The sequence below is a fragment of the Octopus bimaculoides genome, chromosome 15 (assembly GCF_046866305.1).
Source record: "Octopus bimaculoides isolate indiv1 chromosome 15, ASM4686630v1, whole genome shotgun sequence".
Classification (NCBI taxonomy): Eukaryota; Metazoa; Mollusca; class Cephalopoda; order Octopoda; family Octopodidae; genus Octopus; species Octopus bimaculoides.
This window is the reverse complement of record NC_142942.1, coordinates 45,212,653-45,347,883: the sequence shown is the minus strand read 5'-3', so window position 1 is coordinate 45,347,883 and position 135,231 is coordinate 45,212,653. Positions and strand designations below refer to the sequence as shown.

The 135,231-nt window shown below is 38.0% G+C and overlaps 7 protein-coding genes across 12 annotated transcripts in view; 4 read left to right on the top strand and 3 right to left on the bottom strand.

The window, feature by feature from the left end:
- Window positions 1-5,083, top strand: part of LOC106878454 (uncharacterized) — a 12,037-nt gene extending 6,954 nt beyond the window's left edge. The window contains exons 4-5 of the mRNA XM_014927670.3: window positions 3,660-3,683; window positions 4,923-5,083. Of these exons, the coding sequence (XP_014783156.1) occupies window positions 3,660-3,683; window positions 4,923-5,008 (110 nt within the window). The 3' untranslated portion in view covers window positions 5,009-5,083. The remainder of the gene's footprint in view (window positions 1-3,659; window positions 3,684-4,922) is intronic.
- Window positions 5,084-6,483: 1,400 nt separating this feature from the next.
- Window positions 6,484-9,923, top strand: LOC106878464 (NADH dehydrogenase [ubiquinone] 1 alpha subcomplex subunit 13). Its single transcript, XM_014927683.3, has 4 exons — window positions 6,484-6,662; window positions 7,787-7,865; window positions 8,936-9,007; window positions 9,663-9,923. Exons 1-4 carry the CDS (start codon window positions 6,563-6,565, stop codon window positions 9,865-9,867), a joined length of 456 nt encoding a protein of 151 aa, XP_014783169.1. The 5' UTR covers window positions 6,484-6,562; the 3' UTR covers window positions 9,868-9,923.
- A 3,752-nt stretch (window positions 9,924-13,675) lies between these two features.
- Window positions 13,676-35,390, top strand: LOC106878506 (cotranscriptional regulator ARB2A homolog). 3 transcript variants are annotated; one of them, XM_014927735.3, is made up of 11 exons: window positions 13,676-13,756; window positions 16,127-16,490; window positions 18,531-18,620; window positions 19,831-19,928; window positions 21,279-21,344; window positions 23,244-23,371; window positions 25,918-26,050; window positions 28,646-28,765; window positions 30,088-30,195; window positions 31,225-31,309; window positions 33,393-35,390. In XM_014927735.3, exons 1-11 carry the CDS (start codon window positions 13,709-13,711, stop codon window positions 33,503-33,505), a joined length of 1,353 nt encoding a protein of 450 aa, XP_014783221.1. In that variant the 5' UTR covers window positions 13,676-13,708; the 3' UTR covers window positions 33,506-35,390. The 3 variants fall into 3 exon arrangements, with proteins under 3 accessions (XP_014783221.1, XP_089219919.1, XP_014783229.1); XM_014927743.3 differs by lacking the exon at window positions 13,676-13,756 and adding an exon at window positions 13,802-14,016; XM_089363793.1 differs by lacking the exon at window positions 30,088-30,195.
- Window positions 35,391-35,540: 150 nt separating this feature from the next.
- LOC106878523 (tetraspanin-36) lies at window positions 35,541-78,365 on the bottom strand. Of its 2 annotated transcripts, none has more exons than XM_014927763.3 (7): window positions 78,135-78,365; window positions 53,390-53,581; window positions 50,174-50,248; window positions 40,777-40,875; window positions 39,220-39,378; window positions 38,547-38,630; window positions 35,541-37,319 (listed from the first exon to the last, which is right to left on the bottom strand). In XM_014927763.3, exons 1-7 carry the CDS (start codon window positions 78,192-78,194, stop codon window positions 37,215-37,217), a joined length of 774 nt encoding a protein of 257 aa, XP_014783249.1. In that variant the 5' UTR covers window positions 78,195-78,365; the 3' UTR covers window positions 35,541-37,214. The 2 variants fall into 2 exon arrangements, with proteins under 2 accessions (XP_014783249.1, XP_014783242.1); XM_014927756.3 differs by lacking the exon at window positions 78,135-78,365 and adding an exon at window positions 55,224-55,704.
- A 272-nt stretch (window positions 78,366-78,637) lies between these two features.
- On the top strand, window positions 78,638-87,755 carry LOC106878498 (ATP synthase F(1) complex subunit alpha, mitochondrial). Its single transcript, XM_014927726.3, has 10 exons — window positions 78,638-78,736; window positions 81,569-81,644; window positions 83,120-83,286; window positions 84,269-84,442; window positions 84,956-85,122; window positions 85,253-85,401; window positions 85,532-85,683; window positions 86,588-86,920; window positions 87,131-87,275; window positions 87,386-87,755. Exons 1-10 carry the CDS (start codon window positions 78,677-78,679, stop codon window positions 87,616-87,618), a joined length of 1,656 nt encoding a protein of 551 aa, XP_014783212.1. The 5' UTR covers window positions 78,638-78,676; the 3' UTR covers window positions 87,619-87,755.
- Window positions 87,756-91,189: 3,434 nt separating this feature from the next.
- On the bottom strand, window positions 91,190-114,365 carry LOC106878404 (leucine-rich repeat-containing protein 49). Its single transcript, XM_089363792.1, has 17 exons — window positions 113,793-114,365; window positions 111,215-111,332; window positions 110,858-111,052; window positions 108,911-109,016; window positions 107,053-107,256; window positions 106,755-106,821; window positions 104,552-104,695; window positions 102,929-102,990; window positions 102,079-102,226; window positions 100,628-100,711; window positions 99,468-99,682; window positions 98,697-98,948; window positions 97,860-98,082; window positions 96,549-96,731; window positions 94,869-94,978; window positions 93,835-93,964; window positions 91,190-91,409 (listed from the first exon to the last, which is right to left on the bottom strand). The coding sequence occupies exons 1-17, from the start codon at window positions 113,832-113,834 to the stop codon at window positions 91,209-91,211; spliced, it is 2,484 nt and encodes an 827-aa protein (XP_089219918.1). The 5' UTR covers window positions 113,835-114,365; the 3' UTR covers window positions 91,190-91,208.
- Window positions 114,366-117,844: 3,479 nt separating this feature from the next.
- On the bottom strand, window positions 117,845-134,749 carry LOC106878535 (U1 small nuclear ribonucleoprotein A). 3 transcript variants are annotated; one of them, XR_001410511.3, is made up of 8 exons: window positions 134,561-134,749; window positions 133,485-133,563; window positions 132,225-132,397; window positions 130,836-130,984; window positions 129,980-130,092; window positions 127,965-128,082; window positions 126,630-126,897; window positions 117,845-120,096 (listed from the first exon to the last, which is right to left on the bottom strand). XR_001410511.3 is itself a non-coding variant. In XM_014927774.3 (7 exons), exons 2-7 carry the CDS (start codon window positions 133,546-133,548, stop codon window positions 126,738-126,740), a joined length of 777 nt encoding a protein of 258 aa, XP_014783260.1. In that variant the 5' UTR covers window positions 133,549-133,563; window positions 134,561-134,744; the 3' UTR covers window positions 126,337-126,737. The 3 variants fall into 3 exon arrangements, 1 of the variants encoding a protein (XP_014783260.1); XR_001410510.3 differs by having other exon boundaries at window positions 117,845-119,534; XM_014927774.3 differs by lacking the exon at window positions 117,845-120,096 and having other exon boundaries at window positions 126,337-126,897; window positions 134,561-134,744.
- Between the last annotated feature and the right edge of the window lie 482 nt (window positions 134,750-135,231).

The window sequence follows — 135,231 nt, the reverse complement described above, 5'->3', positions numbered from 1 at the left end:
AGTAGCTTAGACGGCTTTCGTAATAGAAACAGGTGAGAAAAAAAAAAATGAAAAATAGGGGTTTTCGGTTACACAAAATCTGGATGTGATAGAGAAATTTAGATATCTGATCTGAAATTAACATCAGAAATTTGGTAGGAATCAGTAGTTTACGTGTCTGTAACAAACAAAAATAAAAAAAAGTTGAAATTTGTTGTCGAGTGTAATAAATAAATAATGTGATTATTACTGCGCGCGACACACACACACACACACACACACACACACACACACACACACACGCAAACACATGCAAACACATATTCACACGCACATACTTACAAACGCTCGCACACACACACACACACACACACACACATAAGCACGCGTGCGCGCACACACACACACATATATATATATATATATATATATATATATATATCCCTAACTCCCATCACACCTATCCCACTTCCCCACACCCCTACACCACCTCCCCACACCCCTACCCCACATCCCTATCCAGCGTCCCAATCCCAAACTCGTCATCCCCATTCTACCTCGCACCTCTATCCATTTCCCCCACAACACAGTATTCACTTCAGAAAGCCTGTAATGCACACGCCCGCAAAACGCCTGTACACACACACACACACACACACACACACACACACACACACACACACACACACACAGCACGAATAAACACATACAACTTTCGCACATAAACATACACAATACACACGCACACTATAGGGTCACACACACACACACACATACACGCCCACACACACCATTCGAACAAGCTCACATCAACTACTACACACAAGAGTTTGCACACGCACACACACACACGATAGCCTCACACACATATACACACGTCTATACGCACGTGCGCACACTCGCCCCCCCCCCCCCCCCCCCCCACATACTTACACAAGGCGGCGGGCTGGCAGAAACGTTAACGCGCTGGGCGAAATGTTTAGCGGTATTCGTCTGCCGTTACGTTCTGAGTTCAAATTCCGCCGTGGTCGACTTTGCCTTTCATCCTTTCGGGTCGATAAATTAAGTACCAGTTACGCACTGGGGTCGATGTAATCGACTTAATCCGTTCGTCTGTCCTTGTTTGTCCCCTTTGTGTGTAGCCCCTTGTGGGCAGTAAAGAAATAACATACTTACACACACACACACACTCGCACCCACACACACACTTACACACACACACACACTTACACACACACACACACACTAGTATATGAAACGCACATCACTCCACAAAATGTACGCACTAGGTTACTTGTACACATACAAACACACACAAGCCCACAAAATTTTAAGCTCGCCCCACACACATATACACGCGCTTGCCCCCATTTAGGGCCGATAATGATTATACGAAGCTCATGATACGCTTATAGCACACTTACCTTTTCTCTTTTTACTTCCTTTTCCCTATCTCTTATGGTTTCATTCTCTGTATTTACCTGCGTAAATGCAACTTAAAAGCATTTCCAACCTGAGGCCTTTTCCGTTTCATTTGCGATGTCCGATTTAGGGGGGAATTGGATCTTTTTGGTTTGACGGGCAACATTTTTCATTAATGTTTTATGAAGTGCTTTTGGTACCGAAACACTTTCAAACTTCGTATACTTGTATATTTTGTATTATAGAACAGATAAAAAATTTTGTATTCGAAGTTATTTCATGTAAAAAGTTGTCGTATTTCGGTAATTTCAACCAATCACTGACGTCTATTGAGGTGAAAACAATTAATGGCGTGGAATGTAAACAACGGTGTCGTGGGATCTTTTCCCTTGAATAAAATTAGTGCCGTTGTTTGTCAACAACAACTACCCGTGTTACTCTTATTTATGACATCGTTCATGCGTTTGTACTGGTTTTAGCTTTAGGGTTTTAGGGTTAGGGTTCGGGTTTTAGAGTTAGGGTTCGGGTTTTAGAGTTAGGGTTAGTTTTAGGATTACGGTTAGGGTTATGATTATTTTTGCCATAACCTCACTCATAACCCTAACCCTAACCCTAAAACTCATAACCCTAACCCTAACCCTAACCCCAAAGTGTTGCCCGTCAAACCAAAAAGATCCGGGGAATTTTCGGTACAGACGTAGTTTTAACGTTAATCATTAAAATCACACCAGTTTCAGGGGAAGCTTTAATCCTAACTCGAATTCTAAATGTGCTCTTGAGAGCATAGTTTCACCTATTTCCGCAATTGTTCCAGAACCGCCTATCAATGCTAGGTTAGAATGGAAACACGCAGTAATTACGATTTCTAGTATGTCGATAATGATAGCTTTTGATTGTCTAGAAATGGTTAGAAATCCTTATCTTTAAAAGATTCGTAACCATTCTATTGTTAGTTTCTGAAAGAAATGGGCGTGAGTCTCCTTAAGTAGACAGCAAAACTATTTGTGGAGAAATTTTTTAGAATAAATAGGACCCAGAGAATCAAATGGAAAAGATTGGCGACTTCTGATTTATACGGGGCTCTTCAGAGAAGTCAAATCAATGACAAAAATCATTTTTCTGAATCTTTTGATATTTAGTTGCAAATATTTCTCAGTTGTCGTTGTTGGCACTCCGTCGCTTACGACGTCGAGGGTTCCAGTTGATCCGATCAACGGAACAGCCTGCTCATGAAATTAACGTGCAAGTGGCTGAGCACTCCACAGACACCTGTACTCTTAATCTAGTTCTCGGGGAGATTCGGCGTGACACGAAGTGTGACAAGGCTGGCTCTTTGAATTACAGGCACAACAGAAACTGGAAGAAAGAGTGAGAGAAAGTTGTGGCGAAAGAGTACAGTAGGGTTCGCCACCATCCCCTGTTGGAGCCTCGTGGAGCTTTAGGTGTTTTCGCTCAATAAACACTCACAACGCCCGGTCTGGGAATCGAAACCGCGAGCCTATGACCGCGAGTCCGCTACCCTAACCATTGGGCCATTGCGCCTCCACATTTCTCAGTATTTTACATTAATAGTTGTCCATGGGAAAGATATAAACGTTACACACTCATGTTTCCTCTTTCAAACAACAAGAAGCTTTGTGCAAAGCGAATTCATAATACTATGGAGTTGATGGAAGTTTCTGTTGAACGAAGCCTGCCATCGTCCGGTTTGTGTTATTCGAATTCATCACTTGGTTTTTTTTTTGACTCCTATTTAGATCCATTTTCTATAATGGTTTCGAGGAAGAAGAAATAAGACTTTGTGATTGGTGCATTTGGCTTAATTTATATACTAGAGATGCATGAAAATCATAACAAGATTCGAAGAAATTTGTTGTTACACTTTCATAATTTTCTTTCTTCTATTTGAAAAAAAAAAAGGGGGGGGGGGGAATCTTTCTTGAAATATCAAAGGGCTATTAAATAACCTATGTAAGCTAATACAATAACTTTTCTCTTCGTTTTCATTTACTGACATCACCTCATATAGTTTATCTAGTTCCACAAACTTGCATTGCTCAAAGGTAGGTTTTTTTCCCCAAACATTTATATCATTTATGCATATTGCAATGATTCAAGCAAACTAATTATTGTTTTAAAGGTATTTAAAAACTTGTGCTTGATTTGTTTTTCTCACTAGTAAATATCCTGTTATTGTTGTATACTATCACTTCAAAGACATCATTAAAATAACATTTTATATTTTATGACTTTTTCAGATGGTGCTGTTCTGCCTTTTCTTGGTTAGTTTACGAATTATTATTTTTATTTTTAACAAAGCAATTAAAACTGATGATATAAAACTGACTAATTAACTCGTAAATAATTAGGATTATGGTTAATCAATTTGTAAACGAGTTGTAAATGAATGTTAGGCTACCAGTGACGCCAAATTGCAGAATATGTCGTATCTATTGTCTTGTTTGATTGTGGCCATGCTGGAGTACCGCCTTGAAAGGTTGAAAGTCTAGTACTTATTCTATAGTTCTCTTTTGCTGAACCACTAGGTTACGGAGACGTGAACAAATCAACACTGGTTGTCAAGTGGTGGTGTGGATTCCACACAGTTTCTGTCTATCAAATTTATTCACAAGGTATTAGTCGGCCCGGGGTTTATAAGAGAAGACGTTTGTTCAAGGTGTCGCGCTGTGGGACTGAACCCGAAGTCACATGCTTGCAAAGTGAGCTTTTTAACCACATGGCCATTCCTGCGTCGAAAAAATGATTTATTACAGAACCTAGACAAAAATAGATACTTTGAACAAACAACAACTATACTATTGGCATTATAAATCCGAGTATTAACCATGTTGTATATTTAAGGGCGTGTAACTCTTACAAATGAATTTGTGTAAAATGTTGACTCTTGTCACGTCACGTCACGTCACGTAAAGGAAGGAATTCATCAATCCTAACATTTTGCCAAGCCTTTTATTGTTTATTTTCAAAGCAGAATTTCTTAATAAATAATCTTCTGTAATGACATTGGGATCTATTTTAAAACGGGGGCCACATTTTTCATTAATGTTTTACGTAGTAAAAAATTGTCTTATTTCGATAATTTCAACCAATCACTGACAAGTATTCAGTTGTTTATATTTACTCTTTTGGCTGATTAAGCGATGTAAAGCGTATTTAATCTCCATACCTTCGTTTTATTTGCTTTAACCCTAACCCTAACCCTAACCCTAGGGTTAGAGTTAGGGTTAATTGTTTCAGAATCGTTTGTTTATGTAGTCGGCACTTAATGTATATCGGCTGAATGGACGTCAGTGATTGGTTGAAATTACAGAAATACGACAACTTTAACATGGAATAACTTATGGATTTCTTTTTTTTTTTAAGAAGACTAAGAGAAAAAGATGTTTTATATGACACATTCTACCAGTGTTCCAAGTTTCAAAGTGTTTCGTTAATGAAAAATGTGGCCCCCGTTTTAAAAAAGATCCTGACATTGTCTTTTGTTTCTATTGTTGTTTCAGGGACAGAAGTATTTTCTGCTCCAGACTTCCATCGATGTTTTCTTAGTGCCATCAAATATTTCTCGAAGAATTTGGTTGAAGCATGAGCCGAGTGGAGGACAACACTAACTCCCTATGAGCAAGACAATCTAAGAGAATTTTAATAAAAGGCTTTGATTCTATTTATTACTTATTGTCGTTGCTGTTGCTGTTGCTATATTCATCATTTTACATGAGGATATCTTTTATCTTTTAATTGCTTCAGTCATTAGATTGTGGTTATGCTAGGGTACTACCTTGAAGAATAAATCGACCCCAGGACTTTTTTTTTTCAAATATTAGTATTTATTCTATCTGTTCTTTTGTCGAACCGCTAAGTTACGAGGGACGTACACACAACACCATCAGTTGTCAAGCTATAGCGGGGATCAAACACAAAGACACACACGCACGCACGCACACACACACACACACACACGTATATATATATGTACTTTGATGCAACATTATTAGTTGTACAAAATCCTACCCATAACGAACGGATGAGTCGAAACAATCGTCGTACTGAATAAAGACTAGTACCAAATCTATTTTCCGTCTTTTTCATCAATTATTATTATCATTATCATTATTATTATTATCATTATAATTATTATTATATATACGAGGTGGTATGAAAAAATTCCCGGACTAGTTCTGTAGCGCGCCAACAGATAGCAGCACACGGTTGCATGCGCAGTGAGAGCTAGCAATGACCTTCATTAGGCAGAGTGCGGAGTGACATCGTGGCGTTGTTTACTTCGCAAGTTGTGAAATAGGTATTTTTTGTGATCATGTGTATGCTGTAGTCTGTGATTTTTCCATGGACAGGACGTTGGAAGAAAGAGCCAACGTGAAATTTTGTGTTAAACTTGGGAAGTCTCCTACAGAGACATTGAGCATATTTTGACAAGCTTACGGCGACGAGGCAATGGGTCGTAACCGACTGAGGGTCATCCTTCCAGATTAGAACAAATGAAATACCCATCAATTATTGTAATCGATTTATTCCAGTGGTTCTCGACCTGACAAAACTGAAATTCCTTCAAATAGCATTTTTAAGATTTTTCGTCCCTCTCAACCTCTTTATGAATACGAAAACAATATAGTTTATTCCTGTAAGATAGTTCTTTCTTTGGCATGATTAAAAATATTTCATGTTATTAAACACGGTGATTCCGGGTCCTCTCAAGAAAGGCTCTAAATCCCTCTCCTGCGAGAAACAATGATTTAATCGACTCTTGCCATTCAATCAAATCTGATGCCTTGGAGGTCCTACGTGTCAAATTACTGTTTTACCCGAACTCAACCTTGATCAAGCATTCCATTAGCGACCATCCTGTGTTTTTAAGAGCGTGCAATATTGTATGTGTCTTTGATTGTTTTAGACGTTGGAATGTGATTTCAACAAGATTTAGTTGCTACTTCTAGCAGATTAAACGCTCATTTCCATGGTCCATTCATGGCTATTCTAAGGAAGAAAATCTACAATAAATGTAAGGGAGATAATAAAAAAAAACGCTAACGGGAGATAACTCAATATTATTGCGTCTTCTAGTTCGTATGTTGGTCGTCAGGTGTCAGCAGCAGCTGCAGAAGGACGGAGGCAGCAAGTGCTCAACATGTCCAGTGCTAGCAGCAGTTTCAAACAAGATTTACCTCCGCAGGGAGGATATGGTTCCATTAAATGGATGAAGGAAGTTGCTAAACGAGGTCCCAGCGGTACGTACAATAAAAGATAGCTATTCATGTTATTTGGCCTCAGAATTCCTTGTGATTCTGACATTGTACTTGTGCCCTTGACAAACCTCTTAAAGTTAAATTACTTTCCAATTATTGAAATATAAATATTGCTGATCTCTCACTAATTATAAATTATCATCTTCATTTCCTTTTGCTCGTTCTTGTACGAAATTTCTTCATGCATATTCTGTTTGTTTCCGAAGAATTTCGAACGATAGAGAGCTTAGCAATACAAACACGAACAATATTTAAGTTTTCTCAATAAACAATAATAACAATTCTCCCAATCTGTATACTGGCACATTTTTTTAAACTTATAAACTATGTAATTGTATAAGTAGCTTGCTCACCAACCACATGTTTCTAGGTTCAGTCTCACTGCGTGGCACCTTGGACAAGTGTCTTCTACTATAGTCTCGGGCCGACCAAAGTCTTGTGAGTGGATTTGGTAGATGGAAACTGAAAGAAGCTCGTCGTATATATATATGTATATATATATATATATATATATGTATGTGTGTATATGTTTGTGTGTCTGTGTTTGTCACCCCACCATCGCTTGACAACCAATGGTGGTGTGTTTACGTCCCCGTAACTTAGCGGTTCAGCAAAACAGACTGATAGAATAAGTACTAGGCTTACAAAGAATAAGTCCTGGGGTCGATTTGCTCGACTAAAGGCGGTGCTCCAGCATGGCCACAGTCAAATGGCTGAAACAAGTAAAAGAGTAAGAGTATTTAACAAAGATATTGTTGTTTGAACGACTATAATAGTGATTCTATTAGATTTTGTTCTTCAGCAGACGACACAGGAAATCTTTAAAAAATTCATCTGAGGACGTATTGTGCATGATGTTTAGCGACAGGAAGGACATTCTGGCCATAAAATTCTACCTCAGTGAATTCTCTTAGGCTTGAAGCAAGCATGAAAAAGTGGATATTAAATGGTTGCTATATATATATGAAAAAAAAGTTTGATATTTTTTACCATAACTGAGAGAATATGAGGTGCATGTCTTTATAATTCTCTGCTATGCTCCATCTATTTTATGACCTTTTATCTAGGCTAAAAGTTATCGTTAATGATTTTATTTCCTTTTGCAGGATTTTTCAAGTTTTCTACCTTTATTGCTCTCTCTCTGGCTGGTTACACTGTATGGACTTTCCAAGCTAAACACTGGAAGTACGTAAATTTTTTTAATATGTAACATATAATATGTGAATGAGTGTGGATCACATGAGGCTGTTGGACAAATTGCATGTTTATTTTTTATTGTTACTGTTACGTTTTGTTTCCTAAATATTCTACTAAAGCAGTGACTGTGGCCTTCTCAATCCCATCTGCCTTTTAACATTATAAGACTTGTTCTAATGATGAATCCTCTCTCATTCTGTATTCTGTTTCTCCAACGTAGTCAACAGTATTCTGAAAAGTATTCTGGATAATTAATTAGAAGACAATAATCACTGCGGAGACCAATCTGTAATTGCAGTAATTCTCAAAGGGGGACTATTTTGTGTTGGTGGCGTGATAAAATGCACCTAGATGATGCTGTAAAGTGGTTGAGGACAGAAAATATATCCAGATGTAAAAACCATGACAAATTAACTGTTTTCTGTCATACATCAGCTCTTATTACCTAGAACTACTTTTCTACTGTGAAGAGGAGAAGCTTAGCTATCACTCGAAAAAGAATCTTAGCTGGTAGTTACTACCACACTTTTGTCAGTTGTTTTTGGTGTTTGTGTAGTTGCATAAAAATATAGACTCATTCTTGGGCCTGGCATCCTTGACCCAGCCAAACATTGAGGATGTATCTGCAATGTACCACCAAGTATAGGTATCGAACCCATGGCCTTATGATTGCAGATCAAACAACTTAACCACTAGGCTACACACCGTCATTTACTACAGTACAATGGTTAAATAGCAATAATTTCAACCATTTCAACACACTCAATCTGTCTGTCTTTATGTATGGCAGTATCAATCAATGTCTTCACAGGCAACCTATATTTTCAAAAATATTATCCAGAGATGGCCAGGAACTGAAGAGTTGTGTGTTTTAAAATTACATATATCCACCCTGAAGATCACAAAAAATACCTATTTCACAACTTGCGAAGTAAACAACGCCACAATGTCACTCCGCACTCTGCCTAATGAAGGTCACTGCTAGCTCTCACTATGGATAATAATGTCTGCACACACACATATATATATGTATATATAATAAAATATTCTTTCTACAGACGTTACAGGCTTGAGATGCAGGATGCCAGGAATGCTGTAGAACCTCTATTTCTAGCTGAAGTTGATAGAATGTAAGTATATTTCTTATTTGTTTACTTGTTTGGTGACAAAGACTGGCGTGGAGTTGTTGGATAGATGTAATAAACACTAGACGTAGGAAACAACTATGTAATGTTACATTAAAGACTGGATCAAATGAAGGAAGTATGGATATAAGTCCATTTATAACAACCAGTTCTACTTGTATAATCTTACTCTTAATCTTAGACAGTGATTTGAAGGATTTGCCAGATCAGATTGGAGCCTGGTACAGCCTTCTGGCTTGCCAGTCCTCAGTCAAACCGTCCAACCCATGCCAGCATGGAATACAAACGTCAGATGACAAAGATGATGATGATGAAAGCAAAGAGTCAGGATTAAAACCACAAATCAGTTTGATGCCTCAACAACTATACCAGTTCATCATCTATTTTGGGAAATACTTACTCCAAAAATTCACATAGAAAAATTACAAAATTTCAAAACCCATCCTCACTAACTTGATAAAATACATGTAAAAAAAAAAATAATTTTTAATGTGAAAATAAAAATGTGTTTAATTTCAATTATATATATATTTTTAAAAATTTTCTTGTAAGTTGGTGTAAAAAATTATTCAGGAATAAGTAATTAATTAATGCTTCTTGTAATTGATTTTTATTATTCTGGATCTGTTTGTCTATGCAGGTATTTAAGAAGACTGAGAGACAACCGCCAGGAAGAGAAAGAACTCATGAAAGATGTTCCAAACTGGAAAGTTGGCACTTTGAATGGTGAACCTATTTTCCACAATCTCCGAGATAGATTCATCGAGCCGTCGTTAAAAGAATATTTGGCTCACATTGGCAAGCACGACATGTATGACATAATGTTTGAAAGAAGGAAACATTAAAGTAGTTGACTGTTTTTTGTATAGTTTAAATACAACAATAAATATTACAAACCTTGTCTACTCTCTGTATTAAATTCTTGTTGCTATCAGGGCTCTGTATTAAGTCTTGTAGCTGTCAAGGGTGTGGAGATGACACAAAAAATTTTGACTCCTTCATTTATAGAATCTCTCTCACTTTAACTCATCTCTGTAATTAGACTAAAATTATAAAGAAGTGATTTTAAATTCTCAAAGACATCTCAACGCTTCTAAAAGCAAACTTCGTTTGTTTATTTACGTTTGTCGTAATTTGAATTTAACATATGAGAGCGTCTCATAAAGCGAGATTTTTATATCTTAATTTGCAGAGGAATTTGTAGTGGGTAGTTTAGCTTAATTGGTCAAAGCATCGTGACATGTAATCACGGGGATGTGAGTTCGAGTCCACAGCTAGCCACCTACACTTTTCTCTGCAAAATAGGGATAGTTTATCCTGTTCAGGCTATATTATTAGCATTATTCTGCGATTGAGAATATAATTGTAGGGTTCTAAAGTCCTCAAAAAGGCCAAATTTTATAGTTTTGGTACTTTTTAACCCTTTAGTGTTTTAAACCAGCCAAAACCAGTTGTATCTAATTCCTCTACGAAATCTTTTAAAACATAAATAAATTGCGTTAGTGAATTCTCATAGCTTTGAGATAATGTGAGGGCTTCTCTTGCAGAAAGCACTGAACTGGCTTTTTTTCCAGAAAGCACAGAACTGGGAGAAAAGCAAAATTAACTGAGGTGGATGTCAACAGAGTAAATATTGGCTTCCATAAAATGGAAAAATAAATGGAGGGAAAAAACTTGGTAAATGTCTCGGTGTGAATACAAATAGCTGTTATTTACATTATTTACACTCAACAGATATTTGTCCTCATCTTGTTTGTTAACATGTTTCGGCTGATATACCCTCCAGCCTTCTTCAGGTGTCTTGGGGAAATTTCAAATCTAGGTTCTCATTCCTAAGGTATTTTTCGATGTTATTATTATTATTATTATTGTTGTTATTGTTCAGGTCACTGCTTGGAATCAAGCTCGGAATCTTGGGGTTAGTAGCCCACGCTCTTAACCACTACGCCATATGCCTGTGGGTATATGGCGTAGTGATTAGCTGTTATATGGTAACAGCTAACAAATAGTAAACCTGGTAACAAATAGCTGTTATGTGGTAACAGGGCATGCTAGAAATAGCCACCAAATCTTTCCTTTTCTGGAAAAAGGAGCTGTTTACATGTGATTTCGATGTCACATTTGTTGAAAGCATGCAAAATAACCTGGAAAAGAAAAAAAGATCCACGAAACAAAACTTCCTTGGTGGGAAACTTCAAGGTCCCCACTACTCCTCCCACCTTTCTTTCAGGAAAAAAGTGGCTTGCGGCGGGTTTGGAGGTCAGATATCTTGAATGCACCCAAAAAGATCTGGAAAAAATTATTCCCCACCGAGGTACAAAATATTTACTGAAAGAATAAAATCTTGTGCTTATTATACCTGTATTTTAATTAATTCAAATTAATGTACCTCATCTTGAAAAGTGGCAAAATTTTTATCAGCTGCCATCTGGAATAATTTTAGTCCCAAATCAAACAGGTAAGATGCATTAAGAATTTCAGTTTTAATGTTTATCCATAATGTTATTACTTTAACACCTGTTAATTAAATTTACCTGCCCATAAAAGCCAAATATTTTTCAACAAAATTGGGTTTTCAATAGGAATGAAAACCTGCAAGAACAAGATAAAAATATAGGAGCAGTGGTAGGGTACAAAATGTAGCAGGAGGTAATCATCATCATCATTATCATCAACAACATTTAATGTTTGCTTTCCATGCTGGCATGGGTTGGACAGCTTGACAGGAACTGGCAAAGCCAGGTGTTGCACCAGGTTCCATAATCTGTTATGGCCTAGTTTCTATGGCTGGATGCCCTTCCTAACACCAACCACTTTACAGAGTGCACTGGGTGCTTTTTACATAGCACTATCACCAGTGCTTTTTATGTGACACCAGCACCCACACCAATGCTTTGTAGTGGGGCGAAATTATAGCCGCCATTGAGGAAGTACTATTCTGCGCATGCGCAGGGGACTTCACTACCGGAAGCCCCTCGAGTGTGCATGCGTAGTAAAACTGGTTTTTAAAGAGAGAGTTTCACTTTGTTAGGCAGTTGAGCTCAGACCTTCTACGTGACAACTCCTCGCTCCTCAACGAATTACCACTTCACCTCGATGCCTTCGATGGTGATAGCTACTTGTTTCTCTGGCAGGCATCAAGGAAGCCCTTAACCTTCCATTACCAAACTACCACTTAATCAGCAGCTGCTAAGCTGAATGACAGGAATTGTGAAACCAAGCATCATCATAAATAAAACCTTTTTATTATATTGTTAATTGTTCTACTGTCTCTTCATATATAATTATGTTGAAAGGTGATAGAGAGACTAAAGTCTCTATGACAACTATCAAACTTTTACAGCTTTTTATGTGGAAACTTGGTTTTAAGATTTGAATTCTGTTGTGGTGGGCAGGTCTTCTTGAGTACAGCAATTGAGTACAGTCCTCTGTCATTTCCTTTGAGATCAACCTTCAACACTTTGATAAATCCAAATTTCTTTATAGAGACTGCATTGTGTCGGTAGAGAAAAAATAGTAAAGTAATAAATATCAGAAGAGCAGAGATTTACATACCCACGTTTTATTATACACTTAATCACGTTTTTCTTTGTCAGCACCTACAAGAGTTTCAGCTACAAGGTGGTGCACATTGCAAATTGTGCATCTCGGTGTTAATTATTGATGCTGCTTCATCAGGGTAAAATTTAACTGAATTTCAGATACCATCTGAATGGAGTATTAAGCCCAACCAGAATTATTCACCACGCACGCATATGAATAATTCTGGTTGGGCTAATATTCTCTTCAGATGGTATCTGAAATACAGTTAAATTTTTCCCCGATGAAGCAACACTGGTAATTAACATCAAGATGTACAATTTGTAGTGTGCATTGGCTTGCAGTGGGAACATGTGTAAGTACTGACAACGAAAGATGTGATTAACTGTATAACAAAACCTGGATATGTAAATCTCTGTTCTCCTGATATTTATTAATTTACACACACACACACACTAATATCGAACAGTAAGAATGAGTGCTCAACACCACGTCAGTGAATAAATTTCCTTCATTTAGCGGTTAACAAGGCTACCATTGGTTTCACGCTGAGAACTCCAGGCATGAAACCAACGGTAGTCTTGTTATTCAGCAAATAAAGGATATATATATATATATATATATATATATATATATATATATATATAATAATAATAATATAGATTTAATCAAAAGATTAAATGTGGTACTTAAAATGTTTGAGGCACCAGAATTTGATAGGGTAAAAACCAAAAACAAAATCAAGAGATTTGGTGAATAAAATTTGAAGAAAAGCAACATATATATATATAAAAGCAATATATATATATATATATATATATATATATATATATATATATATATATATAGATAGATAGATAGATAGCTACACTCACTAAGGAGAGGTTAAAAAAAAAATTTTAATTTAAAAAAAAAAACGTTCAGATCATGTTGCAAAGAAGTTTGTTTTTCATCCTTCAGAGACTGATGTAATTAAAGGCCCAGTAAAGTCTTGAGAACGATTTAATTACAAATTATTCTATATGTAAATTGAAATACAAAAAAACAAAAAAAACTGCAAGTATTGCGCAGATTTAGTGGCGGATAAGTTTGACGCGGGGACATAATTGGAATGTTACACCGTAAGTGGAAAGTAAAACTTGTTTAATGTTTCATGACATTAAAACTATTTTATTGTTTCTCTCTCTTTTAAAGGTAAGTTATTTTTATTTCGATGGCTTTGTCTTTAATGCAACATTCGTTTTTCTCGAAGGGTATAAAAAAAAGTTGCCATGTTATTTCCGCCCTGCAACGTTTATACATCGACTTGTTTAGAAATATTTAAAGATTCCGTTCAGTTAATCGAATTTCTGCTTTAGTTCACAATATACACACACATCTAAAACCTACCGTATTATGCTTTGATCGATTACTGAACCAAGAGAATAACTAGAAATTACTTGTTCGGATCTCAGGTAATGTTTATATATTTCCTCATGTCGCTCCCCCACCACATGCAACAACTAAACTCAACTCAACACCATTCCACAGACTGTCTGTAGAAAATAGATAAACAACCATTATACACTGTATTTGGTGTCTGTTTTACTAGTTTATAGGTTTTCTGATTTTCTAAGACTTTTTATGGCGCTTCTTCGTTTCCGGGCCCCCCACGAAAGGAAAAGCTTTTATCTTTTATCGCAACTGTGTTATTTATTCATTTTTTGTTGGGATGTCTATTTCAATGGACGAAAAGTGAAAGTATTATGAATTACGTTTCTGAACGTGTTAGATATCGCTAAATTATTACTGTTACACGGCATTCTTACACCCGTCTAGACGGGTGTAGTACCCGAAAATCACGGAATGAGAGCGCGGAGTTGGCGGGGAATAAAAATATAAAAGATTGAATTTTGTTTAAACCAGATTTCTTTCACAGAACGATATAATCATCGCATTCCTTGCCTTCTTCCTTTACCATGAAAGTTAACAGCGATTCCGAAAGTCTGTCAATCAGAGTTTGGAAACAGGTATACTTAGTAAAGAATTTCCAAATACCTTTAGACTGTTGATATGCTAGCTGTGATTTGGCTCGTCGCTAGGGGTAAGGGCTCTGTCCCCTCCCACTATTCAGTGGTACACCTTCAGATTTACAACATACAATTTACGAAAATGTTCCCGCCATACGTTTATTGAAGTCTGACAAACTTTTCTTCTTAAATGAGAACAAATAATATATTTTGTGAAATAGTAACGAAGATGAAACAGAGTGACTGGTCAAAAATTCCCTTAGAAAATAATTAGTAGAGGGGAAAAATGATACCGAATGAAGGGGAAAAAAAAGCAAAATCGAAAAACATCGTCAACAACGACAACAGTAACAACAACAACAACAGCGACAGCAGCAATGAAAAACCAAAAATAGCTCTGATGAAATCTAGATCTATATTCTACGAAAGCTCAGAAGAATACCTATACATATGTACCTACACACACACATATGCATATTTATTCATTCATTTACACTTTATTAACTCTGCTTCTGGTCCCATCTACACACACACACACACGCATATGTATAGGGATTGCTGTTCGTACTGGCGCCATTTAGACCAGATACTGACTACCTTGACATTCCTTAAAAAAATACTTGTCAATTAAACTTCCCAGGGAAAAGAAGCTGGTTCACGCGAACATTCAAAGATATATGTACTTACACACACACACACATTTAAAAATTAGTTTCACTTAGAAACTCGTTTCGTTAGCATTGAGAATTTGACGTCCTTTCTTCGATTTTCATAATTGTATTTTGCCATCACAACTTCAATTATAACATTATCTTCTCCTATCAAAACTTGCAATAACAGACATTTTGGCTAGTCTTTGAGAAAGACCGGAGGAAGTCTTTCCAAATTCCCCGAACACTCAATTTTTCAAAATAATGGCTATTAATAGTTTGCTTTCTTTAAAGTTTTTTCTTTTAAATTCTATTTTATTTTGCCCGAACTAAAAAAAAATTCAAATTAAAAAGCAATGAAATGACAGAGATCAATCTTGTCTCTGCTTTGGGTCGGAAATCCTAAAACCTCCAAAACTTGCAAAAATTACTAGATTTCTTCCAATTTCAAATCAACCACAGTTAACTGAATCTGCAACAATACACCACCCTTTAATTTCCTTAGCAGCTGATGTTATACAACTTATAGAACTTGAAATGTTTCCTAAACTTGATTTATCTGCCATGTCAGTCAAAATTATCAATGTTTCATCCTAAACAATAAATTAAAAAATAGAGAAAATGCATGGGGATTCTGCACTGTAGTAGGCAATCGCTGCTTAGTACAGAAAGAGGGTAAAAAAAGATGAACACTAACTTCCACAAATATGTAATAGATTCCGTATATTTCCTGTGTATATATTGTTCTGCATATTTTACATGTATATATTGTGTATATTTTCTGTATGCTGTTGTGTATAGTTCCTGTCTAAGTAGTAGACAGGAACTATATATATTGTGTGTATAGTTTGATTTCCTGTAAATAAAGAAATTTACCTTCTCTTTTTTTTCTTTTTAAACCTCAGTTACTCGGTTCCACAAAACAGATTTTGTCTTGGAGACATTCTGAAAACAAGTGCCTTATGCAGCCAGAGAATGGTCTGGAACATTCAAACAAGAAAGATATAGAAATGTCAATTCTAGACAAAAATAGCGAAAGAAACTCTGGTGATGATGTTTCTTCTGCAGACTGCGAAATGGAAGAAAAAGAAAGTTCGCAGAAACTCATGCCTGAAGCCACTAAAGGTTCCAAAACTGAAGGGGACGTGAAATTAACATCTTCGAATCAGTGCAACTTGAGCCATAAAGAGAAATATAAAAAAAAATTTTGTGGTGGAAAACAAATGAAATTATTTCCTTCGAAAGAATCTGGCAAAATTTTGCTAAAAGGTTAGCTCAAACATTTTGAAGAGTGGTTGTCTGCATTTGTGTGAGTGTGGGGCAGAAAGAAGTTTGCTTCCCAATTACATGCTTCCAGGTTCGGTTCCACTACGTGGCACTTTGCACAAGTGTCTTCTACTATAGCTTCAGGTTGACTAAAGCTTTGTGAGTGAATTTGGTAGATGGAAACTGAAAGAAGCCTGTTATATGTGTGTGTGTTTGTATATACACACATGCATATATACATATGACACATGTGTATGCGTGTGACTTTGTGTTTATGTTTGTCCACCTCCTCACTACTTAACTGGTGTTGCGGTGTTTACATCTTTGTAACTTAGTGGTTTAGCAAAAGAGACTGATAGAATAAATACCAGGCTTTATAAAAATATAAGTTCTGGGGGCGATTCATTTGACTAAAATGTCTTCAAGGTAGTGGCCATGCCACACAAGGAAAAGATAAAAGAGCTGTTTGTTTGTCATAGTCAGGTCTGATTAGAAGAGAGCTATGCAATAGCAGTGTATTAACAAAACTTTACAAAGATAATCATGAACCAAGTCTAGCTAGAAAGGAGCTTCGCAATAAAGACTTTACAGAAATTCACTATATTTGGCTGTGAGAAGAGAGCTTTATGGTAATGGTTGGTATATAAATGAGGCCTTAGAGATTTATTAGACCTTGCAGCTAGAAGAGAGCTGGCCAGTAATGAGGCATTAATAGGCTTTACAGAGTCCACCCTGTGAAGTGATTGGTTTTAGGAAGGGCATCCAGCTATAAAAACCATGCCAAAACAGACAGCGATGCATGGTGCAGTCTTCTGCCTAGCCAGCTCTTGTCAAACTGTTCAACTCATGCCAGCATGGAAAGCAGACATTAAATGATGATGATGATGACCTCAATCATATATGATTAGAAGTAAGTTGTGCAACAGTAGTGAGCTGGAAAGATACGTCGTGTCTGGCTTGAAGGGAGACCATATAATACTGTTGTATTAAAATCATGTCTGGTTTGAAGAGAGCTATGGTTTAGTGGTATATTAATGTAGCTCTACAAACATACAGTTATTTATTATGGTGCCAATCTTCCAAAGATACTAGGAAAAACGCTTAACTCTCATTGAACTTACTCCATCTAGTTGTAATTAGGTACCATGGTGAGGAACAGTGCAACAGAATGATGAGGTACATTCCATTTAACAGTAAATATGTCTTGTGCTGAGTTATAACAACGTAACTTCTCAGTAGATGTTGTGAGAGGTATTGTCAATAGATGCAATGATGAGACTCAGTTCACTTGCATGTCAGTAGGTACCATCAATAGATGTTGTAGTGAGGTTCAATTTGTATCATTCAATAGGTACCATGAGTGGGTGTAGTCCAGTTTGACGCCTGGGAAATGCAAGCACAGGACAGCCCTTGCCTGCCATAGCTGCAGCAGCAGAGGTGCCACTCCCTATAAACAGAATAACATTGCAGGAGCATGAAGAAAACACGAGCTGCTCAAGTTCAGAACCAACCAACTCCTTCCTTTCTTTCCCAGCAGACCACTGGTACCCTCATTGGCCACAGCCAGATACACTGTGACCCATCTTCTCTCATGATGTCCTGGTCATCATCAACAATGACGCACAAACATTATTAGAATTATGATTATTATTATTATTATTATGAAGATATTAAGTTGTAAAAAATATAGTGTTTAGTTATGTTGGCTGTGGTGTTTAGCTATGTAACATGAAGTGTTTAACCATTAACATCTGGTGTTTAGTTCTACAGTTTTTGACTGATAATAATAATAATAATAAAAGTAAACATTATAATTCCATACTTGCCAGATGTCTACATTTTGTTTATGCATTTATTTCCTTTCATAATGCCTTATTACTCTCTCTCTCTTTCATATATATATATGTGTGTGTGTGTGATATTTATATGGTATATATATATATATATATGTACTGAATTTATTATCAACCTTCAGTCTTCCTGTCTTTCTTCAACATTTTTTCTTTTGTTTTCTTTATTTCTACTTCTGTATTTATTCCAAAGATCCAAATGTGATATCAACTCCCCAGAACCATAATAAAAGCAAAATAAAACGAAAATCTTTGGAGTCTTTTAAATATCGTTTCAACGAAAGTAAGTAAGAATTTGTTAACAAAAGTCATCCATCAACCCATTCATTCATTCATTCTTTCCCCCTCATCTCATTTGTACCCTTTCATTCATCCACATTAAATATTACACATCCAGAGCATGCTCAACACCTTTCTTTCTGGCCTTCATATTTCTTACACAATCAACATCTGTCTTTAGCCACTCTTTGTACCCAAGCATTATAGAATCTACCCTTCACACTTGAAAACAAGTCAGTGCTAGATTACACTGTGTAACACGATTTTTGTCCTTGGGTAGCAACTGTTATTTCTTATTTGCTTACCTCTAGAAAGTATGAAAAATGGCTAATATTTCCTTCAAACTTTGCTTTTGTTACATTCATTCAAGCCCCAAAGAATCCCTCTCAGAACTTGACTACGATGCTCCCCTACTACTCTTGCTCATGATCAGAGATGCACATATTGTCAACCACTAAGGAACATGTTTATGTTGTTAAGGTCAAGCAGCTGACAAACAAATCTGTGGTATTAAGTAGAATATTTGCTATAACAATATTTGTGCTTCAGTAACTCAGTGCTGAATCTGTCTGAAATCTAATGGAAAAGTCACTCTAAAACCAGAGATCTGGACCAAATGCTTGCAACTGAGTGGTGTCTACTTAATGTATTTATGAACCAAGAGGTAGATTGTTAAACAGGTGAACTTAGCCTGTGGCCCAAGTTACCATAAGTGTTGGCTAATTATTGGTGCTAACAACAGAAGTATGGCTATTGTGTTTTGTGGGACCAATTATCCTCACGGGTAAATAGAGAACCGCCTTTAATAGTGACCTTAAAGTACATGTAGTTCTGCTGTATGTCACCCTGGTACTATGTACAGCAAACTGTACTGCACCTCCTCGTGGTACCTATTGAGTGTTGTAAAATGAATCTCACTTCTGCATCAGGGGAGGGTACTGCATCCCCTGCCGTATGATACTTATAGATAGGTGAGTGAAGTGATCCTCACCTTAAGTATTCATCTAGAAACATGGATGTGAGCAGATACTTGTATCTTCCTCAGTCAATGTAACAGCTGTAACAAGAACTGATGAAGCTTATCTCTTTAACTTCAGCATCTTAACCACTGAGCCACAATCTACCATGGTATTTGCTTCGTTTGTTCCAACTTAACTTCAGGTTCTTGTTTGTTTTTGTTTTTTTTTAATTTAAAATCTTGTTTTATTTGCCAGAGGGCCAGCTACGACACATTAAAACTGGGAGACCTTTTGAGTTTAACATCAGCAACAATAGAAGGGATAACGAGAAGAATTATGAAGAACTAGGAGAGGTAAGTAGTCATTATAATAGTACTAGCATTATGGTAGAAGAATTGATAGAGGTGGTGGACGCAGGAGTGAGAAAGAGGCTGTCAAGTTCAAGATAGACATCTGAGGCAGACATTAACCTAATCATTGATTGTGAGACTTATGGTCTAACCACTGAGCCATGCCCCTTCACATATATGATACATATATTTATATTATATGTTTATGTTATGTGTATGTATATGTAAGCAAATGTTAAACCTTCTCCCTTTTATAAAACTAAACTAATCCATCTACCAAATCCATTCTCAAAGCTTTGGTCAGCTCAAAGCTATAGTAGAAGACACTTGCCAAGGTGCCATGCAGTGGGACTGAACTCAGGACCACGTGGTTTGGAAGCAAGCTTCTTACCATGCAACTATGTCTAAATATGTACACTTATAACATATACTCTCTTCTACTTGTTTCAGTCATTTGACTGTGGCCATGCTGGAGCACCGCCTTTAATCGAGCAAATCGACCCCAGGACTTATTCTTTGTAAGCCTAGTACTTATTCTATCGGTCTCTTTTTGCCGAACTGCTAAGTTACGGGGACGTAAACACTAGCATCGGTTGTCAAGCGATGGTGGAGGAACAAACACACACACACACACACACATATATATATATATACATATATATGACGGGCTTCTTTCAGTTTCCGTCTACCAAATCCACTCACAAGGCTTTGGTCAACTCGAGGCTATAGTAGAAGACACTTGCCCAATGTGCCACACAGGGGGACTGAACTCGGAACCATGTGGTTAGGAAGCAAACAACTTCTTACCACACAGCCACGTCTGCACCTATGTCCACAGTGTGTATGTAGTTTGTGTGAAGGCGCGTGGCTTAGTGGTTAGGGCATTCGGCTCACAATCGTAAAGTCGTGAGTTCAATTCCCAGCGACGCGTTGTGTCCTTGAGCAAGACACTTTATTTCATGTTGCTCCAGTCCACTCAGAGGCAAAAATGAGTAATACCTGTATTTCAAAGGACCAGCCTTGTTACACTCTGTGTCACACTGAATATCCCTGAGAGCTACAAGAAGGGTACATGACACGTGTCTGTGGAGTGCTCAGCCACTTGCACATTAATTTCACGAGCAGGCTGTTCCGTTGATCATATCAGCTGGGGCCTTCGTTGTAACCGACGGAGTGCTCCTATGTAGTTTGTATATTTAGGGTTGTATTTATACCCATGTTTCCTTATTTTTGTCATCCTCATTAGCAATGTCACCATCATTATTATCGTCATCTTTACCACCAACTACCGTCATCACCACCACTTTCACCATTGCCATCACTATTACTATTGTTGTCATCATCATCTTTCAGGCTGTCACTCATCATATCTACAATATGTTACAAAATGAAATGAAACTGGAGAAGGTCTATGTACCGGTAAGTATGGAACCTCTGATTGTTTTGTCAAATTGTTATCCTTTCAACTTGCCACATTGTCGACTTTTCCAACTTGCCAAACAGTTAGAATGGTCAGTGACTTAGTCACAGACATGTCCCTTTATTATAACATTTGAAATCATGCTTTTACATTTTCTCTCTTTAACCCTTTAGCATTTAAACCAGCCAGTGGTTTAACCCTTTAATGTTCAGATTACTCTGTTAAATGTGATGCCTTTTCACTCAAATTGTTTTGAATTAATCATGCATTATCTCATTGCTTTGAAATCTCAATGATGTGATTATTTATTTTTAGAATGTCAATGTGGGTTTGGTGTGAGAGGCTAGATATGGCTAGTTCAAATATAAAACATGTAGAATATTTGGGCCAGATATGGCCGGTTTAAACACTAAAAGGTTAAATGCCCAATGTTTGAAGGTTGTGTGTTTGTGTCTGTTTGTTACTCCCCCCCCCCCCATCGCTTGACAACTAATGTTGGTGTGTGTATGTTGCCATAACTTACCAGTTGGGTAAAAGAGACCAATAGGATAATTACTAGGCTTACAAAGAATAAGTCTTGGGTCAATTCGTTCAACTAAAACTCCTTAAGGTGGTGTTCCAGCATGGCCGCAGTTAAATGACTGAAACAAATAAAAAAAAAAAAAGAAAGGAATATTAGAATTATGCACGGGGTGGGTCACTGTTTGTCATGTGACCAAATTTGATTTACATTATTAAACAGTTTATTTATTGTTACTCTAGTCCACTCACCTGACAAAATGAGTTTTACCTGTAATTCAAAGGGCCAACCTTATCGTATTCTATGTCACGCTGAATCTTCCTGAGAACTACGTTAAGGCTAAGCACGTCTGTGGAGTACTCAACCACTAATATGTTAATTTCACAAAGGGTCATGGAAAGAACCATGCTAAGAATACCATTACAAGAGCAAATTCAAAATGGAATAATTCGAGAACAAAGTGGAATGAATGATGTAATCATAGAATACCAAAAAGCACAAATTCCACTTGGCCGATCGTATCACAAGGTTCACAGGCACCTGGTGGACCCATGCAGTTGCTGAGTGGTAAACAAGAGATCAGAAAAGGCCACTTGAAAGGCCTCCACGAAGATGCAAAGATGATTTAATTAAGCAATCAAGACAGAATTGGAAGTGCATTGTGACTAGTGGTATATAACAGTATCACAGTATTTGATTGATACTGTGATAAAATATTGAACCTTATGTTTTTTCTCTTCTCTCTGTTGCTTGATGACATCATCATCATCATCACCGTTTAATGTCTGCTTTCCATGCTAGCATGGATTAGACAGTGACATGGAGCTGTCCAGACTCCAATTGTCTGTTGTGGCATTGTTTCTATGGCTGGATGCCTTTCCTAAGCCAACCACTTAACAGAGTGTACTGGGTGCATTTTACATACCACCAGCATGGGTGCATTTACACAACATCGACACAGTTGTTTTTTATGTGGCAATGGCTCCAGTTTATAGTAATTGTGTATGTGTGGAGGTGTTGCTGTATTGTATTGGATAGGCATGGTTGAGTGGTTAAGAAGTTTGCTCTGTAATCACGAGGCCACAAGGTTCAATTCCACTTAGTTGCATCTTTAGCAAATGTCCTTTTGTAACCCAAAATCTGTGGGTGAAATTGGTTAGATGGAAACTGTGTAGAAGCCCTTGCAACTGTACCAGTTATTTCAAGCTCCTCCAGCCTTTTCACATATTGCATCACAAGTCTGTGGAATATTCAGCCACCTGATGGGTAGGGTTAGTGATTGGAATGTAAAGTTTGCCTTTGAAATGAATAGTGTTTTCTTAGCTTTGGTCTGTTTTGTTAATGTAACTTTTTTTCTTTTATTTTATTGTCTTCACAGATTAACCGAATTGGTTCGGAACCACAAAGTTTCATTTTCCAAAGTAAAGATGCCTTGACAAACCCTCACAAATTACTGCTGCTAGTCCATGGTTCTGGGGCCGTTCGTGCTGGTCAGTGGGCTCGTAGGTCAGTGGCCTTCTATCAGTCTTATTTTGTCCATTTCTTCTCTTCACTTAGCCTTACTTCTTACGATTAAAGATCTTGTAAACAAATTCTTGTGGCTTGTTTCTCCAGATATAGTATGGGTTGAATAGAGTTGCAAATCTCTGTATGTAAAAATTTCTATCAGAACATGACACTGTAAATACTATATGAACCAATCTACAAACTGCTATGGGGTCATTTATTTGACTTGCTAGAAATAAGTCTTAAACATCTCAAATCACACTCTAAAACAGGTAAAAGCTTGCTGGATTATTTAGTCTGAGATAAACTGCGTGAAAGAAGACAGGATGGTGGTAGCTGGAATGTCTTTGGTCAGGACTCTGTCTAAACCCCCCCTGGTCAAACAATCTGGATTATCTGAGTATATTGTTAAATTAGATTACCAACCAGATTACTGAGTATAAAACGATTTTTTTAATATTTAGTAATAAGGGAGTTAAGTGTGGAACAGTAGTTTGCGAAAGCAGTTTAATCTGTGTAGAAGTAAGATAATATTGGTTTCAAATTTTGGCACAAGGCCAGCAATTTTGAGGGTGGGGTTTAAACAATTACACCCACCTCAGTGTTCAACTGGTACTTACTTCATCCACCCTGAAAGGGATGAAAGGCAAAGTTGACCTTGGTAAAATTTGAACTTGGAACATAAGGATGGATGAAATGCCTCTAAGCATTTTGTCCGGCATGCTAACAATTCTGCCAGCTCACCGCCTTAATGATAATAATCCTTTCTACTATAGGCACAAAGCTTGAAATTTGGGGGCAAAGGGGATAGTTGATTACATTGACCCCCTTCTCAGTGTAACACTGGTACTTATTTCATTGACCCCGAATGGATGAATAGCAAAGTTGACCTTGGTGGAATTTGAACTCGGAACATAAGGATGGAGGAAATACTTCTAAGCATTTTGTCCGGCATGCTAACAATTCTGCCAGCTCACCGCCTTAATGATAATAATCCTTTCTACTATAGGCACAAAGCTTGAAATTTGGGGGCAAAGGGGATAGTTGATTACATTGACCCCCTTCTCAGTGTAACACTGGTACTTATTTCATTGACCCCGAATGGATGAATAGCAAAGTTGACCTTGGTGGAATTTGAACTCGGAACATAAGGATGGAGGAAATACTTCTAAGCATTTTGTCCGGCATGCTAACAATTCTGCCAGCTCGCCATCTTAAGTAAGGAAAGTATTAGCAGCAATTTGAGAAAGGAAGTCCTCATCATCATCGTTTAATGTCCGCTTTCCATGCTAGCATGGGTTGGACGATTTGACTGAGGACTGGTGAAACCGGATGGCTACACCAGGCTCCAATCTGATTTGGCAGAGTTTCTACAGCTGGATGCCCTTCCTGACGCCAACCACTCAGAGAGTGTAGTGGGTGCTTTTACATGTCACCTGCACGAAGGCCAGTCAGGCGGTACTGGCAACGGCCACGCTCAAAATGGTATATTTTATGTGCCACCCGCACAAGAGGGAGTCCAGGGGCACTGGCAACGATCTTGCTCGAAAATCCTACGAAGGCCAGTCAGGCGGTACTGGCAACGGCCACACTCAAAATGGTGTATTTTATACAAATAAATATCCTCCAAAAATATATCCGACCATATTTTCCTGCACACAAATCAACATAGTATAAAGTGTAAACATGTAGTGTAAACACTGAAATATTGTCACTAGCTTTCCAAATCCTGCTGCATTTCCAGATGGAATTTTTGGTCCTTCGGAGTAATCTTGGTGTATAAGATGACCTGCTTTTTAATTGGTTGTAAATTTTGGACCGAAAAATTTTACCTTGTATACTGTAAAATATGGTAGTCTCCTTTTCTTGCTTATAGTTATTGAAGCACAAACATGACATTAGAGGAATAGTTAAGCAGCTAATTAGTAGTCATTAGAGTGTTAGATAGAATACCTCACAGTATTGTTCCGAGGTCAACTTTCCTTTTCGTCCTTTCAGGGTGTGTGGAAATGTGCCAATCTGGGATGATGGATTGGTGACACTGTTAGGGAGTTGCTATGCGGTATCAGCTCCAGCTCATTGTATTGTGACAGTGTATACCGCAATGATCCCTGTGGCAAACAGTATCAACTGAAGTTGGTGGCCTTTTCTTTCAATACACATTAGCTGCATGGAGAGGGAAGACTTTTTGTTAATGGGCAACTCAGTATTACTGGCAAATAATATTACTTTGGCCTTCACATGTGCAACCGCATAATCAACCTTGGTCAATGGAGGCCCTACAGAAGAATGATCTGACTGCCATCAAATATTGGTATTACCTCAGTGATATCGATCAATGAGGAATTAGTCTTATTGTCTTTGATTCTCAGAGACATAAATGGTGTAAAGTGAATTGAGTTGAAGTCAATGTTGCAAGACCTTTTAGATCCATTCAACAATATTCCTTGATTTTAGGGATTAATGTTTCTAACCATTATTGGAACCATATTCTGTAACACTCATAGAATCTGTTACAATGAACCATGTAACTTTCTCTTTGCTAGACTCCTCATCAATGACTGCTTAGACAGTGGTTCACAAATGCCATTCATCAAAAGAGCTGTCCAATCCAGTTTTGCTGTTCTCGTCTTAAATACGAACTTAAACAGAAGTAAAAAAACTGGAAATAAAATCAGGGTGAGACATCTGCTAGTTTTGTTTGTTTGTTAGTTTGCTTTTATGCTTACTGAGGTTAACAATGTGTGTGTGGCCATCTTGCGTATGTGTGCGTTGTGGGGAGATGCATGGAGGTGTGAGTGGGATAGGGGTGACAGGAATTAGGGGTTGGAAGGTGTTGGGTGCTTGTGTGTGAGTGCAGGTGCAGTGATTAACCCTTTTGATACCAAACTCCATGTTGCAATCTCCCTGTTGTAAATTGATCTTAATTAAAACCTTCCATCAAAACGTTGTGTTAATTTGCTCCAAACACCACCTTAATAATAACCTCAGGACACTGAACTTTTTGGAGGAGATGACAAAAGACCGAGATATATGGCGCCTTCCTATACTCAAAAAGACCCGTCCTCTACAGCAGAAGTGTTAAGGTTGCTTCCCCTGGTGAAGAGGATTTACCTGCATGAGTGCTGTGCTAGTACCACATTAAAAAGCACCCAACACACACTGTAAAGGGGTTGGTGTTAGGAAGGGCATCCATCTGTAGAAATCAAACTTAATCAGACTGGAACCTGGTGCAGCTTTCCAGTTGCCAACCCTGGTCAACCCGTCCAACCCATGCTAGCATGGAAAATGGACATTAAAGAACAATGATGGTGATGATGATTTTATTAAGTTCTTCATTGTTTTCACAATTAATTGAAACAAAGTCGGTGTATTTTAACAGAAAAATCGTAACGAAAAGGTTAAAATCTTCCTGTACTCCATAGTTAACTTACTACTAATTACTTTTGTTAACACTCAAAATTTTACTGTTATCAAAATGTTATTATTTATTCCGTAGTTAATGCATACTTCTGTGTACTGTAGTAACATAGTTCAGTGTGTTCACAGCAGTTAACACAGTTCAGTCTCTAGTTAACACACCCCAGTAATCTCTCATGTATTATTAGTTCATGTGATAAGGTGGTGAGCTGGCAGAATCATTAACATGTGAGTCAAAATGCTTAGAAGCATTTCTTTCTGGCTTTGCTACTAAGGTTAATTTTGTCTTTCATCCTTTCGTGATTGATAAAATGAGAGCCTGTTGAGCACTGGGGTTGATGTAATCAACATCTCCCACCCTTCAAAACTGTCAGCCTTGTGTGTGAAAAATTAGGAGAAATTATTAGTTCATGTGGTCATCTAAATGTGTGTTATACATGTTATGAGTTCATGTCACAGGAGATGTTAATGTTTTTACTGAATCAAAAATGTAGTTTAATGAAATAAACGTTAACAATTAGTCTGGTGGTTGTGTGTGTGTAGAGCAGGCATGGTTGTGTGAAATAGGTGCAGACATGGTTCCAGGTTCAGTCCCACCGCATGGCACCTTGGGCAAGTACCTTCTACTATAAGCGTCAAGCTGACCAAAGCCTTGTGAGTAGACTTGGTAGATGGAAACTGAAAAAAGCTGGTCATATATGTACATGTGTATCTTTAGGTCTGTGTTTGTACCCCATCACCACTTGGCAACCAGTGTTGGTGTGTTTACATCCCCTTAATAGGATAAATAGCAGGCTTTAAAAAAAAAAGTACTGCAGGTCAATTCCTCGAGGTAGTGCCCCAGCAACAAATAAAATATATACATATATATATATTTATATATATTTTTATATCCTGCCACAGGTTGGCATATATAGAATTAGGTGGTGGAGGTTTAATCAATGTGTTCACATGATGTACTTGGCGAGACTACCAAAATGTTCTCTCTGTCTACTACCGACCTCTACTCTTTGTAAGAGTTTGGCTAGTCCATTCTCCAATCCACCAGGGGTGTCAATCACTTTCACTACAACACACATATATATATATATATAAAGCAAGTGCCCTTGAAGAACTATCCTGTGTAACAGTTGTCTGCAACTACAACATTTGGCTCTCACAGATTCTGCTGGTGCAGATTTTACTGCAGCCTGTAGTGGTGCTCTCACAGATGAAACATTTACCAGTGATTTTAGTGGATACTTATCTACTATTACTACTGCTACTACTACTACTACTACTACTACAAGTTTTATTCCCCTACTGTTTGTGTGCTTCATGAGGAACACCACTCTCTTTGCTGTGTTCACACATCATGCAGGGCCACCAGATCGCTGATGATGATGTGTTGTAGGAATCAATAGCTTCAGAATAACTGTAAATTACTCTTTTACTTGTTTCAGTCATTTGACTGCGGCCATGCTGGAGCACCGCCTTTAGTCGAAGAAATCGACCACAGGACTTGTTCTTTGTAAGCCTAGTACTTATTCTATCGGTCTCTTTTGCTGAACTGCTAAGTTACAGGGATGTAAACACACCAGCATCGGTTGTCAAGCGATGTTGGGGGGACAAACACAGACACGCAAGCATATACATATATATACATATATACGAAGGGCTTCTTTGAGTTTCCGTCTACCAAATCCTCTCACAAGGCTTTGGTCGGCCTGCGGCTATAGTAGAAGACACTTGCCCAAGGTGCCATGCAGTGGAACTGAACCCGGAACCATGTGGTTGGTATGCAAGCTACTTACCACACAGCCACTCCTGTGCCTAATTCTTTAATTTAATATCTTTTATTCTGTGATGTTGCAGAGAAACGGTAGTGCTTTAGAACACCTGTTATATGTGTGGGATAACTTTGTGGTGCCAGCGAAAGCGAAACATATTGCTTTCATCTGTCACAGTTACGGTGGAGTGGCAACTGCCAAATTGGTGAGTAATTGTAACTTCTATATTATTATTCTTATTAAAGAGTTGTCAATTGTTAACACGCTGGGCAAAATGCTTAGCAGTATTTCGTCCATCTTTACATTTGAAACTATGATTATTATTATTATTATGTCAAGAGCAGTGCATGCTGTCAAAGTGACCCTGGGATAAAATAATAGAATCTCTTATGTTTTACATAGTTCAGCCTACACAAAGTTATCGTCGTTTAACGTCCGCTTTCCATGCTAGCATGGGTTGGACGATTTGACTGAGGACTGGCGAACCAGATGGCTGCACCAGGCTCCAATCTGATCTGGCAGAGTTTCTACAGCTGCATGCCCTTCCTAACGCCAACCACTCCGAGAGTGTAGTGGGTGCTTTTACGTGCCACTGGCATGAGGGCCAGTCCAGCGGTACTGGCAACAGCCACGCCCAAATGGTGTTTTTTACGTGCCACCTGCACAGGAGTCAGTCCAGCAGCACTGGCAACGACCTTGCTCGAATGTTTTGTTCACGTGCCACCAGCACAAGTGCCGGTAAGGTGATGCTGGTAGTTAATGTGTGAAGAACAAAATAGTAATTTTGAAAGAAGTTTCTATAAAACTAGTTTTTTTAAATATTGAAAGACTACGGGGGTCCATTAGAATAAAAGTAATGAAACGGGGTCATAGATAAAAAAAAAACTACCTCTGTCTTAGTCCTTTTGAAATGCCGTCCTTTCAGGTATTCTCAGACCCCACACTGCTGATTTCCTCTGCAAAATCAGGATAACTGTGGCCCATCTGAGAAATGAACCCTGCTAATTGTTGTGGTTGCTGCAGCGAATGCCACTCGCCATCCCCCATTGCAATCATATTCATGAGGTGTGGCTGAACATGCCATTTGGTCTGGGGTGTACTCCCTTCCCTGCTTAATCCACCTTCCCCCACTTTTCTTTTTCTTTGTTTCCTTGGTGAGATATTTATGGGTCCTTTTTTTTTTCCCCTCGATAATTCAGTCTTATGTGCTTTTAATATATTTTTCTTTCTTTTCTTCATGTAAAAATATGTTAATAGGAATAAAGTCTATTGCAAAGAACAAAAATAAATTCCAATCAATTTTTTTGTATTGCAGATTTTCATTTTCCTTCATTTAGTTGCATGTACCACTGCAGTTATGCATTCTTTACTTGTGTTGTTGCACATATGTGTTTTAACTGAGGAGTTTTAAGAGAGGAGTGGTGACGGTGGGGACACCTTTAGTCTAGTTGATGATGATGATGAGGGTAGTGGGGTGGTGGTCGATGTTCTTTCAGTCTTGTTCAAGATCCTTTTATGTCATTTCAGGCCAACCAGAGAAGGGATTTCTTATCAAGGATTTCTGCTGTGGCTTTTACCGATTCCATGCCTGACAATTATATTAATGATGCTGATGTTAAAGAATTCTTCAAAAAGGTTCTCTCTACGAGTCTTCCTATAATACATGTGTGTGTGTGTGTGTATATATATATATATATATATATATATATATATGTAATACGAGGGAGTGCTGAAAAGTTCCTGGCTGTAGGTAAAAGAAAATACAGGAGGAGCAGTTATGATTTTATTCAAAATATTCCCCTCTTGGGTTCACACACTTATAACAGTGGTCGTTCAGTTTTTCTAAGCCCTTCAAAAAAAAAAAAAAACTCAGAAGGTTGGGCCTTCAACCGGGCCTTTCGTGGTATCCTTAAAGCCAGGAACTTTTCAGCACCCACCCCTTATCTCTTTGTATCGTACTTCAGTAATGCTTATTCAGTCACACTGTTTGGAATTAATCATGCATTACATAGTGGCTTCAAGATTTCAATGATGTGATTGCTTATTTTGAGAATGGTGCTGTTTGGTAGGTGTGAGAGGCTAAATCTGGCCAGTTTGAATATAAAACAGAATATTTGAGCGAGATATGGCTGATTTAAAATTTGTAGAACCTTACAATCTAGACTAAAATTAATAGATAAGTAAATACATCATATTTTAGGTACAAGTGTGGCTGTGTAATCAAGAAATATGTTTCCTAACCACATGGTTTAAGGTTCATTTCCACTGAACAAGTGTCTTCTACTATAGCCATGAGCTGACCAAAGCCTTGTGAGTGGATTTGGTTGATGGAAACTGGAAGAAGCTTGTTATATACATATGTGTATTAGTGTCTCCTTGTTTTGATATCATGTGTTAGTTGTAGATGTGTATCACTGTGATACAGACTTCCTTACCAATCTTTCATGCAAATATGTCCTGCAAGAGGAAAATATTACCTTGCTTGGAAACAAGGTTGGTGACAGGAAGGGCATCCAGCTGTAGAAAATTTACCTCAAACAAATACCATGGGTTGGATGGGATTTGTTAAAACAATGATAATGAATAAAAACACAAAACAAGTAGAACTTGTTTTTGTAAAAAAATTAGACGTTAATTGTTGTCTGAATTTGTGTTTATTTGTAGAAAAGTCGCAATTGGGTCACCAGTAAAGAACCTATTGATACAGTGGTAAACTCCTTCAATGGGACAGTCCCTAAAGTATCAGCAGGTAAGATATTGACTTCTGTTTGTTCAGATAATACCACCTCTTTCTCTCTGCCTATAAAGTTACTGCTATGTCTATTTTCATATATAAAGCATTTTGTCGAAGGAAATCTGTGTGCATGTGTGGTTGCTTGAGCATGTAAGAAATAGCAGCCAGTCAAATCTACCTCAAATTCTGTCCTATTGTCTTAATCCTTCCATTACCAATATCTCTGTTGAAATACACTGACTTTGTTGCAATTAATTTTGAAAATAACGAAGGATTTAGTAAAATAACTTGATTATTATTAAGTTGGTGTTTGGAGCATAAATTAGCATAGCATAAAATTTTGATGTAAGGTTTTCACTGAGATCACTTTTAAATTAAAGTTTATATAATAGAACCAAGATCAATCTCAGATAGGGTTAGGGTATTAAAAGGGTTAATTAAGGCAGAGACTATATTAGGACAAGCTAATGATGAAGTTTGTGTGTGTGTATGGTTGCCTGCATATGGAAAAAAATAGTAGCCAGATCTATCTCAAATCTTATCCTACTGTTTTAAGAGAAGGCAGATACATTGGATAGTGTACTCTTTCCCTTGTTTCACTCATTTGACTGCGGCCAAGCTGGAGCAGCACCTTGGAAACGTGTATTCAGTATCAACCCCTGTACCTAGGTGTCTAATATTTATCGGTTTCTGTTAGTCAGACTGCTGAGTTACTGAACATAAAGAATACCATCTTGCAGGACAGAGATAGAGGCAAAAAATCATGCAAACATACATACTCTTTTACTTGTTTGTCATTTGACTGTGGCCATGCTGGAGCACCGCCTTTAGTCGAGCAAATTGACCCCAGGACTTATTCTTTGTAAGCCTAGTACTTATTCTATCGGTCTCTTTTGCCGAACCGCTAAGTTACGGGGACGTAAACACACCAGCATCGGTTGTCAGGTGATGGTGGGGGGACAAACCCAGACACACAAATATATATATATATATACGACGGGCTTCTTTTAGTTTCCGTCTACCAAATCCACTCACAAGGCTTTGGTCGGCCCGAGACTATAGTAGAAGACACTTGCCTAAGGTGCCACGCAGTGGGATTGAATCCAGAACCATATGGTTGGTAAGCAAGCTACTTACCACACAGCCACTCCTGCAATCATACCTAGCAATCACAGTCACTTATCATTGCTTCTGGACAACTGAAACACACTTTGAAGAATTCTTTGTCAGGATTAAAAATATGTCTAGGGCATTGTTAGTATCCATGAGCAGATGGTGAATCAAGATCTAATTTATGGCATCCAGCCATAGAAGTCATGAATGGAACATAGATGTTAAATGATAGCTTACTTAACATGGTTATACTGTAATTTGTTATTAGTAACAGTAGTAACATTAGTACAGAAAAGCATCCTGTATGTCTTACCTAATGTAGATATGCTGCAGATAACACTGCAGTTTTCATCTTGAGAAAACATCTTATATAGACATATTGTGCTAAAAGCAGTATATAGTATGTCTATGTGCAGTAAGAAACAATGCTATTTTGAATTAATACTTCTGCCACTAATGAGTTTTCAACCAGTCCAACAGCTTTTTGTGACACAAGTGATATGTTAACCACTATTTTTTCTATAATAGTAGAAGGAAAATTTCTCTAAGCATGCTTTTGAATATGGATTCTTGTTACTGATGATGTGCAAAGAAAGAGAGAGAGAGAGAAATATCTAGATTTAACAACCCCACTATACTTGCTGGTCACTTTTTGTCTGCTGCTGTATGTCTATACAAGATACTTTCTCAAAACAAGTATTTCAGTTTTCTTACAGTATAACCACATTAAGTAAGATGTACAGAATGCTATTCTGAACTAATATGGCTTCAACTACGAACAATGAATATAGTTTCAAAACCTGGAGAGGTGGAATATTTTATATATATATATATAAAAGGGTAGGGAGCTAGGTTACAATCAGTGCCAGACTGTCTTATTCAATAATTTGTTATGTCTTACTTTATTACCTTGTTTCTTGTTAAAAGTTTGTGTGTTGTTAGAAATCCTTTTTTTTAAAAGATGTTTTGTTCCTTTCTTTCACAGGACATACAAAACACGAAATGACTTCCTGGTCAAGTTTCCATTCAATATTTAAATACCTGAATGAAAAGATTCCAGAGCCCAGTTCTAAAACTGATTCTAAAGCTGAACTTTAATGATCTCTCCCAAACCCCCCCACTGCCATTTTTTAACTACAACTCAATTCAGTGCCTATACATTACCATGTTGGTTTAATTACATCCCCCCACCCCATGTTTTTTTTTTTTTGTTATCTTCCATCAATGTTATACAGCTGTTTTTCTTGAACTCTTCTACAATTTTGTCCAAAGAACCTCTGGAGCCACAAAGTGTTGCTTAGAATATTACCCACATCACCTCCAAACAGTATCTTCTATTTCTCCCCTCCTTGACAAAGGTAATGTGGCCTAGTGTCAATTTCTGGACCAGGCTACATGTGGTGTGCTTGAGCAGGGCACTTTTTTTTTTTCTCCCATGTTCTCAGCTTGGAGTACCAGCTGAGCACTGCTCTTTTTCTTTCCCTCTCTCCCCTTCCAACTGCCACACCCTGAATGTACTGCTTGGTCACAGGGTGGGAGAGTCAAGAGAACGACTGCTTCATGCTTACAAAAAAAAGCAGGAACGGCTTAACCAAGCCATACTAGTTTGCAACTGATGCCTGGCTCTAACCTCTCTCTTTTTTCAGCAAAGACTTATTAATATCTTCATTTTAATCACAATGTTATTTAAACAGTAAAAACCCTGCAACTTATCTTGATTCTTTCTCAAAACAAATACCTTTGCAAAATTCCATTTAAAAAAAAAATTTCTCAACCTCATTTACTTTGTGGTACTTTAGAGATAAAACATTATTGGTGCACTTTGCATGGAAAGTTTGAAGAAACTATTGCTTACCTTTGTTTTATTAAAATTATATTTGTATATAATAATTATTCATAATGTTAATGACACTTGTATAACTTTTTATTTTTTAAAATGCCCAAATCTAGATTTTCTAAATCTTAAATTAATTTTTAAAATTGCTGTGCATCCAAGCTCCCCTCTTGTAATACTAACCTAAATTTTGTTTGTAAATAAGAATTTATTACACAAAAACTTTTAACTCTTTAGCATTTAATCCAGCCCACATATTCTAGCTGCTTTATGTTCTAACTGGGCAGATCCAAACTCTCACACCTACTCAACATTTATCATTCTAAACATAAGCAGTAACATCACTGAAATCTACGAGATAATGTGAATAAATAAGCATTACATTTGATAGAATAATCTGAATGCTAAAGGGTTAAAATTACTACCTAAAATTTTATTAAATGGAATGAAAATTACTGTTCTCTTTAAGAGCTATATTATAAAAAAAAAACAAAAAAAAAACTTTTAAAGTTAAGACAATTTCTAAAATCTGATTTTCACACTCCTAGAAGCCTGTGAGGCATCAATTTAGTTCACGCAATATATTGGTAGATCAATATAAAAAGTAATTAGATTAAAATAATGACATATATATAACATCTGTAATGTGTGTGTGTGTGTGAAAAGAACAATGGTGGCTGTGATATTTTGTCTCCGAGAAACATCTGTTGACCATTTTGATACCACCTTACTTGAAATTTGATTTCCTGGTTCCATTGCACAAATTCCCTGATCTAAATTAAAAACTTTCCATCAAAATGTTTCAAACATCAATTTAATTATGGACAATGTTATTTTGATAAATTCATTATTGACAACATTCTGAACAAGCTCTTGGTTTTCATTACACAATGTTTCTTTAAAGAAGTTTCACTCTGACAAAATATTTCAGCTAATTCTGTTCTACATTTGTATATACATACATTCTACATGCTATAATTACTGCTATCTTCTTTTTCTTGTCTGGACTCAGTAAAATGAGCCCAGCAGAATTGAAACTCGGATCCTTGATTTGCATTATCTTTCATCTTTGTACAGAGCTGTACAGGATAAGTAGTGGTTTTCAAGCCTTTCCTAATGAATAAAGCGAAATTGTTTCAACTATACAAATTATATTTTCTTCTTTTCCCATTAGCACATCTCTTTGGAGATTGACTTCCGAAGACAAAATTAAACAAAATCTATAAGGAGTATATAATGTTAATTTCAACCTAGAAGGGAGTAATTTCCTCAGGAATATCAAATAAATTAGTCAAGAAATTTTGAATAAAACAGGTTTATTTTACTTTTTAAAACAGAATTTCATTGTCTTTTGAAAAGAGTTGACTGAATATATTTGTCTCACTAAATGTTAGATGATAGATTAAATACAAATCACTAATGAATGTGTTCTAGTTTAAAAAGATGGAATGACAAGGATTTCACAGGTACTGATCAATATCCAGTATTAATTTTGTAGAAATTACAAAACAGTACACACCATCACCAAAATGTTAGCTTCGAGTCCAAAACAAATTCAATTTCCCTGTTGAAATGGTGAATCCTTTTAATGGCTCTAACTACCATATCTAACTTAAGCATAGAGAGCCAGACATTGAGATTAAACTCAAAGAACAGCTTTGAGTCTGGAAGTTTAGCTAATGCTTGAGATAAATAAACTAGCATACAACTATTTTAGTAATTGTATGAGCTCACCCTGTATATGTCTTACTTTAGGAGTTTGACATTTAAGTATCCATTAACTACCTTGGTACTTGGCTGTTGCCTAGGTGTTGTTAAATAAGGGACAGGAGCCATTTCGAATAAATACAGTTGATAACAAAATAATTTTCAGCATCAAGATTATGTAGATTATAAAATATAATATTACATATTGAAAATTAATATTCAAAATAACTTTCAATTGGAGTGTAAAGCATCTTTTCTTTTCTTTTTTTTAATGTGAAATAGTGAGACAAAAAGAATCTATTAGTTGTTTGTAAAAGGAATATTTTGTAACAAAAGGGATCGGTTCACACAATAGTCATTATATACATGTGTAAGTGTATATATACACTAGTGAAAGATATTTGAAGCAACAATAAATGAAAGATGTTACTGTCCAGATACTTAAGTCACAAGCAACTACAGTTGATGAGGGGGGGGGGGAGAAACATAAAACTGACAGAAGATTAATTTATTTTAGAGATGAACAAGTGCTGGCCCCAAAATAATTGGTGTTTTAAAAAATTTTTTTCAAAGATTGGGGTAAAATATATTTAATAATTTTTGTCATTAATAATTTGTGAAATTAGTTACAACTTCCTGATAACACTGACTATTGGTGATATTAAACCTTCCATAAAATAGTGACTCCCCCCCCTCCACTTAGTTTATCAGTCTTGGTCAAAAAAGAGGGAGTATCATAAATTCAGCTGTTGATAGCTAAAAGCAGAATGTTGGTGTTGATGGTCAAAGAGTCATAACAAAACAAGTATGTCAGCTGAGAAAACAGGAGTCTCATGCACGCACACATACACACACAGAGTAATGGTCAATTCCAAATAAGTTATCAAAAATAAAATGAAAGTTTGGAAAAATTATAATTAATCTCTTAGAATATAGTTTATGGGGTGGTACATGATGCAAGCCACAGAATCAAACTCCTTCACCACACCAATCAAGACTCAATATTTATTGAGACAACAGGTCTGATAGGAATTTTCAGTTTCAAACAAATAACTAGGGGGGGGGGGGGAATTTTTTTTAAAATAAAAATTGATTAAAGAAAAATCTTAAACAGAAAAGAAAAAAAACCTAACAAAAACTTAGCATGCAAGTTTGATTAAATAAAATTGTGTGAAATGTTTCGATTGAGTATATTCGACAGTGGATGTTTTAGGGGGAAAAGCTATAGTTTGTGAACCATTGCAAAATGCCGACATAACTAAAGTGTTAGACTCTCAGACCATTAGCACTAACATTACTGTTGAGGTTTTTGTAAGCAATCACTCCACGGGTTCGACAGCAGAGAATACACGTTGCAATCAGTCCAATTATCTGGAAGAAAAAGAAATTTTAAAAAAAATTTAGAGAGAAAATAATCTTGTAAAAATGTTAATAATTATCTTAGGGTGGCAAGCTGGTAGAATCAGTGCTACAGTGAGAAAAATTGGTTAGCAGCATTTTGTCTGTCTTTATGCTGAGTGCAAATTCCGTTGAGGCTAACTTTGCCTTTCATCCTTTCAGGGATCATGAGAGACTAGATAAAATAAGTACCAGTCAAGCACTAGGGTCAATGTAAATCGACTAGACTGCTCCCCTGAAATTGCTGGCCTTGTGCCAAAATTTAAAACCAATATTAATAGACTATATTAAGATGAGTTGGCAAAATCATTAGCACACTGGGGAAAATGCTTAGCAACAAGAAAACACAGCAATCTGTGAGTCCAGGGCTGTAATGGTGGGTGAATCTTTTGCTCATTACTGAAATGGTCTTTTGAAATACCATTTAACTAATATAGGGTGAAACACTGAAAAACAGATTTTAAATTAACACCATATTACTATAAACATTATCACACAGCTACAAGGTACTAAATTCAGGTATGACTAATATTTATTTATCGCTACAAACAAGCCAGCATAATACACAAGATAAATATAGTATAGTCTCTGTTCTTTCACTATGGTGTTCTCTATGTTAAAAGGCAGGATATTTAGAGTAGAACATTAAGATAACCTGACTAAATAGTTTAATTGAATACTTAAAAAAGAATTTTGTTTTTTGTGCCACTGGACTGGCTCCTGTGCAGGTGGCACGTAAAATACACCATTTCGAGCATGGCCGTTGCCAGTACCGCCTGACTGGCCTTCGTGCCGGTGGCACGTAAAAGCACCCACTACACTCTCAGAATGGTTGGCGTTAGGAAGGGCATCCAGCTGTAGAAACTCTGCCAGATTGGAGCCTGGTGTAGTCATCTGGTTCGCCAGTCCTCAGTTAAATCGTCCAACCCATGCTAGCATGGAAAGCGGACGTTAAACGATGATGATGAACATTTCTATAGTTTGTGCTATTTCTTTCCTTATCAACTGACACCTAATGTCTGCATCTAGTGAAATCCCTACCAAAACATACCTAAAGCCTGACCACTCTCATACACACACACACCTAAGGGTGTGACCTATTGACCCCCTCCACCTCCAAAATTAAAACCCACCTAAAGGTTAGGTGAAATAACTTTCATTCAATCAAGTTTCAGAGTTTTTAAAACGAAATGAATTTACCTGAAGAAGAGCAAATGTGATCCCTGCTGAGGTTATGTAAGTCAAATTGTCAAGAAATTTCAGCTTCAAACGTTCGTAACAGCCCTGTAATGAAAAAGGATGGACAGCACTTCAATTGGGGAAGGGATGTTATGGTAACAGCAAACACTAATATATATATCATCATTTTTGACATTCACTTTTCCAATACAGCATAGATTAACTCTTTTAGATACCAAGACATGCAGGAATATGGTGTAACTAGTCGTAAACTATGTGTACCCCAGGTTTTAAACATATTCCCATTTATTGTTTGTTTTTATATCATTCTGTCCTAGAACGGGATACATGATTGTGTTACTGAGGCATCACCTTACAGACAGATACCATTCCTCTCACTATTTTTCAAGTCAAGGAATTTTTCTCCCTCCAGTTTTGAAAGCATAAGACAAACAGATAATCAGTTGATAGAACTCACAACAATATCACTGCACATAAACTGTAACTTTCATTCAACTGAGCACAATGTAAAGACACATACACATACATACATTTGTATGAACATACACTGATCTTTTCAGTTTCTATTCTATCAAGCCTGCTTGCAAGGCTTTGGTTGGCCCAGAGCTACAGATGATACTTGCACATGCTACACTTAAGAGGGATTGAAATAGAAAAATATTTTTAAAAATACCTGGTGATAGATTCCTGTAGAATGATGATCAAGTTTTGTATCACAGGTAACATTGTGCATAGTTTGAGGCATACAACAACTTTCTGGCACTGCGTGGTAGGTCTTGTACCATTTTGTGTTACGCCAATCTGTGGCGTTCTTTACACCACAGCATTCCAACTGAAATGGTAAGAGAGAGAGATTAACAGATAATTAGACTTTATGTCATACAACAGAAAATGAATATTTATTAACTCTTCAGCTTTCAGATTACTCTGTCAAATGTAATGTTAATTTATTCACATTGTTTTGAATTACTCATGTATTATCTTGTAGCTTTCAGATTTTGTGACTATGTTTAGAATGACAAACGTTGAGTAGGTATGAGAGGTCATGTCATAAAACAGGAAGAATATTTGGGCCAGATATGGCCAGTTTAGGCACGGAAGTGTTAAAGAAGAGATAATAATGTTGATGTCACCTTGAAAATCTTTCTTCTGGATAGATAAGAGGTTGTCAAATATGTCTTCATACAAATTATTAAAATTAACAGTTACAATGGTTATGAAGTTATACTGGGACAACACTGAACAAATTTAAATACTAATAACACCACTACCACTACAGCTATTATGTGCCTTTGGGCAAAGCACACAATTTTCTCAGTCTACACGCCATTTGGTCTGGGGTGTACAGTCTGTTACTCCCTCCCCACCGTCTTCTGCTGCTTAATTCCACCCCTCACTCTTTTCTAACTTAATAGCACCATCTGGTTATAGCAATGAATAGCGGTACCAGTTATGGGCTATGAACTATTGTTCTCAATAAATAGGCTGGCATTGAACCAATTTGCTAAAATACAATAAATGAAGATAAATTCTTTATTCGTTTTCTGTTATAGTCACATTTTTATTATTGTATTCTCTGGTCTTCAAGTGCTTGTCACATTTTAGTAATATTCTCACAATTGGAACCAAAACCTTTATTAAATCTACGTTGGGTAGATTGTTCTAATTCCATTGTCCAAACCAATGAGATTCTCTTAATTATTATTCAACTTATTATGATGTTAGTTTATGTTCGAACCAGAGTATATATAATTTCACTGACCTAGGAATTGAACTTACACTCACCAGCTAAACTACTCTTCTTATTTCTTTATTGCCCACAAGGGGCTAAACATAGAGGGGACGAACAAGGACAGACAAAGGGATTAAGTCGATTACATCGACCCCAGTGCGTATCTGGTACTTAATTTATCGACCCCGAAAGGATGAAAGGCAAAGTCGACCTCAGCGGAATTTGAACTCAGAACGCAACGGCAGACGAAATACCGCTAAGCATTTTGCCCGGCGTGCTAACGTTTCTGCCAGCTCGCCTAAACTACAATTCTAATCACTTAATATTCATAATCCCTGTTCTGAAGGCCAGAGGGCACAAAGGCCAGCCAAAGTGGGTGAGAACACTATTTGGAATAAATCAGTGTGTAATAATGGTAATTTAGATGAACACACAGGCATTTCATATTTCAAGGGAAACTTTATGAAGACTTTTTCTAATAATGCAGACTTTACTTACCTCTCGCTGTACATAGTCAATCTGATCATGATCAATACTACTGACATTGTCATATTTGTTGATAGCAATCTTTAATCCGTCTGACACAGCAGAGGTCACCTGTGCAGAAGAGATACATATAATAATAATAATAATAAATAGACCAGATATAGTTGTCAAAGATCATGAAGAAAAAAAATGCTTTCTAATTAATGTATCAATACCAGCAGATGACAACGATTCCCTAAAAGAAATGGAAAAAAACTTTCAAAATACAAAGACCTGGAAATAGAGGTAACTCGAATGTGGAATCTAAAAACAGAAACAATTCCTATCATAGTAGGTGCCTTAGGTATAAGAAAAAAATATTCAGACAAATACATAACAAAAACACCAGGACTTACAAATATATATAACATACAGAAAATTGCACTACTGGGCACTGCACACATCCTACGCAAAACACTTTCAATACAGTGACCATAAGAGCATCACAGCAAACCACAGCACATACCCAAGGCGCACAGAGCTGCGCTCGGTAGTGAAGAGAAAGCACGTTATAAAAATAAAACTACTGAATAATAATAATAATAATAATAATAATAATAATCATCTTTGTTGGGTACTATGACTTTTTTTTTGTATTTGTCAGCTTCTTTAAAGACTGAAAAGAGTTTTTTTCTTTGTTTTGTTTGTGTTTATTTGTATTAGTTTACCTTGCTTCCGAAGTAGGTATTTCTGTAGTCCTATGGAGGTTATTTTGTAATAGCTTTCTAACTCTATAAGGCCTCTACCACCTTCGATCTGTTGTATATTTAGCCTTTCTATATCAGATTTTGAGTGGTGCATCCTAAATCCTGTCATTATTTTTCTTGTTTTTCTCTATTTTAATTAGTTCATTTAGAGTCCAAGTAAGAACATTGTAGCTGTAACATAACTGGGATGGCTAAAGTGTTGATATTGATACCTATTAACTTGTTTTCTGCATTGAGCTCCATTTTCAGTATTAATCTAACTTGTCTATAGTCTTCTTTTTTCTCATCTTCTCTTTCATTTGGTGTGTGTTGTATCATATCTAGTTCATTGATTCCTAAGTATTTGTATGTCTGGGTTTGGTCTAATTCTCTTATTTCATTTGCTTAATCTAGTGTGATGTTGCTACTCTTAACTAGTTTTCTTCTTTTCAAGGTTGCTTTGGCACATTTTTCTAAAATGAAGTCATAGTACCTAACAACTATGAAGAAAAGAAAAAAAAAACAAACAAAAAAAATACAACAAAAGCTGTAAAACAACTGAAATCCAAACTAAAACTGGAACAGCAACAGCTTATGATAAAATGATGATAAGAAAAGCCCCTTCATGGCAAATACTGAGTTAAACCAAATGCAAAAGAAATAGACAAAGCAAAACTCCAACAATGGTTTTGAGGATTTTTAATTGCAGCACAAGACCAAAGCCTTCCCCACCAGAAATTACCAAAAACATGTAATGAAAAGAAATACAAGTAACTGCAGAATATGTGGAGATGGAGAAGAAACAATAATAATTCATATTGTCTCAGGCTGCCGAGTCCTGGTAAAGAAGAAATATATTCACAGACACGACAGAGTTGGGATCTATGTACACTGGAAGCTATGCCAACACTATGGAATAATTACAGAAAAAAAGATGGTATAGACACACGCCAGAAAAGGTCACAGAAAATGAGAAAACAACCATACTCTGATTTGCCAATACACACAGATAGAGAAATTAAAGCCAATAGGCTGGATATTGTTGTCAGGGATCACCAAGCAAAAAATGCTTTCAAATCGATGTATCAATTCCAACAGATGACAACGTTTCTCTAAAAGAAATAGAGAAACTTTCAAAATGCAAAGATCTGGAAATAGAGGTAACTCGAATGCGGAGTCTAAAAACAGAAACAATTACTATCATAGGCGCATTAGGTAAGATAAAAAAATATTCAGACAGATACATAACAAACCCACCAGAACTACCAAGTATATATAACATACAGAAAATAACACTACTAGGCACCACACACATCCTACTTTCAATATTTTAACCATAAGAGCATCAAAACAAACCACAGCACATACCCAAGGCACACAGAACTGCGCACGGCAATGCAGTGAAAGCACACACAATAAAAATAAAACTACTGAATAATAATAATAATAATAATAATGGTTTCAAATTTTAGCACAAGGCCAGCAAGTTAGAGATGGGAGTAAGTTGAATAATAACAATAATTTTGCAATTTCCTATGATAGCAGAGTCAATACATAAGAAATTGAAAAAAATCAAGAAATATCAGGACCAAGCCAGAGAGCTGAGGAGACCATGGAAGACCAAGACAACAATTATTCCTGTAGTAATCGATGCTCTTGGCACAACACCCAAAATGCCATTTTGGGTGTTGTGCCAAGAGCAAAAACGTACCATCTTATATTCTGCAAGAATCCTAAGGAAGATTGAAATTTGAGGAAACTTGTCACCAAACCTCAAGATAAAATAGCTGTCAACTAAATGAGCATGTGCTAGCATAATATCACATATAACCAAGCATATCGTAGAACAGCTAAAGAATAACCAAAACTGCACAAAGGTTTTGTTATGTTTCCCTCGGGTGACTCGCAGAGATAACATAACGAGTTATACAATTTAATTATTACATTTATTGTTCAATTACATACAAAGAACGCACTCACCCAATGTTCGTTATGAATAAACAAAAGTCATGTCCGCCATATATATATATCAATGACATTTTACTACGACAGTCCCACAAGACAACAACAATGAAACAATGAACTCAGACGAACCACATGACACACGGAACGTCAGACGAATTACATATCTAACAGTCCATATAACACCTCCCCACTGAAATTGATGCTACACAAGAAGTATCAACAGCAAAGTCTCTCTTGGGTTTTACAGGTTCTCTTGGACCGTCTTGGGTTGTCTGGTCCATACTCTGGAACGGGTAACATGGTCTTGGGTCTGGTTTGTCTGTGTTAGTGGCACAGTTTCCGAGATCTCCATCGGGTGATCTGTTGCAAATTCAAATACAGTGTTTTCTGCATCACCAGGTTCATTGTCTTCCTCAGTTGTGTACCGCGGTCGCAGCTGTTCCCAGTGTCGTCTCCACATCGGGCCATGAGGTATGACCTTCACGTTAAAGCAGCGAGTACCCAATGACTTCTTAATGATTGCTGGTACCCATCGGGGATCTTTGTCTCAGCGAGGTCCATAGTATAGTGCATACACAGGATCTCCGGCCTTGTACTGCCTGGTAACTTTAGCGACATCAGCCGAGCTTGGAGTCACCTGAGACTTATGTGCTTCCTTAGACTGTTTGCCTTGAGCAATGTGTACTGGCGATGGCAGCAGAGAATCAATCCTTGTTCGTATCTGCCGGTGATTCAAAAGTTCACTTGGAGAGAATCCACAGGATGTCGGTGTTCTCCGGTACTGCATCAAGAATTCTTGAAGTGCTCGTGTCGGCGGAAGAGAAGACTTCCTCAGAGCTTGTTTGAAGGTCTGCACCAAACGTTCCGCTGCTCCGTTGGTAGCTGGGTGGTAAGGTGCACCTGTCAGGTGTGTGATCCCGCGTTCTTTGCACCAGCTCTGGAACTCCTCAGACGTAAAAGTTGGTGCGTTATCGGTGACCAGTGTGTGAGGAAATCCGAAGTGCGCAAAGTCTTCCTCAAGCAGATTCAAAGTGGCTTTGGAGGACGTGGAGGAAGTGGGATGAATGCATGGGTACTTGGAATAAGCATCTGTGATCACCAGCCAATCTCTACCCATAAAATTTATTGCATGGTCCAGATGTAAGCGGCTCCACGGCTTTTCTGGTAACATCCATGGGTGAACTGGAGGCTTAGATGGCTGCCTTTGATGTTCGTTACATGAATCACATCGTCGACTGGCTATCTCTATAGCAGCATCGATACCAGGCCAATATACAGCAGTTCTTGCTAGCTGTTTCATGCGTTCCATGCCAAAGTGTCCGAGATGCAGAAGATTGAGGATCTTTGACTGCAAGCTATGTGGAATCACAACTCTAGATCCATGTATAAGGCATCCATGACAGATACTAAGTGAGTTTGATAACTTACGGAACTTGTTGACTTCGTCATTGATCTCCATGTTCTTTGGTGGCCAGCCTTCACGGACGTAGCGCATCACTGTAGATATCACTGGATCTTTCCCTGACTCTTGACGGAGGACGTTAGCATCCACAGGTTGGACTTGAATACTAAGAGCTTTGATGGCACACACCATGTCTATGTCTTCACCATTTTCCTTTCTGTCAAAGTCGTTGTCATCACCGAATGGCAAGCGACTGAGGGCATCAGCATTGCCATGATCTGCTGATTTCCGATATTCAATGGTGTAGTCAAACTGGTTCAGCCACAGGGCCCATCGTGCTAGTCTGTTAGCAGTGAGAAGTGGCGTCCCTTTCCTCGGACTGAATAGTGATGTCAGTGGCTTGTGGTCAGTCACGAGTATGAATTTACGACCGTACAAATATTGGTAAAACTTCTGCAAGCCAAATATGATAGCTAGGGCTTCCTTTTGAATTTGACTGTAGTTACGCTGTGCAGAAGTGAGAGTCTTGGACATATTGGATATTGGGCGCTCGCTTCCATCAGGATAGCGGTGAAACAGGACTGCTCCAATACCAACGTTTGATGCGTCACAAGCCAGTCCCAAAGTTTTGTTTGGATCGAAGTGTATCAGAACTTGACTTGATGAAAGTACATTTTTCAAGTGATCAAAAGCTGACTGTTCCTCATCTCCCCACTTCCAAATAGTTGACTTTTTTGTAAGGCAATAGAGTGGCTCTGCTATACTGGCTTGGTTTGGGATAAACTTTCCATAAAACTGAACTGAACCTAGGAAAGATTTCAAGCTTGATTCGTTCGTTGGAGATGGCATCTTTAAGACTGCTTCGACTTTGGATCCCTTAGTGATCCCTTCAGCCGACAAAATGTGTCCAAGGTATTCTACACTGGGTAGTGCAAACTGGCACTTTTCACGGCGACATCTGAGTCCATTGTCGCTTAGACGTGTGAGCAGACACTTTAGGTTGTTTAAGTGACTGTTTGCATCTTTCCCACTGACGAGCATGTCATCCTGGAAGACGGCCACTCCAGGTAGATCATGGGTCAGGTTTTCCATGATCTCCTGAAAGTAACCAGGTGCTGACTTGATTCCGAAAGGGAGTCGTTGTTGCAGGAGTACTCCACGGTGAGTGCTGAGTGCGAGTCTGCGTTGACTTTCTGGAGCCAGTTTGATCTGATTATAGGCATCAGCAAGGTCTATCTTTGTATATCTGAATCCACCTCCGAGTTTCTGCATCAGTTCAGCAGGGAGTGGCATTGGATGACGGTGATCAGCAAGTTGGTCATTAATTCCCACAGAGTAGTCACCACAAATCCGTAGTTTGGGCTTCAGGTTGCTTGAAGCGTGTGCTTTACGAATCGGTACCACTGGCGTTCCGTATTCATTGAATTGAACAGGCTTCCAGATTCCCTTGGCGATGCCTTCTTCGTAACCTTTGGCCAGGTCATCACGAAGAGCAAATGGGACCGGACGTGCCTTGTGAAAGACTGGTGTTGCGTCCGATTTGAACTTCACTTCCAGTTCAAAGTTCTTGAGACATCCCAATTCTTGCTTGAAAAGATCTGGAAATTCATCACACATGTTGTTACAATCTTGCTGCAGGGAAACATAGGGCTCGCTTGAGGTCTTTGGATACATCCCTTCTGCACCTTCCCTCTTAGCTTGGCTGTCTATGCTTTTCAAACCTAGAGCAGTGTCTACGGAAATTCCCAGAGTCTGGATAGCGTTCCGACCCAGCAAATTAAGATCAGAGATCTTGGTGACTATGTAAGGTATAAGATCCTGCTTACCAGTTGTTGGATCCTTGGTTTGGCCCATGAAAGTTCCTAGAACAGGCAGGTTGTGCTTGCTGGCAGATTCATAGCGATGCTTGACATCTTGCAGCTTTGGTCTTCCAAGTTGTTTCCAGACTGACAAGGAAACAAAATTGCCTGTAGTAGCAGTGTCCAATTCCATTGTGAACAGTCTGTTCTGGATTGTTACTGGCACAATTAAACTATGAGTGTCTCGGGAAACTTCACCTAGGATCGCCTTGACTAGCTCAGCTTTTGTGATTCTTTTCACGGGAGTTTGTGAATGACCATTGCGTTGCTGATGTTTTTTCCTACACACCGCTTGCAAATGACCCTTTTTATCACAAAAATGACATTTGGTTTCCCTGAAAGGACAGTCTGTTGCTTTGTGGGCCTTTCCACATCGGTAGCATTTCTCCTGGTTTGTGGAATAAGACTGCTGATGTTTCTTTTGAGGACTCTTATTCCTGTTCTGCTGGACCTTGTACACCTGCTTGGTTTTGGAACCGTATACAGTTTCTTTTGCAACCTTTGCTGCGTCTTCAGTCTCAATGGAAACCTGGACAGCACGGGCAAAATCTAGTTCTGAGTCTTTTATCTTAAAAAGCGCCTTCAGAACCGCTTCATTGTTAACCGAACATATGAATCTCTGTCTCAGAGCTTCATCCTGTGGGTTGGTGATCGCTGGAAAATCACAGGTAGCTGCATCCTGGCGTATACGTGCTGCCAGCTCCTGGAGAGTTTCGCCTGGCTTCCGCTGCATATCACTCCAAAACTTGAAACGCTCTCTCACAATGAAAAGTTTAGGGTCGAACTGTTCCTTCATGAAGTCAACGATTTCGTCCATTATCAAGTTGTTGATATCTTTAGGCGGATTTTGTTGGGTAGCCAGATTAGCAAGTTGTTTGTAAACAGTAGCAGTCTGATTGGTCAGGAACACTTGTGCCATGCGTTTTTTCAGGTACAGCATTAGCAGCCACAAACGTACGGAATCTTGACCAGTAATCAGGCCATAGTTCTGTCGCTGAATCAAATGCAGTAAATGGTGGAATCGACACTGTTGTTGAAGCAGCTGAAAAATAGCCACTAGAATCGCCTTCAATTTGTCGAGCACCAAACAGTTTTAACAGAGCGTCCATATCTCTCTGATGTTGTTGCATTTGCTTGTCCATTTGTTCCCTAAACAATTTAATAAGTTCTACTGTCTGTTTTTCAGCCATTGTTATTACGATGAATAATTTTACGGTAAAGTAAGCATGTATCCTACCGGCGACGCCAATAAACTGTTATGTTTCCCTCGGGTTACTCGCAGAGATAACATAACGAGTTATACAATTTAATTATTACATTTATTGTTCAATTACATACAAAGAACGCACTCACCCAATGTTCGTTATGAATAAACAAAAGTCATGTCCGCCATATATATATCAATGACATTTTACTACGACAGTCCCACAAGACAACAACAATGAAACAATGAACTCAGACGAACCACATGACACACGGAACGTCAGACGAATTACATATCTAACAGTCCATATAACGGGTTTCTAATAAATTGGAAAAATATAATTTTATGTCCACTTTCACATGCTGACACGGGCTGTTCAAAGGTTTCTAATAAATTGGAAAAATATTTTTATGTCTACTTTCACATGCTGACATGGGTTGTACATAGGTTTCTAATAAATTGGAAAAATATTAATTTTATGTCCACTTTCACATGCTGACATGGGCTGTTCAAAGGTTTCTAATAAATTGGAAAAATATTTTTATGTCTACTTTCACATGCTGACATGGGCTGGACAAATCACTGTCTTCCAAACCAGGTTGTGAATAACATTTCATTTTTACATTCCATATTTGCCATAGTTTCTACTACAACTGGTTGATCTTTCTAGCAACACTGAACAATCATTTTAATGTGGTACAAGCACTAGAGAGGTTGTCCTATCCCTGACAAGACTAAAAAGTTACTGTTTGTTCATGGCAACTGTTGTACAGTGAAACTGTAAACCCCTCCTGGTAAAAAGTGGTAGTAGCCAGCCATTATAAACAGACCAATAGCCGGTTGACAGAGATGGCCGAGAGTACGAGAAGACTTGATAGTCGTGTGTGCTGATATAGTAATTATAGTGTGATAATGAGTGGATGTTATAACGATCCAACCTTTTGAGGATAATAACAATGTATGACTGGGTGGGGGGAGTCACACAGTGTCAGATAGAACCATTCTATTGACGACTTTGGAATATAACAATATCTGTCAGAGCGACAACCGTCATCAAAAGACAGACACAGTGACAAAAGACCACTTTACAACAGCAACATAACTGAATGAGTGACAGAGTGAGGATAGACAACTACATGTTGATTGACGGATAGGAAATTGAATAGAAATTATCACGAGTGGTATGGCGAGGGAGGAGAGTAATAAAAATGAGGGCAGTCGTTGATTAGTAAAGGAGATAACTGAAAAAAAAATGAAGGTGACAATAAGTGGCAGAAAGTGATGGATAGCAGGGCAGATGGGTGACAGGGGAGAGAGAATAAGTCATAAATAAACGGTGATATTAATGGGAGAATGATGGTCAGAAATAAAGAAAGGTTTTGAACTAATATTGCTTCTGTCACTAATAACAAAAAAACCCATTTATTTTGAAAATCTGAGGAAGCACCCCATTTTTCAATCTTGCTAGCATGGATTGGAGGAGTCATCGCAGTTCAAGTTACCTCCCATTGGGAACTATATCAACCAAAAATAAGATACTGGGGTGTCATTTGGCTTGGTTTCTATGGCTGGATGCCCTTCCAAACATCAAACTGTAGCACCAACTAGAGAGGTTGAATAGCCCTTAGGTACAACTACAGGTGTGGTTAATGAGTTTGCTTTGCAATCACAGTTTTGGGTTTGGTCCCACAGCACGTAACCATTGGCAAATGGTTTTCTACTATAGCCCTGGGCAGATCAAAACCCTGTAAGTGGATTTGGAAACTAAAAAGAAGCTTGTCAGGTGTGTGTCTTGACATTGCAAAGAAATAATGCAGCTTGTATGATGATTATTTGTTCATAATGAGTGTGCAGTCTTCCATGGAAACATGTCTGGACTCGGAGAAAATATCATCCTGCTTGGAAACCTGTCAATGTTAGCGACAGGAAATGCATCCTGCTCACCACGGAAAATCTGCTACAATGAATTTTGTCTGACCCTTATCAGCATAGAAAAATAGACATTAAAATGATTTTCTTTTCTGAGCTATGACAAGTTAAATATAATAAATTTTTCAACATTAAAGTTAAAATGCCAAGTATTGATTCTTTGGTAATCTAGCATAGTCATTCTTAACAGAAATACCATCATTTATGCTGAGGAGATCCAGAAGTTAATATTGAAAGAAACTTTAGGGAAAGTTCATGAAAGCGTGATCAAACTTTGATGCAAACACACAAGTAAAAGAGACAGGAATGGTTAAGAGATACTTACATGTGATCTGTATAAGTAAGCTAACAGACCAGCTGTGACCTCAGCAGTGAGTACCACAAGTAAGGCAATGAAGTACTGAAACAACAAAACATGGAAACTGTTATAACAGACATGACCAAATTAAACATACAACCAGGAATTTTATAGCAGAATCAGTATTAAACAACAACACAGAATTGTAAGACAGGTTCAATGAACAAGGCCTTTTTGCAAAAGAATTAGGAGAATCAGTTTTCTAAAACCTCAGGTTACTCAATATTTCGAGATATTCATAACTAGTAAAACAGGTAAGGGTTAACAACAGGAAGAGTATCCAGGTGTAAAACAATACATCAATCATATTTATGTAACAGATTCTTAGATATAAATTTGTCATAAGCGCTTGGTCTCAAAAAGCCAGAGCTTAATCCAATTCTCATGGTATACAAGTGACTGGGGGAGCAATTTGAATCAAAGCATTTTACTCAAGAACACAATGTATCACCCCATCTGCAAATAGGAACCTTGATCTTATGACTTGAGTAGAACACACTTATCAAGGGGCAAAGTGGACTGGTTGAACTGCAACATGGGAAAATGGGTATAAAAATGAAAGCACAAACAAGTATGCGCACATATGCAGATACAAGCATGACTGAGAGGTTAAAAAATTCAGTTTGCTACCATGAGGAACTGAGTTTGATCCCACTGTCTGGAATCTTAGGCAAATGTCCATTATCACAGATTTGGGAAGACCCAAACCTCGTGAGTGAAACTGGGTATTTTGAAGGTCCAACCATGTCACAATGATTCAGTTATACCTATGGGATACTCAGCCAGTTCACATACTAACTGAATGAGTAACTCATTCAGATGATTGAACAAGAAAATGTTCATACATTGTTCTCAATGGAGAGAATTCCACCATCATATATCACAGATTGACAGATCCATCATTATTGTCTAACGTCTACCATGCTTGCATGGATCAGACATGAGTGCATTGAGGCAGAGTTTTTCCTCTGGTCGGATGCTCTTCCTGTCATCAACCTTCACTTATGTCCAAGTGAGGTAATAATCTCTCTGAGTATTGCACAAATAACAGCTCAGACATATTCTATACAGTGAACTGGAAACAAACAACACAATTTGAGGTGCCTTTTGTTTACAAAGATCACACATGTTGAGGAATGTTAGGAAGCTCAGATATCATTTCTGACGGACTGCAAGCCAATGGCACTGGTAGGAAGCCATTGTTTACAGACCAGTGGACATGAGGGAAACCCACACACATACGTATGGTGAGTGGTCTTGGTAAAAAAAAGCTGAAAGAAGCTCACTGTGGTGTATGTGTGAATATGAATCCCCTTGTCTTGACATTGGAGGATAGTTATAAACGAGTGTCACCGTTATACAAGCTGTACCATTCAATTCCAATATTCTGCAGAATCAAGGCTGGTCATAGGGAAATATTACTTCATACACACGAAGGTCAGCAACAAGGACATCTGTCCAGAGAAAATCTGCCTCAAGAAACTCCATCCAACCCATGAAAATGTAATGAGTGGACATTAGAAAAATAACACCACACACATGCAATGAGATTCTTCGGTTTCTGTCTACCAAATCCACTCACAAGGCTTTGGTTAGCCCAGGACTATAGAAGACACTAGCCCAAGGTGTCACAGAATGGGACTGCACCTGAAGCCATGTAGTTGGAAAGCAAACTTCTCGACCATGCCTGTGTCCTTGGCAGATCCATCACTACATATCACAATCAGCACCGTTTGATTTCCATTGTGTCACAAAGTCGAGAAGATTGTGTGTGAGAGAGGAAACAAAAAGGACACTCAGCAAGATAAGGTTTGTTTATTTGTCAGTTGTTAACAGTAGAAGATTGAAATAAAGTTGACTCATCATTGACACCAGCAGGAAACAACCAGAATAAAATGTAAAGAAGAACTGTTGGTATGATCAACAAGCTTCCATCAGAGATATACTGTATCAATGTAAACCTTTTGATACCAACTTGTCTGAAACTGCCCATCGTTCTGTGACACAAATTCTGTTTTAATGTAATCTAAACTAAAACCTATCAAAACGTCATGTGAATTAATGTTCTGAATACCATCTTGGTATCGACAAAGTTATTTTATTAAATCCTTCAATATTTTAAAAATTGATTGAGTGCCACTCATATTTAGTGGGAATAGAATGCAATGATGTTTTCTTGACTTTTGAGTGACTTTCTAAGGAACCTCATAATCGATTTAATTCCAAGTGGAGTGACATCAGCATTTCACACACAACAACTCTCTATTACTCAATTACACTTCCAATTAATCCATTGTCAATTGTCATAAGACTATAAAAAAAAAAGGCCAAAAAAACAAAACAACTTTGCCTTATAAAAGAATAATTCTTTTTATCAGTTAATTAGTGAACTATGAAAAAGATTAATTAAGCAGAAGTGGGTTAGTATATTAATTCTCATTGACATGCATAGGTTTATCAACCTTATGAGTATATAACTGTGTATATTTGTGTGGGCATGTGTGCCCCCCACCCCACCACATATATATATATATAAAATCTTCATATTAGTCGGCAGTGTTACTTTGATGCAAGATAGGTTTTGTGTAAATATAAGTATCTTTGTATATCTGTTCTGTCTTAATATCAAGACACTGCAAAAGCGGCGAGCTGGCAGAAATGTTAGCATGCCAAACAAAATGCTTAGAGGTATTTCGTCTGTCTTTACGTTCTGAGTTCAAATTCCACCAAGGTCGACTTTGCTTTTCATCCTTTTGGGGGTAAATAAATTAAGCACCAGTTGCACACTGCGGTAGATCTTGTGCCCAGAGTAGAAAAGAATATCAAGACACTATCAAGTACTTCATGTTAAGAACAAATAGTTTTATGCATCTAACTCACTTTATGAACAAAAAGAGCACCAATCATTCTTAGTGGTTGGCGTTAGGAAGGGCATCCAGCTGTAGAAACTCTGCCAAATCAGATTGGAGCCTGGTGTAGCCTTCGGGCTCCACCAGTCCTCAGTCAAATCGTCCAACCCTGCTAGCATGGAAAGCGGACGTTAAATGATGATGATGATATATATATATATATATATATATTTTAACATACCAGAGATTTAAATAGGAAAACTGAAATACAGTCAAATATAATTAACACATCTGCCAGCATGATAACAACATGGTAATAAAGAAATAAACTTACCGCTGCAAGAAGCCATCGGTTTTCTTTGCCAGCAGCGACAATTCCCAGAAGTCCAATGATAAATAATATGATGCCAACACCAATTATGATACTGGCTGGGATGAGGGTAATATTGGCTGTGGTCAGTTGATCAAAATGATGGTAAGTTTTGAAAATCCAAGCACCACCATAGAACAGAATGGCTGCTGCAGTCTAGCAAGGAGAAAGGAAACAAAGTTCATATATATATACATATGCATATATATATATATATATACATATGTACATATATATGTACACACATACATCAAAAACAGGAAAAACAAAAGTCAATTTCACGATCAGTGAAACTTTTGATAGAAAACTTAGAGAGAAAATGACATTTCAAGCATGATTCTTCAATAGAGAGAGTTTATGTATTATATAAAAAATTCTATATTTCTGAGACTTTTTATCTGTATGAGTTGGAATGGCAACCTCGTCTTGATTGTAGTTTCCACTACATTCGGCTGGACCATGCACAGCTGAAACAGTGAGAACAATAATCGAGACGAGAAAACCATTGATTTAATATAACACACACACACACACACTGTGTGTATGTGTGTTTGCGTGGAGGTGGTGGTGCAATTATAAAATATAAAATTGCATAGAAAGCTCTGGAAACAGCTGAATGAAAACATTTCAAACTAAACAGAGGCCCCGCACACAGAATCACAAATACAAAAAAAAAAACCAGAACAAAAACCGCCATCCCCCCCCCCCCCCCCACATACAGATACAATTTTGTTAGTGATAACAGTCCATCAAGAGTTATCGATAAACACACCGTTGCAACAGCAACGACAAATGTACTGAAATCTGGGAGTATAAACACATTATTTACACATCAGCCTTCGATTTGTATCGAATTACAACCACCAAATAGGACAGTAACTGAATAGTTCACAAAAATTCAAACTAATTACTGTTATTAATGAAAAACACAGATATAGTAGAAAGAAATAAAAAAACAAAAATTATAATTAAAACAAAAAAAAAATTTATATTTAGAATTTGGTAAAGAAGCAAAAAAATATTTATTTATAGCAGTGACGTGAATAGATGCTAAGAAAAAAACTAAATATATACAGAGAGTTTGATTTAACCAAAATGTATGTGTGTAATTTATATACATGCAAGAATATACATACAAAATAATATATATATATATATATATATATATATATATGTATATTATGTATGATATATATCATATAGCAGTAGCTGTTATGATTTTACAGAGCAGCCAGATGGGAAGAATTGTACAGGATTGCTAAGGGCCTGTTTGTGACAATACAAAGACAAGGGGGTTTAAACATGTGAGTGAACCAAATATAACAGAAATCTGCAATAACTATGGAAGTTTAGAAATATTCAATGTACAATATCAGAAACCTATCCAGTTACAGTTGACATTAATATACAAAGGAATGGCAAGAAGGCAAACTTGGGAGTTATTGTATATTTTTTGTTGTTTTTTTTTGGGGGGGGGACAATTTGTCAAGGATTGTACCGATGGTGGTGACAGTAATGTTGTGGTTTAGCTCCCAACTTAAACCTGATCAAGATGACCAATAATCAGAAACCTTTCCAATCATGAAAATCCATCTTCTCTTATATCTTGTTCCTTATTGAAAACAATAGGATGAGATTTCAAGGAGATTTGGCTGCTATTTCAAGCAAGTTGAGTGACCACATAAGGTCCCTTTGGTGGTTAGTGATTGCAGTGATGTTGGTGTAATGTTACTAGTGGTGGTGGTGGAGGTGGTTGTTTTTTTTTTTTTGCAAAGCAGAGGATATCGTACGAAATTACCATCTCTTCGAGAACATGTTCGCACAAGAAGGTGCCAAGCCCAGGCTTCAGAGTGTGACACGGGGTCATGTTGTTGAATGATCCCCGTAAACATCGAACACCAGCACACAGCTAGCCAGCAACAACATCAAGAATAGCTTGAGAACAACTAACATTGGACAGTTTGACTGGTTCGTCGTAGTAAGTCGACTGACAATAGCGTAGCAGAATCAACAGTGTATTGATTCAATGAGATCTGGACAAGAGGCAGAAAATACGTAGCACTGCAGAAGGGTAGTACTGCATTAGATGTACACATATACAGCTTACTTGCAGAATATCCAACGCACATATATGGACACACAGACACACACAAGCATGGTATATAAACAACCCTTGTTTACTATCCACAAAGGAAGCTTCAAAATAGTCACACAACCTGCTAGAAATAACAGCTACAAACAATGTCTTACACTATATCCCAAACTACACTATCCAATTTCTTCCTTTGAGAAGGTATCTGGATACCATGGGATGGGTGTGGCTAAAATGCCTTTGAATGTAGTATCAGGACTGACCTGATAAACAGCAACATTTGTTTATTCAGTTATTTATTATTAAACTTTGATAAATGATTTAATATTCAGTCAGAGATGGAAGATGCTGATAATAAATTTGGTGAAATATGTAAAATCTAAAAATCTGCCAAAACTTGAAGACAAGGATGGATCAATACTGAATTTATAAACAGAGAAACCAAACAGGAAGTAGAAAAAAAATAATGGAAAAAAACAAACAAAGATATATCATTTGAACAGTTTTAACAAATGTAAATCAATAAAATTTACCAAGACTTATTTTGATGAGTTTATTTGATTTCATTTCTATGATATTTAACTGTTGCAAGACGGTGAGCTGGCAGAATCATTAGCATGCCGGACAATATATTGACCGTTCTGAGTTCAAATCTCACTGAGGTCAATCAACTTTGCCTTTCATCCTTTTGGGGGGGGGGGTCGATAAAATAAAGAATCAGCTGAACACTGGAGTTGATGTAATCGACTTGCCCTCCACTGCGCCGAAACTGCTGGCCTTGTGCCAAAATTTGAAACCAATATTAAACTGTGGTAAATCACATTTAAAAATGATAAATTACTTCAGCTCATGGTATAAGGATTCCTTCTACTATAAGCACATGATCAACAATTTTGAGGAGTGAGGCAAGTTTATTACACTGACCCCCATCCCCAGCTCAATTGATGGTTATTTTATTGCCCCTGAAAGATTGAAAAGCAAAGTTGTCATTGAATGCATTTGAGTACAGAAGGTAAAGAACTGGAAGAAATGCTTGGCATCTTAACCGTTTCAAATTTTGGCACAAATCCAGAAGGGGGGGGGGGTCAGTCACATCGTGCACATACCCCCTACATAAACAGTACTTTTTTTTTTTACATTGACTCCCAAATGAAAGGCAAAACTGCAGAAGCCACAAATAACGAGGGGAAAGAAATGGGGAGGTGGTGGTGGTGGACTTACAGAGAATTGAACATCAAAAGTCTGGGAGTCATCTAGACCTACCAAAGCATACTAAGAGAAGCCCCATTCACTTGAGCCATAGTTGTCACTCTCACCGATCATTCAGCGAATTTAGAGAAGCATCTATTTTTCAACCTTGCCCTCTTCTCAAAGAGAAACCTGGAAATAAGGGCTTAGCTGAAGAAAACCCTTTCATTTTGTCCAACACACAATATGAAAAGGCTTCTTTTTTACCACAGCTGCCACCGTTGTTGTTGGCACTCCGTCGCTTATGACATCGAGGGTTCCAGTTGATCCGATCAACGGAACAGCCTGCTCGTGAAATTAACGTGTAAGTGGCTGAGCACTCCACAGACACCTGTACCCTTAACATAGTTCTCGGGGAGATTCAGCATGACACAGTGTGACAAGGCTGACCCTTTGAATTACAGGCACAACAGAAACAGGAAGGGAGAGTGAGAGAAAGTTGCGGTACAAGATTACAGCAGGGTTCGCCACCATGCCCTGCTGGAGCCTCGTGGAGCTTTAGGTGTTTTCGCTCAATAAACATACATGACGCCCCGGTCTGGGAATCTAAACCGCGATCCTATGACCGCGAGTCCGCTGCCCTAACCACTGGGCCATTGCGCCTCCACACAGCTGCCACCAGATAGGGAAGAAACTGCCTGTCCTTCTTGAATAAGATAAAGGCAATTGAGCGAACAGTGATGATGATGCAGCAGTCGAGTTTCTATCAAACTTATGTCATGATATTTATAAAGCAGTGACATCATGGATGGTTCAAGCAGGAATAAACAGCTCCTCTAATAAGGCGTCGAGCTGGCAGAAACGTTAGCACGCCGGGCGAAATGCTTAGCGGTATTTCGTCTGCCGCTATGTTCTGAGTTCAAATTCCGCCGAGGTCGACTTCACCTTTCATCCTTTCGGGGTCGATAAATTAAGTACCAGTTACGCACTGGGGGTCGATGTAATCGACTTAATCCCTTTGTCCTTGTTTGTCCCCTCTATGTTTAGCCCCTTGTGGGCAATAAAAAAAAAACATAAACAGCTCCTCTAAACACCAATACTTTGATCTTTCAGTGGTAGTGTGCCATTGTTGTTCATAGTGTGGTGATGATAGTAGTGACGGTGGTAATAATTGAACTAGCGGTGACTGGTTCCATTATCAGTCATTTGTCAAACATACAATTAGGTTTACAACCCTCTTTCCGTATGCAAATCAATCAGATTATATCAGTCAAGCTTATCCTGGCGGTGGCGGTGGTGATAGTAGTAGTAGTAGTAGTAGCAGCAGCAGCAGCAGCAGCAGCAGCAATAGTAAACTGTTGTTGAAATCCAATTTATGAGAACTACTCTCTCTCTCTCTCTCTCTCTCTCCCCACTATGACTGACATACAACTAAATTCTGACCTAACATGATAATGATGGTACAAAAATAAGGCAGATATTACATAAAACATTTCCCCCAAAATTTGATATTTTTGAGCAAAAACTTCAAAAACAAAACCAAACAACTTCACACACAGAACATGGTCTTTGCACCACGTAACTTAGTGAATCCAGCCATGTGCATTATATGGTCATAATGATAGGCAGGGAAGTGGTAAATAGTATAGTTACTATCAGGAATGGTTGTGATCCAAAAACATGGTTCTGAGTTCAATCCTACTGTGTGGCACCTTGGATGAGTGCCTTCTACTACAGCCTTTGTGAGTGGATTTGGTAGATGGAAAATGAAAGAAGCCTGTGTATATGTTGCGCACATGTGTATATATGTCTATACATACAGTGTGTGTGTGTGTGTATATCTATGCATCCAGTGTGTGTGTGTGTGTGTGTGTGTGTATCTATGCATACAGTGTGTGTGTGTGTGCGCATGTATATCTATACATTGTGTGTATAGGGGTGTGTATCTATACATACAGTGTGTGTGTGTGTGTGTGTGTGTGTGTGTGTGTGTGTGTGTGTGTGTGTGTATCTATACAGTGTGTGTGTGTGTATATCTATACACACAGTGTGCGCCCATAAACACTATGTGTGTCCATATATCTACACAGATTGTGTATGAGCATGTATATATCTATCTATACACTGTTTTTGTGTATATATCTAAACACAGTGTGTTTATATATATATCATCATCATCATCATCATCATCATATATATATATATATACACATACACACACATACATCATCATCATCATCGTTTAACGTTCACTTTCCATGCTAGCATGGGTTGGACGATTTGACTGAGGACTGGCGAACCAGATGGCTGCACCAGGCTCCTTCTGATCTGGCAGACTTTCTACAGCTGGATGCCTTTCCTAATGCCAACCACTCCAAGAGTGTAGTGGCTGCTTTTACGTGCCACCGATACGAGGTCCAGTCTGGCGGTACTGGCAACGGCCATGCTCAAATGGTGCCTTTTACATGCCACCTGCACAGGAGTCAGTCCAGCGGCACTGGCAACGACCTTGCTCGAATGTTTTGTTCACGTGCCAGTAAGGCGACGCTGATAACGATCATGCTCAAATGGTGATTTTACCCCAACCCCAAGAATTGATGGCCTCATGCCAAAATTTGAAACCAATAATCAAAGAACTTATTAGATGGAGCTGGAAATATTTTTCAAAGACAGTGGAATGTTACAAGCCAAATTAGGTTACCAGTCTAAGTGGAAAACAACAAGTTATCACATTAACAGATATCGGATAATTTCTTTATAGTGATTTAAAAGATTAAACATTTTGACTTGTTTGGAGAGTTGGCAAAAGCTTGCTTTAAAACTGAAATACATTGTAGCTATTAATTATACAAAATTACAACACAAAGAAATGAGGAAGCCTCTATGGCCGCATAAGCTGCTCAACATAGCAGTTAAGTTGAGTTCAAAATGAGAGGACTGTTCAAAAAAAAAAAATAAAAAGTTTAAAAAATACTGGAACATACTCTTACTCTTTACTCTTTTACTTGTTTCAGTCATTTGACTGTGGCCATGCTGGAGCACTGCCTTTAGTAGAGCAAATCGACCCCAGGACTTATTCTTTGTAAGCCTAGTACTTATTCTATCGGTCTCTTTTGCTGAATTGCTAAGTTATGGGGACGTAAACACACCAGCATCGGTTGTCAAGCGATGTTGGGGGGACAAACACAGACACACAAACACATACATACATATATACGACGAGCTTCTTTCAGTTTCCGTCTACCAAATCCACTCACAAGGCTTTGGTCGGCCCGAGGCTATAGTAGAAGACACTTGCCCAAGGTGCCACGCAGTGGGACTGAACCTGAAACCATGTGGTTGGTAAGGAAGCTACTTACCACACAGCCACTCATATTGAAAAAGAGAGAATGATTATAGCAGGAATGTTCAATAGCGGTTGGTCTGGGGTTAAACAACTAGAATAATAAAACCAGATATTTTATATAAATAGGTCAACAGGATACAGGAATGTGTATCAGCAAGTATGATGTAAATGTTTCTAATCTATGGTGTATGTGCGATAAGAATTAGTGGAAAAGTAATAATTTCACAAGCTCAAATATCTTTGTATATTGTGTTATTATGGAGAAAAGATAAAGCTGTCTGGAAAAAATATTTGTAGATTTAAGAAACTTTCAATAAAACCATGCATAAGTAAGATTTGTATACAGTTTTTTCCCCCTATTAACTGCATGTAAATTACACAAATGAGACCCATCTATATATATATATTTAAAATCTAAAAGTAAGCAGATTAATTGCAGTTAGATCAGCTAATTGGCATTTTAGGCAAACCTAAATGAAGATGTAAGTAGATCATCTTTAAAGTCAATGAAAGCAATGGAGATGTCTTTTGGTTTTGTTAGAACTCCTCAAAGAAGCATATTTTATAGTAGGTAGAAGAGTAAACCCCCTCCCCACAAACAGTGCTTCAATGAACACTTTCATGCTTGCATGGGTCAGATAGAATTTGTCGAGGCACATTTTCTATGGCCAGATGCCCTTCATGTTGCCAACTCTTACCCCTTTCCAAATAACATTAATCCATGGCTGGACAGGCTTCCAAGGAGGATTAAAAATGAACCAGAATGCTTTTATGGCAATGCTCATTTACATTTATCATGTGATGCTAAAACAAGGAGGCACTAACACACACAATGGGCATTTTTCAATTTCCATCTACCAAATCCATTCACAAGGCTTTGGTTAGCTCTAAAACACACAAGTGCCATAAGTACCTCCCAAAACTAGACACCACTATCTAAGCATTGATAGTTACCTATGAAGAAAGCCAAACAATACAAAGCAAGCAATCCCCCACAAACTATGAATCCACAAAGACTTTCCAAGATTGAAGGTGGTTGGCACTCCATCGATTATGACGTAGAAGGTTCCAGTTGATCCGATCAACAGAACAGCCTGCTCATGAAATTAACGTGCAAGTGGCTGAGCACTCCACAGACATGTGTACCCTCAACATAGTTACGGGGAGATTCAGCATAACACAGAGTGTGACAAGGCTGGCCCTTTGAAATACAGGTACAATAGAAACAGGAAGTAAGAGTGAGAGAAAGTTGTGGTGAAAGAGTACAGCAGGGTTCGCCACCATCCCCTGCTGGAGCCTTGTGGAGCTTTAGGTGTTTTCGCTTAATAAACACTCACAACGCCCGGTCTGGGAATCAAAACCGCGATCCTACGACCGCGAGTCTGCTGCCCTAACCACTGGGCCATTGCGCATCCACCAAGATTGACGGACAACCCAGAATAACGAGACTAAGACATAAGAAATTCACAACTGAGCACTATGTATGCGCATTCCCCTCATCAGCCGCTCAAATGGATATCACTATTGTTTTGACACCTGGGCAGTATTATTTAATCTGGCAGTATGAACAGTATCAAAAACAAATACTGCTTGGGAACCCACCAGCTTATTGTAAGTAACAACACAAGAGTAAACAAATAGAGATAACTTATAGCTATAATCATCATCATCGTTTAATGTCCGTTTTCCATGCTGGCATAGGTTGGATGGTTTGACTGAGGTCTGGAAAGCCAGAGGCTGCACCAGGCTCCAATCTGATCTGGCAATGTATAGCCTGGAGTATTTTTTATTCCTAGCCGGCTCCTGTCAACCATCCCACCCATGTATGCATGGAAGACGGACGTTAAATAATGATGACGACGATCCTCTATACTAAATGCACACAGGATATAAAGTCTCTCTCTCACGCACACACGTATTTGTGTGTGTAATGCAATGAACTGAAAACTGAGGCTATCCATGCAATTAGCAGGCAAAACCTTTGTCTAGGTGTTTACGATCTGGAAGAAAGTGAAAAGAAAGTAATGCTGTATATTTTCACATACAAAATTAATATAGGTTTCTGACAAAACCATTTTTACAATTAAAATACAAGGAGATAAGTCCTTTTAATGTTCAGAATTCTCGACCGATTTACATGTTAGTAGTGTATCTGAAACTTGACTTTCATCTTGATATAATGTATTTGTAAATGTTTATCTTGAGACAGAGTTAAAAAGTTGTTACAGATAGATTCAAGGTCATACAATGAATTACTATAACACTTTCATTTCAGCCCAGACAATCTCAGCTAATGAGTCCTACATGAGGATGAAACTGATGGTCATTGACGTATTGAACATTCCAATCCCAATTAACACACACACACACACACACAATCACATCATTTTAACAACCAATTTCTCATGCTTGCATGGGTCAGATGGAATTCATTGAGGCAGACTTTTTACAACAGGATCCCCTTGTTGCTAACTCACCTGGTTTCTAGTAAGGTAATATTTCCCCATGGTTATGTAGGTTTTCATGGAGGATTGGAAACAAATGTCACTGCTTTTTATGGTGATACTAATTTACAATTACCATGTGATGTGAAGTACATAGTAGCGTAGACATACTTGTAATTGTACACACATATACATACAGAGCAGGATTTTTTTTCAGTTTCTTATTTCTGTATTGCCCACAAGGGGCTACACACAGAGGGGACAAACAAGGACAGACAAAGGGATTAAGTCAATTACATCGTCCCCCAGTGCATAACTGGTACTTAATTTATCGACCCCGAAAGGATGAAAGGCAAAGTCGACCTCGGCGGAATTTGAACTCAGAACGTAACGGCAGAGAAAATACCACTAAGCATTTCGCCCGGCGTGCTATCGATTCTGCCAGCTCGCCGCCTTTTTTTCAGTTTCTGTCCACCAGACCCACTTACAAAGCTTTGACTGGTTTGGCGATATAGTAAAAGACACTTGCTCAAGGTTCCATACAGTCAGACTGATCCTGAAACCATGTGGTTGGGAAACAAACTTAACCACACAATCATAGCTGCACCTAACTTTTGGGTTCCGTCCTACTGCATGGCACACTAGGTGAGCATCTTCTGTTAAAGCCCAAACTGAGCAATACTTGTTAGTGAATTTGTTAGATGGCAACTGTACAAAAGTCTATCCTGTGTGCTTCAGAATATCTATTACTCTTTGTATGAAGAAAGCAATGAACAATGAAGTTTGCTGACAAAATCCTGTCAAATCATTTTCTGGCTTGAAAACTAAGTAAGGATTAGTGATAGGAAAGGTGTCTGGCTGCAAAGCAATGTCCTGATAATCTGAATGCCTGTGACCTATGCCAACACATAAAATATATGAACTTTAAGATTATCTCCCTTTTTTTTTTAAAGAATCATTAACAATAACATTATGTTAATTGAGAAGGTTTTTACAAATGTCATACAGTGCATCTCTCCTAACCTGGCATGTAAATTTATGTCTTTGGTCCATTTCAGTTATTTCCCTTGGTTCACCTTGTGAAGAATAGATGACTAGATCTTCAAAAGATATCTACGCTAACAAGTCATTCTCCCATAGGACGTGTCTCCTGCTTTAAACAGCTGAAACAAGGCCACTCACACCATGAAATCTATCAATTACAGAGATTACTCTTCATCATCATCATCATCGTTTAACGTCCGCTTTCCATGCTAGCATGGGTTGGACAATTTGATTGAGGACTGGTGAACCAGATGGCTACACCAGGCTCCAATCTGATTTGGCAGAGTTTCTACAGCTGGATGCCCTTCCTAACGCCAACCACTCCAAGAGTGTAGTGGGTGCTTTTATGTGTCACCGGCACGAAAATCAGTCAGGCAGTACTGGCAACGGCCATGCTCAAAACGGTTTATTTTACGTGCCACCTGCACAGGAGCCAGTCCAGCGGCACTGGCAACGATCTCGGTCGAATGTTTACAGGTGCCACCGGCACAAGTGCCAGGAAGGCGACGCTGGGCACAGGTGCCATCATAATTTCGTTTTCGCTTGCCCCCACATTTACAAATTTCAGTTCAAAAAATGAAACTATGTCTAAATCTAATTTAGACTGCATTAGTTGCATATAGCCAGTACATATCAAAGTCTGTCAACTACACCATCACAGTGTTTCATACTCTATGCTAAATGGCTAAATGAGAAAACTTTATCTGTTTTGATGATGATAATAATCTCTATCAGTAGAGAATTTATGAAAACGGTGACTTGATATATTATCAATACTTATATTTACTTTCCACTAATTGCTTGTGCATACTTTAGCATGCCAATGAAGAAAAAGAAAAAAACCTCAAGCATTTCAACTGACTGTAACCAATGGCATGAAAGGGTAGATACGGCAACAAAGACTTAAGATTAGAAACAAATTTCAATAAAACCACAAATTGCAATCAACAATTAACCTAATTAATATATGCATGTGCAACTGTTATCAATTCAACTGAAAGACTTAATACACACACAGGTTCATGACCTCCATTGTATATCAACTTGTTTGTTTTTATAAATTAACATTGTTCATCGTTTAACGTCCGCTTTCCATGCTAGCATGGGTTGGACGATTCGACTGAGGACTGGTGAAACCGGATGGCTATACCAGGCTCCAATCTGATTTGGCAGAGTTTCTACAGCTGGATGCCCTTCCTAACGCCAACCACTCAGAGAGTGTAGTGGGTGCTTTTACGTGCTACCCGCATGAGGCCAGTCAGGCGGTACTGGCAATGGCCACGCTCAAATGGTGTATTTTATGTGCCACCCGCACAAGAGCCAGTCCAGGGGCACTGGCAACGATCTACACTATATAAAGTCCTTCTAACTCTGAAATCAATGACCCTACAGTATCTCCCCCACTCCTCATACTCAAGACATTTGCCCTTCCACCTCATAATTATTAAAAGTATAAAAAGTAAACTGTAACAAAATATTTTGTAAAAAAAACCTTTTCATTTTTCTAGTGTAGAATTTATCTCCTTTTCGACAGGATTCACTTATTTTATTGATGCCACCAAGATGCTGTTTTGTCAAACATTGGACAGGCTTATCACCCGAAGCCAAGTCCTGTCTTCAAACCTTGATACCATGGTAATGATAGCAGAAGCAACACCAAGTTCTGTCATGATGAATAGAGTCAGCTGAGCATCTTGTCTCTAGTGTTATTTCCTCCTGAAGTCATAACTTTGTGAAATCGGATCTAATTCTGCCGCTTCCCTCGCTTCTTGCTCAATCAAATTATGCCCTAATTACCAAATGAGGTTGTTGTACCAATGACAGAAATTGAACACAATGTCAAGAACTGGAACAAATCCTGCAAGTCATTTCGCTTGATACTAAAACAATTCCACCATTTTACTGCCCTTGGCTGGTTCTTTATTGACTGTAAAAGGAAGAAAGTGGTCTTTTGGCAGGATTTGATCTCAAAACACAAAGAGCTGCAACAAATGCAACGAGCACGCAACTGGTGCTCTAACATCTGCAAATTTGCATAAATTTTGCAACTGCTTCAAAATTTAGAGATTTTACATGAAAATTCTTTCAAGTTCAAAGATTCAATATTGACAATTAGAATCTAACTTGTAAAACAAAAGGAATGGCAACAAACAGCATTGTTATACTTTCTACTTTTTTTAGTCTTTAATGTTTAGACAGGAACCTTGTTGATGTAACTGATATTTATCTAACTGGTCACAAAATCTACTAAAAATGCTGAGCTGACCTTTGAAGAATTTAAACTCAAAGCAATAGTTATCAAAATTATAAACAATTATAAACATTCCGACCACCCCCACAAGTGACTAAAGGTGGATTGACTCACTGTTATAAAATAAAGAACTTTGAGCGATTGGCAGTTCGGATTGGCTAGCAGTTCACTGTGAGCATTGAGTCTCATGTAATAGTAATCATATTGCATGATATAAATGCTTTCTTCTCCCCCTGCTTTGTTAAATTATATATCCAACACTGAGATATGAAAATACAGCAGCAACTTTAACCATCATTAATTAATTGGATTTAATTGTTACATTGTTGACTCATGCCAGCCTGGAAAATAGGCATTAAAAGATAATGATAATCATATTTAATTACAGAATGTTAAATATTAAACTGATGTGTCATTTAAAGATAATTAAAGACTATTAAAATGTTGTGTGATAAAACACAAGATAATCACAACAGATATATTTACAGGATAACAGCTATGAGAAATTGTTACTTTAAGTGTTATTTAGGGAACATTAGACCAAGGAGGTCTAAACTATGCCACGAAACCATTACTATAATGGCACTGGACTTCAGTGAAGTACTCTCTTGTAAAAGAAGGACTGATATGACAAAATGTAGCAAAGTAACAACATAATTAAGAACCATATCTCTTGGACAAGTCTAGATAATGGCCATATTCCAGCTCAACACTGCTTCTCAGTTGTCACTTCACACAACAGAATATCTAAGATGTGACAACTGGAGAGAACTGCATCAGCACCCGGCTGGTACTTATTTTCAGGTGAGTAGACTGAAGCAATGTAAAATGAAGTGCCTTGCTTAAAGACACAACACACTGCCAGGTCTAGGGATTGAAACCACATCACTAAGCTACACACCCTCACTATCCAGCTATATACCACGTAACATAATACTTCTCACCAATGATGGTGACTCTATACCATATCTGTCAATAGTAAAATGTAGCACATTTTTAGTGGACACATGGACTTAAAAAAAAAAAAAAAATTGATATAGAAAGTTCAAAAATTTAAAGAATTTTTAAATGTTTAACAGTCAAAAAATTTTATTTTTCAATGTCTAATGAAATAGTATTCTATATTCCAACCCATAAATTAAAAAAAAAATTCTTACAAATTAAACTGCTAACTCAGTCTACAATATGTAATGTGTCAAGTGTACGATTCTAAGATTTTTTTTTCCATTCTTTCACACACTTTCTGAATTCAATCATAGGTACAGGCATGGCTGTGTGGTGAAGAAGGTTGCTTCCTAACCATGTGGTCTCAGGGTCAATCCCACCATGTGGCACTTTAGACAACAGTCTTTAATTATAGAGTTGAGCTGATCAAAGCCTTGCAAGTGGATTTTGTAAATAGAAACTGAAGGGGGTGAGCTGGCAGAAACGTGAGCACGCTGGGCAAAATGCTTAGCGGTATTTTGTCTGCCACTACGTTCTGAGTTCAAATTCCGCCAAGGCCGACTTTGCCTTTCATCCTTTCGGGGTCGATGAATTAAGTACCACTTACGCACTGGGGTCAATGTAATCGACTTAATACCTTTGTCTGTCCCTTCTATGTTTAGCCCCTAGTGAGCAATAAAGAAATAAGAAACGTTAGCACGCTGGGCAAAATGCTTAACGGTATTTCGTCTGCCACGAAGTTCTGAGTTCAAATTCCGCCGAGGCAGACTTTGCCTTTCATCCTTTCGGGGTCGATTAAATAAGTACCAGTTATGCACTGGGGTCGATATAATCGACTTAATCCGTTTGTCCCTTCTGTGCGTAGCCCCTTGTGGGCAGTAAAGAAATAAGAAACTGAAAGGCGACTATCATAGATGCATGTGTACCCTTATCTCGACATCATGTAATGGTTGCAAATGAGCATCACTGTCATACAAGCGAGGTTGTTTGTCTTCAGTGTAAAACAGGTCTAACTGGGGGGAAACATTACTTTACCTGGAAACAGGTGAGAGTTGGAGATAGAAAGGGTATCTGGCTGTAGAAAAATTTGCATCAACAAAGTCTGTCTGATCCATGCAAGCATGGAAAAGTGGGCATTAAATGATGATGAATCATAATCATAACTGTTAATCAGAAAAATCAAATTAAAAAAAACAAGATAATTAAAATTGATTTCTTGTTTGACGTCAAGGACATCCAGCCGTAGAAATCATGCCAAAGCAGACAGACAGTGGAGCATAATGTAGTCATGTGACTCATAGGATTCTGTCAAACCATCCAATCTAACCACAGTATGGAAGATGGACATTAAATGATGATGATGCAAATCCTGTCAGCTATCACATTGTTAATAAGGGAGATGAAGTTGTTTACGCAAGGAAAAATTTGTAAGAAATTGGGATGTAAAAAAAAAAAGGAAAACCACTCCTAGAGAACTTTTCATTTAGTAATTGCAAGCTTTTAGTATTTCACTGAGTTTGTCATCCATGGGGGAAAAAAAAAAAAATCACTAAGTAATGGTGAGTTTATAATAGTGGCCTTATGACAGTCACGAGATAAAAATGGTGTACATTTAACAAAAGCTTCTTTAATTCGTCATTACTGTGCATGAATGAGTTAGCAATACGCAGAAATATCCAAGACAAAGTTATGAAAATGAATGTCAACATGCAACGTCAATTTGAAAACCACTTAAATTCCCGTGACTTTCTTTGTCCAGATCAGATCGTGATATTAACTTGAGTTTGCTTTTAATTATTGGCCGATATTTTCAGACATCCTATTTATGAGGAGATAATTACAGTTAGAGAATATGCCTCAAAATACAACAAGAAAGGCAGTATTGTTGAAATGTTTCACACGACATTTTTATCTAAAACAGTCTCAGCTAATATGGTAGGCCAAAATGTTGAATTTGTAAAGCAAATTACAGATGCATTGATCATCCATAATTTTACACAACAAATGCTGTGTGCAAGAACATGCTTTAAACCTTTAGCATTCAGATTATTTTGTCAAATGTAATATTTATTCACATTTAATATTTATTCTATTAATCATGCATTATCTTGTAGCTTCAAAATTTCGATGATGAGATTGTTTATTTTCAGAATAACAATGTAGGATAAGTGTAAGAGACCAGATCTGGCCAGTTTCAAAGCTAAAGGGTTAAATATTTTGAGGATGTGATTAGAGTTGTGACAAAAAACCATTTTGATAGCTGACAGGATTTGCATCATCATTTAATGTCCATCTTCCTTACTGTCATGGATTGGATGGTTTGTCAGGGTCCTATGAGTCACATGACAACTTATGCTCCACTGTCTGCTTTGGCATGATTTCTATGGCTGGATGTCCTTAATGTCAAACAAGAAATCAATTTTCTTTTACAGTAGTCTTATATACAACAAAATACACTGACAGTATTTGTTTGAGATGAAATGATTCAAACTTTTGATATGAAAATCATGGAGCTTTACTTTAGTCAGTTAAATCATTGATTGACTTAGTAATTCTGGTTTCATAGAAGTTTTCATGGCATCCAAATAAAAAGTATTAAAGTTTTAAGAAAACTGTTAATGTTTGACAGTAAACTCAACATATTCCAACACAATATTATAAGTGAAAGTTTCAAGTACTACCCAAAAGTAAAGAAATTCTTATGGATAACCAGTTATAACAATCTTGAAAAACACTCAAAACAGTTTATTAAAGAGCCAGGACCAAGAAATTTTGTTTTATATTTGTGAAAGCTCTATCGTTCAGAAAATATCTTGGTAAAGCAGATTTCAGGGATCTGAACTTATATCCATTTGAGTGGTCAGAATGAAGAGATCTAGAAATGCAGTTAGGCCAACTTCCAATCTGATCCTATTTAGAAGTAAAAATCATTACAATGGTGCAATATTACAACAATAATCATCCTACTGGTCACATTTGCCTTAAATAATCAGAACAGGGAAAACGGTTTCATCTAGCAGAAGATGGAGCAACCTCTGGTGCTAAGGCCAAAATAAAATGCACCCAGTACGTTCTGTTAAGTGATTGGCATATGAACAGAGGCAACATAGGATCAGGAGACCTATTCAGTCTAGCTGAGGACATGACAACCTCCCTAGTGTTGATACCACATTAAAATATAGCACCAGTACTTTGTAAAGTGGTTATCCATTGGCACTATCTACAACTTGTTGAGCAATTTCATCAACACTACCTGTGCATCATCTTCGACACCCACTGGATTAACTATGTTCCTAACATCAAGATCCTAGAGAAAGTGAAGGTCACTAACATCAAAGCAACTCTGATAACAAAACAGATACACCGAGCAGGACAACGCCAAGATGGAGGATAATTGACTTAAAAGATCACACTGTACGGGAAAACTCTCTCCTGGTCACCATGATAGAAGAGCAACAAAGAAAAGGTGCATGGATTCCTTAAAGAAATCTCCCTGTGCCTGCCACGTTCATCATTGCCATGGACTGTTCTTTCCAATGACTATGAAGCCTGGCATTTCACTGTCCACTAGGCAATGGACTCCTCTGAAGGTAACTGCACGACCATCCTTGGAGACAAGAGAAAAATTCAGTAAAAACAAGAATACCATGACCAACCCTGATGACCAACCTTCTCTAATGACCAGCCATCTCATGAAGACCCTGCACTCATGCCTGTCCGTTTTGAATTGGACTAATTGGGAATCAACAAGCTTGCAACAGATGTGGACAGACTCATTTGTAAATCTTTGCTTGCAAAAACCAAGACAAGATGAATAACCGTACAGAAAACAGTCTCTACCAATACCGATTATATAATGAACTCGTGCTCCCTGTGGTGTGTGCGTGTGTGTGCGTGTGTGTGTGCTATGCATGTGACATAAACACATTATCATCTATCAGTCCAAAGACTACAATTGTTTATTTATTGTTTGGATTTTTAAATTTTTATTTATCAAGAAGCAGAGGGGTTGGGGGTGTATAGTAAGAAACAGAATAAAGTTCACCAGTAGATGGAGGATATTTTTTCATAGGGTGGAGGAAGAGGAGCAGCTAGGTAGAGAAATGCTATTGTTCCGCTGTAATCCAAAAGTATTCTGAAACCATTCCATCTTTCTTCCAAAGTGCAGGGAATTCAGCATAACCTTTTCTAAGATGGCAGGGTGCCATCTGAGGAACATTTAGCTAGTATTTATAGCAGGCTGAGCAACCAGGTAGAGAATTCTTTGTATGTAATCCTATCAATGGGGTCAGGATCACAAAATTTAGATAGCAACAGTTGAAAGGAATAAAGATGAGTTGTGTAACAACAATCCCATCAAACTTAGATCAAGATAAGTGAATTTCATCTTATCTTTTATATGACTGGTTTCAGTCATTTGATTGTGGCCATGCTGGGGCACTACCTTGAAGAATTTTCAGTCAAATGAAACAGCCCCAGTACATTTTTTTTTTAATTTAAGTTTCATACTTATTCTATCAGTCTCCTTGTCTCCTTTGCTGAACTGCTAAGTTACAGGGACATAAGCACACCGACACTGTCTGTGTCTGTGCCCCGCTCATTACCACTTGACAACCACACACACAAATGGGCTTCTTTTGATTTACCAAATCCACTTACAAGGCTTTGGTTGGGCTGAGGCTACAGAAGACACTTGCTCAAGGTGCCACACGGTGGGATTGAATCCAAAACCATGTGGTTGGGATGCAAACTACTTACCACACAGTCACAAATGAAAGGGTTTTTTTTTTAATGTGCATGTGTGATTCCTGTATCTATACAAACTTGTAGAGTTTTAATAATAGACTAATTTAGTATAAGGAGAATTGAGTATCTTGCTGAAGGACACAAATACAGAGACACAATGACAATTACCTCCATCTATCCTATAGAGTAACTTTCACAACCATGAAATTAAAGTAGAGTACACCAAGAACCTCTTGCTCAGTTTTCCCCACACGTGTGTGTGTACAACAACTTTGCTTTCTCATACTTTGAGGAAAATAAATGGTGTAGATTACAAGTGGAAAAAATAAATAAAAAGTTGATGGGCACACACATACATACGTACTGATTCACATATATACCTACAAAAGGAAGGTTGGAATTTTGGAAAAAAAAAAAAAAAAAAATGACATGTTTCAGTATGTATATATGTGCATCCACCAATTATTTTTTTACACATTAAATTCCGATATAATCGAAATCTATGCCATCTAAAAGGTATTTGCAGAAATTTTCATTAAAAGATAACTATTTTTCTGAAGACTATGAAGAAACAAAGTCGGTCGTATGTACACTTCTGTATAATCATTTTTCCTCACTAGCACAAGTTATATACTATGGAAGCAATGTTTTACAACCGGATACTCTTCCTATCGTGAACTCTTACGTGTTTTTCAAGTAAGGAATCTTATCTCAAGCAAGCGGAGCATTCGCTGTCATGAGAAGCAACAACTCTGCTCCAAGTTTAGCCATTTTCATAGAGCGCGAATGTAAACACACACATACGATGCGTTTCTTCCAGTTTTCGTCTATTAAAATCACTTACAAGATATTAGACAGTTTGGGTGCTACAATAGACACTTGGTGCTGCACAGTGGAACTGAACACCAAGAAAGTGATTGGAAAGCAAATTTCCTAACTGTACAACCATGCCTGCACCTCTATTTACACACACACAATTATTCTTCATTCAAGAGACCACGTACGTTACAGCTGTTTCAACCTAGCGACTTTATCAAACAGTCGTAATGTGTTCTTTCAGAGAGTATTAAAAAAAAACACAACACTCTTGTAACCTTATGTATTGAGTGTCACAACGAAAGATGTTTCCTTCCCATTAACGAACAATACATACATACATACATGCATACATATACACTCAGCAAACATGCACGAACATGTTCCTATATTCTACAAAAAGACTTATTGACCGACTTAACGCACGCAACTAACACTATTGGTTTCAAATATTGGAACAAGGCCAGCAATTTCAGGGGAAGAGATAAGTCGATTACATCGACCCCAGTGCTCAACTGGTATTTATTTTATCGACCCACGAAAAGGTGAAGTCGACCTCGGGACAAACGAAATGCCAACTCGCCCCACCTTTAATATGAATTGTTAGTAAGGCGGCGAGCTGGTACAATTGTTAGCGCGTTGGACAAAACGCTTAGCGGCATTTCGTCCATCTTTACGTTCCGAGTTCAAATTCCGCCGAGGTTGACTTCGCCTTTCACTCCTTCAGGGGTCGATTAAAAATGAGTACCAGTTGAACACTGGAGTCAATGTAATCGACTTGCGACCTCCCCCAAAATTACCGGTCTTGCGTCAAAATTTTAAACCAATATTAGTTGTTAGTTTAATATTGCTAATGTTATAAGCAGGGCCGGATTTAAACCCAGTGGGGACCCTTAGACTTTGCCTGTCATTTTCAGCTGTATACATGTTTACAACGTTGAATATAACGTAAATTATAAAGAACGCTTATAATTTCATATCAATTTTCTTAATTCGTTTTTTTTTTTTTAAATTTTCCATATTCTATAACTTCAATGTCTGTCAACACTGACAGTTTCTGACAATGTTGCCATATTCATTTGCTTGGCTAACGCAGTGGTTCTCAACCGGGGTCTATATGACCTTTGGGAGTCCATATAAGATTTTTTAAAAATCTGTGCAATAAATTGCTTACACCTCAACAATACACAAAATATTTTAAATTTCTATATTATTCCTAACATCATATTACCCACATAGCATGGACTGCTGAGGACATTTTATAAAAATGAGACTACCATGCACGCATAAAAAACATCTTAGGCGATCTAACCCTGACACTAAAACCCTAACCCCGTAGTGAAGATCATGCGCGTGTTACGGAAAAGGCCGATCTTTGGTAAAGATCGCCGAAGACACTTCTTATGGAAAAGGCCGATATTTAGGACTCATACCGTAAGATCGCCACATCTTAGTATATAATGGTGGCAAGTTTTATATCATGTGAAAAGTCATAAGTTGAACTATTAGTCCTCCTGCATTCGGGGGGGGGGGTATCGGAGCGTTTGGATATTAGACCTAAACAAACCCCCTTAAATTAAATGCATCTATCTGGGCCACAATCGTAGCCTGTGGACCTGTGCCTGACAGCCACAATCGCAGCCCGTCGCACTTTGTGCGAATTATAAAAATACATCAAATGGCTATGGGGGTCCACCCAAGTAAAATAGGAATCAAGGGGAGTCCATAAGCAAAAAAAAAAAAGGGGGGGGTGGTAAGAATTATTGAATCAAAACCCAAGGCCTTGGTGGATCACAAGTATATCATTCTTAATAGCTTTTTAAATATAAACGGGATCAATAAACTAAAAATAGGGCACGATAATTTAAAAAACTCTACTGGATAAGAAAAATTATAAATCATTTGATTTAAAAACATTTTTCACTCCAAGTTTTAGGAGACTTCAATGCTTGAGGAGGCGGGGCTGGGTCCTAGCTTATACATACATCAGGCCCTGGTTCTAAGTAAAACTGGCATTGCTAAAATTAGTTGTGTGCGAAAATTATTTAGCTCAATGCTTTTCATATAATACATATGCAAACACAAATATGCACAGTAGACTTGTTTACCAAAAACATTTTAACAGTGACTCTTCTGAACGTTTTCTTTGGGTCGAAAGTAACTCAATATAATTTTAAGTATTAATGAAAAAAAAATGGTTTATATCTCGGAAAAAAATTCTGTTCACAGTTCGAAACATTTAAACAGATTTGGTCGGGGAGGTTAGAGTGCAAAATAACAAAGCTGGCGGGGGGGGGGGGAGACAAAGGGAAAATCTGCTAAGCTATGGATTAAAGTAGATTAATAGTAAGTTCATAAGCTTACAAAAAAAGCTAAGACAACTAAATAGTTATGTACTCTATGAGAACTTTCCTAATCCACATTGCGATAGGATGGCGAAGAGATAGTTACAATAACATAAGATTGGAGTGAATCAGAATATTTCTTGCAGAAGGCCGGAGTAAAACTGCAGTTTTCTCTTCTTTAATCAACCACATTTTTTTTATTTATATCAAATTATTGTTGTCTTGAGAGAGAAAATGGAGAGACGTGGTTATGAATTAGCTTTGGGTTGTAAGTGAAATTGACATGCACTAATGAACTTGTATTACGACTGTCTTACACACAAATGGAATTATAAGAGGAAAAACGAGATTGTGTGGCTATCAGGATTTTCTTCCAAAAAGCTAATTTTGATCGAAAACGATGCATACATTATTTACTTTTGCACAAACGTTCATCCACACACAATATTGTAGAACAAACAATGGCTTTATTAAAGTACAATTTTCGAGCGGGATACGACCAAGCACTGATTCCTTCTCTCGCCAGAGTTGGGTGACATGCAGTGAATATCGCTGGGTCACTCGACTCTTTGGGGCGTAGATGAGGTAAATTATTCAACAGAATAGAGTTCTGTTTACTTCAATAAATCTTCATTAAACACATGTTAAATTTTCCAGTCCAGACTGACTAAGATTTTATATATATATATATATATATATATATATATATGTATGTATAAAATCCAGACTGACTGGGGAAGATTATATAATATATATATATAAACCAGACTGATTGAGAAATATTATATAATATATATATCCCGAATGTTGACGTTACTTCAATGTAACAGCAATAGCTATTATAATTCCAGCCCACCTGAGTCGTTGGACGTTATTACAGTATGACCAACATATGTATTACCTGTCCAAGTTCACTCAATAAGTCTGGATTCAGGAATTACGAAGAATTAACTTAGAAAACGCTAGTTAGATCAAATAAAAAGACGATTCTTTAATGTACACTAAATGTCAATACAAGACAAAGCCATTATCAGTAGATGGAGAAAATTATCATAATCTCATCTCCCTCACCTGTCAGAATATACCAAAAAGCGATATCTCGTCTCTTTATGGTTCCAACAACATTGAAGCTAGTTTAATATAACACCAAAAAAGAGGCGATGGGAGGGGGGTAATCGGCAGGTGGATATTGTATAACAATTTTTCTAATTCAGCTTTTTTTATAAAGGAAGAAAGAGAAAATGACAATATAAAACCGTGATGCCAATTAAGAGTTTTTATTGAATTTAAGTGTCCATAATATTCTTATCGTAACTCATAGAATAACACTGGGTGTTAATTAATATGGATTAAATAGGAAGCTTAGATATACTTCGTCTGTGCGCGAATAATATATACGTGTGTGTGTGTGTGTGTGTGTGTGTGTGTGTGCATGTCAATGGAAGATGTGCCAAAATGTTTAAAGGTACAAACATCCACCGTCTACAGAAATAGCAGCCAAATCAGCCTCAAAATACACCCTATTATTTTAAAATAGGACACATCGGTCAATGTAAGCGCACGCACACATTATATATATATAAAATGTAAGAATAAAATCTTTATAAGAATTTATCAAGTAGTCAGTGTGAATATATATATATATATATATATATATATATATATATATATATATATAATGGGATGGTCATGACAGGAATGGCTTTAGTTGAATCAAGGCTGACTTGGAAGTACACAACACCAACGTGAGTATGATTCATCCAAACAGACATGATAAACTCATAAAAATGTTCCCATTCAGTGACTTGACACGAAAACATGCCAACCCACACAGCCACATGCTCCACATGCACACAATAAACAAGTTTCAAATTTTAGCACAAGGCAAGCAGGTTTGGGGAGGGGCGAAGTTGATAAAATCAACTCCAATTTTCAACTGGTACTAATTTTATCGCCCTCAAAAGGATGAAAATTAAAATCAACCACAGCATAATAAATAATGCCATCATACACATTGGCTGGCTTTCATTTAATTTAGGCTTTTGTACAAAAACAAATAGTGCCCCAGTATGGTTACAGTCCAAGCCAATAGCAATTACACTGTGGTCCGTCTTTAAAAGAAGATTCCTAAATAAATGTGAAAGAAAATTCTGTCAGATAATCTGATAAATTCTTGATAAACAATGTTAGCGAGAATGGTAAAATGGTTTAGAAAGGAAAAGATTAGGCTGGGCAATCATTATTATTACGACATAGTTTGGAAAATTATAGAGAAATAAACAGAAATGAATGTAAACAGTCGCTGTCATTCTCACCAATTTTACAGACATTGGACAACGAAGTACAGCGTGTGTGTGTGTGTGTATGTGTGAAGGAGAGAATTGTTAAACCTTGGAAAGGATTGATTCCTTACAACATATTAAAACTATATTATATACACCTATGTGTATGTGTATACATACACATACATACATGCATACAGGGTGCACATAAATTACCTTTACAACTTCCACGACGGTATCTATTTAAAGTTGAGATCCATCAATCAACTTCTATGAAGTGTTCTGATGGCTTTAATAAAACTTTATTTCCTTGCCTATGTTTTGAAATAAGCTGCTGAATTATCCATATTTTTCATTATCTTTTTCTGAACGTTTCAAATTGTAAATGTTAACTAATGGGACTATATATATATATATATATATATATATATATTAGGGATAAAATCCAAAATTACAGGTAAAAACTCAATTAAAATCAATTTATTAAAAGTTAAAATTAAATTAAGTTTCACAGTATAAAATATATAAATATATAGTATTAGGGAAAAGATGAGATCATGTACCTTGGTTCTTTCCCCTAATACTATATATTTATATACACACACAGGTACATATATATGTGCGTATGAGTTTCAATATGCGAGTGTAAGGGCCTATATAACATCAGTGGTGCTCAACCAGGGTACATATGACCCTTGGCGGGTCGGGGTCCACATAAGATTTTGCTGTTAAAATTTCTACAATAATATGGTTGTACGCTTCTACAATACACAAAATATTTTGACAACCTTTTTTTTTTTTTTTTACAATTCCTAATATTTAATTATAAAAATAGGGATTATTTAAATGGGGTAAAGTGGTGGGGGCCCACCTGAGTAAAATAGGAATCAGAAAGGGTTCATAGGTAAAGATTTAAGAAAAAAATTTTAAATGGTTGAGAACCACTGATAGACACGAAGCTATGTCTGTATTGTATGTGCGTGTAGCAAATAATCCTTTGAAATAAAAGAAGCATCACCAAGAGAAGAAAAATGTTGTTTACATGAAGAATGAGAAGAAAGAACAAATATATGATAAAAGATATAACAGAAGAATATATATATATATATTAAAATAGCCATTCTGAATAATAGTGATATATAATAATAACAGATTTATGATTATAAATGGTGCTGTCGAATGAAGTGGAATCATAATAATAATAACTTACCCAAAACAACAAACAGAGAATCAATACACAGCACTTGGACATTTTAGTGCTTAAAGACATTCTTCAACTGGCGAAAAGTCAGCAATGAAATAATAAGTAATGGTCAGACAGTAGCAGTACTAGTAGTAGTACTACTACTAGATAGATGTTAGTGCTTATTATGTGGAGAGATAGATAGAGAGAGAGAGGATGAAATAATCGATGACAATGTCTGATGATCAGAAAAGGAATGAAACGATTTTCGCCAGACTTTTGTGACGTTCTTATACTCACGTGACAACTACATTGCTTCACGATCTTCTCCGGAAACAAAGATTTCGTCGTTTCTATCGAATTTTTAGAAAAAATCAGTATTATTATTATTATTGGTATTAGTTAACTAACTAAAATAAAGATATTTCATCAAAATTAAATAATGTGCTAAAAAAAACAAAAAACAAAATCACGGCCCTAGCTAACCTAAATATCATTCCCATGATGCATTAGGTCTATCTTTCCCGTTCGGCCATATTCTTCTATCAGACATCATTCGTCTCTCCAAGATGTTAGCTGCACGGGTTACTGCCACTCTAGCCAGGAATATTCCAAGGGCAGCCACTAAGGTATGGATGCAATAAATACTTAACAATTATTTTAACATTACCTTTTAATAATATTCAATTTAGCGTTGGTAAAGACAATATAAACCGGTAATATGTCGGTCTGAAAAGCCAGTTCCACCAAATCCGTTTTTTCGTGGCTTAATCATCATTTATTTCTTTATAAAGCCTCCGCATTTTACAATTACTCATTTATTTCTACATCAGTCTTCTCATTGCTTATAGCTCCTTCTTTAAGCTTAAACTTGTAAAATTTCCATCACATCCACTCCCCTTTTATTAATGATTTTCTTATGGAGGCTATTCGTCCTCTTTTTAACCTTGCATGAAGGTCAGGGTGGAAAAATTAAACAATCAACCTTTTATTTTAATAAATACATAACATTTACGTGTGCATAAATAAATACTTGCTTTTATTGAAGTGGAATTACATTTATGCAATTATCAATATAAAAATCTTCCTTACATCGAACTCCCATCATATATGTTCCTTCGCCATGTGCGTGTATAATTAATTTACATCGTTATGTAGATAAATGCATAATATAAAATACCTCTGGAAGATGCCAACATTCGATATTCTATAATTCTATTCTGCTGCCTTTATTGAAGCAACAGCAGAAGTTTAACTCGAAGCACTTCGATCTGAAGGAGGCTGTGCTTTAGTGTAAAATTTGAAATCGTGGATAAAGTGTTATATTTATCTACTGTATTATTATAATAAATATATTCCCTCGAAACAAGGTGAGTACTTTAATTTGTACTCATGAAACCGCTTAAAAAAAAGTTTCCATCTATCTACAACCCAAGAAATGTATCCATTATCTAAGACATTGCTGTGTCATTCAAACTTGTCCTCGTTTTTTTAACATTCATTTGAAGAAGACGGGCACACGATTAGGTGAAAAGCGCTTTATATGATTTATAAAACGTGACATTAATAAAAATCTGCAAATGTACAACCATCCAGATTTCTGAGTACCTTAATTTTTTTCTATAATATAATTCCTGTACATCACCTCCAAACCTTCCAATATATATATAAGTACTAATAACATTAGTAACTTGGTGGCAGTTGTACCGCCTGCAGATCGAAACCACATTACAGATTCTGTCTTTATATCTGCATACATTATACGATGCCTGGCTGCCCCTGATCAAGCATACGATCAAAACATTCTAAACGTGACCTTCACTTTTTTTTTTTTTTTAATTCTATTTTTCGGGTATAGTTTATCTAATGTGTCTTCTCCTTGGAATGCTATGTTATGTGGTGTGAGCTTTTCTGATATTTATAGCAGATCGAGTTTATCACGTACGGCCTTTCCTCCTCGTTGTTATGACCGGCAACGTTGTCAGCGTGGATGGATGCTTGGTTGCTTGCTACTGCAGTCAGATATTTTTCTTTATTAGACATGTTGATCCGTCAACATTGACATGGAGATAGCTGTGGCGTTCATGCATATGCCAAGGGCATTTTTGTGTTTCAGGGTTAATTATAAATGAGGGTTTACTCAGATTTAATAATCTAACGTGATGTACTGCAACAAATCTGTGGTTCCTTATACTCGTAACTTTGACGAGTATTTAAGACATATCGTATATGTCTTACTACTACCAAGGTGACCATTATGTCACCTTGGGATTATATGTAAACGTCCCCAATTTCTCAGTCATTTGATCCCCAAAAGACTGACCACTAACTGAACAACTGTTTGACCTTGCTACTTTTCAAATATCACTATTGTAAATATTTATCTTACTGGTGTTGATTGCTTTCTTAGTCATTTTACAAATCAGAATATATTTAATAACGAGCAGAGTTTGCTCCCAGGTCGTTGAATCTGCAAACTAAAGTTACTAATGTCCTTGACAGCATGAACATCACAACATACACCTCAGTTTTATGCTGAATATTGTTTCAATTTACACAACGTATATATTTTCCCATGTTTGTAGGTGTTTGGTGAGTGTCAAGTACTTCTCTCTCTGTTGTTCTAGCGTTTAAAGGTCACTTTAACCTTTGTATATTTCTGATAAAACAACAGTTATACGATACAGTGTGGTAATTCACCTGAATCTATACACAATGAAGGTGTTGCTAAAACATTAATTCAATATTTTGACTGTTTGCTACAAGGGGAGTGTATATTGATGTTACAGGCAAGATCCTTCTATATGCATAAAATCAGTGTTTGTTTTCAATTCGATTGGTAGAGAGGTGGACAAGATACTTTGCTATATTCATTTAAATTACTTCACATTCTGAGTTCAAATCCCCATCAAGATTGACTTTGGTACATTTTAATTGATTCTAAAAAAGTGAAAGGCAATTAAATTCGGAGTCAATATACTCAACTGTACTCTGGCACCAAAATGTTTAATCTTTCATTTAATCCATGCCATTATTAATGTTGTCTTAAACAATTGTTCCTCTTTATGTTCTTTTTCTTTGATGCTGTCATGCGTTGGAGGGATACATTATTAATGTATTGTTTTACAGCCAAATGTCCTTCCTAGCATTGACCCTTGTTTTTAAAGTAAGAGTTCTCTTATTCCGTATCATAGAGTGAACAAACAATTTATTATCAGTACAAGTACAAATAACATCACCAGTTAAACATCATGACTTTCAAATAAACAGTCACAGATGTAAACACATACATGCAGACAGCATTTATACATATTCAACTAGCTTCTTTTTGGTTTCCAAATTCTCTCACTTTTTGCTGTGCATTGGGTGGGACTCAACCAAAATCATGTTATATAAAATGTTAGAATGTTTTTTGTTTCTAGTTTTTGTAATACATTGATTGAATTTGTTCATCCTTGTAGGTCTGCACCAATGCCCTTGGAGCTGGCACTATTGCGATCAGGAAATTCTCTGCCACCACACCCTCTAGGGCTGCTGGTAAGTGTTAATAACCCCTTGACCTATGCCAAAAGGAGTTGGTCCTTTCTTGATGATGGTTTATGTTATAGGGTAGTCGTGGACAAATTGTATCCCACAAGACTTTCTGAATGGTACACCTAACAATAAATTACCTTGAGTTTTTTTTTAATAATGCAATCCACCTGATGAGGGACCAGCCTACTCCTCAGGGGAGGTTGCCCATGTCTTACATGGGTATGGTTAATTAAGCCAAACATGGCATCACAGGATGTATAGCTACAACCCTGTGAATGCTGGAGGTTGATAAAGTATTGTGAAAATAATTATCTAAAGATATATTGAAGACATGGCTATGAGATTTAAAGTCCTTCATAATGGAACTAATTACTTTGGTCACAGAATTATGCAGGATTCTGTTGGTAAGGATAATGATTTACTCTCATATTTAAGGTGCTGACTGTTAACTCAAAAGTAATATTTTGATGAATTCAAACTGCTTAATCTTCCAATTTTGGATTTATCCTTTGAATGTCAGATTAAAGGCATTGATCCATTGCAACCCTGCAGCATTATGACATCCTTTTCCCTAAACTTTTGTGGGAAATGTTCATATTTTAGCAGTCATCGGAGCTTGAAGTCTGTCTTTGTTTTATTATTAATCTGTCAGGTGATTAGTGGCAAGTCAAAAAATAGACATGAAGGTGTCCATGTAGGAATGCTGTTGGAAGTGTTCTATTTCTAACCCTCTTCATGTCACTGGAATCTATTTCTGCTTCAGTGCTACATATTGCAAAAAAAAATTTCGTTTGAAAATTCAGGAATGTTTCATGTAAAATAGAAGTGTCTGGTAATTAAATACATAGTTATGGTGATGGGCTGGCAGAATCATTAGCGTTGGGGGTGGAGAGAGAATGTTTTGCAGTATTTCTTCCAGCTTTTTACATCTGGAGTTCAAATCCTGTCAAGGTCAACTTAGCCTTTTATCTGTCCATGGTTGATAAAAACAGTCTAGTACTGGGATCATTGTCATGTTCTGCTCCTCTCAAAATTGTTAGCTTTGTGGCTAAATCAGAAAATATTATTAACCCTTCAGTGTTTAAACCACCCATGTCTTGCTGAAATATTTTGTGCCTTTTATGTTACAACTGGTCAGGTCAGGTCTCTTACACCTGTCCTCAAATGTCATTCTGAAAATGAATAATCTCATCATCAAAATCTGAAAGCTACAAGATGATACATGATTAATTCAAAACTATGAATAAATAAGCATTACATTTGACAATAATCTGAATACTAATGGTTTAAATATTTGGTAATGCTACTTTAGTCTCATCTAGCCAACTTGAACTCACTCATTTCATCAACAGAATTCAATTAAAATATTTTTCATTATTCATTAGACCCATTACATTATTATTTTTTTTTTTTTACATTCTGCTGATAATTTCTATTGAAATGTTTCATTCACTGGTGGTGTGTCTAATTCGTTATAGGTGCTGAGGTCTCTTCAATCCTTGAAGAGAGAATCCTTGGTCAATCTGCCAAAGCAGACCTTGAAGAAACTGGCAAAGTCTTATCAATTGGTGATGGTATCGCCCGTGTCTATGGACTGAAGAATATCCAGGCTGAGGAGATGGTAGAGTTCTCCAGTGGCCTTAAGGTATATTTCCATTTCTATTATTATTGATGATGATTTTGTGGGGGGGAACAAAGGAATCACTCGTATCCAGTCTGTAAACCATAGAGGCTTGGATGCTTGTTAGGACTAGATGTACCAGTAATATAATAAGGAATACCTATCAGTTATTTTACTTGTTTCAGTCATTTTTTTTTTTTTAACAGTTTTAAAATGTTTGAGTCTCCATTAATGTTTACTATATTTCTGTCTAAATATGATATTCCGCATATTTATACTACATAAAAATATGTAGGCCAAATAGCTTTGTTATTCCATCACTAATTGTATTTAATTGGTGAGATCCATCTCGTATACGAAGTTAGTATTTTCCTGATGTGTTATGGCTCCAGAGAGCTAAAATATTTGCTGCCAGAGCTTAGATTTTATCTTACCCCCTTGCTTCAGTTATTCCTCTCAGTGAACTTAAAATTTAATATCTCAGACCCTCTTCAACCGAATTATAGTACCAAGCTCTAATTGTGGAAGGGGGTAGACCCATGAAGATGTGGGACAAAGTTGTGTGACCGGATCTTCAGATGCTGGGCCTCACTAAGGAAATGACAAAGAACTGAGAGATGTGGCAATTTGTTGTACTTGATAAGACACATCAAGCTAAATAAAATCACTGTCTACCACACATACAAGCTTGTCCTCTCAGGTGCCAGTGCTACTTAAAAGGCACCTAACACACTGTTAAGTGGCTGGCATTAAGAAGGGCAGCCAGCCATAGAAACCATTCCACAACAGACAGTCGAAGTGTGGACAGCTCCATGTCAAACCGTCCAGCCCATGCCAGCATGGAAAGCGGATGGTAAACAATAATGAAGATTATCCAATGTTAACTAGACAGTAAAATAAGTGAATGAGTTTTCTCCTAATTATCTTAAATGTCATTAATTAGCCATGAAACAGAATTGTGATAAATAATTTCTCTTTTAACTTTTTGTTTTTAAATTTGATTTAGGGTATGGCTCTTAACTTGGAACCTGATAACGTTGGTGTTGTCGTCTTTGGTAACGACAAACTGATTAAAGAAGGTGACATTGTGAAAAGAACTGGAGCCATTGTCGATGTTCCTGTTGGACCAGAGCTTCTTAGTCGTGTTGTTGATGCTTTGGGTAACGTCATTGATGGAAAGGTCAGTGTCTCATTTATTTTCTATTTGATATACAGTAATCACTCACCATATTACGATTCACCTATTGCGCAGATTTTTCTGGGTAATATATGCAAATTTATATCACGGGGTTTCTGTGGTAAAATAAGCATTTTTATGCCTAAAAATTGATACATAAAAATGCAGTACAGTACTGCTCTGTATAACACGTTAATTAAAATATATTAAAAAAAAATATGTAGCGTACTGTAGTTGAGAAAATGAAACTCGGGAGGAAAGTGTGTGGTGCTGTTTTGCATTTATGATAAAATAAATATATACAAATTATAAAAATTTAAAAAAAATATACAGTACTGTTTCTACTTCGCAGATTGGGTGGGGATTGGAACATAACACCTGCGATTGTCGAGGAATTACTGTATAGCCATTAATAATACTAATAGTAGACATTAACATTTGTGTCTAATGTTAAGATTTGAAGACCGCTATCATTTTATTTGATTATATCTAATACATCCCTTTTAAAATTTCCAGGGCAATTTGGCTGCTCCTAAGCGTGCTCGTGTCGGTATAAAAGCCCCAGGTATCATTCCTAGGATATCTGTACGCGAGCCCATGCAAACTGGCATCAAAGCTGTTGATAGCTTGGTCCCTATTGGCCGAGGTCAGCGAGAGTTGATCATTGGTGACAGGCAGACTGGGTAAGTTCCGTGTTAGATGCACATTCTGATTCCTGTTAGCACAATTTAATAATGTAGCTTCCTGCCTGTCGATTGATCTCCCTGCAGAATTGTTCAGCAGTCTAAGTGAAGTTCGTTGTTCTACTTCCAGCAAAACTGCCATTGCTATTGACACCATCATCAACCAGAAGCGTTTCAACGAGGGCACTGACGAGTCCAAGAAACTTTACTGTATCTACGTTGCTATTGGCCAGAAAAGATCCACTGTAGCTCAGATTGTCAAGCGACTGACAGATGCCGGTAAATATCTGCACTTCTTTTAAGTACTGCTTTTTGTTATTTTTTATTTTAAAATTTTAAAACAAATGGTGCTTGAGACATTGAAGCTCATTTTTTTTTTCCTCTCTCTCTCTCTCTTTCACCTCCTAAGATGCTATGAAATATACAATTGTTGTGAGTGCCACAGCCTCTGATGCTGCTCCATTGCAGTATCTGGCTCCTTACTCTGGCTGTGCCATGGGAGAATACTTCAGAGACAATGGATCCCATGCTCTCATCATTTATGATGATCTTTCCAAACAGGTAACTTATACAACCCTTTTTTTTCTTAACTTGTTTTTCATTTCCTTTCAGTGGCTGGCAAAACTGGAAGTTCAGATCTTTGTGTTCTCTAGTTCAATCCTTAATGTACAACACTGAAAAGTTTCCAAGCCTAGTTGAACTCGGATGGAATAATGTCTACAAAAGGGCATTTTCTGTTTTTTACCTCTCCTTAAAGAGGTAAGGGCAGTGACCCCATGACCCTTTAGCCTCTGAGACTGATGGGAAAGGAAGGAGAGAGGAAATTCTTCAAACCAGTGACCTTGGGGATTACTAATGGCACCCGGTGTTGGGTTGTGATAAGGTGGGCAGCTAATTGATTGTACCACCCACATAGGCAAAGGTAAAGTTACCTTCTCGAGTCATACCGACTCATAAGGGCTGGTTTCCATGGCATATATATTCCCCACCTGGACAGGATGCTGGTTCGTTGCAGGGTTACTCATTTTTGCCAGCTGAGTGAACTGGAGCAACGTGAAATGAAGTGTTTTGCTCAAGAACACAACGCGTCGCCCAGTCCAGGAATCAAAACCACAATCTTACGATCGTGAGTCCGACACCTTAACCACTAAGTCACATACTTCCACACCACCCCAGGTAGACTATGGAGGCAGGATTTAAACTCGGAACACTCAAGAGAACAGGGACAGAAACCAACATTCTTACAGTTGAATTATCCTGGTTGGGTGGGGGTGTTCTTTTTTTCCAATCCCTGAAAGGATGAAAAGTAAAGGTTGAACTTTGAGCACAGAGACTCGGAATAATGTGAACCATTCTATTCAACAACTCTGTTGGTTTGTTTCTTCTGGATTGTTTCATATTATGTCTATAAACTACAAATATTGGTAAGATCAATTAACAATGTTTTGTTTGTTTATTTTTTCAGGCTGTTGCCTACCGTCAGATGTCTCTGTTGCTGCGTCGTCCCCCCGGACGTGAAGCTTATCCTGGTGATGTATTCTACCTTCACTCTAGATTGTTGGAAAGAGCTGCTAAACTGAACCAAGACCATGGTGGTGGCTCCCTCACTGCTCTGCCAGTCATTGAGACCCAGGCTGGTGATGTGTCTGCCTATATTCCAACTAATGTCATCTCTATTACCGATGGACAGATCTTCTTGGAAACTGAATTGTTCTACAAAGGTATCAGACCTGCTATCAATGTAGGTTTGTCTGTGAGTCGTGTCGGCTCTGCTGCTCAGACCAAAGCCATGAAACAGGTGAGGCTTGTTTGCAGACTTTTCATAGCTTATATCTAGGTACAGCTACTCTCATGTTTTAACTCTTTAGCGTTCAGATTATCCTGCCAAATGTAATGGTTATCTGTTCACATTGTTTTGAATTAATCATGCATTGCCTTGCTTCTCTGAGATTTTGATCGTGTTATTGAACTAATTAACTGTTGCTTCAATTTGTAAATTTTTGTGCAGGTGGCTGGCTCTATGAAACTCGAGTTGGCTCAGTATCGTGAAGTTGAAGCTTTCGCTCAGTTTGGATCTGATTTAGACCAGTCTACTCAAAACCTTTTGAACAGGGGTGTCAGGTTGACAGAGTTACTCAAACAAGGCCAGTATTGTAAGTAAATCTCAGTTTACAACTTAATATTAGGTTTCAAATCTTCAAATCTCATCACACATTAACATTACATTGTTTTTTTTCCCCCCTTTTCTCTTTCTTTTGTGAAGGTCCTATGGCTATTGAAGAACAGGTTGCAACCATTTATGCTGGTGTGAGAGGTTATTTGGACAAGTTGGAGCCATCTAAGATTACCCTTTTTGAGAGCCAGTTCTCTAAGCATGTGCAAGCTACCCAACAGGAGCTCTTGAAGCAGATCCGTGAAGATGGTCAAATCACACCTGAAAGTGATACCAAATTAAAAGCTGTTGTAACTGATTTCCTTTCTGGCTTCTCTCCTTAAGGGCTGATGGGTTTTTAGGAAAGTGAAATGGAGGAAATTTTGGTTACATCATTAGTTATCATTGGGCTGCCTCATGTTAAAACCTTCGTCTTAGATGTATGTACAGACGTTTATTAATAAATGAAAATAACTTCCGACTGTGATTTGTCTTCCTTGCATCTCACACATCATCTAAATGAAATCTGTTTTCACTTGTTTGTTCATTACCATTATTTAGATCAGTAGTTTTTCAACTGAGGTCCATATAAGATTTTAAAATTTATCTGCAATAAATTGAATATACTTCTACAGTACACAAAATATTTTAATGTTTTTATACTATTATTAATATAAAAGTGTTTTTTTTATATACTGTGAATTGCTATGGAGATGAAATAGAGTAAAATACAAATCAAAAGGAGTCCATAGACAAAAAATGGTTAAGAATCACTGATTTAGATGAATGTATATTATTGAAGCATTGTTTTACTGGTGGATGTTCTTCCTGTCACCAACCCTGTTGAAACAGACTTTGCCTTTCATCCTGTTTTTCAAGTAAGGAATCTTTTATTCTGCACTTTTTCGACAGCACACAATCCTTGGACAGTTTGTTGAGAGGGGGACAACAAACTTCAATGCTTCTAGCTTGGTACTTTATTCATTCAAAGTGCAGGTGATGTAAGCATTCGTACATTTATACATGTTTGTGTTATGTGGCAAGCTGAGACTACAGTAGAAGTTTTACCTAAAGTGCCATGCAGTGGGACTGAACCTAAAACCACATTCTGAGCCATGTACATTTACAATACCGTATATACTTGTAAATAAGTACCAACAACTTTGCAAAGTGGACTAGGGACATTGTATATCATGGCACGAATATTAGAGATCGTTGTGTCTTCATTAGTTATACACAATCTTTATGTATGACATGCCCAAACAAACAGTTACTTAAGCAGAATTCAATCCTACAACGAAACAAACATGCTTGTGATAGACATCTGTGTACCATACCTAATGTACATACATCATTGGAAGGCATGAGACTGTGGTTTTTTGCCTGAGAAAATCTTTTCATAGATGTAATTTTAAGAAAATTTGGGAGACAAACATCATCTCAGTTATGATTTATATATCAACCTTCTTGGGCTTCTGATGTTCAGTCTGCTTCTATACAGTGTCAGCACATGTGCGCACTCAATAAACTCTGGAGAGTGGTTGTCATTAGGAAGGTCATCCAGTCATAGAGACCATGCCAAAAAAGACAACTGGAGCCTGTTGTAGCTCATCAAATCATCCAACACATGCCAGCATGGAAAATGGATGTTAAATGATGTTGATGACATGGCTTGGAAGATATGTTCTCTCAGGTAAAAACCACATACCTTTCAGTGGTATAAATATATGGTATGGTACACTGATGGCTATTTTAATTTCATGCTGTTTCAGTTGCAGATACTGACTTTCAGACATGCTTATCAATTTACAAATACACACCTTCCAAATGTGTAAAATAGATTTGATGTTCTTTATCAGCCAGCTGTAATGCAGATGACAGTATTTTTTCTTTTCTTTTTTTTTTCCTATCATTGGGCTGTGGCTATATTGGGACATCACCTTCACGAATTTTTAGTCAGATGTACCTTTTTTTTTTTTTTTTTTTTTCCCCCTTTCTTTTGAGTCTCATACTTATTCTATCGGTCTCTTTTGCTGAACCTTCTTGTCACGGACATAAACACACCAACACTGGTTGTCAAGAAGCGGTGGCAGGAGACAGGCACAAAAACACACATTTATATACATACATCATCATCATCATCATCATCGTTTAACGTCCGCTTTCCATGCTAGCATGGGTTGGACGATTTGACTGAGGACTGGTGAAACCGGATGGCAACACCAGGCTCCAGTCTGATTTGGCAGAGTTTCTACAGCTGGATGCCCTTCCTAACGCCAACCACTCAGAGAGTGTAGTGGGTGCTTTTACGTGTCACCCGCACGAAAACGGCCACGCTCGAAATGGTGTCTTTTATGTGCCACCCGCACAAGCCAGTCCAGGGGCACTGGCAACGATCTCGCTCGAAAATCCTACAGGAGCCAGTCAGGCGGTACTGGCAACGGCCACGCTCAAAATGGTGCATCTCATGTGCCACCCGCACAAGAACCAGTCCAGGGGCACTGGCAACGATCTTACTTGGCTTGCCGGGTCTTCTCACGCACAGCCCATTTCCAAAGGTCTCGGTCCGTAGTCATCGCCTCGGTGAGGCCCAATGTACGAAGGTCTTGCCTCACCACCTCAGCCCAGGTCTTCCTGGGCCTACCTCTTCCACGGGTTCCCTCAACTGTTAGGGTGTGGCACTTTTTCACGCAGCTATCCTCCTCCATTCTCACCACATGTCCATACCAGCGCAATCGTCTCTCTTGCACGCCACAACTGATGCTTCTAATGTTCAGCTTTTCTCTCAAGATACTTACACTCTGACGGGTATTCACATTGACATTACACATCCAACGGAGCATACTGGCTTCATTCCTTGCGAGCTTACGTATGTCCTCAGCAGTTACAGCCCATGTTTCACTGCCATGTAGCATGGTTGTTCGTACGCATGCGTCATACAGTCTGCCTTTTACTCTGAGTGAGAGTCCCTTTGTCGCCAGCAGGGGTAAGAGCTCTCTAAACTTTGCCCAGGCTATTCTTATTCTAGCAGCTACACTTTCAGCGCACCCACCCCCACTACTAACTTGGTCGCCCAGATAGCGGAAGCTATCGACTACCTCTAGTTTTTCACCCTGGAATGAGATAGAAGTTGTTTCCTGTTTGTTTGCAGTCTTTATTGCACCTGAACATCTGCCACAAACAAAAACTAACTTGCTAGTTAACCTGCCTTTGATGTTGCTGCACCTCTTATGTGTCCATAGCTTGCACCGGGTACATCTTATAGAGTTACTACCTACTCCTTTTCTACATACTGAGCAGGGCCATCTACCTGAAGGGGTTTGTGTTTTATCTACCTTCCTACTTATTAGGATTTTGTAGGAAGGTACACAGTGGAGGCGCAATTGCCCAGTGGTTAGGGCAGCGGACTCGAGGTCATAGGATCGCGGTTTCGATCCCCAGACCGGGCGTTGTGAGTGTTTATTGAGCGAAAACACCTAAAAGCTCCACGAGGCTCCGGCAGGGGATGGTGGCGAACCCTCCTGTACTCTTTCGCCACAACTTACTCTCACTCTTCCTGTTTCTATTGTGCCTGTAATTCAAAGGGGCCAGCCGTGTCATGCTGAATACCCCCGAGAACTATGTTATGGGTACATGTGTCTGTGGAGTGCTCAGCCACTTGCACGTTAATTTCATGAGCAGGCTGTTCTGTTGATTGGATCAACTGGAACCCTCGACGTCGTACCAACATATACATACACTTACATGACAGGCTTCTTTCAGTTTCCATCTACTTTGTCAGAACACACTTGCCCAAAGTGCCATCCACTGGGACTGAACTCAAAATCATGTGGTTGGGATGCAAGCTTATTACCACACAGTCCGGTAACATTATTTGAAATAACAACTGGAATAACTCAATCCAACAACATAGTCTTCAGTGATGATATATATTTTATGATTTTTCTAGTTTATCAAACCAATTCTTTATATAGGTGTTAGTATCATCCATGTCTGAGAGAATATTCAGTAAAAAATCTTCAAATAATTCCGGCCATATCCGAGACACTTCACTTCGTTTCTTCTCTGCATGTAACACATTCCTTACAATTTCAGACACGTACTCTTTGGCTAGTTTCTTGCAGATCTTTGACTTCTGAGTAAAGAAAAAATATATACGATGTTATATATATAATAACTTATTTACATCATCATAATAATCATTTAACGTCCGCTTTCCATGCTAGCATGGGTTGGACGATTTATGACTACACCAGGCTCCAAATCAGATAGCCATCTGGTTTCACCAGTCCTCAGTCAAATCGTCAGGCCCATGCTAGCATGGAAAGCAGACGTTTGATGATGATGATGATGTTAATATTTTTTTATTATATACATGGATGTTTTCTTTTTCTTGTCTCAGCCATTAGATTGTGGCACTGCCTTGCTTTTTAATTGAATGAATTGGGCCCCAGTATTCTGTTAGAAGAGTGGTCATCATCATCATCGTTTAACGTCCGCTTTCCATGCTAGCATGGGTTGGACGATTTGACTGAGGACTGGTGAAACCGGATGGCAACACCAGGCTCCAGTCTGATTTGGCAGAGTTTCTACAGCTGGATGCCCTTCCTAACGCCAACCACTCAGAGAGTGTAGTGGGTGCTTTTACGTGTCACCTGCACGATCTATTTGTCTTTTGCCGAAACATTAAGTTACAGGGATGTAAACACATCAGCACTGGTTGTCAAGCAGCGTTGGGGATCAGACAGGCACATGCCCCCTTTTCTTTTTCTTTTTTTTTTTTTTGCTGAGCTTGGAGAAAGGTTCAATCCCCTTAGCCTTTGTTGGTTCACCCAAGACTGGTGAGATTTTGACACTTTAATGTTTCATTTATACCAGTGCAGGTCAATATCTTCAGGAAGAAGATTTTAGCTGGATGGATGTTTTGGGGAAGTAGGATTAGGTATAGTGACTAAAGGGGTTGGATGAGTGGAGGCAACAAGAGGTGGAAGGAGAACTGGGTGAGGGGTACCTGAGAAGAAGAGGCATAAGACCAGCTAGCTTCAAGGAACAGATACCGTTTGACTAGTTTCAACAGAAAAGACTGAGATGCGACAGCATGTCTAAGTCAGAAGTTGGAGTGCATCTGTAAATGATTAAATGCCTCTTCATCTTGACAATGCCTGATAGTTGTAAATAAGTGTCACTGTTATACAAGAGGTGCCATTTCCAATCTTCTATGAAAACATTCAGTCATGGGGAAATATTACCTTGGATGATGATGATGAAGCACGAAGAGCATCCAGTTGTAGAAAACCTGCTTACACAGATGCTGTATGACCTATGCAAATATGGGGAAAGTGAATGTTAAGACAGTGCTTTTGAAGGTCCAGCCTTGTTACACAGTTGTGCTGATTCCAGCTAAGGATCACATTAAGGGTGGTAAAAGTATCCATGGAATACTCAGTTACTTTGATATTAATTCAATGAGCAGGGACCCAATGTTGATCAAACAACTGAACCCTCACTGTCAAAACTAACCTAGTTCCATTTATTTGTCAGTTGCTGTGATTGACTTTACCAATAGAGGCTTTAACCCCTTCATTACTGTATTTATTTTGAGGTGCTCTGTGTTTCTTTCAATTACTTTAAATATAACAAAGAATTTAGTGAAACAACTTAGTCATCATTCAGTTAGTGTTAGGAACATAAAATAAGAACCAGTTGCATACTGGAGTTGATATAAACGACTTATGCCCTTCTTCTGAAATTGTTGGCCTTGTGCAAAAATTTGAAGCCACATTTATGGAGTCTGTGGTATTTATGAGACCCCCAGCAATAAATCAACTACAGTTCGAGAGATTATCTCTAATCTATGATGAGGGAAAGACATAACTGATTTCACATGATCACGTGATTGACCAGACTATAAAATGTTAATCTTTGCAGGTCACAATGCACCATCACATCATTTTTAGCTTTTGAATGATGCCACCCCTCAGGCTAGGCAAGCAGGCCAACATTACCCACAATCAAAAGGAGGACTGAGCAACATAAAATTGTTTTGCTGAAGAACACAACACGCAGCCAGTCTGGGAATTGAAACCATGAACATGAGAGCAACACGCCTAACCACTAGGCCATGCACCTTCACATAACTGATTTAATTAATCTAAATTAGTTCTATTTTTATCAAATGATTTTTTTAAAAAAAGCATTATGTTTAATGTAATATCTATATTGTCTGTCAACTACACAGTGAAAGCATGTGGCCTGATGGATACAGTGTTTCTGATCCTAAGTTTGTGGGTTCAATCCATGGACCAGTCAAAGCCGTTCATTTCACGTTACTCCAGTCTACTTGGCTGTAAATAAGTAGGAGTCAGTTGCTAGTGAAGCTGTTACATCTTGGATATTGCTCTGATTCAAGGATGAGGGTGCCTAAGTCTACTCACGATTACACAAACACTTGAAACAAAAGCATGATACACATTGCTAAGCAATATCCACTTGCAAGTAACAGCTAGCTGTATCTTTATCAACCACATCATTAACCTTCTTGTCTTCTTTAATAAGCTTACCTGTTGCCGAGATGAGCCAGGGTAAACCAATATAGAACGCCCAGCTAATTCCTCTTGACTTTTATCAAAGAATTTAGTGTCAGTTGCTTTTTTGTTTCTCTCTTCTAAAGTTGCTAAAATTTGCTTTTTCCTGGATAAGAAAAAAAAAGTCATTTGATGGTGATTCATTAGAGCCAAGCAAGTTTCTATAACCGGGCAGCAGATCAAAGATTAGGAAGGCTATTTGAGAGTCCCATGCTGTTGGTATGATGTCTATCTTTTCTCTCTTATATTATTGTTTTAGTACTCACAGAGGCAATGACAAATGACTGAGACCTTCGGCAACATACCATACTGGAGTATAAGACCCATCAAGCCAAGTGAAATCATGGTCATGGCATATACTGGAGTCATACAACTGACACCTGTGCCAGTGGCATGTGAAAGCCCCCCATTATACTCTCAGAGTGGTTGGTGTTAGGAAGGGCATCTAGCCATAGAAACAATACCAAATCAGACTGGAGTCTGTGCAGCCCCTCAGCTGGTCAAACCGTCCAACCCATGCCAGCATGGACAATGGATGTTAAATGATGATAATGAGGTTTACATATGGTCCAACCCAAGCCAGCATGGAACATGGTCATTAAATCATGATGATGATGCAGGTGTTGGAAGTGGCTGTCTTTAACCCTTTGGTATATAATCCAGATATTTACAACCCACATATTCTACCTGTTTTATTTTAAAACCAACCCAATCCAACCTTTCACTCCTACCCGACAATGTCATTCTAAAATAGACAAACACACCATTGAAATCTTGAAGCTACAACATAATGTGTGATTAATTCAAAACAACGTGAATAAATAAGCAATGCATTTCACAAAGAAATCTGAATGTTAAAGGGTTAAAATAGAGACTGAGGCAGATCTGCTAGGGACACAACAAAGTAACTATGGTCCGAGTTCAGCCATTTGTGTGTGTAAAGAGTTAAATATTTCAAAGTTAATAAGAACAGAATTAAAATTGGAAAGAGATAAATGTTGAGAACTTACTTTGTTTCACTGACCAAAGTGATGAGTTGAGCTGAAGTCAGATACGTGGTCATCAGGTGTGAGAAAGTACCAAATAAATGTTCTGCATGGACAATATCAGTTGCTGTCACCTGTTGATAGTCATTATAGAATTAATGAGAACAATGTCACCAGTTGATGGTCGTTATACTGTTATTATAGACAATGTCACCTGTTGATGGTTATTCTAGAGGCTACCACTGGTTAAAGTTGAACACTTATCTGCACAACCCTGCATATTTGTTTTTGTAGAGTATTGGCAGTTACTTTTGCTTGCAAATTTTCCCTCTCCACCTCATGTATGTTGTCCTAAAGAAAGGTCCCTGCTTTAAGGCACATACAGTGTGGCACCACTGAAGTCTTAAGCATTGCTGTTGGAAACAAAAAGGACTAAAACAGATACCACAAGGCATCCAGTCTATCCCTATGCCACCCCAACCCCAACAGTCCATTTCCACCACTACCATCCTCGATTGATACTTCTGTTATTTGACCCAAAAAGGATGACCTTGGGTGTTGAGATCCAAACTTAAGGAGCAGAGAGTTGGACCAAATATAGCAAGGTATTTTATCAAATATTCTAATGACTCTACATTCTTCAACTATTGAAGGTCATTGCTAATTAAAATAGACAATATTACCTTTTGCAAGAATTGTCTTTAAGCCCACTTTCCCTGTTAAAACAAGGGATTAAGCTTGCAGGCTCCATAGCATCATAATTGCATTTCTGAGATGATGTTTTTTTTTTCTTTTTTCTTATAGTATAGCATTCTGTTTTCAGTAATATGATTTTTTTCAATGATAGTAAACAGTTCCTTGTTAAATACCATGTCTAATACCCTCTCTAATAAGCATTCAATATATTTCATTTTGAAAAAAACAAAAAGATTTTTTCAGTTTCATTCTATTTCCAAGTCTGAGACAGTCACCAGCTAAAGTGAATTTTTGTTGAATTTGTTCCATTATTTTTACATTGCTGGTGCCATGTAAAAAGCACTGATGATTGTGCTACATAAAATGCACTAGTACTGGTGTCACGTAAAAAGCACTGGTGATGGTGCCACATAAAAAGCACCCAGTACACTCTGTAAAGTGGTTTGTGCTAGGAAGGGCAGCCAGCTGTAGAAACCCAGCCTAAACAGACTATGAAACTTGGTGTATCACCTGGCCTTGCTAGCTTCTGTCAAACTGTCTAACCCAGGGGTTTTCAAACTTTTTGACTTGCGGACCCCTTTATATTTCAGGCTTTACCTTAGGGACCCCCTTATAAATGCTTATGAAATTTATACATAAATATTTGCTTAAAATAACATATATTTTTACATTTATTTATTTAACAGTATTTAACTAATAGGTTTATTGTCAATTAAAAGATTTCGATTAAAAAACATATATAAAATCAAATTGCCCATAAAAAGTATTTGCTGTCCATGGACCCCCTGTCTTGCCCTTGCGGGCCCCCTGTGGTCCGCGGACCACAGTCTGAAAACCCCTGGTCTAACCCATGCCAGCATGGAAAACAGATGTTAAATAATGATGATGGTGGTGGTGATTTTCTGGATACTTAAACTGCAAATTTCCATATTTTCCAAAAAGATTACTAAAACTGCAAATTTCCATATTTAAAGATTAAAATTAAAGTAGAGAAATTGAAGTTCTTACCTCTTTATTGTTGATTGTCTTGAGAGAAAAATGAGCAAGTCGGAATAATAAATAATATCGCCACAAAGAGAACTTGGTGACTGGGTTTACTTCATCAATGACTATGTGGTCAAGTCTTCGGACTGTTGCCAAAGCATTCAGTTGTGTGAGACTGTGAATGTTGCAGGCATTCAATACTAAACACTATAGGTAGGAAGTTGAAAACTTGGTTGTGAGAGTTAGCAATGGAGAATTAGTAAAGTGGTAGATTCCATTGGAAAATATGGATATGATATTCTGCATTGGCAAGAATATGAATCACTGAAACAGGGGAATATATTTTATGCTATGAGGAAGAAGGAAAAATCTGACATTTCAAGCAGATATCTTCATTGAAGGGAAATGAAATGATATGTTAAATGGTGATGAAAGATAAATAAAGTGAGAGAGAAGGAGGGGAGAGACAGATAGATGGAGGGAGAAGAAGAAATAGAGAAGACAAAGGGGAAGGTGAGGGAGAAGGAAGAGATAAGTTAGTGAGAAATAGAAAAACTGATGAGAGCAAGAAGACAAGGTAGGCCCATAAATTTAGAAAACATTGTAAGAAGGGAGGGAGATAGAAATGCTGTTTACAGATAAAGACACATACATTCAAGGATGCATCCATCAATGCATACCTGCATGGACATTAAGATGATGATAATGTTAAGCAGCTTGCATTTCAGTTGAAAGTATGGCTGAACAGTTGATCTTGATTGTGTGGAAGCCAAAGTTTACAGCAAGATCCTGATCATTTGAATATGAAACAATAATAGTGGCCAGTGGCACGTGAAAAGACATTCGGGCGAGGTCGTTGCCAGTGCCGATGGACTGGCTCCTGTGCAGGTGGCACGTAAAATATACCATTTCGAGCGTGGCCATCGCCAGTACCGCCTGACTGACCTTCGTGCTGGTGGCACGTAAAAGCACCCACTACACTCTCGGAGTGGTTGGCGTTAGGAAGGGCATCCAACTGTAGAAACTCTGCCAAATTAGATTGGAGCCTGGTGTTGCTTCCTGGTCCACCAGTCCTCAGTCAAATCGTCCAACCTATGCTAGCATGGAAAGCGGACGTTAAACGACAATGATGATGATGAATAGTATTTTTTCCCCCACATCACTCACAAGCATTGACTGAAGGGAGTATGAATGATTTACATTAAAATGAAAATGTTGTGAGCCCAGATAAAGCTGCTTGAGAACATAGGCATTACCCAGGCTTCTCTTGAATTCCCCCCAACATTGTCTATGACAGTACAGATTGATCCAAGAAATAATTAAGCATAAACTTACCACAAGACCAGGAAATCTAGATTTGAGTTTGGGCAAATGTTTAACAATCTCATCAAAATCAATGAAATTGAAGAGAATGGTAGTAACACTTCCAGCAGTTGGAATGCCATAAGTCCTATCAAGAGCTTCCAGAGAACCAATTCCATACATGGCTAAAGAATTGTCATCAAGTTCAGCAAGGTTGTTTAAATCACATTCATCGTTTTCAATATTACTGGGAGATCTGAAAGCAATTAAATATAAATAAATATAAGATTTTTAATTTGTAGGAATGAAAAAAATAAACCAAAAAACCTTTTAAATAAAACTAAAAATTAATATTTTTCTCAGGTGCATTTTGATGTATGTGAAGTGAAATAACTACAACCTGGAGTTGAAACCAGCTTGCCAGAATCTCACATCTATCTAGTCACACTGAGTCTTATCTATCCACTCAATAACTACAAACTGTCTTTCTTTCCAGTCTATATCTACATACTGTGTTAAATTCCACCAAGTTTGACTTCGTCTTTCATCCTTTCGGGGTCGATAAATTAAGTACCAGTTGTGTACTGAGGTTGATCTAATCGACTGGCCCCTTCCCCCAAAATTTAGGGCCTTGTGCCTAGAGTAGAAAAGAACATCTACATACAGTGTCTAACCAGCCAGCATCTATACACACTATCCACTCAATATCTACACACTGTCTATCTAACCAGTCAACATCTACACACTGTGTCCACCTATCCAGTCAACATTTACACACTGTGTCTCTTTATTCTATCAAAATCTGGACACCGAGTCTAGATATCCAGTTATATATCAGTTACCCCAAACATTTGAGACCAAAATGTTTACCTAAAAATAAATGTTTGTTTTGTTGACTTCAACTGTTCATTGTGTGTCTTGGAACCAGAGTTCTTTTGTATTTCACTTTCCTGTTGTTCATCACTCAGATTAGGTGTACTAGGTACATCTGTTGATGCACTAGGTACATCTATTGACGTACTTGTTACATCTGTTGCTGTACTTGGTACATCTGTTGCTGTACTTGGTACATCTGATTGCACACTGTGGCTACCTGCAGGATATTTCAGCAACTTTTCGAGTCTGAAGAAATTTTAAATTCATTAACAATTTGGTATAAACATTATGAATATTATTAACATTACCAACTTTCTAAACACACTCAGCATTTTCAACATTATTGACTTTCTAAACATTATCAGTATTATTTACTTAAACGAATACTATTAACATTATTCAACATTATTGTTGATAGTATATTACTATTTATAAAGTCAATATCACTAACAATGGCAATCAAAACTAACAGTTCAATCAATTTCATTACCTATTAGTACTGTGAACATTATTGACTTTATCAACATTATAAGGTACTAGTCAAATACTTAAGTTGATTTAATCAACTAATTTATTTAATCACATATTATTTTGTAACTTCAAAATTTAAATGATGTGGCTATATATTTTTTAAATGACATTGTATGGTAGGTGTAAGAGGTTGGATACAGACAGTTTTAACATAAAACAGGTGGAATATTTGGGCTGGATATGGCCGGATTAAATGCTGAAGGGTTAAGCCATTTAATTTCTAAGGAAACATACTTTCCTGATATATGAAAAACATCATCGAATATTGTGGTGACATCTTTATTCTGAGGGATTCCAGTGTCATTTGGTCGTCTGGTATTGGGGTAAGAACCAACATGTGAAGTATACAGCTCAGGTATTTTACCAGTTTTACCAACATGGGACATCAAACTTCCTTGTATAACATCCCATTGTTTCTTAGCATTGTTAATGGCAACTCGGCGCTTTTCCTACAGATAGAACATAAAATAACGGTAACAAGATTAACAGTTGTCAGTTTTATTGTGGAGTAGAGTAGTGGATATGTGTGTGTGTCTTGTGAAAAAGTTGTGTGTGTTGTAGTAGAATGGCACACGTGTGTACATGTACCTTGTAATAGAGTAGTCTGAGTGTGTTGTAGAATGGTGTATGTGTTGTGATAGTATGTGTGTGTGTGTGTGCTGTAGTAGATAGGTATAGTGGTCTACGTGTTGTACTAGAGTGGTTAGTGCGTGTTGTAGTAGAGTAGTAGTGGTGATAGTTGTAATGATGATGATGGTGATTGCAAAGACAAAGCTCGCTTCTACCAAGGTACCACCACCATCAACACTTTCCACATCCACCCAACGCCTCTCACCTCCACCCAATGCCTCCTGCCACCCACCTTCACCCAATTCCTCCTGCTTCCCACCTCCACCCAAGGCTTCCCACCCTCACCCAAAGCCTCCCATCTCCAACCACCATTAATGTTGATTTCAAATTTTAGCACAAGGCCAGCAATTTCAGGGAAGTGTGTAAGTCAATTACATTGACCTCAGTATTCAACTGGTATTATTTTATCAACCCCCACCACCTCCACCACCACCAAAAAGGATGAAAGCAAAAGTCAAGCTCGGCAGAATTTGAACTCAGAATGTGAAAACAGACAAAATTCTTATTTCTTTATTGCCCACAAGGGACTAAACATAGAGGGGACAAACAAGGACAGACAAAGGGATTTAAGTCGATTACATCGACCCCAGTGCATAACTGGTACTTAATTTATCGACCCCCGAAAGGATGAAAGGATGAACTTGAACTGAGAACATAACGGCAGACGAAATACCGCTAAGCATTTCACCCGGTGTGCTAATGTTTCTGCCAGCTCGCCACCTGTATGTTAACGATTCTGCTCGCTTGCTGCCTTGACCACCTACCTTTAATGTTGCTATCTTCCTCATCTCCCTTTTCCGTTCTTCCTCTTTACGTGCCGCAACCAATGCCATTCGTCTCTCGTCTTCCTGAGAAAACAACAACAACAACAGCTTTATTAATTTCGGTATCCTTTTTCTCTTTTTCACTTGTTTCGGTCATTCAACTGCAGTCATGCTGGAACACTTCCTTAAACACATGCATTGGTTCAATTCCACTCCTTTATTATTAGTCAATTGGTGAAATATCTAACTAATTCATCGATTGTTTACTCTTTTACTTGTTTCAGTCATTTGACTGTGGCCATGCTGGAGCACCGCCATTAGTCGAGCAAATCGACCCCAGGACTTATTCTTTGGAAGCCTAGTACTTATTCTATCAGTCTCTTTTACCGAAATGCTAAGTTACGGGGACGTAAACACACAACCATAGGATGTTAAGCGATGGTGGGGGGACAAACACAGACATACATATATATATATATATATCTGTGTTTGTCCCCCCACCATCTCCATATACTCTCCATATACCAAGTCTGTTTTAACAAATATTAGGCAGTAATCATCAACAGATGTACAGCTACGTGTATTACATGTATCAAGTATCAGATATGAATTACAGATGAAATAAACAAGTATTACATCATTCTTGAGTGCCATGAAAGTCTCAGGCTACCAAACATCTCACTAAACCATTTCCAATTCACTCATTCCTCTTCCTCCTCCTCTTATCAACTTTCTTGTCCCCACACTTCCTCCCTTGACCTACACTAATCAAGACACCCTGTTCTTTCTTTCCAAAAACTCCCAGAAGATTTCTGGAATTCCCTCCCTGCTCACATATTTCCTGCAGGTGTTGAATTACAAAGACTCGAGACAAACATTAAGGTATCAGTCTCACTAGTCTAGGAAGGTTTGAGAATGCTGTGGGTACCTTGTAGTTACTGGCCCTTCCTTCAGACCCACGATGTTAACACATGTGCATTCACACACACACACACACACACACACTCCTACTCTTACACAGATGTACACACACAAGCACATACTCTTGTATACACACAAACACATTACACTCAATGATACATATACAAACACACACTCACACACATGCATTCATACTCTCACATACACTTACATCACACATACACAAGCACACACTCACACTCAAACACAGGTACACTCACATAAATACACACACACACACACACACACGTACTGACACTCTCTCTGTCTCTCACACACACAACACTCAAATACATACACACTTACGTATATAAGTGTGTGTGTATTTACACAGAAATACACACACACACACACTCAATAGAACACAAACACATGCACTCTCTCACACAAACACATGCACTCTCTCTCTCTCTCTCTCTCTCACACACACACACACACACAAAGAAACATACACAAACACCACATCTCTCCAGAGAGAGTGGTCTACTTACAGAGACTCGTCGCATGTCGAGCAGCCGGAGTTGTTGCATGTTGTAAAGGACATTTTGCCGATAACTGTGTTCAATGGCGATAGGGTTACCATCAAGGGAGACTTCTGATAAAGAGCTAGAGTCTGACAGACAGCTAACAGCACTGAAACTAAGCAGAAACAGACTAATTAAACACTGTCTTTGGTGGAAGTGCATGGCTTAGTGGTTAGGGTGTTGGACTCGTGATTGTAAGGTTATGGTTTCGATTCCTGGACCAGGCGATGCATTGTGTTCTTGAGCAAAACACTTCATTTCACGTTGCTCCAGTCCACTCAGCAAGCTTGTTGTTGGCACTCCGTCGCTTACGACGTCGAGGGTTCCAGTTGATCCGATCAACGGAACAGCCTGCTCGTGAAATTAAAGAGCAAGGGGCTGAGCACTCCACAGACACGTGTACCCTTAACGTAGTTCTCGGGGATATTCAGCGTGATACAGTGTGACAAGGCTGACCCTTTGAATTACAGGCACAACAGAAACAGGAAGTAAGAGTGAGAGAAAGTTGTGGTGAAAGAGTACAGCAGGGTTCACCACCATCCCCTGCCAGAGCCTCGTGGAGCTTTAGGTGTTTTCGCTCAATAAACACTCACAACGCCCGGTCTGGGAATCAAAACCGCGATCCTATGACCACGAGTCTGCTGCCCTAACCACTGGGCCATTGCGCCTCCACTTTGGGCTGGATATGGACAGTTTAAATGCTACTGGGTTAAGCTAGTATTTAGAACATAATTAAACATGAAATTTTAATGGACGGTTTTAATTAAAGATCACAGTAAAACAGGAAATTTGTATCACGTAAACAGGAGTGATTTACCTGCAAATTTCGTTGAAGCTGAGATAGAGGCGCTGAAGGGAAGGTAGACAATCGATGTCTGACTAGAAAAGAAACAACAATGATAACCTGTTAGAGTTGGTTTGGACTCAACTAAGTATTATTCCATGGATTTACAGAAAGAATTTTTGGTTTCATTAAAGAACTTTCTTCACTCTCAATCAATTAATCAATAATTGTTAATTATCTCAAGCGAATGAAATAAAAAAAAAAAACTTAATTTTTTGACAGTCCTTAACCCTTTAGCAATTAAACTGACCATATCTGGCCCAGATATTCTACCTATTTTACACTCAAACTGGTCAGATCTGATCTCTCACATCAACCCTACAATGTCATTCTAAAACTATACAATCATATCATTGAAATTTCAAAGCTATAAGATAAAGTATGATTAAACAATATTCTCTTTTACTCTTTTACTTGTTTCAGTCATTTGACTGTGGCCATGCTGGGGCACCACCTTTAGTCGAGCAAATCGACCCCAGGACTTATTCTTTATAAGCCTAGTACTTAATCTATCGGTCTCTTTTGCCAAACCGCTAAGTTACGGGGATGTAAACACACCAGCATCGGTTGTCAAAAGCGATGTTGGGGGGACAAACACAGACACACAAACACACACACATATATATATATATACATATATACGACAGGCTTCTTTCAGTTTCCGTCTTCCAAATCCACTCACAAGGCTTTGGTCGGCCCGAGGCTATAGCAGAAAACATTTGTCCAAGGTGCCACGCAGTGGGACTGAACCCAGAACTATGTGGTTCGTAAGCAAGTTACTTAACACACACACACACTCCTACGGATTACATTTAGCAGAATAATCTGAATGCTAAAGGGTTAATATAAAGACATTGACCTCTATGATTCAAACATACTAGAAGTGAAGGTCAGTGTGCTGCTCAGAGGTGAAAATCAGTGTTGCTGTGATATTGGGTTGGTTCAATAGTCTTGTAGCTAGGATTTGAACCTTTACCGCTTGATACTAAGTTAGAGACCATGAGTGAGCCACCACAGTTTCACATGATTGATCTATAAGTCACCCAATCAGTCTGAAGCTGTGACATGATATGGCTTTCTCAAATGTTCTGAAATTTAACCTCTTGTCATCTACAAAAACTGTCTTGTTGCTTTGGCTCATCACAAAATGTTGATTCACATGCTTCATCTCTTGCCAGACAACTTGAGATATTTGAATGGAGAACTCCAGGTGCTTGGGCAGACCCATTTCTAAACATTCACACAATGTCTCATAAGTAACTAGACAGCAGATCTTCTGGGAACTTTTCCTGAGATCCCACTATTCCTATGGCTATTTGAGCCCTGGTGACAAATGTATTAACCTTTTAGCATTCAGATTTTTCTATCAAATATAATACTTATTTATTCACATTCATTTGAATTCGTCATGCATTATCATGTAGCTTTGAGATTTTGATGATGTGAGCATTGATTTTTTTTTAGAATGACAGTAGGGTAGGTGTGAGAGGCTGGATCTGGCCAGTTTGGCTGGGTATGGCCAGTTTGAATGCTAAAGGGTTACACAACAACAACAACCAGAACAACAGCAATATATCATTTTGAAATGTCCCTTACAACACTCTGTATACGATTGCGTCTGAGATTGAGTTCCATTAAGGAATCCATACCATTCAGGTTCTCGACATGTTTTAATAAATTCCCAGCCAAATTCAAGACACGTAGTTCTGACAAATGGTTCAGATTTGTAATCTCAGAAAGCTGAAGAGATAGAAGAAAAAATAAAATTAAAAAGTATAAAAAAAATAAAACAAAGGAAGAAAGATAAGTAGCAAGGAATTTTGAAAATTAAATTATGTTGTACTAAATATTCAGACAATGCCTAGATGCAGGTTTGAACTCAGCACCCACTGCTCAGTAATCTATAAGTGGAGGAGCTATAAACTAATTACATAATCACAGTAATGTTATCTGGTCAACTTTTCCTTTTTTTTTCTTTTGGTATTAAAGATTGTTTTAATTAACAACATATTTTTACTGGAAGAAAAGAAATAAAAAAAAAGAAAACATTAAAAGTATAAAAGATGAAATTATCAAAAAAAAAAAAACAACCAAACCTACCTCAAAAGAAAAAAAGTAAAAAAAAGTAAAAAAAGGAGGGGGAGTAATTGGTTGTACATACCAGAACAAATTACATGTTTGACCATGTCTCATGGACATGATTGCATGCTCAACTATTCTTCATCTTACTGGCCAAATGCCTGCCCATAATACAGTCTTCTTTTGATTCTTCAAAATGGAATAGTTAAATGACAGTTTCCATCTTCTTTATACAATTCTTCACATTTTTATTGAACTCTATCAGATCTTCTAAGCTGCATGAGTTGGGTAGTAGAAGAAAGACAAAGTGCTGCTCTTTAGTATGGTCTGCTTCTTCACATTCACAGGTGGCTGGGCCAGTTTTGTGGTCCCATCTGACCAAAGCAACTTCTTAAGTGGTTAAGTGATTGCCAAGGAATCCATGGTGCTTCTAAACCAGGATAGAGACCTTCAGCAGGGAGAAATTCCAATGTTAAATGGAGGAAGATTGCTCTTAAGCTTTTCCTTCCAGAGCACAGTAACACAACTTCCATGAATCTGTAAAGGTGTGTAGCCTAATGGTTAAGGTGTTCAGCTCATGATTATATAGGCTGTGGGTTCAATTCCTGGATGTGAGGGGAAGGACACAGTTGTGTCCTTGACCAATACCTTCATTTAGTGTTGCTCCAATCTACTCACCGGTAATTAAGTGCTGAAAGCCCATGTCCAGTTAGTTCACCATCATCAATTCACCATTTTTTCTTCAGTAAAATATTTTTTAACTATTATTAATGGCGAGACACTATGGATATATTTTTTTGGTAAACTTTCCTTGCAGTGAACTTTCCTCGTGGTGAACTTTCTTCACAGTGAATAGATGGCAGTGAACGTTCCCTGTGGTGAATTGGTGGCGGTGAACTTACCAGTAATCCTGAAAGCCAGTAAGGCCCTTTCTCCCTCCAGCAGTCACAACCTGGATATTCTGCTGGATCAAGGGAGAGGAACATAAGAGTATGTCCATATCTCCTTGTGATTACACAGGGAGCTAAAACAATTAGCAAAAGCAGGGGACATATTGCCAAGTCAGACTCACTTGATATACATATAGTGGTCAGTTTGGGGCTGTAGTAGAAGATACTGTCCAGGGTAGCACACTGTGGGACCAAACCCAAAACCACATGGTAAAGGAGTTTGTTTTCCAACATGGTGTTTTGGATTCAGTCTTACTGCAGGGAAACTTAGGTAAATGTGCTCATCTATAGTCTAGGGTCAAGCAATGTCGTACATGTGGATTTGTAGATGGAAACTGTGCAGAAGCCTATCAGTGCAGCTGTGTGTGTATGTATGTACATATGTATATGTGGGGGTGGGGGGCTTTGTTTTCTTTTGCATTTTAAAGCTTGACAACCAGGACTGGTTTGTTTATGTCCCCATGACTTGGTGATTCAGCATAATGATTCAAATAGAAAAACTACCAGACTTTAACTAAATACTGGGACAAAAAAAAAAAAAGCATTCAACGCAGTGACCTTGGATAGCTTCAGTCCAATGACTGCAAAAAAAGAAAAATAACAGAACAAATAAATAAATGAACACACATGCATGTAGACAGATAGACTGTTATATACGTATAAGCAGTCTATCAAAGATCACACTAAAAAAAAAAAAAGGGCAATTTCTAAGAACTAAGAAGTGCTACATGTTTAGAGAGGGTAAAAATTAAGAATTTATCCATTCTTACCTGATTATTATGTAAATCAAGAACATCAAGTTTTGGCAAAGAATCAAGATTTTGTATCTTTTTTATTCTAAAATAGAAACAAAAAGTCAAAAAATGCAAGTTTCGAGAATATTCCAGTAAAATTACAGATTGTTAACTCCTTCCCATAATCTTTTCCACCATCACCATCCTCACAAAACCCTCTCAGCCACCACCACCACCACCACCACCACCGAGACCACCACCACCGAGACCACCACCACTGCCGCCACCACCACCGGCACCACTGCCACTGCCTGTATTTAAGTAAGTTCCTCACCTATTTTTACCCAGCATCAATACCCGCAGTGATTTCAGGTGACTCAGGCCATCAATCTCTTCAATTTGGTTGTCGTAAAAATCCAGAAAAATCAATTTGTTCAGGTAATTAACGTGTTCGATTTTCTTGATTAGGTTGTGTTGATAGTTTAACAACCTCAAGGGTTCTTCTCCCTCCAGTACTGGACACACTGTGAACCGGCGCCTAAAATAGAACATATTGCTTTGGTAAGAGACAGAGAGACAGACACACGCACACACACACGTGCATGCACACATTCACATATGCACATACACATGCAGAGCTTGTCAGATATTTCAATGACAAAGTGAAGTTATGAAGATAATTTTTTTTATAGTGAAGTCTTAGTAGGGGAAGAAGTATTAGAGAAATTGTGATATGCTAAGTAGAGTCATATACAAAATGTCTTACAATGATGTGTTATAAGGAGAAACTATGATATAGGGGAGTCATAAAGAAAGTCTATGAAATAGGGAAGTGATAGAAAGATAACCTAAGACATTATGAAGCCTTAGAGCAGGAGTTCTTAACCATCTTTCATCTATGGACCCCTTTGATTACTATTTTATTCTGGTGGACCCCTATAATCTTTTGATGTTTAGAAACTAGTTTCATAGAAACTTCTTTCAAAATTCTTATTTTGCTTTTCACACATTAACTTGTGTAAGTTGAACTATGTAAAATGTTAGAGAAAGAAACCTAGCTGTTTCTTGCAATAGATACCAATACATACATCTAAAGCAAAGGTTTTTCAGGGTCCCATAAAATACTGTTGTGGATCTCCGATTTACAATTTTGTTGCATGGACCCCCCCCCCCACCCAAGAATCTTATATGGACCCTCAGGGGCCGTATGGACCCAGGTCATCTGGTTCTATTCCCCTTCTTGTCTCTCTCATACATACCCTCTCTCCTACTCACTGTGTGATGCCACCTAAATAATGGACTTATTCACTGTTCATGTAGGGATGCCATCAAACCAGTCTGTTCCAATCTTCTCATCTTTCTGATACACACCATCCCTCTTACACATTTAACCCTCCCCCACTATTCCAAGTAATAAGGGACAGAACTGGACAAACCTGTACACAATTCCCACCCCTTATCCCTCTCCTGTACCCAATTCACCAATTTCTCACCCTTTACTGTATTACCAGTCACCATATTCACCATCTCTCTCTCTCTTTGTCTCTCTCTCTCTCTCTCTCCTCCTTTCTCATCACTCACCCCAATCACTCTCTCATTCCTCTTCATCCTCCCACCCTGGTTTTCTTCTATCCTCACTCTATCTGCTCCTCACTCCACCCTATCCTGGTCGCATTGCTTCCAACAAACAGACACAGCATAACCTAGGGTGGACCGTTAGGTCTTACAGGGCAGAAAGCAATCCCACTCACGTAGGTACCATGATATACAGGGGCACCTAAATACGCTCTATAAAGTGGTTGGTTCTATGAAGGGCATCCAGCTGAAGAAACCAAGTGAAAAATGAAACATACAAGTGAGACATGTTCTATAACCCATTTTGAAGGGGAGGATTATGATGATCCCTTCAGTCCATGCCAATAAGGGAAGTTGAAAGTAAAATGATGATGAAATGAAGATGATGATGGTGATGATGACAAAGTTGATAACGACGATGTCGATGACTAAGGTGATGAAGATGATGATAGTGATGTTGATAATGATGATGAGAATAATGGCAGCAACAGTAGTATTGCTGATGGCAATGATGATTATGATGATGATGAGCAAAAGAGATGTACTGAAAACTATGTCATAGGATTATATGAACCACAACAATAAACAAGCAGACTGGATGTCTCCATTACTCTTACCTGTCTAGATTCAACCTGTCTGGGTTGATGGATTTTTCCTCAGCTGTTCTATAGAGCACTGGTACCCCTGGTGAGATAGGGTTCTCCATGGGTAGAACTCGATCCCCTTGCAGACAAAAACAACAAAATAAAACACTAACAACAATCACAAAGATTAATTTTTCAGATTTAAAGTTCAGGTTTACATACATACATCTTACCAATGCAAAATGGGTAGCATACATTTGTAAATTCATATATATCATTATCATCATCATTTAATATCCATTTGCCATGCTGGCATGGATTGGACAGTCTGACAGGAGCTAGTAAGGCTGGGAGCCACATCAGGCTCCACTGTCTGCTCGACATGGTTTCTATGGTTGGATGCCCTTCCTCATACCAGCCACTTTACAGAGTGTACTGGATGCTTTTTATGTGATACCAGCACTGACAGGGTCACCAAATAACTTGCAATACAAAGACCCTGTCAGCTGAGAGGAGGGAGTAGTAGAGAGTGAGGGGGGTGGTGCTTGGTGCCAGTTGATTAGAGATTAGAGGTTCAGAGGGACAGGAATAGATGTCATAGATACATACACACAGACACACACACATATATACATACACATGCATGCATACATACATACATAAATCCTTTCTATTATAGGCACAAGGCCTTAAATTTTGGGGGAGGGAGCTAGTCGATTAGATTGATCCTAGTACACAACTGGTACTTAATTTATCGATCCCGAAAGAATGAAAGGCAAAATTGACCTCGGTGGAATTTGAACTCAGAACGTACAGACAAACTAAATGCCGCTAAGCATTTTGCCAGCCATGCTAATGATTCTGCCAGCATACATACATAAACAGACACACACACACACATGTATGTATATATTTAATGTAATCTGCATAAAAATTTCTTGTGTTCCTCCTTCTGTCATGGAGCTGGCTATTCAGAAGTACTTTTGAAATTCTGTTGTCACTCATTTTGATAACATGGCAAAGCCATCTTAATTGGGATTGCAAAAGAAAGGATTCAATACCACCAATTTTACATTAAGAGATAGGTCGGTATTCAAAATTCTGTCATTCAGTCGGTCTCTGCAAATTGTCCAAAGACATCACTTATGAAAGATATCATGTATGTGTGTGTGTGCCTGCGTGTTTGTGTATATACACACACATATATACACATGTGGCTGGAGAGCAAACGTCTTAACCACACATCCACACATGCTTATATAAACTTCTGTCAACTTGCGTCAGGAGCAATGATAGATGTATCACAAATTCCATTAATTATAATAATTCATTTGACATTATTCCCATTGTTCCAGATCTTTTAAAACAAATACTATATACAGTTGCAGCTCCCATACCAGTATTACTGATATTGTATATCACACATTATATATATATAATGGACATGAAACTCAGCTTGCGAAGACTTATTGGGGCAAGCGAAAACGAAAACGAAATCGGGATGGCACCTGTGCCCAGCGTTGCCTTTCTGGCACTTGTGCCCGTGGCATGTCTAAGGATTTTCGAGCAAGATCGTTGCCAGTGCCCCTTGACTGGCTCTTGTGCAGGTGGCACGTAAAATACACCATTTCGAGCGTGGCCATTGCCAGTACCTCCTGACTGGCCTTTGTGCCGGTGGCAGGTAGAAGCACCCACTACACTCTCGGAGTGGTTGGCGTTAGGAAGGGCATCCAGCTGTAGAAACTCTGCCAAATCAGATTGGAGCCTGGTGTAGCCATCTGGTTCACCAGTCCTCAATCAAATCGTCCAACCCATGCTAGCATGGAAAACGGACATTAAACGATGATGATATATATATGTGTGTGTGTGTGTGTGTGTGTGTGTGTGTGTGTGTGTGTGTGTGTGTGTGTGTGTGTGTGTGTGTATATGTATATATGTTGTATATCACCAAGCTAAAGATATCAAACAGACATATCAAACCTGATGAAAATGTTGGGTAGTTTTTTTGTAGGTTCGATGTTTTGGGAGAGAATGATGGGTTTCTGCACGTGTGCTGTGGATATCTGGCATCTTCATCGACAGACAATGGTTCCGGACTGCTGTGTTCTGATGATAATGTGTTGCTTTGATAGAGATGCCGCTGTGAACGGGTTCGATGATGAAGTGGCAATTTCTCTGGAGAAAAATATATATGTATATATATATACACACACATACACATATGTAAACGATTTTCTGTATCATTAAATTACTAGAATGGCTCTTCCATAATGATTTTAAAAATTATAATTCTGGAAATATAAAGAGGTTAAATAGAAAGCAATGACGTTTTCTTACCTGCCAGGTGATTATAAGGATAATTACTGGACATCCAATAACGTTTCATCATGAGGTCCGGAGCTAATTGGGCAGCTTTCAGCACGATGGTCTCTCGTCCTTGGTTAGCTGCCCCTGACTTAGAGATGTAAAAATAACATTTCAAAACTGTGGATAGGAAAAATAACAGCATCTTTAGAAAAAAAAATTAATGGGAAAGGATGGACACAGAAATGATTGTGTGGTTCAGAAGTTCATTTTAGGTTCAGTCCCACAGTACAATACCATAGGTACTTGATTATAACAGTACTTGATTATAACAGTACGGGTATATGGAAACTGTGAAGAAATCCGTCAAATAATCCATTTTTATTCTCAAGATTAATCCATTGTTAAGTTCATAACCACCACCTGGCCCTTATTTGGGTCAGCTATGTAAATCCTAAGAAAAAGGATCAGAGCCACTATCATTCCTCCTCTCATTAAACAATTTAACTATCTCAGACCTGGGCCACTGGGTCTAACTTTACCCTCCACTATGCTCCTGAGCAAAATAATAAATAGTTGCATACATGTCTGAAGAGTAACAAGTGCAGGCAAACTAACAGACAGAATTGGCTGCATCTTATTTTTCTATGTGTGCTGTTTCTTACCACTTTACTGGGAATCTGGCAGAGATGACATTTAACCTATACCCACTGCAGCAGGAATATGGTGTGACAGGGCTGAATTAAAATTTTCAGAACAAATTCAAAACAGGAAAACTCAAATTCCAAGGAGTCAAGTATGCAATCTGGTCTCAATTTCAAATGATAATTATTTTCCACGCTCAAAATACACCATTTTGAGCGTGGCCGTTGCCAGTACCGCCTGACTGGCCTTCGTGCGGGTGACACGTAAAAGCACCCACTACACTCTCTGAGTGGTTGGCATTAGGAAGGGCATCCAGCTGTAGAAACTCTGCCAAATCAGATTGGAGCCTGGTGTTGCCATCCGGTTTCACCAGTCCTCAGTCAAATCTTCCAACCCATGCTAGCATGGAAAGCGGACGTTAAATGATGATGATGACTTATATCACTAATGCTTTTCAGAAAAGCATGGTGACCACAACAACCCACTTTCTTTTATGCATTTGAGGAAGTTTCAGGGAATGCTATCGTTTTCTTTTTGAGTTTTATGCATGCGCGGCAAGCACTTGTTTACTTTCCAGTTATTTAACGTACGACAGAGTTATCGGACTTGGAATCATTGGGAACCGATATTAAAATAATAAACACAAGTCACCGCTACAATTAATTATAATAAAATTTATCAACTAAAATAAATTCGTTCTGCTGCAAAAAGGAATGAGCTCTGGTTGATCATCAATACCTTTCTGTCAATAATTTGTAAAATTTTTTTATCTATTTCTTCATCAACTTCTTTCTAAGTACAATTAAACTCTGAACACGTTTGAATTATCTACCCTTGTTGCATGGTAACAACAACACCACAATTTGAACGCCGATCACCACAGCTTTAATATTTTTTCCCAAATAAAAATCAAATGTTTTCAATTGAAAAGTGTAAATTTTAATCAATATTAAATTAAGTGGGTGGCAGATGAGGATTGTCAAAAGCACATACACCCCCACCTCTAAATTATTCAGTCACTCAGTATACGTAGTAGTAGTTGTAGTGGTGGTGGTGGTAGGTTAGCCCTAGGTTCAGCCTCTGGTTGTTCAGGCCTGCGATCTAATCAATTGCAATGATCGATTTCAGTAAATAATCAATGTATATTTTAACACCATAAGTTAGATACCAATTTGAACCAGATATAACAAAACACACACACACACACACGTATATATATATATATATAAGATCAAATGGTTTGAGGGAAATTTGGCTACTATGTCTAGCAGATTGAGCGACCAAATAGAGGCTCTCTAAACATCGTTAGTAAGTACAAAATTTAACTATAAAATCGTTTAAATTTTGTTTATTGTCGCTAATTTCATTGATACTATATTCGAGAACGTGATCTCTCGCTATTTCAAATATAACAAACCCAGCATTATGACAGGAGCAATGGAATTGTTTCTTTAAACTGAAGGCCGAATCGAAAGAAAATAGATGCTGAAATGTTAAGATCTCTCTGTCCTAGTTACAAGAATCACTCAACAATATGCAAACACAACGGTATGTAAATACCTTACAGATGATATAAATATATATATAATTAGTATTGACAAGGGACTGTAGGTTTCGCCCTTCTTTTGAAGTCTTAGTGAACACGAACTACGGACTCTACAATAAATTTGACTCGGACTCCTAGTGTTGAGTATTTTTTTGTTATTCTATTCTTAAATTTAAAAAAAAAATTGAATATATTAAAAATAATCTCAACTGAAAACACACACACAAACATGCGTACATACACTCATAGATAGATAGATAGATAGATGTTATTGTAAGGATAATTTTTTTTAACAAGATTCACGGAAGAGTTAAATGTAGTTTTCACATAGTACCTAAAATACAAAACTAAAGAAAGTGAAGCACAGGTGATATCTGCAATATATATATATATATATATATATATATATTATATACTCACTTCTCTCGCACCGATCATTATCTTCTTCTGGCGATTAAACATGGTTGTCTGTCTAATTGAGCATTTAATCCCAGAATTTAACGATGGCTGTGAGTAATTATGTAAGAGCCTGAGTGCTGCTCTTGTGGTAGTTCAAACTGGAGAATGTGGTGCTTGCTAGTCGACGTAGCGATGGCGATGGTGTTACGACTGTTGTATTTATTGGTGTTGGCGATAGTGGATGCTTAAATACATCAAGTGGAGATACAGAGACGTAGCCGTGGTTGGAGGTGAGACGTACATGGCTCAGAGCTTGCCGGTGTGTGAAATGAACGAGTAGTAGTAGTAATAGTAGTAGTTTCTATTTCTGTTACGATAAATAGGCGTAGGCGCGGTAAGAAGTTTGCTTTCCAACCACGTAGTTCTGAGTTCAGTCCCACTGTGAGGCACTTTGGGCAAGTGTCTTCCACTATAGCCTCTGGCTGACCAAAGCCGTGTGAGTAGATTTGGTAGACGGAAACTGAAACAAGCCTGTCATGTGTGTGTGAGTGTACGTCGGTGTTTGTGTTTATCCTCCACTGCCGCTTGACAACTGTTAGTGGTGTGTTTACGTTTCTGTAATCTAGCAGTTCGGCAAAAGAAACCAATAGAATAAGTACCGGGATCGATTTGTTCAGCTAAAATTCATGGCGGTGCCCCAGCATGGCCACAGTCTAATGACTAGAACAAGTAAAAGAAAACATTGACGGAGAGAAATGTTTTTCACCAGATGATTTGATTTATTCATAAAAATTTGACATTTTACTGAATGATATACGGTAAGTTACTGGGGCTGTTTGGACCCCATGGAAATCTCGAAGCGATTTCCCTTTAATTTATCCACACCCACTGCAGGATATGGGTTCTGTACAGTACGAAGGAAACACTTGCCATTTATATAGTGCTCCCACTACAAACAACAGTGAACTCTGCCAGGGAAAGAACAGGAAAAGAAACTGATCAGAGCAGAGAGAAGTGCTTACAAAGAAAAGGACTTCTTGGGTGGAGAATAGAAAGTGAAACAGCTGGACAGACAAGAAAAGGAATGTTTATAAACTCAATTATTTCATAATGTACAATGTTATTATATAAACATACAAGTATTGAGTATAGTATGATGTTGTACAGGGTACATGGCTATTGTATATAAGGTGCTACTGCTATTGTATTTTTTATGGTAACAAGAAACCTTATTGAGGCCTGATCTTCAAACCTTGTTTTACCCACAGTAGATTTCAGCCTCGTTTCCTTGTTATTAACAACATTTTTTTCTGCCACAGAAACAAATTTTGCTTGGCATTTCATGAGCTGTCTTATTAAATCATCTGCTTAACCCCACAAGCTTTCTGACACACACAACCACAGAGACTATGAGAGCCTAACTTCATCATTTTATCACAAAGCCATAAGGTCTTTGCTGTCACCACCAATATGACAAACAAGGCCACCTTCCCCTCATCACACTCTTCAGGATCACTACTACAACTAACTGGTTAACCTACCTGTCATAAACAACCATACAAATATTTATAACAATCATTTTTTTGTATTCTTCTCACAGCATATACACTTTTGAGTCAGTAATAATCCTAATATTAAATTTTGCAAACATTGGTGCACACATAGCTGTGAAGTAAGAAGCTTGCTTCTCAATCACATGGTTCCAAGTTCTGCCCCACAACATGGCACTTTGAATGTCGCCTACTACAGCCTCAGGCTGACCAAAGACTTGTGAGTACTAGTCAAGTGGCGGTGGTGTCAAATACAGATACACATATATACGAGGGGCTTCTTTCAGCTTCCATCTACGAAATCCACTCTCACAAGGATTTGGTCTGCCTGGAGGACATACTATCAGACAGTACCCCAATGTACCATACCATACAGTGGGACTGAACCCAGCACCATGTACTGGGAAGCGAACTCCTTACAACAGTCACATTTGTGTGTGTATGTGTGTCCTTGTCTTAACAAGTGTGATAGTTTGTAAATGACTGTTAGTCATACGTCACTGTAATTCCTTTCCAATGTTCTGTGAAAACATGTCCGACCGTGAGGCAATATTACTTTGGTTCATAACAAGTGAAGATTGATGATAGAAAGGACATCTAGCTATGGAAAAATCAGCCTCAATAAATTTCACTCAATCCATGCAAGCATGACAAAGTGAACATTAACTCTTTAACATTCAGATTACTCAGTCAAATGTAATGCTTATTTATTCAGTTGATAGCACTCAGTCATGCATTACTTTGTAGCTTTGAGATTTCAATGACATCATTGTTTATTTTAAGAATAACATTGCAGGGTAAGTGTGAGAGGCCAGATCTGGCCAATTTGAAGATAAAACAGGCAGATTATTTTGGCTGGATATGGCGAGCTTAAATGCTAAAGGGTTAAAATGATGATGACCCTGGCAGAATGAACAGTAAAGTTGACCTCAGAACAAAGCCATAACCAATTACTAATAGTCCAATTAGTACAAGACTAATTAATTAACCCTTTCTACTAAGGGCACAAGGCCAGAAATTTTGGGGGAGGGGACTAGTCAATTACACTGACCCCAGTGTTTCACTGGTACTTATTTATCAACCCTGAAATGATGAAAGGCAAAGTTAACCTTGGCGGAATTTGAACTCAAAATGTAAAGACATACAAAATGCATCTTGCCCAGCATGCTAATGATTCTGCCAGCTCGCTGCCTTAAGAAGACTAATTAATTAACGAAATGACAAAATGTTATGTAACATTTGTATCAAATACATTATTACACAGTACAGACGTCATAATTTGGAAACTGTTGGTTTTGAAAAAATTCCAGGTTGGAGGTGTCTGAACATGGGGAAACGTTACCTTGCTTGGAAACAGGTGAGGGCTGGCGACAGGAAGAGCATCCAGCTGTAGAAAATCTGCCTCAGTGAATTCCCATTTGATCCAATACAAGCATAGAAAAGATGCTAAAATAATGATGATGATGATGACATATTGCTAACAGAAAAAGAAACAAAAACACAGAGAGAGACTTTGTTACAAATAACTTTTTGAATGGCTCTAATTAGATAGTCTTGGGTTCAAGCCCTCTGTGTGACACCTTTGGCAAGTGAGTTCTAGTATATCCTTGGGCTAACCAAAGCCTTGTGAGTGAATTTGGTAAATAAAAACTAAAGAAAGTCCATTGTACATGTTGAAACAGGTGAAAAGTTAAGAAAACCATTGAAGCATGGAGCATTGAATTAGAAAATGCTGTGGTTTATTTATCCCTTTGGCATTAAACTGACCATATCCAGCCCTATCTTATGTCCAAAATGATCAGATTCTAAAAATAAACAATTATATCAGTGAAATCTTAAAACTGAGATAATGTATGATTAAATCAAAACAATGTGAATAAATAAGCATTACATTTGAGAGAATCTGAATGCTAAAAGGCCAAAGGTAAGATGCAGGTAGGCATGGGTGTTTTTGGCTAATTGATTAATGAACAAACTAAGGTATTCAAACTGGGCATTGTCTAGAATATGAGTGTAAGTATTCACATGGATGGTTGGTTGGTCCTTATCTAATTAATTAAAAATCAAAATGTACAGGGCACAACAGAAAAGCCTCTCATATCTTATACAGCCATTAGTGTGGTACTAGTAAAGTTAGGCAGGTCACAAATTTAAAAGGCAAAGAACTCCCCCAAAACAGTAATGTGTAATTGTCATCATCATCACCATTTAACATCTGATTTCCATGTTGGCATGGGTTGGACTGTTTGATAGGAGCTAGCAAGCTGGAGAGCTACACCAGGCTTCAATTGTCTGTATTGGCATAGTTTCTATGGCTGGATGCCCTTCCTAACACCAGCTACTTTACAGAGTGTACTGGGTGCTTTGTACGAGGCACTAGCACCCACAAGTTCACAAGACAAGAACTTCTCAGCTTAGAGAAGGAGTGTAACCCTGAAACAAAAACAGAATAGACCAGTTGAATCCTAATGTGACCACCTTGAAGTTTAATATATTTACAAAGAAAAAATACAAATACAAAAATATGTAAATTGAATAGTTTTTATTAGTTATTGTCACAGATTGAAATAGCTTAGATGATATACTGAGAATTGGTCAAACTACTGAGACTTAGAAAACCGATGATCCAAACACCATACCTCAGTCTGGTACAAAACACACAGGACAGAGAAACATAATGATGTTTATCAAAGGGACTACTGAGTGATAATAATATGAACATGTTACCTTTTCTCCATTGTCCAATTAATTTCTGTGTAAGTACAGATTCTGGAGCTGGGTACAGCAGAGATGGACCAGATCAACTTGGTTGGAATACAATAATTCCCATTCCTCTGCACCTACCACCAATGGTATCATGTAACTTTGCACAATGCTGAAGGTTAACAAAGACACAGAAGCTACAGTTGTTTTTGTGGGTATGTGTGTTTTTATGAGTAGGAAAGATAACATTTATTAAAACTGAGTTATAGCAGTGTTCTGGAATGTTGCAGATGTGTCTGAGAGTTCTACCAGATTTTTCTCAAGGTTGGGGCTTGCAGTTCCTGTGAATTGATTTGAATATTTCTGCTAAAATTTCTCAAAAAAATCACACGTATTGGATCTTATACAGTACTATGTGTGTGTCTGATAATCATCCCTAAACCAGAAGCCAATGAGACCTACAGGTAAGGAATTGAAACCATTAATTTCTCTATGCTGGGCTGAACTGAATAGTAAAATCCTAAGTTATGATAAGTGTATTTATGATATATGATGTATCATAGTCATATCACATAGAATATACAATGAAATGCAGGTATGGCTGTGTAGTTTAGAAGCTTGCTTCCCAACCACATGGTTTTGGGTTCAGTCCCACTGTATGGCACCTTGGACACGTGTCTTCTACTATAGCTCCAGGCCGATAAAAGCCCTCTGAGTGGATTTGGTAGATGGAAACTGAAGGAAGCCCATCTTGTGTGTGTGAGTATCATTGTTTCCCTGTCTTGAAATTACGTGATAGTTGAAAATGAGCCTCATTATCATCATCACACAAGCAATTTTGTTCATTTCCAAACTGTTACGAAAACATGTCTGGCCATAAAGAAATTATCTTACTTGGAAACAAGTAATGGTGGGTGGCAGAAAGAGCATCCAGCTGTAGAAAATCTGTCTCAACAGATTCCATCTAACCCATGCAAGCATAGAAAAGTGGATGTTGAAAAAGATAATACATCATTTCACCAATCCAACTTCGATTCCACTCTACATAACCTAAGATTAATCCAATTGTGAATGAAATTTGGTCAGGGAAACTGTGTGGAATCTTATTGGACTTTTTACCTGTTCCTGGTTGGTGGATGACCCAGTCGGTTACTTGCTTCAACACCATCACATCATGCTTGGTGTTTCAATGGAGGACATTCTGTTGCAGACATTTAGACCAAGACTCCAAACAAAGGATCCACTGTAGCAATCTTATGATTTACGGTTCCTTCCGCTGAATAATCTTGGTGACCTTAGAACAAGCTATGGAGCCTGACCCTCCTCCTTATTCTGGTTAAACCAAATGAATACACACACACAAACACACTCATACTGTTGTAGGACAGTGAAATATTGATTGCTATCAGTAATTTGATAGTTCCATCTTCTGTTGGATTGTCAAGAGATTAATATCCCAACATGTGTCAGTTGTTGATTGTAGATTACATACTACTGAAGGCGTCCATTTCTGAAAGCACAAAGAGAAAAGATGATGTTTAAATAATTAGTCACACATTCATGTACATATCTGTATTAGAGAATATGTGTGTACATACACATACAGAGTGTACCAAGTCTTTGTGAACACTATATTTTAGTGGGTCATAAATGGGTAGACAATCTAACATCATGTAACAAAATATGCACCAAATTTTAATGTTCTCATTTCTCTCTCAGATACACAAACAAAATCAACATGGCAGATTCCAGCCTGACAAGAAACGATAAGACAGGCTGTACTTGTGGTTCCATCCACCAGCCAAAGTAATTCAGAGTTTATTAGCTTCTTGAACACAGTCAGATTATGTTGAAGGTCAGGAAAGATCTGGAGGCTTTTGGCAGCTCATACCAACTGCGGCCAAGATGCAAGAAACATTCTCCCTGGTTAGGCACAATCAAGATGGGTCAAGTTCCTTCAAGACATCGTCAATGAGAATCTCAGGAAGTTGAAGAGGGCCATTTCCAAGTAGCTCAAGGTAACAGAGCCCACTGTCAGATATGTGATGCATGAGTAGATCGAGTATTAAGTCCTAAATAACAAAAGGGAGAACAGTTTAAGTCCTGCAAGATCAAGAGAATTATGTGATCTGGTCGAAGCGTTTGCTAAACAACATAAGAACAGCTGAAGGCTGCCATTATAGACACAATGGGCAACAGGAATTAGAATCACTATTCTGGCACAGAGTCACATCAAGATTGAGGATGGTTTTACTGAATAACTTTTGTTTTTTAAATACCAAGGGGAAGTGTACTTTTCTTCAGTTTTTTCCCCACCGAATTACTTGGTGTACACACACACACACTCAATAGTGTGAAATGCAGTTAAGCAAAAGAAAATATTCAATACTGATAGGTAGACTGATTATCATAGATATATGCACATGCACATACATTATGCCCTCTCGCCTCTCTGACACTCTCTCTCTTGTAGAACTCACCTACTTGTGCAATTATCTCTTGGTTACACTGTCCTCAATGAGCAGAGATAACATAGTCAAGACTCTCTAGATTTGTGGGACACAAAGCAACTAGTTGTGTTGATGGCATGATAAAATGCATATGGTAAACTCTCAGTGATTGGCAAATGGATTGAGGAATTATACAGAGTCAAGTGGACCCCTTTAGTTTGGCTAAGAGCATAATATAAGTAATGTCTCTAGTGCTGGTGCCATAAAAAAATAAGTATACTCTGTAAAGAGGCAGATATTCAGAAAAGTATCCAGGTATATAGAAACCATGCTAAAAAGGGGATGTGTTGAGATGTGCCACCTAAGAAAGTACTAACATGAAATAAGAACTGGCTTGGACCAAGGACAACCCATCCAGCAGATCTTAGCTTACTTTTCTTGAACCTCAGAGTGACCCACATGAGATTGATATATAATCTCATTATTCAGGCATTGTGATAGGAGAGAGGCACTAATGGCAGCTATTTCTCATAGGTTATGAAATCATGTAGAAACTTCCCCTTTGGCTTGATGTTAATTGGTAGTGAGACACAAGTTGTTCAATGTGGAAGATTTGTAGTCTCCACAGAATTGCTGACATTCAAAGACCTATGCCTTAAGCACAAAACTAAACTAACATTACATATTCAGTAAACCGCATCCATTTCTCTCTCTCGTCTCAACAGATCTTCCACAGCCAATACTCCATGTTCAAGCAGATCATACTCACCCCATTCCTCCACATTGAACGACTCGTGTCTCACTACCATGTAGCATCAAGCTAACAAGGAAGTTTCTACATGATCTCTTAACCTACAGGAAATAGCAGCCATATCTCCCTCAAATCACACCACATTTGGATAATGTAGTTGTACTTGCTCTCTCTCTCTCTCTCCTTCACCTGCAATTACTGCCTATCTCCCATCACAATGCCTGAATGAGGGATTACACCAGAACTCTTCATATCCAATGCATCTCACCGTTTACCTCACTCAGCTGCTTGCCATCACATCTTCTCTCACCCAAATTACTCTTTTACTGGCATTCAACTTTCTATCACTTGCGCACATTCTCTCTCTCTCTCTTACTACTAATCATGTAGTTGCCATTACACACCTCATTATTCCTCTAGCACTATCTCTCCCATTTGTCCCTTCCACTTTAAATCATCTTTTGTAATTGCCTTATTTTTTCTATCCATTCTCTTGGTCATGTTGTCCTGGATAAATGAAGACAAAATTAAGCAGCAAAGACACTTTTGTCTAACAAAGCAACCTCATGTGCTGGTGCCACATTAAAATGCACCCAGTAACTCTGTACAGTGGTTGGTTACAACAGATACCAATGGATAATTTAGAGAAGCCTTTAGTCTTACTGAGGACATGATATCCCTTCTAATGCTGGTGCCACATAAAAATGCACTCAGTACACTCTACAAAATGGTTGATATTAGACAGAGAATCATCCAGAGACTATCATCATCATCATCATTTTAATGTCCACCTTTCCATGCTTGCTTGGGTTAAAATTCGAGACAGATTTTCTATAGTCAGATGCCCTTCTAGCCACTAACCTCAACCTCTTTCCAAGCAAGGAAATCTTTGTTGTTAGACAAGCAGAACATTGGAAATGAATGACTCTGCTTCTATGACAGAGACACATTTACAACTAACACATGATGTCAAGACAAGGAGACATACACATGCAAGCTTTCTTCCAGTTTCCACTCACCAAATCTACTGCAAGGCTTTGATAGACCTAGGACTATAGTAGAAGACACTTCCCCAAATGTGCCATGTAGTGGGATTGAACCCAAAACCATGTGGTTGGGAAACAAGCCTCTTAACCACACAGCCACATCTGCACCTAAACCCTCCCAAAATAAAATGTACAAAACAAGAGGTCATCCCTCGACCACACCTAAAAGGACAACAAGATTGAATAAGAACTTTCACAGATCATGATATCCTGCTGAATCAATGGAAAGTAGATATAAGCTAATAATTATGATGATGGTCATGGGAAGAAGGTCTTTGATCAAAGTTAGCCTAGGTTTACTTCATATAGTCAACCTCTTACAGAGAACACACTTTAAGGTCAAAACAAAATAACTCTAGAAACTTCGATCCATTCCTTACTCTACTAGATCATCATTACAATCACCCCCAACATTAATAACAATGTCAGTGATTTATTCTCTAAAATACACTAATATTTCATACCTACTCCTATACAATACTGCACTCGAGTCAATGATTTTTAATCACTACTTTGATAAGTAAAGTGAAGTGTATGCTTCGCTGAAGAGATCTAACAAGACCAGAACATGTTCAGAGTGGTCTACCACACTTGTCAAAATTCAAATATTGTTTATCATTGAATTAATACTGTCATTTCCTTATGACTTTCTCACAACATGATTATTTCTGATCACTTTTTTGAATAAGTTAACATTTGGTAGAGCTGAGAAGGACATCACACTCATAGAAACCATGCTAAAACAAACAATGGACCCTGGTGCAGCTCTCCAACTTGCCCACTCCAGTCAAACCGTACAATTCATGCCAGCAAGGAAAACGGACATTAAATGATGATAATGATGTTACAATGAGTTCAAATCATGATGAGAACAACTTTGTCTTTCAGTTTCTGAACTTGATTAAAAGAAGTACCAATCCAAGACAGTAGAATGAAGGAACTGTAAGGATGTTGTACCAGATATCTTGTAGTATTTGTTTTGGCTCTGAGTTTCGAGTTCAAATTTCACTTTGGCCTAGATGGGAACATATTTAACTCACCACCTGGTTTCACACCACCATGAGGAAACTTACAAGTTATAAGCACTATGTTGTTACTCATTGCAGTTCCTGGACTAGTTACGTTTAATAAAAAAATAACTTATTTACCTCAGTTTCAACACCATCTCCTTCAAAACAGTCACCTTGCGCAGCGATACATCGGTTCGAGCATTCCTGCCACTTTTGGAATCTGGTCTGGAAAGCATTTTCCTCAAGCAAACCGAAGACCCTCTGCAATTCGCTCTGGATCTTGACAACAGTGTCAAAATGACAACCATTGAGCTGCATTTTTATCTTGGGGAAGAGGTGGAAGTCTGCAGGTGCTAAATCTGGCGAATAGGCTAGGTGTGGAAATGATACCATGTTGGTTTTGGCGAGAAACTCACAGTGAGGAGAGCTCAACGAAAGGGTGTGTTGTCATTGTAAAGAATACAACACTCAATTGACGATCTGGCCTTGGGGGGCAAATTCTTAATGCACTTTGGATGAACGAAAAAAATGACAAGCATGCTCTTGATTGAGCTGCAAGCCCTGTCATGCCTTCTTCGGTTGTGGAGATGAAGGCCTCTTACATTGCAATGACTGCTGCTTCCTCCCAGGGTCACACCCGTAGACCCAACTCTCATCACCGGTGATAATCCTTGGTATGAAGGACGGGTCATCAGCGGCACACTGACAGAGATCTCGATAGACTTTGATGGGATGTCCATGACAAAATCTCAGACTACAGCATACACATGATTGCAAAAACACAAATTTTACAATTTGCAAAGTAAACACAGCAATGGCACTCGGCACACTGCCTCATGAAGGTCACTGCTCGCTCTCACTGAGCATGCAATCGTGTGCTGTCACCTGTTGGTGTGCTACTGAGCTAGTTCAGGAACTTTTTAATACCATCTCGTATGTACAGTTGACTGTTGTGGGCAATAGAAAGGAGTGCTATCAGCAGGATGAAAGTTGCAATGAATATGGCATTGAATTTAGTGTGAAGGTAGGAGTTCACCCGGGTTTGGTTCTTAGGCCCCTTTTATTTACCATAGTTCTCCAAACCATGACAAGGGAGATTAAGATGGGTTGCCTGTGGGAGCTCCTCTATACTGATGACCTTGTTCTTATAGATGAATCTTTCATAGAACTAGAAAAGCACTCAGAGAGCGCAGACCTCCACACAGCAGCTCATTTCCACCCATATACACGCAGGCTGAAAAATCGCCCAATTTCCCAAACCAATGCCAGCAAAAACATAACCTCCTTGGCAGGGGGTAAACCCCCCCCCCCCTTTAAAAACAGGGATCATCCAAAGCAGTTCACAACCACCAACATCATCAGCAGCATTGTCATTGCTTCCAGTTCAACCACAGACACCACTATCAATGTTATGACTGTTACAGTCACTTTCACCACCACAATCAGTGTAACCATTACAAGACCACCATCACACAACACCACTGTTCCTGTCGCCATTATAACCACTGATACTATTTTATCCTCCTCCCATACTTATCTCGACCATCATCATCATCAACACTGTCTCTAAACAGCAACGCCACCATAGGTTATGTGGAAACGATGAACGTGCTTTCAAGGGAGATAATCAAAGAACGTAAAATTGTAAAGTAAATATAGCAAATGAAAAATCCTTCAAGAATCCATAAAAACTCCCGGATCACTACCAAATTTTCACCATCTGTCCCTTGTGTCATTACCAACTTTTCCTGCAAGTTTTATCAAATACCATTCACAACTTTTTGGATTATTTTGCACACAGATGGACAAATCAACGCTGATGAAAACATAACCTCCTTCCTTGGCGGAGGTAATTAAAGAAGAAATTTAAGGCGTGGAAGTAAAGCCTGGAATAAATGAGCTTTGTGACCAACAAAAGGCTTCTCCTCACAGTAAAATACAGATTGTATGAAGGTTATACGCTGCAAAGCAGCGAAACATGGGCTGTGACTGCAGAGAACATGCTTCAAAGAAATGAAGCTAGCATGCTCCCCACTGGATGTGCATTTTTAACAAAGTGTGAGTTGAGAGTAAAACCAGGTATGAGAGGCATCAGATGTAGTGAGCAAGAGATGATATGGATGATAACAGCTACATAATGAAGCAATGATTGCAAGTGGTGAAAAATGACCTCCAGGTGTTGAGCCTCACAGAGGAGATGACAAAGGACTGAGACAATTGGGATTTGTTGTGCTTGAGAAAACCCATCCAAGTAAAATTGAGGCCCTAAAGGTATGCCAATGCACCTGTACACAATCTATCCCCAACAACTCATCTTCCTAACACCCGCTTATTCCACCTGCGTTCACCATTCACTGCATGCCCCTCTCCCACTCGCCTTAACTTACCTGCACATAATCCATCCCTGAAAAGTCTCTCCCACTCCCAAAATGTATGTTCCTAACACCCCCTTCCCTCCACCTGTATTCACTCACTGCATACCTCTTCCCCACCATCCTTTCTCTTGCTCACCTTATCCAATCGCTTAAACCACTTCACTTTTATACACCTCCCTGAAACATGAGGGTAGACTCCTACAACAAGACACCTGTTTCTGTCTCTCTATCATACTCATCACCTCGCACAAAGTCACCTCCTCCAATACTAGAACCCCTACTTAGCTAAGGAGTCAAGTCTTGCAAGTTACTTGCTGGCCTCACTGGTACTACAAGAAAATGCACCCAGTACACTCTGTAAAATGGTTAGTTTTAGGAAGGACATCCAGCCATAGAAACTATGCCAAAACAGACAGTAGAGCATTACACAGTCTACTGGCTTGCCAGCTCTCATCAAACTGTCCAATCCATGCCAGCATGGAAGGAGAACATTAAATGATTCACTTAGCATTCAATGCAGGGATTCATTCAGGCAATATGTCTCCTCTTTCGTTATATTACAGAGAAAGACCAAATCTTTGGTGGGACTTCAACAGATTTCTGGTACCCACCGATATATACTACTGGCTACATCAAGCTCATTAAGAACATTGATAATTATAAAAACAAACAAGATCACATTAAATAGAAACAAAATTTTCCCAGTGTTTTTAAGAGAGAATTTGTCATTTTATTGTTATTCTCTAATTTGTATTTCAATATAAAAGAAAAGTAAACAAATATCTCAGTTGGAAAAAAAAAAACGAACAAACAAAAACTATGAAATGGTGAAAGAAAGGAAGAAATCTGTCAATGAGTTTTGGTAAGAATACTGCGAATTAACTTCACCCCCCCCTCACCCACCAAAATGAAGAATGTAAAATGAGAATCCACCGTCGGATGGTGCAATGACGATGGCATTGATGCTGCTTACCATTCCATCTGGCAGCAAAGTTGTGCAGAATTTGATGGTTTATTTTGTAAGTTTTACTGAAATGCACCAAATTTCTTTCATCATATTTTTACTGTCTTCTTTCTTGTCCTACTTCTTAGCAAATGTGATTTTCATTGCATTGTTTGGTGTAATCTTGAAGCCTTGAAGTGCATCCTTTGCCGCACCAGCTTGCATTTCATTTTCAAATTCAACAAATGCAATATCATGCCGACCAGGCACCAAACGGACCTCTTTGAAACCAGGAAATCTAAAAGGAGAAAGGAAAAAAAAAATCCATAAAAAAATCACTAGATGACATAGCTACTGGTGTATTTCTGATAGATTTCCTTCAGTAAAATAAATAAATAAATAAATAAAATTCTAAAAAAAAAAAAAAGCATGGTTTGGTAAGCCACAAAACACTTGCTAATTTCACATTGATGCCACAGTAGTACCTACTTACAGTAGCACAGACTGAGCTGTCAACAGTTAAGTGTCTTGGTCATTTGTTGTTGGCACTCCGTCGAGGGTTCCAGTTGATCCGATCAACTGGAACAGCCAGCCCGTGAAATTAATGTGCAAGTGGCTGAGCACTTCACAGGCACGTGTACCCTTAATGTAGTTCTTGGGGATATTCAGCGCGACACAGTGTGTAAGAGAAAGTTGTGGTGAAAGAGTACAGCAGGGTTCGCCACCATCCCCTGCCAGAGCCTTGTAGAGCTTTAGGTGTTTTCGCTCAATAAACACTCACAACGCCCAGTCTGGGAATCGAAACCGCGAGTCCGCTGCCCTAACCACTAGGCCATTGCGCTTCCACTTCTTGGTCATACATACAGTGCAATGAGCTACACCACACTGTGGTAACTATTTACAGCTAGGTGGACTCTGGACAGTGCATTTAGCTGTGTCAATCTTGGTCATTGACACAGTATTGTAAAGTATACCATACTGTGGTATTTACTTATAGTAAAGTTCATTGGGTTGATGACATTACAGTCATAAACACAGTACAGTTACACTCCACTGGTACCCGCTAACAGCTAAGTGGACTGGACTGTTGACAGTTAAGTGCCATTTCTACGGAAATAACAGAACATGAACAACTAATCTAGTCGTCCATCTATTATCCAATCCAGTGACCCTCACCTACCTCTTGTCATAGGACACAGAGCTACAACTAAGTGGACTGGATTGTTGACAGTTAAGTGCCATTTCCAGAGCAATAACAGGACATGAACAACTAATTAAATCTAATTGCCTGTCCATTATCCAATCTGGTGATCTCTTGTCATAAATACACAAGTCAAATGCTTCCAATGTGAAACTAAGACTTACTGATTGAACAACATTGACAACATCATTTCTGTGGTTTCCTCAGGAAGGTTGGTTAAGAACAGAATTTGGTTAGGAGGCTGTTCTGGAATGGTATTTGGCGCTGCCATATTTGTAGAATCTGCAATAGAAAATGGGGTGAATTAGTTACTAAACACAGTTACATGGGACTTTAGAGATAAAGACAAATACAGTAACAATAACGGGGGATTCTTGTAGAAACTACTGAAATATTCCATTTACTTCCACCAGACTAAGTTGTGGCTGTTTGGCTTGAACTTGTTGTTGTTGGCACTCCGCCGCTTACGACGTCGAGGGTTCCAGTTGATCTGATCAACAGAACAGCCTGCTCGTGAAATTAACGTGCAAGTGGCTGAGCACTCCACAGACATGTGTGCCCTTAACGTAGTTTTCGGGGATATTCAGCGCGACAAGGCTGGCCCTTTGAATTACAGGCACAACAGAAACAGGAAGAGAGAGTGAGAGAAAGTTGTGGTGAAAGAGTACAGCAGGGTTGGCTACCATCCCCTACCGGAGCCTCGTGGAGCTTTAGGTGTTTTCGCTCAATAAACACTCACAACGCCCGGTCTGGGAATCGAAAGCACGATCCTATGACCATGAGTCCACTGCCCTAACCACTGGACCATTGCGCCTCCACAGGCTTGAGCTTAACTATGAATGAGCAGACATGACCAAAGATGTTCTAGTCATGACCAACCATTTACCATATTCCTGTTGAAATATATTGGGTAGTCCACACTACTCTGTAAGGAGCATAGGGACAGTTTCCTGGTTTTTCTGGTGTATACACTCCTCTGTGGACAGGGTGCTGGTCTATCACAGGACTACTCGATTTTACCAGTTGAGTGGAAAGGAGCAACAAGGAACGAAGTGTTTTGCTCAAAAACACAACACAATGCCCAGTCCAGGAATTGAAACCACAATCTTACAATCAGGAGTCCAACACCCTAACCACTAAGCCATGTGCCTTCACATTGTTTAAATCAATTTTTCTATTTGCTTATGCCACAAATAAATAATGGATCAACCAATTAGGAACTGTCTTACTGATTCATGATTCCCTTTTTTTTTTTTTAAACTACTTTTGAGACACTTCCAATGGCGATGGGCCTCCTATATCAGACTGCAGTAATATCTTAAGTCATACCAATGTTAAAAAAAACAGAAGTGGAGCCTGTACTGAAGCTCAAACTGTTGAGATGAATCAGTGCAGTGGGACCCCCATCTTGTCTTAGATGTAATAAACAAAATCTCATTAGAAATATCCTCTAACCCCTCCATCTACTTTGTCATGCTTGCATGGGTCAGGGTGAATTCCTTGAGCCAGATTTTTTTTTTATGGTTGGATGCCCTTCTTGTTACCAACCCTCACTGGTTTCCATGCAAGGTAATATTTCCCCATGACCAGACATGGAAGACTGGAAGCAAACGACATCACTTGTATGATGGTGATGCACACTTACAACCATCACAGGGTGTTGAGACATGAATATAAACACACACACACATACCAGGCTTCTTTCAGTTTCTACCTACCAAATCCACAAGGCTCCTAAGGGTCTAGTTGAAGATATTTGCCTAAGGTGTTACAAAATGAGACCGAGTCCAAAACCAAATGGTTAGGAAGCAAGCTTCTTAACCACAAAGAGATGTCCACTCCTGCCAGCACTGGTCAACAGCCATTACTCGGTCAATGGTACCTTTATTGTTTTAATTGAAAATTCCAAACAAGGCAAGAAGCCACTCAATGTAAGGGACTATGAAGACGGAGAAATTAAGACGAAAGGAATGAATTTACTTTAGACTTGAAAAGAGTTTAGGTCATAAAAACGGGGGAAAATAACGAGATGGAAGTTTGAGAAAAAACTAAAAGCTATGACCACAGAAACACTTCCTTATTCATGGAAGCACAACAGCATTTGAATGAAGACACTGAGTTCCAAGTATTGATAATGATGATGATGATTATACAGTATGAATGATAAACAATCACTTACTTTGAACAACTGGCTGCTGTAATTGTTGTAGTACAGGTTGTTGAGGAACTGGTTGACCAGCCATTGCTGAAATGGGTTGGATAGGAGGTGGTACTACACCAGCTGCCTGGGCCCTGGAACATAAACATAGCTTATAATATCAGATCAATAAAAAAATTAAAAAAAGACATAAAAAGCTGTTTTTAATCAAAACATTTGACAACTTCACTTCAATTTTTGTTCAAGCCCAAGTCAATCTTAACCCAGCAGGCCCTTTAAATCAAAGGCGTCCCACCCATGACAATCCCATGTGATTTTTTCTTTAAAACTGCAAGGTGTGATTAGAAGCAGAATTGGTTGAAACTATTAGTAGATCAAGGAACCATTAAGAGGTTTCTATGTTGGGTTATTACTTGGTTTATACTGTGAGCTATAACAGCAGTACAAAAAACAAACTACACAATGGAATTGAACCAGGAACCATGTGGTTGTAAAGCAAAATTCTTAACCAAACTATAGTGTGATTAGAAGCAGAATAGCTTGCTACATTTAGCAGATCAAGCATTCATAAAGAGGTTCCATTGATAGTTTATTACTTGATCTATATTGTGGGCTTTAACAGCAGTAAAAAAACCCAAAAAAACCTGGAACTGCACAATGGAATTGAACCAGGAATCATGTGGCTGTGAAGCAAAATTCTTAACCATACAACTATGTGACGAATTTGGGTCTTTATACAGACTCAACAATTGCTTACAGCTGGAAGTATTTCTTATCCCTGGAGAGACAGGTCAGCCATCTTTGGACGCTTTAAGATACGATATAATATGAAGAAGTGTAACATAAAAAAATAAATAAATAAACAACCCCGACTCACTTAGCAGCAGCGGCAACAGCCTGTTGGGAAGCTCCCTTCTTGCGTTTCTTATTTTCTGGCTCATCATCTTTTTTCTTTTTTGGTCTTTCTGTATAGGTACCTTTCATCTTCGCAATGATATCAGAATCTTTCTTGGAATACTGTATTCTCTGGTAAAACAAATGAAAACATTAGCCATTTATTATTATTTTTCAAGTAAAAATACAAAATCAAGGATACATTCCAGTTTGAAAAGACAAGACTAAAGCTACATAATAGGGTCCTTAGCCCTTTTGCTAACATCATCATCATCATCATCATCATCGTTTAACGTCCGCTTTCCATGCTAGCATGGGTTGGACGATTTGACTGAGGACTGGTGAAACCGGATGGCAACACCAGGCTCCAGTCTGATTTGACAGAGTTTCTACAGCTGGATGCCCTTCCTAACGCCAAAGATGTGGTTGTAAAGCAAAATTCTAAACCAAACTATAGTGTGATTAGAAGCAGAATATTCTTGCAAAAACACAGTGAATGTATTTCAATTAATTTAGAAAAGAGATACAAATTTAGTGAAATAACTTTACCATTCTTAAGCTGATAGTTGGAAAATAAATGATTGTGGAATGGTTTTAATTCAGATCCTTTTAAATAGAAGTTGGGGTATCATCAAGTTCTTTTGGTATCAAAAGAATTAAAAAGAGGACAAATCCTGTATATTAAGGATTTCATAAAGAAAGGCAAAACAAAGATTTTGACCAGACAGTGTAATTCTATATGTGTATATTGATTTCAAAACTTGGCACAGGGCCAGTAATTTCAGGGGAGGGGCATAAGCTGATTATATCAACCCCTAAAGGATGAAAAGCAAAGTCGACATTGGTGGAAATTGAACTCAAAACATAAAGATGAATGAAATGCTGTTAAGTATTTCATCTGACATGTTAACAATTCTGCTAGCTCACTACCTCGTTTATATGTACATGTTGAAGGTACAGACATGGCTGTGTGGTTGAAAAGCTTGTTTCCCAAACATAAGTGGTCATAAGATGTCTTCTATTAGAGTCCCAGGCTGACCAAGGCCTTGTGGATAGATTTGGTACATAGAAACTGAAAGAAGCTGTCGTGTGTGTGTGTACCCCTTGGGTAGACATCCTATGATGATTGCAAATGAGTATCACTGTCATATGAGCCATGTTGTTCATATACTGTCCTCCATGGTGAAATATTACTTTGCTTAGGAACAGGGGAGGATTGGCAACAGGAAGGGGTATCTGGCTGCATAAAATCTACCTGACCCATGCAAGCTTAAAGAACCAGGCATTAATGATGATTAAGAATTGATAAAATCTAGCCACATGTAAGAAAGACACAAACACACATTAAGAAGACATGAAATGTTGATCTTACCATTGGTTTGTCATAGAACGGGAAGCCTTGCATTGACCGGAGAGCATTTGTGGCACTGTTGATGTCTTTAAAAATTACAAAAGCTTGTCCTCGACATTTCAAAGTTTTTAAGGCAACAATGTCAAGAATTTGGCCAAATTGTGAGAAAATTGCATATAAAGATTTCTTTAGTTCTGAAAAAAAAAAAATACAGAGTACAATCAGAGAATTATAGAAATATAAAAATATATTGGAGAATAGAAAAGATTGGATGTAGATCAAGAGTTAGCAGAAGTAAATTAAGGCTAACAAACATGACAAAGCAACGTACTGTAGAATCATTATTATCCAATGTCTTCCCTTCCATGCTGGCATGGGTTGGGCAGTGAGACAGGAGTAGGCAAGTGAGAAAACTTGTACCAATCTCTACTACCTGTTTTAGCATACACTTTCTACAGTTGGACGTTCTTCATGATGCCAACCACTTTACAGTGTACTGAATGCATTTTACATGGCACCCATGCCAACGTCGTCTCCTTCATTGGAAACGTGGGGCAAGCGAAAGCGAAACCGTCATGGCACCTGTGCCCAGCATCGCCTTCCTGGCTCCTGTGCAGGTGGCACGTAAAATACACCACTTTGAGCATGGCCGTTGCCAGTACCGCCTGACTGGCCTTCATGCCGGTGGCATGTAAAAGCACCCACTACACTCTCGGAGTGGTTGGCGTTAGGAAGGGCACCCAGCTGTAGAAACTCTGCCAAATCAGATTGCAGCCTGGTGTAGCCATCTGGTTTTACCAGTCCTCAGTCAAATCGTCCAACCCATGCTAGCATGGAAAGCGGACGTTAAACAACGATGATGATGATGGCATTGGCAGCAGTGACATCACCAAGTTACTTGCAAAACTTCTTGGGTAGCAGTATTGAAGGAGATGGCTTTGTGCCAGGCGATGAGGTTAATAGTATGAAGAGGGACAGAAATAAAGGTCTTGCAGTAGAGGAGATATGGGGCTACTCAGTTGGAGTGAGCAAAAGAAAGTGAAGATGTGATGGGGCTCCAAAAGAATTTATGAAACCCAAAATTCCAGGTTCTTACATTAAATACACTTCAAGAGTTGTAGTAATCCACATACTGGAATGTTATTACATAATGGGAACTTCTAATCACCACCCAAATTATTGGACCTGTAAAAGAAATCTAGTTTGTCTTTAGGTCCTTGTTAATCTGTTACCATCTGAATGATACTTCACTAAATTCCAAAGCAAAGCTAGTCGACTTACCATCTTTCTTAATACTTTCATTCAAATTGTTAATATAAATTGTGTGGTTTGGTCTGATGTCCATAGTGGTTGAAAATGGCTGGAAAAGAAATTTAAGAAATATTAGTAGAATTAATTACTAGAGAGTTTCAAGAAGTAGGGATTGTTGTTGACTGTAGAATATATGACATCGATTTCAAATTGTTAACTTAAAATTTCCTTTAAAAAAGCTTATTCAAACGCACAAGTGTATGAGCTCATGTATAAACTGTCTCAATGCAGGGTCCCCGGTTGATTAAAATTTCATAAGAATATCAGTGTTCCCCCTTGTATTACAACTGGGGATGGGAACAGACCTCAGTTTTATTTATTTAAAGAATTCTTCTCCCACCCCCTACTATTTTACCACTTTGTTTAGTGGGATACAAGGACCCCCCCCCCCCAACAACATCCTCTGTGAATTCTTGAATCGAAAGAATACCGAAATAATTCTAAAACAATAGACTGTTTAAGGCATACGCAAATTTCGTATTTCTTTAAAAAAATTGAGTCTGACCCCCTCGTAACGTTAAGTCAATATTCCGGGACCCTTGTATGTTACTAGTTAGTTGCTCTTTTTCAATAAATATAAAATAACGGTTGTTTCAGACTTAGCTTATGTAAAACAATGAAATTATAGACGAGATATACGTAGATCTGCACAAAATTTAGGATATATAGGTACCACTAAAGAAGAATGGTCCCCAACGCGCACCCGCGCAAGCTATATAATTCCTAATTGTGGTATAGAGTTTTTGGCTGCTCTTTCTGGCGGGTTAGATGTCTTACTATAGGCATCTCTGTATTTTAAATTAATAATATATAGTCTATAGTAGTACCTATATTTATTTATTTATATATATATATATATATGCACATACACACACGTTGCAGATCATATAAAGCTTATATATATATATATATATATATATATATATATATATATATATATATATATATATATGTATATATAAAGTGAAATCGACGCCATATCGAGGTAAATTCGGTTAATAGTTCAAAATTGCTGAATAAAATCTGATAAATGAATCAATACTCACCTTTTAACAGAAATATATGATGAACAACTGTACTTAGATATTCAAGTGTATATCAGCAACAATATGTGCTAAATAAATATATATATATATACATATATATATATATATATGTATGTATTATTCAACACACGGAAGAGCAAATACAAACAGCAGCTTTTCTCTCTGCCTCGTGGGTCATCCGTTCACTTCCTGTTTGGTAAAGTTTATTGATTTTTGATAAATTTATTTAATTACTACTATATTTTTATAACTCTTTATTCAAATGAAAGAAATATATTTAGAATTCGATTAAAAATATAACGAGTTTGATAATTGAAAAATTGGAAGGTGGCGGCGGACGACGAAGTCTCGTTACCGTGTGAGATCAGCCATTTTGAGCAAGGTTTGATGGACAAACTCGACTTCTGGTCACAAAATGGTGAGTCAAATTCTTGTCTTCTCTCTTATCTCTCTTTCTAAAATCAATTTTACACTGACACGCACCACCACCACTACATTCTATATTCATGTGAAACATATATTTTACCATCTAATCTGTGTCTTTATTAATTTAAAAGCTTCTATGTTCAATATATCGAGGTGGGTGTTTGCTATTTTGTAAACAATTTGTGGGTGGGTTAACCTATCATGTGATGATTTTGTTGGATATATTGAAATCGGGGATGAAACAT

Bases quoted from the DNA above. Each gene is read 5' to 3' on its own strand.
- LOC106878404 (XM_089363792.1), bottom strand. From the start codon at position 113,834: ATGTTTAATCGCCAGAAGAAGATAATGATCGGTGCGAGAGAA. The intron at 106,822-107,052 runs GTGAGGAACTTA...TTTCTATTTTAG, and splicing joins TTGATGCTGGGTAAAAATAG to AATAAAAAAGATACAAAATC. The intron at 99,683-100,627 runs GTAGGTGGTCAA...TTCTATCTGTAG, and splicing joins GGAAGATAGCAACATTAAAG to GAAAAGCGCCGAGTTGCCAT.
- LOC106878498 (XM_014927726.3), top strand. From the start codon at position 78,677: ATGTTAGCTGCACGGGTTACTGCCACTCTAGCCAGGAATATTCCAAGG. The intron at 84,443-84,955 runs GTCAGTGTCTCA...TAAAATTTCCAG, and splicing joins GTAACGTCATTGATGGAAAG to GGCAATTTGGCTGCTCCTAA. The intron at 85,684-86,587 runs GTAACTTATACA...TTATTTTTTCAG, and splicing joins ATGATGATCTTTCCAAACAG to GCTGTTGCCTACCGTCAGAT.
- LOC106878464 (XM_014927683.3), top strand. From the start codon at position 6,563: ATGTCCAGTGCTAGCAGCAGTTTCAAACAAGATTTACCTCCGCAGGGA. The intron at 6,663-7,786 runs GTACGTACAATA...TTCCTTTTGCAG, and splicing joins TGCTAAACGAGGTCCCAGCG to GATTTTTCAAGTTTTCTACC. The intron at 9,008-9,662 runs GTAAGTATATTT...TTGTCTATGCAG, and splicing joins CTAGCTGAAGTTGATAGAAT to GTATTTAAGAAGACTGAGAG.
- LOC106878506 (XM_014927735.3), top strand. From the start codon at position 13,709: ATGTTTCATGACATTAAAACTATTTTATTGTTTCTCTCTCTTTTAAAG. The intron at 13,757-16,126 runs GTAAGTTATTTT...TTTAAACCTCAG, and splicing joins TGTTTCTCTCTCTTTTAAAG to TTACTCGGTTCCACAAAACA. The intron at 19,929-21,278 runs GTAAGTAGTCAT...ATCATCTTTCAG, and splicing joins ATTATGAAGAACTAGGAGAG to GCTGTCACTCATCATATCTA.
- LOC106878523 (XM_014927756.3), bottom strand. From the start codon at position 55,292: ATGACCCCGTGTCACACTCTGAAGCCTGGGCTTGGCACCTTCTTGTGC. The intron at 53,582-55,223 runs GTAATTTCGTAC...TCTCCTTGCTAG, and splicing joins AACATGTTCTCGAAGAGATG to ACTGCAGCAGCCATTCTGTT. The intron at 38,631-39,219 runs GTATTTTTAAAA...TTTTCATTACAG, and splicing joins CTACAGGAATCTATCACCAG to GGCTGTTACGAACGTTTGAA.
- LOC106878535 (XM_014927774.3), bottom strand. From the start codon at position 133,548: ATGGACATCAGACCAAACCACACAATTTATATTAACAATTTGAATGAA. The intron at 132,398-133,484 runs GTAAGTCGACTA...TTTTTTTTTCAG, and splicing joins TGAAAGTATTAAGAAAGATG to AACTAAAGAAATCTTTATAT. The intron at 130,985-132,224 runs GTAAGATCAACA...TTGTTTTACCAG, and splicing joins CGTTCTATGACAAACCAATG to AGAATACAGTATTCCAAGAA.